The sequence below is a fragment of the Neopsephotus bourkii genome, unplaced genomic scaffold (genome assembly GCF_033783945.1).
Source record: "Neopsephotus bourkii isolate Nb327-2 ecotype Australia unplaced genomic scaffold, CSIRO-AGI_Nbou_v1 NB_1765, whole genome shotgun sequence".
Lineage (NCBI taxonomy): Eukaryota > Metazoa > Chordata > Aves > Psittaciformes > Psittacidae > Neopsephotus > Neopsephotus bourkii.
In genome coordinates, this window is record NW_026902239.1 from 8484075 (window position 1) to 8598595 (window position 114521).

Sequence of the window (114521 nt, forward strand, 5' to 3'; positions counted from 1 at the left end):
GAATGATCAGGGGACTGGAGCACCTCCTTTATGAAGATAGGCTGAGAAAGTTGGGGCTGTTCATCCTGGAGAAGAGAAGGCTGCGTGGAGACCTCATAGCAGCCTTCAAGTAACTCAAGGGGGCATATAGGGATGCTGGGGATGGACTCTTCATTAGGGACTGTAGTGATAGGACAAGGGGTAATGGGTTCAAACTTAAACAGGGGAAATTTAGGTTAGATAAAAGGAGGAAGTTCTTTTCTGTGAGGCACTTGAAAAAGTTGCCCAAGGAAGTTGTGAATGGTCCACCCCTGGTAGTGTTCAAGGCCATTTTGGATGGAGCCTCGGGTGAGATGGTTTAGTGTGAGGTGTCCCTGCCCATGGCAGGCATTTGGAACTGGATGATCTTATGGTTCTTTCTCATCCTGACTATTCTAGGTGAAATGCCGCTTTTTAAAAATAAGCAGTTAGTTATCTCACTCACCGTTTTGTCACAACATCATACTTTCCCTGACACATCAGGGAGACATGAGAACAGTGTAAGGGAACATGAAATCACAGTGACTTCAGTTTTCCTGATGATCTGAGTCTGCTGCTTATTTACTATGTGATCTCACCTTCAGAAGAGTGCTGCTGCAATAACAACACATGATCAGGCTCAGAGGAGCAGAGTTGGGACCAATGCTTGGGATTTGCCCTCAGTGCAGTCTGATTTTCACTTGGTACTGGGCAGCAGCCTCTTAAAATTCATTTCTAGTTGCAGCATCTCAAATTCAAATCTCCACAAGTCACTGGTGACATTAAAAAATCTCGTCCTTTTTGCAAAACAACCTTATGTTTTAATGTCCCTCTACCTGATGAAGTAATTTGGATTCTCCTTGTGAGTCTTAAATCCAGATACAATGTTTAAGACAGCAAAAACATTAGAACAAAACGGTTTCCTTTCTTTTGTTCAAATGCTGCTTGTGGTTTTGAAGACAAAAATAACCAAATTATTTTGGTGTGCTCTAAATACATAAACAAACAAAACCTACCCAGATGTGATGGTGTTTCCCCACCTTAGGCAGGACTGACGATAGTATCTTCTTTTCACAAGGTCAGTAACTGTCACCAATGAGATGGAGTTCTGTGGCAGAACCCTCTGCCTGCTGCAAAACAAGTACCCACAGGACTTCTCCTAGCCAGATGTGGCTCTTTGGTGGGTACAGGTACCCCATCCTCGTGGTGAGGCACTGGCTTAGGATCCCCCAGCCTCACCCCACTCCAGCTGCAGCCATGGGAGGAAATGGCCATGAAGTGGAGGAAGCAGAAGTACCTCTCTGTGCTGCTCCTCCCCTCCACTGCGGAGCCTCACAGCTCTCCTGGGCGCAGCATGCACCAGGCTGAAAGTGTTGCTGCCTCGAAAGCTCTTCACTGGTTTTTACATGCCAAATCCACATGCTGCCTTGCTGCGGACCATGGCATCTACTCTGGAGAAGTTCATTAATTCTGTGGACCCCAGGACTCTTCCCAGGGTCCTCCAAATCCAGTCAGGAATCTATCTCCAAGGTGAGCATCGGGTGCTTTCTGACAGCTTTGCAAGTCTGACATCAGGTTCCCCTTGGGATCTGGATGTAGGGGAGGCAGAGGGAGGATTTTGAAAGAGTTGTCTCCCAGCAGTTTCCCACCAGCTGCAATTTCCCCTTTGAAGAACCAGTGTAAGAATTAATAGCTTTGGAAATGTCTTTGATAGGGTGTGCATCTGGTCTTCTCGCAGTGAGGAAGGAGCTGTAGATAGTCTTCATTGTATCCTGGAATGAGTCACGAATTTGCTTTGCACTCACACAGAGCCATCAAACGAGCAAATGCATATCACCTCACAAAGGTTAATTGATTAAACCTAGCTCTACTATTCTGGGGTTGGCATGAGGAGGTGCTCTCTGTCACATGAATAGAGAGACAGGGAGTTTGGAAAGTGACTGTGAGGGGCTATACAGTTTTCCTGAATTTCTGCCCTACATTTGGGAGTGCTTCAGGTGGTGCAACAATACAGAAGAATGGGTATGAGCCAGAAAGGAGTACCACAGAGGCTGTATTTTGCTGGGTTTTCCTAATGCTAATCTTTTCTTGTATTTATTGCTGGGCTCTGTGTGCACAAAACACAGTAGAAGGATGGTAAAGACGCTTGCACAGGAGGGAAATGCTAGGCGCTTAGTCAGGGCATAGGTGTTGTTTAATGACAGCAAAACCACCATGTCAAGCTGATGCATTAGTCTAGGAAAAGAAAGTTACCCCCCTGTCACTGCAAGGGTAAACTTGGGGTCACACTAAATAAAACAGAGAGGGCTTCATGAAATGAGCTGAAGACTTCAGCTTCAGCAGAATACCTACTCCAGGATTCACAATATCTATCTTTACATCAGTCTAAAAATCTCCATTCTGTGCCATAGTAAGAAGAGAGAGGAGGCAGCCCATGTTAGCCACTTTCCACACACCTAGGAAATAGTAGTAATATAAATACAAGTTACATATATATGTGTATGTATACATATATGTGTGTCTGTATACAGGTACACAAAATACTGTGAAATATATATGTATATACAAAATCCTATGATAAAATGATGGTAGCCCAGCTGTCATCAGGTTTCTGAGTTCCTATAGTCTGCATTCTGCTGTTAGTGAATAGCAAAGCTCATGCCGGTACATCTTTGGAGCCAGGGTATTTCAGCTTGTCCTTCCATTTATCCTGTAAATCCTTCCTCATGAGGAGAAAAAAACAGTGGAGACATATCCCACACACCATTTTGCATCAGTATCCCCGCATGTGAGGAAAAGTGGCAATTAGGTGATGACTGCAGATAATAAAAGAGTGTGCACAACCTTGGGAGGGAGTGGTGTGTGCTCTAGAGAGTCAGGCATGTTTGCACTAAATCCGAGAGCCCTTGTGCTGCTCTGATGGTTCTTCAGTATTCAGCAGCACCATTTCTTCCTGTTCTCTTCTCCCAGTGGCTTCCTCTCAGCTATACTCATATGTTTCCATCAGCAGGCTAGATGCAGCACTAACATACATGCAGGTGTTTATACAGCTTATACAATAAGCTAGGCTAATATAGACAGTCTGTTTGGCTTCTTCCTTCCACAGTTGGCACATCCCCAGAATACCTAGAAACACAGATGTTAGCTAGCAGGCTTTTCTTGGTTCCTCTATCATCATCTTCCCTGCTTCAGAGGCTTTAGAGGAAGCTTGAGAAATTGAGGCACTATGATGTACCTGATAGGTTTGTAAGATCTAGGGTTACAAAAGATATTCTCAGACCAAGCTCTCCCTTCCTCTTCCTCCTTCCCTCCCTCCACCCCTTTTTCTCTCACTCCCTCCCTCCCTAATCAGTCTATCCATGTTGGCTTCCTTCTGAACATTTTGCTCCCCTCCATGCCTGACAGCAGGGGTGAACACACTGTTCTGCGATTGCATTCTGATTTATGTTGCATTTTCTAAAGTGAGAATACTGCTTCAGAGAGAGTCTGAAGTAAATCCTGTTATATTGCTAAACAGGAGAGTGAACCACTTTATGCACTTCAAATTTCTATTAGGATGTCCTTCCTCAAGCAGATACCTGCACCCCTCCAATAATCTTTTTGTTTTCTCCTACCACATACAGTACACCAGCAATCTCACTGTGGGTAATGGCAGGTCCGTCGACAACAAATACGGGTTTATTGCTACCTGTGCAGGGGCGAAATCAGAGCTTTTGTGCACTGATTGTAGTAGCTCCCGAATGTCTACAGAGTCAGCCTGGTTAGCTGAGTCCTACTTGGATTAGTGTTTTTATGGAGTTGGATTTCACAGGAATCTTTAACCATTCTCAACAGAACATGCAGATAGTAAGGGAGAAGATTTGTTTTTAAAGCATTACATGGGATTGTTTGAAACTGGTCAGTCACAAGAGGTGATTAATTTTATGATGTAAAAATTTAAAATAGCACGTATTTGTATGTATATATGTAATGCTATGTATGTTCCCCTCTCAGTAACACCAGAAAAAGGTGCAGCGTTTCTTAGTGTCAGCTTAACCAGGAACATCGAATGGCTAATGGAGTAAATAATGATTTACTAAATCCATTACAGCTGTCACATCAAAGCTGTAGCAGCCAAGCAAAGGCAGCTATAGTAATTTAGTTAGTAAGAAGACAACGAAGTGTAATTCATTCACTGGTCTTCTGTGGTAAATGGTGTGCTGTGGGAATGAAACTCTTCATCCACTCTATTTGGAAGCAACATTTTGCACACATTCCACTTAGGCCTAAATGATTTTACAAATAAAAGACTTGCAAATTAGCCTTACTACTCTTAACAGATTTTCTGTACCTCTGGAAGCATAAGAAAAGCATAGTGCTCTAAGTCTTTGTTAGGATGGATGTATATTTTTCCATGTGGTGAGGTATTTTTATTAAAGTCAAGCTCCAGGGAAAGAGTGGGAATTTGATTGCTTTGGGCAAGGTAAAAGCTCTAAAAGATCCCATTCTGCCTTCATGCTATGTTACACCAAATGTAGTCTATGTCATTTTCAAACCCAGGCCTGCCTGCTGCAGTTCCCTGGGGGAGAGTAGGTTGAAACTCGCTGTGTGCACTCATTCCACCATTAGTCTCTCTACTGGCCTATAAAAAATTAAGTTCTTGCTGCTGTTAATGAAATTGCAGCTCCCCAAACTACAAATGGACAGGACTTTATAGACCCTGTTTCCATTCAGAATACTTTCAGCTAGAAAAGCTGTGTGCAATTGAACTTTTGTTGCTAGTAGTGAGTACTACCACCTAGACACCTTTCTGAGGAAGCTCTGTTCACATTTTTGTTCCTGGCTTGAAGCAGAGGGAACAGTTTCCACTGGAGTTATGTCAGTATTTTTCATGATACACCTGGACTTTGGGGTTGGTTGAAGCCTTACCCAGTTTACTTTAGGCAGGATAGCCAAGGTTTGAAGAGCTTATTCATACTTCCATTTTCTTACTCTCCTTTCCCTCTAGCAGTGTGTGGTTTCATAGCTAGAGTCCCAGCCTGCAGTCACCACCTATGAGACTATGCAGACTCAGAAACACAGGGTTTTAGTAATAGCCCTAACTTATTCTAAAGTGCTTTTCATTCATCAGAAAACAGAAACAGGTGAAAGGAGAGGGCGGTTATGCAAACCTCAGGGATGCTTTTCAGGGAAGTTGTTTTGGACTCTGAAGTCTTAATATTGTTTTTACAGGAACTGGACTGTTGAATCTCTGAAGGGAATAGAAAGGCTGATTATAAAATGAGAGCAAGTTTGCCATATACAAGTATCTTGTTAATCAGCATTGATTAGAAAGAAACTACAGTGCAGACTGAAGTACATGACAATTTAACACCTCATTAAAATATGTTATTAAAATTCAACTATTAAAACTCCATTGGAAAATTGATTGATTGAATATCTTTCTTTGAACATTTTAGTAAATATTTATACTTAGTGAGCTAAGTACTGTATGACCACTGATTTTTACAGATACCATGCAAGTACAGGCTTTCATTTTTGTGTTACAAAAATTATGTCTGTTTTAATATTGATGTAATTATTTTATGGGTAGTTGAATTTAACATTCTGCAGGCTTAATTTAACCAGTGGCAGGACAGTAAAAAGTGTCAAACTTTAATTGTGAATAATGTAGAACTTCTCAAGGCACCTATTCTGTTGGTGTTTCTTGCTGCTAGCCGTGTTTCCTACCCACAGCCTTCCCATTTTTGCTCCACCTAACTAGAAATCACACATTGCCTTATTTTATTCCCCTGAAGCTAAATGCACACATCAGCAATGGGATTAGGACACCGTGGATTGGGTCTTGTGTGAGTACAGGAAGAGCTGGTAGCACCTTGCTGCAGTTCAGCTGTTCGAAAGCAACATTTGTGTTGTAAAAAATCACAGTGCCAGGACATGCCTTCTTTATGACAGACCAATGAAACACATTGGGAAAGTTTATATTCTGGTCTCTTTCTCTGAGGAAACTCTAAGTCAGCAGCCTACACCTCTGCAGGCGGGGAGTGCAGTGAAGCAACATTCTGTAAACGTGATGATCCGCCCTCTGCTCTCTCTCCTGGGGCTCTGAAAGTGCCGGGTCTTTCCACACAGGGAGAAAATAGTGGGAAAATGCAACAGTAGGGACTCAGATACATCCCTGGTTAATGCTCTCCCAGAGCTAAGGGAGTTAAAGATGCTCAGTATTGCCAAGTGGAGATTCCAGCTCTGGGCAGCTGCTTGGTGTTCTCCAATAGCCGCATGGGGGACAATGATGAGCAAAACACCTTGGGGTTTGCTCCTTCTTTGGTGAATACGAATAGTTCCATTTCAGAGCTCCCTTTGGTGAACCATAAAGAACATGAACATGCTTATGTTCATGGCTTCTCTTGGCTCTCCTTTGCTGGTTGTGTCTCCGTGCCTGCTCACTGTCTTTATAGTTTCAATTTCACCCTTTCTGCTTCTGTTACTGAGTAACAGAATCTTTTCAGCATGTGGTTCTGTGAACTTTTCAGGGGAGTGCTGGGCAGAGTGCTGAAGCCACTTATAAAAATCCTGTTAACCCTGTAACTGCAGCTAGCCAAACCAGATAGAAGAGCCCTTGTATATCAAGTCTCAGCTGTCCCAAGTCCTATTGTAGACAATCCATCACTCTCAACACTAACAGAAAATCATCACATAGGATGGAATGACTTTCTACTGTTTTTAAGCCAACCTAGAGGTATGAAAAGATTATGAGTCAATGAACACTAGGATATGCAGTCTGTAATACTTATGAATATAACAAAGAAGCCTCTTCGGGATTAATAAAGGCACTTTTCCTTATAAAAAGCAACAAGACAATTTAAACAGAGGCTGAAGCATGAACAGCTTTGAACAGCTTTGATGAAGATAATTAGGGTTGTATTTCTTAGAGGTGGAAGATCAATAAAAATGACCTGTGCATTTATTGAGTGGACTCTTATTTGTGTGCATGCCAAAGGGAGAATTGCACATGGAATGGGTGAAATTTGTGGTACTGTGTTTGCACATGCTAATTTGTCACATTTTTTTAATAGAGATAGATGCCAAACCTGTCTGTAAAAATTGAAGGGTTTTTTCCTTTGAACATAGTTGTTTGCCTTCCTCTAGCTTGAGCAGTTAGGAGCAAGAGCCCTAGGTACAGCCTAGGGTACAGATAGTTTGGGTTCCCTCTTTTGGTCAGTAGTTGGTGAATGTTGGTAAATTTTCTTTATTAATATGTACCACTGAAATTCTCCTGCTCTTGTTCAGGCTGCTTCAAAACTATGCTTTATTCTGAACAAGAAGGAAAGTGCCCTGCAGTGAATGCAATATGAGAACAAACCCTGACTTTTATGGGTCAAATATTGCTCATTTTATTCATGCTGCTGCCCTCAATGGGATGAGTCATCCAGAAACAGAAAAATCTGACCCTGGGTAACTGGTGCTGAGGGCAAAACTGCTTCAAGGATCTTCTTGTGGGGATTTTCTTTCTATAACATTCACCTTTGGGCCTCTCTGTGGATCTCATAGGAGGTGGGCAGAATACCCAAATTGCTTGGCTTGTCTTGATGCAAGGGTCAAAGCCCTGCCTTGGCTTACTGAAGCTGCCCTCAATGTGCTGGTTTCCTGCAGTAGAGAGGGCTCCCTGGCTGTTGTTGCATTTGGGCGTCCAGGGATGCAAAGAAGAGGACTGCAACAGGAGGAGCCCTGTTTGCCTACACATGAATCTTATCATCCTATAAAAATGCCAAGGCAATTCTTACAAACTCAGGTTCTGGGAAGGTAATGGAACAAACTATAGCAAATAACCAAGGAGGGAGGATCCAGGGATAAACATCATACACAAGCCCATGACCATGCACTGTTTCTGAGTTGCAGGGCTTTTGTGGAGTAATTTATTTTTTTCTCCAGCTCCTGGTGATCTATGCATAAGGGGACATGGCATTAGTACAGTTTCACAGTTTCTGGTTAGCTCCATTGGACACACAGTAGTGGCACAAGGGGCAGCATGCTGTGATCTCGGTAGGGGAAGATGCTTAAACATGTTTCAAGTTCTGCACTGCACCTGTGACATGCTCAACACTCTGTCCTGATTTGCAATTTAATTTAGGCAGCCTTCTTAGACCTAGTCAATCAAAGCACAGATTTCCAGTTAAACATGCACTTCAGTAAACGTACCTTAAGTGAAAGTAATTAATACTGCAAAGAAAATGAATAAAACTAAATAAATCATTAACAGCTAAACCAGTGACTGATGCTGTTCAAAAGCAACTTTTGGCATTCTCTTCACTGATGCAGTAATTCTGACTCGTGGGTAAACCCAAACAAAAGGTCAAAGATATTGCATTTGGAGCTGTGGTTTTGCTTGCTCTTTTCATTATAGTGGCTGCTGCATGCAAAAAGCTCTGTTGCCACATGCAGAGCATGAGCCCTCTGGATAGATGAGAATCAGAAGAAAGTATTGAAAAAAAATAGCCATAAAACCTATTAGGAAAGGAATAAATCAGAAGCTGCATAAGTAATTTTTTTTTAAATTTCCATTATGATTGAAATGGCTTAGAGCACTTGACATTTAAAGTTTGACTTTATATGGGAAAAGATAAATCTTAGAGCTTTTGGTTTTTTGATGATTTTGTGCTGGCAAAAATCAGACCTTCTGCAGCCTAATTAGGTATGATCAAGATAAGATGCCTTCTTTACACAGAGCCTTTTGAAGGGAATTTACCTTCATGGCAATTCAGCAGCTGAACTGCTTGGAGGGTTTGTGTCCCAGAGTGACCAAACGTGCAGATTTTTTGTTGATTGAGACATATTATAGAGAGAAGGGCCATTACAAAGCCTAGTAAGTTGCTCTGTCACTTGATAAACGATCTTTACAGAAATTCTGCCTTTGTGACCACTGCTAGCCCTGGGCTCCTGGAACACCCTGTGGGCACAGGAGAGCTGGGCTCACTTGCTGTCGGTGGGTGCACCTTCCAGGTGTAGGAAAGAAGGGATGGATAAAAGCTTTATACTATTTGCAGCCACTCTCACAGCCTGGGGCTGGAGAGAGAAGCTGGGTCATGCTTTCTTCTTTGCCTGACATTGAGCATACGATTTTCAGCCTCTTCCCCACAACTTGTTAGTTTATTTGAGTTTAGTGGGGGAAATCCAGCATGCTGATTGGCATCTGTGGTGTTCAGGAGATATTTGACTGGAAAAAAATAAAAAAAAAAAAGACACTTCTCACAATCAGAAATAGGTTACATTTCACTACTGCTTAATCAGAGTATAATATGGTTAAAGTTATTAATCAAAATTCTCCTCCCCGCAACTTTAAAATAGATCTCCCTTCTTGCCAAAGAGCATCAACTGAACAACTGGCTAACCCCCAAATAATGCCCATAAAGAATGATATCTTTTTTATTGACACTAATTATAGATACATTATGTCCTATATATTACTTTTGGAGCCTGCAGCAGCCTTAATAGAACTGGGATTTCAGCTGAGCTCTGTTGTAGGGGAAAGCAGGCTATTGTTATTCTGGCTGAATGGCTGCACCAAGGGATTGTGTCTTTATGTGAAAGGAGAACCATTTTACCAGCCCCTGAAACAGAATCACCTCTGATCTGGGAAGACAGCACCCATATGCGCAACTGATGACAACATAATAGTGGAGAAAGAAGCACTGGGAAAAGGACACTGGGACAAAATTCTACTTTTTCAGGAGATCTTTCATCTCCTTGCAAAGTGGCCAGGTTCCCTGTTCTTTGGATCTTCTTTCAGAGACTGCTCAGCTTGCCAGCTGCAATGAATTCAGTGGGTGTTTCTGAGAGATGAAAGCGGTAATGTTTTCCTTCAAGGATTCAAACTCATAGGCTGAGGCGTCAATGCCTAGTGCTTGGACTCCAAAGACATTTGTTTTGTTAGGAGAAAAGCTTGGTCTTGGTTCAAAAAGTAAGAAAAAAGAACGGATGATATTTCAAAGTGCTTAGTAGCACCCTGTAGCAGACAGACGGTTAGACTGGGAGTCAGCCAGCCTGGGCTTGAGCTCCAATCCTGCTGAATGGTCCTCTGTGCCACCTTAGTCAAGCCTTTTGTCTTGTTCGCATTGCTGTCCCTAGCTCTCCTTGCTAACTGTCAAGGAGCATGCAGCAGAAGGGAGTTACATAGTACTGATATATTATTGCTGTTTAGTCATGGGCCTGATTTTGAGCCATACTTCCTATCAGCATCCATGAAGCATTCACTCTGGGGGCAGTCACCAAATTCAGCTCTAAACTGCTGGGAAGGAAAACGAACCTATTAGTGAGATATTTGATGTTCTACCTTGTACCATAAAATATTTCTCTCAGTGGTCTCATGTGTCCTGACATGAAGAATGTCATTCTCCATCTTAGGCATTCACCGTATTTATATTTCATATTGTTGTTTTTATAAAACTCTTTTTGTACCTATAATGAGAAATAATAAAGGGCTCATGTTAGAGAAGATGGTGCTGTAGCCGCTTAGCATTTTAAGAAAGTTGGAGGAAAAAGATACTGAACCGATTGTTATGATTGTTTTGATGTGATCACAGCAGTTGCTAATATGGATCATCAGACTAGAGATGAGCTTATGAAAGGATATAAATGTGTTTTTCATTGAACAAAATAACAGTCCAAAAAGGTAGTTTCAAAGACAAGAAGCTCTTTAATTGCAGCCTTCAGGAGCATTGTTTGATCACTATAAATAGGCTGCTTTATTCTGGGTTCTGCTAAAATGTGGGTTTTTTTCATTATGTTGCATATGTGTTTCTCAAATCAAAAAGATTACTTGATTTACGCTTTCAGCATCTTACACTTTCTTTGTGGCTTGAGTGAGACAAACAGTTACTGTTGGGCAACAACAAATAAAGGTACTATAAGGTCCATTTCAATTTTATTTTTCACTATAATGTTCGTGGGGGTCCAGATCACACAGCTGAAGTAAAATCTTTCAGGGTCACATTGTCACACTGGGTATTTCCACAGTGTTTTAAGACTAATTATCATGGCTTTTAAAGGAAAAAGAATTTTTATTGTTCCTTTTGAAAACCATGCAGTTTCTGTCCCTCCCTTTTATCAGCACAAATATTTGCTGCAAATGCCTAGATGACAAATCACACAGGTAACATTTTTCTTGTCTGAATGTAATCTTCATTGTACTATTCCAGGCAAACCGCCAAGGAAAGGCTAAAATCAGGGCTAAGGCAATCTGGTTGCAGACAAATATGTAATTACAATCAATACTGTATGTGCAATTGGACCCCCAAAATGCATCTATTCTTGCATGGATGGCAGTCTCTTTTTATTTTATTTTTTTTTTTAACCTGGTATCATTAAAAATGAGGCTTCTGCAATCAGTCTCGGTCTGTAAACCATTTCCTCCCAGCATCTCACCCTCATGATCTTTCAACCTCTCAGTCTGTTTTAAATGAAGCTGATAAATAAGGAGGTAATTAAAGACCCACAAGCTGCCCATGAATATGGTCATCTAGGTAGATTTGTACATACATGTACACACATTTATCTGTCTATACACTCAAATATATGTTTTACTAATAAGTTATTGAAGGTTGGGTTTCTGATTTCCTTAACTGGATGGAAAATATGGTGGCATACCTCCGTTACTCAGTAGTTACATAAGCAATTTATACAACTTTTCTTCTGCTATGAAAGGTACAGTTCTGTGACCATCAGACCTGGGATTCTTGGGCACTCTCCACCTCTACTCTGCTAAAAGCTTTCCTCGCTTCTACAAGACCTAAAATGTCCTTCCTAAATGCATAATACCCTTTCCCTTGTCAATGATGTAAAAAAATATGTCTTTTCTTTCTTCCTTTTTAATTCAAGAATGGATTCCCTTTCCTTGGTATTACTACAGAGCATTTGTTGCCAGTAGATTATGTACACATGTGATAGTTTATTTCTTTGATGGTAAGACAACCACTTAATTTTTTGGGGTTTAATTTATGTATTGATTTTAGTTAAAGCCATAAAATGCTTGCAGTTTTTTTAAGTTTTAATTTTCATCTCACTTTTTCCTCAAACTGATGCTTTTAGATGAATGATCCGCTTGTTTCCCACATCAGTGTTACGTTTTGTTCTGCTGAAAGACCCTGAGAGTTAAGATGTTATGACAGCCCTGTCTATTCTGCATGCACTCTTCTGTGGCTTGTAGTGTGGCATTATAATCCAACTTTTTTTCTGAATGTATCATCTTGGCCCTTGATGTTGCAAACAGAGCCTGCAGCTCCATGTAATGCTTTTTGTAGACTCCAGCTTGCACTCCATATGCTTGTCTGCCTCAGGTACTTTCTCTCTTTTCTGAGTGGAAATTCCATTTTCTTGTGTATTTTAGCCTTTTCTTGTAGCATTTTAGATTCTCTGCCATCTCTACAGTGCTAGGCCACTGTTTACACTGCATAGGTTGTTATATGCATTTCTCATGGTTTGCATATTTTGATTGCTTTGTCAAAGACTAATTTTTGTGTCATGCAATCATCTATTTTTTAGTGTTTGGCAGAGCTAGTCTCTTCTCATAGTATTGCCAGATTAGATGTTCAGACTGTGACCATCACTGACTGATGAGTTTGACTTTTTTGCAAGCTCTGTTTATACTTTTATTTTGCGATGGAGGGCAGGACTCCTCAAACCTCTGCTGTACAATTGGTAATTAAGCTATTGTGCCTGAGGAAAAGTAAATGTGATAAAAGTAGTAAGTCTTTCAGAACCAGCCTTAATCAGAAAAAGGGCCCTCCTCTGACTCCCCTCTTTATTTCTTGGTGGCACCACTCTGCTGCAGATATAGACTGAAGTAGTACTTTAATATTCTTTAATCACACGATCATTTTTTGAGACATTCAGCCTCATAACCGCTCCATTCTTCCCCTCAGGGCCATTACTTGGGTTGGTCTACTCCAGCTACCATGGTATTTGGAAATCAGCCATGGCCAGCAAGGCTATGGAACCTGGGTAGCACAGTGCCCATGCTCCTATGGAGTCTGCATGTGGATGCGCAGCAGAGCCCTGCTGCATCCTGGGGAATGCCTGCAAAGGATATCTAGCAGAGGTGAAGGCAAATGTTCCTGGAGGCCATAATTAGTCAGTGCAGTTACTTTTATATGTTAAATGATTTCTAAGGGTCTGTTTTCAAGTGAGTTATTCTGGAGAAGTTGGATCTAAATATGCACTGAAGAAAAAACCCAACAACTCTAGAAGCCATGAGCTCCCATTTTGAGTAGGTTTTCACAAATATTTATTCAGAGGTGAGAATATTGGAATTGTTTGCTCATCTTTCCATGTTTCTGTAATGCAGAGCTCATCATACTGTATCCCCTAGGATTCCCTATATCTAATAATATCATGGCTGCTTGTGATTGCTACTGTCTGATGTGAGGAGTGAGGTGGTTCAGCACAAAAAGAATATTACCCTCTTCACAGCTGCTCAATCTTTCTCTCTCTCTCCTCTAATATGAAATAAGTATTGCGCATACACTTTTCTGACTGTCATAAAATATCCTGTGGAGTTCAGCTAAAGGAGTGAGAGCTATGATAATTCCTCATGTGTTTATTAGAGCAACAGCCAGCCTACTGAGGGGAGCTGTAGCAATATCCAGTGGAGCCATCTGACTTAATGCTGAATTACACAGAGACTCAAGGGAGAGCAAACAACTATGCACTACCTTTACAATAAGAAAACCTGATTGTTCTTTTTCAGTTAAAGGTCAGCAGCTCTCTTGGTCTTCTGCTTGGTACCAGATTGGCTGAAAGTATGCATTAACAGCATGGTTCTTCACCTGGCTGTAGTTGAATTTGTCTGGCACTATAATCCAGAATCCCTTTGTGCTAATCATCAAGTCAGTAGCCTGCTGGGGGAGTTTAGAGCCTAAATTCAGCAGTCTTCATGATCCTATGTAGGGTTCTCAGCAAGAGAAACGAGGCAGTGTTGTCATATGCAGCCTGCTGAAAGCAACTATAGCACAATATTTTAACGTTTTTTTTTGTTTGGGTTTTTTTTTTGTTTTGCTGATATTCCTTCTACACAGGGTTAAATACCTACATTGGTATGTGTCTTCTTCAGGGTAGTAGCTAGGGATTTCCAAGCGTCCATCTCAACTGTGAAAACATTGTGCAAGCAACGGACAGGTTTGCCTGGCCATGCCTTCACAGCAGAGCACCTTTAACCAGCTGCTCAGTGTTACTCCTGTTCATCCTTCTGTCCTGATACAAACTTCTTGTTTTGAGGCTTTGGGTCTAGGCTAGAACCAGAGCAACCTGTGCTCAGGTTGCACTTACAGTGACCTCCCATGAGGTCAAGGTGATAGCCAAATGCTTGTCACCTGCAAGTGCTGCAGCAGAGTTGATAAATATATCTCAGACTCAGTAAGAGATAATGATTAGCCCAGGCTGTGGTTGTGACTGGAACTGATCTTGAATGATCATTAGGAAAATCACTCAGCTAATAGTTGCATTTCTGATATGACACCTGGGGGAAAATAGAAAAAGAAAAAAAAAAGCTTTCTTTTTTCTCCCCAGCAACTACAAGGAGAGCTGTGGAGTAAGGAATGGTGCTTTCTGTGGGAAGTGAATTCTGCAGGCAATGGCAATATGTCAGTCCAGGCCATCTCAATTATTGATTGCTACTATATAGCCAGACGTCAGGTGTTAAATATCTCTCATTGCCTGAGACCATTCTGGTTAACTAGGTTAAAAGGGGGAGGGGGGGGGGAGGGAAGCCAAACCCAGAAACTTAAATTGAACAAGATGCAGGCAAGAGGCTATTGGGGGATTGTGAAAAGGGAAATCTTCTTGGAGGAGATAAAGAGAATTTGTTTCTTCTAGATTTTTTGTCAAAAATGTGACCAGAGCAGGGCAAAAATAACCTTGAAAACCTCTGGAGAAATGGAAATGAGAAAAAAAGTATTTTAAATACCAAAACAATGTTAATGGCAGAGCAAATGAATACACTTATGAACGCATTGGAGGTGAAAATACGGTTTCTTACCACAGGGAAATGAAATTCTGAGATGGGGTTCCAGAAAGGCTACTTCCACATCACTTAAATACAGAGCTTGGTAAGTTCTTAGAAAGAACTGCACAGCATCAGAAGAACAGAAGCTAGCATTAAAATCAGCATTTCTGATGTTCTGTGTTCAATGCAGTCCTATCTACAAATGGAACACCATGTGTTTGCTGTACTGTCTTTCTATAAAATTAATTAGTCCCATGCTTCAAAGCTCCTTCTAATGTCCTGCAATGACCAGGAATAATTTTCCTTCTTCTGCATAACTTGTCTTTTGTTTTGGTTTTGCTTTATTCTCAACACACTTCTGTAACAGCAGAGGTTGACCACAGCTACACTGGAGAAGGGGAGGGTTGCTTTTGGCAGGGAAAACTGCAATTCCAGGTTTTGTGAGGAGGCTCTGAAATTCTTGGTTGAATTGCCTTGTTCCTGATCTCAAGCTTCTGAGTATCACAGACAAAAAAGGAATTTTTTTTTGCTGCCAGGTCAGAATCAGTAGGCATTTTTTCAGCATGAGGTAGGGATTACCACTGTCCATTGGCCAGTTTTCCAATTTCTTATACTTTCTTTAGGTTTTCTGTTCCTACAGAAAGCTCAAATGCTAGTTGCACTTTGCTGTCTCCTGGGCTCTTCCTGAGGACCTTTAGCTTTTATGATTTTTTGTCTTCTGCTGTAGTCTGTTTCCTATGGGATATGCTATGCCCTATGCCATGCAGAGGCACCTTTCCTGTGCAAGCTCCACTGCCTGGTGATTTCAGGAGGCAGCTCCTGATGACCCAAGTAATCCTATGCTCTACTTCATTCCATTTTGTCTAGTAACTTGGAAATGAAGGTTCTTCAGACCTTGTTCTCCTCATATGCACCTAAGATCAGTGGGCACACAGATCTGACCTAGAGATCACTGAAGTCACAAAATTTTCTCAAGACACGAAGGAAGAAAATAAAACATTAGGTTAGTTATATATAAGTTATTATATATAGGTGTTGTTTCATATAACTCATTTTAAGCATTTTTTCTTTAATTCAAAGAGGTAAAGTCACTTGAAAAAGTGAGGAAAAGCTGAATAATTATGGCAGAGCGGTGGATGTGGTCTACCTTGACTTCAGCAAAGTGTTTGACACAGTCACCCACAGCATCCTCGCAGCTAAATTGAGGGAGTGTGGTCTGGATGATCGGGTAGTGAGGTGGACTGTGAACTGGCTGAAGGAGAGAAGCCAGAGAGTTGTACTCTATGGGGCGGAGTCTAGTTGGAGGCCTGTATCTAGTGGAGTGCCTCACGGGTCGGTACTGGGACCAGTATTATTTAATATATTCATCAATGATTTAGATGAGGGAATTGAGTGTACTATCAGCAAGTTTACTGATGACACTAAGCTGGGAGGAGTGGCCGACACGCCAGAAGGCTGTGCTGCCATCCAGCGAGACCTGGACAGGCTGGAGAGTTGGGCGGGGAATAACTTGATGAAATATAACAAGGGAAAGTGTAGAGTCCTGCATCTGGGCAGGAACAACCCCAGGTTCCAGTATAGGTTGGGGAACGACCTGTTAAGAGAGCAGTGTAGGGGAAAGGAACCTGGGGGTCCTAGTGGGCGACAGGGTGACCATGAGCCGACACTGTGCCCTTGTGGCCAAGAAGGCCAATGGCATCCTGGGGTGTATTAGAAGGGGGGTGGTTGAGAGAGGTCCTCCTTCCCCTCTACTCAGCCCTGGTGAGACCGCATCTGGAATATTGTGTCCAGTTCTGGGCCCCTCAGTTTAAGAAGGACAGGGACCTGCTGGAGAGAGTCCAGCGCAGGGCAACTACGATGATTAAGGGAGTGGAGCATCTCCCTTATGAGGAAAGACTGAGGGAGCTGGGTCTCTATAGTTTGGAGAAGAGGAGATTGAGGGGTGACCTTATTAGTGCATATAAATATATAAAGGAGGAGTGTCACAAGGATGGAGCCAGGTTCTTCTCAGTGGCAAACAATGATAGGACAAGGGGCAATGGGTACAAACTGGAACACAAGAGGTTCCACTTAAACTTGAGAAGAAACTTCTTCTCAGTGAGGGTGACAGAACACTGGAACAGGCTGCCCAGGGAGGTTGTGGAGTCTCCTTCTCTGGAGACATTCAAAACCCGCCTGGACACGTTCCTGTGTAACCTTATCTAGGTGTTCCTGCTCCGGCAGGGGGATTGGACTAGATGATCTTTTGAGGTCCCTTCCAATCTCTAACATACTGTGATACTGTGATAATGCTTTTCTTTCCTTTTGTGTTTCTTTTCAGGTTCCATCTATGAAATGTTTGGACATGAATGCTGCCTGTCAACAGGAGAAGTCATTAAAGTTATTGGCTTCAAAATTAAGAAGCTTATAGCAAGTATCTGTGAGAATAACAAAGTCAGCCAGTTTTCAGCCAGAGTGGAATTACCACTGAATTTTCCTGGTATAGTATTTCATGAATGCATGTTTTTAAGAAATTATAACCCTGAGTAGTCACTTTTATTTATTTTATTAATTTTCTGTCTTGATTGATATTTGGTTTAGGTTACAACTCGGCTGTCAATGATATAATTTTATTAGATGGCACAAGACACACTCATCTTGCTTTTAAATTTCAACTCCTACAGTTCTTTTTCAAGCCTGGATAAATATTATTAAGGTTATAATGTTTGTTAGTTAAACTTTCTCTATTTAAGGTTTCTACAAAAAATCTTCTTTTCAGTTACTTATGATTTTGCCAAGCTTTCTCTGAGCTAAAATCTCCTTGCTGTGTGCTCAGACTATAATTTATTTATTATTGCTACATTTCTATTTTATTATTTTGGATATAAAGTATTACAAATATTTTGTTATGTTTTGGGTTTGCTTCAATGTTTTATTTTAATTCCAGTGGCCAAAGTGGCTGCTCCATGCATGGAAACAGTATTGGAGGAAAATGGATGTATTTTACTGCTTAAAGACCATTCCACCTGTTCTATAGCAAAGTCCCAAAATATCTATATTTTGGAGAATAGACTTGAAATTTGGCAGGTGGTACTGACTTGTTATTTGTAACGCATTTCCCGCTGTTCATGCGGCCTTGTTAGGGTGAGCTGGCAAATGCTGTATGTATCCAAGAGCACCTAGTTGATGACGTCATATTTATTCATTTTTCAATTCTGCTCTCATCTCAATTCCTCTGTTGTTAGGGCCCAGCCGTGTTAAACGGGGAAGTTATTGGAGTAGAGAGGAAGTGCTGGACTCTCAGCATCCATGTGTGGGAAGTGGAGGAGGCAAACTAGGTTAGGAAACTAATAGGAAAAGTTTGCATCTTGGAGCAGGGGAACATGATGAAGACTCAACAAAGCAAAGATCAGGGACTGGAGACAGCAGTAAAGATGTTTACCAGCATCAGAAGAGGACTGCACCCGCACAGAAATATACATGTACAGCATTTCATATGCTTGGAGTCTTGCAGGTAGCAGAGGTAATGGGAGCCCCCAAAGAGAAGAGAGGCCAGTGCTGGAAAACAGCACAAAGAGGCAAGTGGGATGTGGGAGGGAGCCTGTGTAGGTCTGGGAAAGAAGTTATGGGACACCTGAACATAGGAAACACTGGGACAGAGCACACACAAGATACAGCAGCACACAAGAGACGAAGATCACATCCAGAACTCACTTTGGCCAGCCCTAATTCTAGCTAATGCACTGAATGAGACTACAGTTCTGTAGGAGAAAAAGAATAAATCACAGATTGTAAGCATTTAATTAACTCTGTGTTGTGCTGCAAGTACAAGGGAGGCTAAATTGGTGCTGCATAGGGAAACATAATTGAGTGTTTTCTAGTAACTTCATTGATGTTCTTCTAATGATTGTTCTTCTAATGATTCTAATTGATTGACTTAGTAACTTCACTGATGTTCTTCTAATGAATTGCTGAGCATGTGAGAATGTGTGCACATGCACATATATGGTTTAGGCTATGCCAGTGTCCAAACTGGTATGTACTTTTTCTACAGAAGAAGACAAGACACACTTCATGAAGCAAGTAAAGTGTAAAAGCAACTGAGAATGCAATGTTTTATCTGAAATCCACAGCAAAATATCTTCTGCCATGCCTTCATTTTCAATCTCTAAAATGCAAATTTCTGCCTAAAATAGTCATATATAATTTTCTTTTTCCCAGTAGATCCTCAATTTTCTTTCATGTTTTTCTTACTCAGTGAATCAGAGCCATTTGTATGACCACTTATTAAAAGACTTTTTTTGGATGCCATTTTCAAGCATTAGTAGGGTCCAAATATAGTGATCGAAGACAATTATCTGTGGCTATCTAGAGATATTAAAGTATAGCTGTACTGTGAACTCTCAAGATACTTGGTATTTTTCTTCAAATCCAAGCTGCTTTGCCATTATTAAAATTTCTTCTGTCTCTAAAATATATACTAATATACTCATATTCTAAATCTCGATTGGCAGATGGGGTTGAACATTTGAATTCTAAAATATCCAACACAACTGAGTGATAAAAGTAATCCTACATTTATTAATGTTGAATCTCCTGACTTTCAGAACAGAATGACTTATGATTTCAAATGCCTGAACCTGGTGAATCTGGATTTGTTTGCATTCAAGTGATCAAGCTTACAACTTGGCATTTGGATATTTTTGCCCTATTGAGCACATTTTCAAATTTGGTCTGATCACTACAATTCACATGAATGCTTATGAACTCTCCCAACCAGTGTTCTAGAAAACTGGGTTATTTCTGTAGAAAACTAAATTCAGAGTTCATTTTGCTAAAATTCGTCATTATTATCCTCCACATGATGCGTATTACTGAACAGCAACACTAAAGAGGGGCATAATGACACTTCTTATCAGCCCAACAGGGAGTAGTACTCTCTTGTTTCTCTCTGTATGTGTACTGTTATGCATTCAAGAGCTTTTTGGTAAGATGTAAATTTGTAATTTCTCTAATTTAGTTCTTAGCTGAAGAATGATTCTGCTTTGCAAAGTCAAGATGTCCCAGTCTGCTTTTTCTTGACCTTTTTCCTTTTCACTTTATTACATACACATGCTAAACTCTGAACAAAACATTATATTAGAGAATTGCTGGCTTGCCCCTGTTTCCAGAACAAAGCACAGAACCAAACTGCAGATGATCTTTTTCACACTGCCATTGACTTACTTCAAGAAAAATATCCACAGATGTCTAAGAGGCTGACACTATATTTCCATTGTATGTACAGTGCTCTCTTGTCAGTGTTGATGCAAAGAAATCTTTTGCTTTGATGTTATTTTCCATTTCCCCTATTGTGAGTTATCATTTGTATGTGGCAGGCTCGTGTATCCTTTCACCATGTGCATGCTAGCATAAATAAGTAACCCTTCTATTTCTGTTACTCTGGGGATAGTGTCTCTGTGAGTGAAGACTGGGCTCATTTGCTTTAAACGATCCTTACTCTTTGTCTTTTTGAATGCATTTACAGTCTACAGAATTCTTTTTTTCTGCTCTGGCAAATCAGATCCTTGATAGAGGCCTAATCTGTCTTTTGCATTAGAGAAACCACTACAACTGCAAGTTCACTATCTGTGTTACTTCATTTTATCCTTATTCTAATTTGTTCTTTTTCATGCCTCAGAGGGCCAGGCTATTCTTTCTATGCACATGCACTGGATAAAAAAGGAACTCTGCTGTTATTATAGACACTTCAATGACTACATCTAACAGCATTTTGAACTACGATTTTCACTACTAACAAGTTAGCAGAGACAGGTAATTTGCACAACACCCAAACTGTGTGCCGGCACAAATTATTTCATTCTGTTCTGTTACATTCCTTCTCCTCCAAAAATATTGCTAGGCTGTCTGTGCTCTCAGGGGGTCCCTGGTAGCATTATTGCTTATTCCTTCGTGGTCTGACAGGCTCATAGCTGAGCATGGCTGTGCCTTTTAGCTTCCAGCCTCTGCAAGCCAAGGGACAGGGGCTTGTCTGTGGCCATACAGTACATATGTGGAAGACGAGGGGTTAGGCATTAGAAGGCTGATCTCAATAGGAGGTGATGGAGACATAGGAGAGATGGCCTTTGGGGCAGGAGAAGGAAAGGAGCATGCTGGAGCAGGGGAGGTAGCAGAGTGAGTGGAAAGAGGAATAGCAATCAAATCACCTCCAGAGAAGTTGGAAACTGAGCTCTTCCCAGTCTTCTACAGTACCTTGGGGAGCAGCCATTACTGGTCTGGAGCAGAAGGTCTTTCTTCTATTTTTGATCCTTGAAGGCTACTTGGTTCTCTACTAGGTGAGCCTAACTACTGGCTTTCTCAGTTTTCTGTAGGGAAAAGAAGTAAAAAAGATGATAAAAAGCATATTCCTTTTCTTCAGGACTCATTATAATTAAGACTGAACATGAATCTCTATAAAGATACAGGGAGATACACTGTATCACTCAATAACTGGTAAAAGAGACCTGCATATACTGCTCTGTAAAAAGGTGCTAGAAATATCTTTCTTTCAAAACGTGCTTTCCCACTGGACTAAATGGGTGATTCTTGGTCTGTTTCCTCTCCCATACCAGTGAAGAAATTTTTGTTCAAATTCCCAAACCCTCTGTCTCTACCAATGTGTGCATCAGTGCCTAAAACTCACCTGAAAGTGCTGGGCTGATTAGGTTTGGTGCTTACTGATTTTCATATTATGGCTAGGCCCGCACTTTACCTAGTGAAATGCCTTGGTGCAGAGGGTTCATAGAGTGTGACAAAGGTTATACATTCATGTAGTTACTATGTATGTGCAGTTATTCTTGTCTCTAGCTGTAATTTTTTCCAGAACTATTAGGCATCAGTTCATTTTGGTTATAGACCAGATGACTACATTTAGAAAGTAGATATATAGGTGCAGTATTGCCAGCTCTTAATAAACTAGCTGGACTTTTTGCAGGTTGGCTATTTCCATCTGTCTTTCCCTCCACTAGTCCACCAAGCTCTCATAGGAAAGCCTGTGAATTTAAGTAATTTTATGATTTATGAAAAAATGCACAAATATTTTTGTTTGACCTCAAAATGCCTAAACTTTGGCATCTCAGACTTACCATGTCTCCTACTCTGGAGATTTCTTTGCTATCTTAAGTTTGGAAAATATTCCGTTTTTTAATTTAATTCATAATGATTTTAATAAGGTTCTAAATGGTTCCCTATAGTGTAATGTTGTTTGTTTTTTGTGGGTTTGTGTGGGATTTGTGTTTTGTTTTTTGTTCATATTTTTTCTTTGGGGAGAGTGGGAGTTTTTTGGTTGGTTGGTTAGAGTTTTATGTGGTTTTTTGGGTTTTTTTTGTGTGTGTGTGTATTTGTTTGGGTTTGGGTTTTCATTGGTTTTTGTTTGTTTGTTTGTTTGTTTGCTCTGATATATATATATATATTTATCAAGGAGAGCATTTATGAGAAGATACCATCACAGATTATGGCAGTTAGATAGTAACCAAGTGACTTTCAGCCATCATACCAAAATGAATTTTTATATATTCACCTCTTTTCTATAGAGAGAGAAACATATGGAATTTTACATACTCATAAGCATAAACAGGTGGCTATTAGGTGCCTCTACTTCAGGGGTCTCATCAATGCAGATGCTAAGTATACTAGGCCACATGGCTCTTTAGTTGCCTATGCAAGCATTCTTCTACCCAAATTAAGAAAACCAGCAAAATGGAAGGTGATGATTTTCCTGCTCCCAACCCTTGCAAAGCCAGTCTGCCTTGGCCCAAGGGGATAATCAGTTGTCTAGTTTTGTATGAGGTTTGGTAATTGTGTTTCTATATGAAACCTATTTTCTAACCCAGGATGCTCATTGGTTTGTTGCTGAAATAGGTGGCTTTCCTATAGCCCCGGCAGAATTAGTAGAGCCTGAGTCTACTGTCAGACTCAGAAGAATGCTATTTCTCATACCTGTACTTTGCCAAATATTTTCAATGGGGAATATTTTTCTAACATAGCTTATGGAGGCTTTTTAATGCAATTCTGGAGGTTTTCTTGGGGCAATATGCATGCTCCTGTATCACAGATGGATAAACATAGTTATTGCCTTTGGGATACATTGTATGTACTTTGAATAAATTTTTTAATGAAGAGTATTCCTATTTGCTTTCTCCCAGCACTGCAAGGAGATGAAGCTCATCTTGTGTTTGCAAAGCATGACACTGGAACACTGTTTGGGGGATGTTGTCTTTCCCACTATTTCAGTTTATCATTAGTGCCTTGTCACTGCAATATATTCTAAAGGCTGATGAACCAGTTTGTCTTGATCTGCACTGGCAGCTCCGGTGGTGATTAGGACTGGGGTAGCTAACTTACTTGTTAATAATTGCATTAAAAATGACTGTGAGCAACATTAAAAATACCAGTGAGAAAGAAAAGTGTGTTGAAGTTGTACTTTGTACCTGTGCAGTTTCCGCTGGTTGGGCTTGGGCAAATGAGGGAGGAAAGGCACTGTAGCTTCGTCACTGTAGCTGTAGCTAGTGGTTAATTTGTGGCTAGCAAGCTTGGTTTAGGAATAACCTCTATATATGTCTTGGAAGCAAGCCTAAGTCAATTCCTGTCCCAGGAAGCTGCAATGTAATTCCATGAGGCAGCATTCACACTGCTGTGCCTTGGGAAGAAGACAGCTGAATCATGCAGTTCAGCTAAACCCTACTGTTAAGTCCTGTAAACCATCCACTTCATCTGCCTCTATGAAAACACTCATGCAATACAGAAATGTACGCATTTTTGTTGTGATGTGAACTCCCAATGAGACAGCTTCAAGGGGCATGATTGACATGAAATAATAGTGTCCCTAGGGGGTAGGAAGGCTCAGATGCAGCTTCTGTCTTGCAGAACTTCAGCATTTTGATTGCTTTGTGATGGCCAGAATATTACAACACTCAAACTTTGAATTATTCCATCTGGTGGTCTGGGCTATCATATATGCTAAAATCAATTTTCTTTGCTTATTCTTATCCATGGGTGCTACTTTTTAATTTGTGATATATCTTTAAACATATTTGGTCATGGACTCCCCAGTCTGTGTGTGGAAGAATATGTAGTACTGATGTTTAGGCAGAAAACCTATCTTGCATTTCACATTAGTGCTGCTCTTCCTCATATCATGTCTGCATTTATTTCTTACAGGTTTGTTTCCTAGGAAGACAAATGAGAATTTAAGATAATTTTTCTTCTTACTGTGTGTGGCAAAGAAAACTTTTTACGATAGATGTAAAAATGTTGGATGTCAGATGCAGAGCAAAAAGGGCTAGTTCCAGCTGCCTAGACATAATATCATATAGTTGATATTATCTCTTTAGAGTCACAGTTCTAACAACTAAACCAGCTATGAATCGTTTGATGTGCTTTGCTCCCTATTTTTATTGCATTCATTGTCTAAAATTTGGCAAGGCTTGCTTTGTATATTTCCCCTTTTGTAATGCAAGTTTTTCTGTTCTTAGGTCTTTATAAAGTTATGGCAGATAAAACACCATATGACAGCATTGAAGAAATTACAAGAAAAGTCTCTATCGGGCCAACAAGATTTGGCCATCCATGTTTCTACAGCCCCGAGGACATAAAATTGGCAAACCTCACTATCAAACATGGTGAGCACATCACCTTCAACTCAGTGGAAGAGACCAGTGGAACAATGGCTGTGAACTGTGTTGTGGTCAGAAACAACCAGTCTTATTCCTTTACTTTGCCCCTTTCACAAGAAGGAAAATTCTATGAGTGTGAAGATGACCAGATATACACCTTAAAAGAGATTGCAGAATGGAAAATCCCTAAGTGCAGAAACAGGATTGTCAAACTTTCCAGTACTATACATATGTGGGACTTCTCTAATCCACTTCCTGAGAATTTTGATGGCTGCTTGGTTCTTACGCCTGTCTATGAAGTGCAGGCAGTAATGAAATGTAAGTAGGAATCAAAGTCAATGTTTTGATAAACTCGGTATAGCAAAGGACACAAAATTTGCTTAAAATAGGAAGGATTCAGTTTGGTCAAGAATTAGTGATCCATATTTGCCACTGATGCTAGTTTCAAGACAAAGAAATATAAAAATAATATTGCCTCTTATTCCTTTATCAGCTGTTAATTTAGAAAGTTACCTTGCATTTCTTTCTGTTGCCATTTTATCAATCACTATAATTAAATCATCACTGCAAATCAAATATGTTGCATAATGAAAAGGTGGCGCTTGGGAATTCTATTGAGTTCTCAAATTCTTTTTCTTTGTGGCTCAGACTTTGGCCATGGAGCAGCCACTTGACCATTTATGGCTATGGCTAGGAGGCAGGAAAAGAATATAGACCCACATGTAACAAACTCAATTACTATTTATTTTTCAGGATGAGGCTACTGCAAAATGCAAAACCGTATTATTTTACTCTATTGCAGAAGCAAATATCAATAGAATATAAACAGAAAAGACTCAGACAATTTTAGAAAGACCTAGGTTTGAGGAAACAGGAAGATAACAGAAAAACAATACCTTTAAAAGCGATCCTTTATGTTATGAATTTTTGTTAGGGGAAAAAAAGTATTTTGTCTGTGACACATTAACACTTTTCTACCTGTTCCACCAAAACACAGCAACTGCTGGCTTGTGTTCTTATCAATGTCTTTAAACCTGCTAGCAAAATTTGTCATGGGAATAAAATTAAAAGGTGTGCAAGGTTATAAGCATAAAGCAAAATGCTCCTGAGCTATGATTACTAGAATGGCCAAGCTGCAGTAATGACCAATGTGTGCATGCATAGTGTACCCTCTCTGAACTGAGATACCTAACCAAACAAACGAAAAACTTAGGATAAAAAGTCTGGTTTCCAACTACTGCCTGGGCTACTGCAATTCTACTTCTTCATGCACCCACCCTTTTAAAGTTTGCAGGATAAGAGCTTACCCTTTGCAAAGGTTTGACTGCCAGTTGCATTTACTAGAAACAAACCAGTGTGCACCATACAAATTAAATCCTAACAGAAATATGTCATTCATGAGGATATTAAGCAGGAAATCTTTTCACAGTTGAGCTTTCTCTGATGAATGAAGTAAATCAATAGAAGAGGAATACAAGTGGACAGAGACTGTAAGCACAATATACTATAGTTGTTAAATGCTTATCACGAGACATTCAGGTTTACTTTCTATGTGATTTAATGTGTGAATCTGGGAAGTGTATCTTCATGAGATAAACTACTTCATTTTCTGCAACTCTGGCTAGATTCAGGAATCTAGCCCATTTCCTGAAGCTAGATTCACTTAGGTGTATTCCAATACCAGCTTAAACATAAGTGTAGAATCAATGAGAATTTTGTGTTCCCAAAAAGCTTTCTGAAGATTCAGTTGTCTTTCAAACAGATTCCAGTGAGCACTGTATTTGTTGATTTTATTTTATGTTTCATAGTGTGTTCAACATTTAAAAAGCATTAAATATGTCCTAAATAATTATTTAATACAAACTTGAAAAGTAGGCTTCATGGTACATGATTTCTTGTGGACCATGAAAAATGGATTTTCTATTTTTAGAAGAACTATAAATAGGCACAAGATAAAGTATGAAGAATACTATCCACAGTTCAATAAAAAAGATTCCTGATAAGAGGGATGGATAGCAGATTACACTTTCACAGTCTGTGAGCAGATATCCTTTACACTTCTTATTTTTTATAATGAGCAAATTATGCATGTGGAAATCCCCCAGATACTCATAGAAAGCTTTAATTTTCACCAGTCATTCCTCCTTCATTGGCTTTCCTTTGCGGTGCTTAGAATGTTTGTCACCTGAAGATGTCAGTGTGGCAAAAGTACTGTTGGAATAAACAGATCCTGAATCAATGTCATAAAACTCTGTAATATGAAATAGATCTGATACCAACTTTTAAGGATAAAATATCAGTATGTCCTGCTACAAGAAAGTGTGACTCCAGGATATACTATCCTTCTGTGCAGGACTATGCAGAATAAGTCTTACTGAAAAGAGTCGTTAACTATTATTTGCTTATTAAATTTTAGTGCCCTGGTCAGCACTCTGTAGTGTCACTGATCTGGAGCCAAATTCTTAAACAAACCTTAACTGCATAGTCAGCTTTGTACTTGGAAGTTTTACATCCAAAATTTTGCAAGTTCAGTGATGATAAAAAGTTGTTCTCGGTCAGACTGTTAAATACAATGGCTTGATTCTGATAGTAAATAAAACTAGATGCTGCAGTAAAAAATGCAAGAGAACCACAGAAGAGCATAGTGGAAATTTATTCACTAACACTAAACTTAGACTTCATTATATAAAATTTTGCTTTTTTTTAAAGAAGTTGTATTATTTTCTAGTAATTGTAGATATTTTTGTTATTCTTGTAAATATCAAAATATCATATTTTTCCTAGACTGACCACAGCAACAATATGTGTTAATGGGTTCAAATGCTATTTATTTATTACAAATGTTCCCCTGACCCATATGGAGGAACCATAAGTTGCTATGAAATAATAGAAATACATCTTGTACTCAAGGAAAATAGTTTGATAAGATGCACAGCTGATTAAACTTGGAGGTGCTGTGAGAAAGATAGTGAGCTAATTTTTTTTCCCCTTTCCTTTTTCTTCAACTTTTATTCACTTGCACACCCTATTGTCATCTCCTCTTGTTTCTGTCTTCCTTCATGAGGTCTCCTGAATATCTAACAGCCATATATCTCAAATTAAACCAGACTTTGACTAGCCTTGTTAATTGTACATGTTTACATATGGAGGTGCATACCTCAGGGAAGGTACTTCTAGTATCTGGCCAATAGGACGTGTATTTTATTCTAATGTCAGTTTGAAAATAAAAATCAATATCTTTTTCTTTTCAGTTCGAAAGGACATAGTTCATATCCTCTCAGATCTAGATGTCGAGGTCAAGGATATAACAGACTGTTATGATATTAGCTCTTTCCTTCAGCCACTGTCTTTGGAAGATGTATTTGAGAGAACAAGCAAGGAATTTCCTATGGTTGCTGAGATAATGGAAGGGCCTTCAGAAAATCAAAAACCTTTTAAATTTCTGGATACAGGGAATGAGATCATTATCTACAAAAAGTACCAGACAACAAGAGTTCTAGCCTCAGAGATCAGAAGTGATTCCCCCAAAAGATATTTTTTAATCCCTATGAGCTATAAAGGAAGGTTCAAAAGAAGACCTCGGGAGTTTCCTACTGCCTATGACTTAGAGATAGCAAGAAGTGAAAAGGAACAACTTCATGTCGTAGCAACTAAAGCCTTTGATTCCCCTCATAAAGAGCTTTTCTCTGTTTCAGTTGGAGATCAGTTTCTAGTTCAGCAATGCCAGACTAGTGAAGTTCTGTATGAGGGAAGAAAGAAACTTATAGATGTTTTAGCTTGTGAACAAATACTAGGTGATACATATAAGAAAGTTCTCCTCCCTATGTATATGGAAGGTAGATTTGTAGAAGTGATTCATGACAAGAAACAGTACCAGCTTCCTGAGATTTGCAAAGAATTTCGATTGCCTTTTAACGTCAAAGTGTCTGTGAGAGACCTTTCCATTGAGGAAGATGTCGTGGCTGCCATGCCTGGTCTGCAGTTTGAAGAAGAAATCACAGACTCTTATTTGCTGATCAGTAGTGCCAGCAATCCAGTAGAGAGCTGGGAGATTCCTGTAGGTCGTTTAAACATGTCCGTCCATTTGCTCAGCAAAGATGTCCACACAGTTGTGCCTCCTGTGACTAAGACAAAAGTGGAAGAGATCAGTGAAGAGCAATACTATATGGTGCGAAGATATGAAAACCAAACCCTTCGTTCACCACCAAGGCCTCCTAAAAAGCCAACGTTTTCACCAAAGCCTGGTTTTGCAGTACCTAAGCAAGGTGTGACTGATGTCCTACAAGCTCCAAAGGTAAGTTATCACACCTTGTCTTTGAATCTCTTAAAATCACAGGTCATGTTCTGTTGGTTTACAGTCTCCGTTTCACTGGTGTATAGTAATAGCTTGTATACAGATGGCTCTCAGTTCCTGTAGTAGGCAAATTGGCCATTATAGGCAGACAATGGCTAAAATCATCAGTATGTGTTAACTGTTCTGTGAAAAGCAGCAGAACCATACCAGCTCACAGCAGAAAGCTTGGCCAGATAATTTTATATGGATAATCCTTTACTGCACCAATGCAAAAGTGAAGGAAGAGAGCTGAAGTGGTTGTATTTAATTTTTTATTAAGGAAAAGCATATGTTTTAATGATATAAAGGTAATTTTTCTTAGCTGGAACCAGCAGAATTAAATTCACAGGAAATCAGGTTGTACAGATATTTTTGACTGCATGGTTTTGAGCTTACCCAAGTGGCAAATAGATTTGGAATAAAAAGGGCAGATGTTTAGAACAGCACTTGAAGTTAAGAGATAAGTGCCCTTTCTGGGACAATTTTCTTCATGGCTAACCCAAGGCAATCATTTGTTCATTACTTTTTATGTTGGGTCTGGCTGAGATGGAGTTAATTTTCTTCACAGCAGCCTGTAAGATATTGTGTTTTGGGTTTGTGACTAAACAGCATTGATAACACCAGTGTTTTGGCTATTGCAAATCAGTGCACCCACAGTGTCAAGGCCTTCCCTTTTTCCCAGGCTGCCCATCCCCAGAAAGCAGGCTATGGGTGGGCAAGAGGCTGGGAGGGCAAACAGATGGCACAGCTGACCCCAAATGACCAAAAGGATATTCCATTTGTTGTTATGCTCAGCAATAAAAACTGAGGGAGTGGTTGGTCTGGGAAGATTACCAAAGCTCAGACTGGTTGGATATCAGTCTGCCTGTAGGAGGTGGTCACTGGATGCCTTTGTACCACTGTTGAGTTTTTTCCCCTTTCCTGTCTTTATCTCAGCCCACAAGTTTTATTGGTTTTGCTCTTATTATTCTCTCTCCTGATGAGATCATAATCCTAATGTGAGTGCTTAGCTGCTGGCTGTGGTCAACCTACCACAGTTTTATTTCATAAATTGAAAGAATCAAAGGAAGGCACCTTGATGGACTTTAATGAGAGAGACTGTCCAGGAGGTATTTAATTTATGCAGTTGTTCTTGTGTGCAAATACAAATTCCCTACAGGGGAAGAATTAAAAATACTGGAAATACTTTCAGGCCTCTGCATTGTGATTGTGTTGTGCTTTAAATGCAATGTAACTCATGGAGTTCTATTTTGGGGGGCTTGGGGAAGGTTAGTTTTTGTATTGTTATCAAATTATGGTTCAGTTGTAGTGACCCTGGAGGGGCAGCCTTTTTTAAGTACTTTTCCTTGCCTACTGGAGGTGTTTCTCCCCTCAGTGCCAACTCCAAGACCACATGCAAGTACACATCTCCACGTTTTCTGGGAGATGGTTACAACAGACTGTAGGAGACATGAATGGGTAAGGTGGGTCCCTCAGAGAGGGTAATACAGTAAAAAGCTGCGTTGTTTTCTTCTGTCTTTACTTGCATTACAGAAACTTCTTTTCTGCTGATTTGTACAGTGAACCTTGTAGCAGCTTAAATAAGTCATCCTGATAGGCTAGAGAGGATAGACAAGAAACTGATCCCTTGAGCTAACAGGCAGGCCATCATCCTGGTGTTCGTGTAAAGACCTGGAGAAGAATTCCCTAAAGTTGTGTTTCTGGCAGACCTGTATCATTGTCAGGAGGACTCAGATCTCTTGCAGTTACTGATAGCGGTGTGTGGAGAGCAACAGGTAGCTGCTGACTCTAGTCTAGACTCACGCAGAAGATAATATTTTCCTGAAGTGAAGAGAGAGCAATAAGGGCAAGAGAGATGTGAGCTCGGGTTCTTTTGTACATTTATGAGTGAAAACAACCTCAGACTGCAGCTGTACAATGAAACACAATTAAGCAAATTGGTCCAGAAGACTTTTTTTTTTGGTCATGTGCTCAATATAAATAAATATAAACTGCAGTTGGAATGCTTAGATTTATGCAGATTTGTGAATCTACTTCCTTGAAAAGGTGAAACAGGTAGAGATCCCTTATTCATAAGATCAAACATCCTGAGCTGTAATGTAATAGGTTTAAAGTCACACAGAATGCATTATCTTTTCCATCGCTAACACCATGAATCCTCTGAGAGAACATGGCTGGTAGTGCATAAGCTTTGTCTTGGCTTCTCTGCCAGTGGTAGTGATAGGGGAGACTGCATTTTCTTTTACAAGTATCAAGGATGACTGGTGTTCAGAAAGTTGGAAATTGTGCCAAACTGATAAACTGGCATTCTTTGCATATTTTGTGACTATGCATAGATTTATTTGCATAAATAACAAATGAATGTCCTAATGAGCTGAATTTAAGCCTGACAAGATGGCAGGCTGAATTAAGCCATAGTGCTGCGTGAATTGCCATGCTCCTCCTGTGGCAGTTCCCTGCCTGGTGCTTAGGGAGCTCTGGCTACTTGCTGGAGGGTGGTGAATGGCTTCTTTGCCCACCAGCTGGGAAACTCTGCTTGGCGCTCCAGGATTAAATGCTGCTGCTACATGAGTCCACAGAGGACTAAGATCCGTCTGCTTTATGCCAATACCTGAGGATGCTCTGTAAGAGTGGATCACCTCTAGCTACAGCTAGTGCTTTGATCACCTCTTAGCTCACAGCAAAGCTGTGGGGGCAGAGAGGGTCCAGCTGTCTCTGCCTGCTGTTCTCTGACATTGGTAAGGCAACACTAGGGCCAGGAGTAGTGCCGTATGTTTCACTGTGTACTGTTTGCGATATTAGCCGCTTAATTGTGTGAGATTAACAGCCAACATGGACTGGAACCTCAGATGAGTGCAAGAACTGCCTCTGCTTGGGTGCCAGTTGCAGTGCTGCAGAGACATGGATGTTTGCACAGTTCAGCAAAGTCCAGAGACACCAGATGAATTCTCAAACATCATATAGGTCCATTAACCAAGCACTCTGCCCAGTCTCTTCACAGGGCTAATTAAGTTGGCTTGGCTCCTGCTGACACAGCTTTCACTTCCAGATCCTGGGGATCTCTCCCCTCCACAGTACGGTATAGACTTTCTCTCTCCCTCTTACCTGATCTCTTTGTTTCAGTTGGAAACAGCCAGATCACATATGTTTGCAGTTTTGTATTATTTACTAAACAAAGACAAACCCCAAGAAAATATATGCAAACTAAACAAATGAAACAAAATAGCATGTATTGAATGATTAAGCTAATCCAGTATTTCACATATCAGATGTCTATCTGTCCACGATACTATCTCATTATCAGATAGCAGGTATCTATATTAATATGACCTCTACCCACAAGCATCCCCAGCTGAGGACAGTGATGAGAAAACTATTATTGTACCCTTTGTCTAATGGTAAAAAGTTAGATACAAGCAGTCATTCACAAGAAATCCACATTTTCCTCACTGGAATAAATGGAATAAAGTCTTCACAGGGCTCTAAATGCCATGTTGAATTAAATAGTTTCAGCCATTCTATTTCTGACTTGTGAGCTTAGCTGGAAAGTGAGAATGACCTAATAAACCCCTAGAAGTTAACGCTACTGATCTGAGAATGGAGCATCTATCTCTCTTGCCAAGTTGCTCCTGGAGAGAAGTTCCTGTGGGAGAAACCAGTCACGACCTCACCTTCTTGAAATTATAGTTAATTTAAAAAGACAAGCCAGATGTGCCTATTCTTTCCACAGTTAGTCTCACCACAGTGAATATAACAAACCAAGTTTTCACTTAAGAATCCCAGAATAAGCTTTCAGGTGGGACCCTGAACAAAAGAGGCTTGAGAATTCTTTTGTAAAATTTCCTCAGGCTTTTTACATGCTACCCTACAAGGGGATTTAAGTGGCAGAAACTTTCCAGTTCTTTTTTAGTCTGTCAGTTAAAGCTGGAAATATCCTACAGATTTAAGAAGGTTCCTATATGACCCTCAATGGCTTAGTTTTAAATTGAAACCATCAAAGAATACCCCATGCCAAACATTGCTAAGTGCATTCACTGATACTCGCTGATATTCACTGATTCTGGGGGAATGGTAATCAAGGCATGGAAGGCCACACTTTAGTCCTAATACCCTGAGGGCACTAAGTACGTTGCTTAAGGAATTAAAACAGGCAGTATTTGGCTCCTGATAAACAGCAAAAGAGGTTAGCTCCATCCAATGCTATTTTCAGAGGTCTGCTTAGGCATGTCTCTAACCTGAGCATCAGTAGAATCAGTAAAATACCAGCTCCAAGTTAGGATTGCTGCTAAATACCTTTATGAATGTGGAATTGGAAAAGCCAGTCACAGGCAGTAATCTGCTCAGCTCTGGTAAGAAAGCTGAGAGAATTCCAGTCAGGGAGACTGGAATTTAATAGTAAGTATCAGGGCATGGTAGTTAATTGTCATTCTGTGCTAAGGTCCATTATCCTTCAAAAAGTCATTACAGTGTTACGATATCAGGAACTTTCTTGCTTTCTTGCTTTTTATTTCAAAATTAAAATAAAAGAAAAAATTATCATTTCCATCTGGCTTTGCAGTGCTACAAACTGAACTATCGAAATCTGCCATTAACATATTTATCGCATCTGTCTTCACAGCAAAATGAAGACTTATCTGGAATTAAATTGATAAGACATAAGCTGCATTTTTCAGCAAATGGATTTTCCTGCAGCGCCTCCTTTCCTTCCTCCTAACTATTTCTTTGCTGCTTCCAGAGCATTTTTTCATGCTTTTAGGGGCTTTATAGAGTAGATTTAACGCAAATATTTCTGCAGTGTGGCAAGAAACTAACCTTCCTAAATAAATATGTATTAGAAAATACACACAGGACAGCCAGGAAGAAATAGGTAAGAACAGACTTCAGGAATTAATCTTTTGGCCTGGAAAAGAGGGATGAAAGTGTGTTTCATCAGCAGATGCAAAACTGTGCATATGTAAATGTAAGAAAGAGGGTTTCTCTCTGGCAGATGCAGCATTGTCTCACCTTCACCCTCTCTCTCCTTCCTCACATCCCATGTACTGTTTCTCCCTGTCACTTTTCCAATAGCTCTGGAGGTCTCTATTAAATAGCACAGAAAGGCTGGTAGCACAGCCCTTACAGATTAGTGACTATGCCATGTTGCCATGCCCACATTCTTGAAGTCTCTCAAAATCCCATCCCCACCTCAGCCTCACCTGTGTGGATCCCAAATCTTCCCACCTCTTTGTGCTGCAGCTTCTTGCTCCTCCTAGTACTAAGTCCATGCTGTGCACAGGGTCCTTTTCCTCCTAATACCCACCTTCTACCACATGTGCCTGACTTCCCCCAGACCTATGTGCCTTGGGTGCCCCAGCACTACACTTTTCATGTGCCCTCAGCTTATATCACCTTGGTTCTCCAGTCCTCTCTACTGCTTTCAGGCAGGCTTGTCTTTTCCTCTTCCTTATTTCTTCCCCACACATCTTCCCTACTTGCTCTTATCTGATGCACTGAGCTAAAGCCAAGGCCACAGGCATTATCAGGCAGGAGCTGTGGGGACATCCCAAGTTACACATGGGTTTTCATCTCCTTCCCCAGTGGCACCTGTTCCAAACCTCTGCAGAGCATTAGTCTTCAGCTAGGTTTTTAGGAGTAAAACTAGAGCATGCTGTAGGTGCTGGCAAGTGTCAAGCCATTTAATACTCTTGTAGGCTGGACAGTCTGAGCTGAAGGATTTAGTTACAGAGATCTTTATAGCTATGTACATACTTGGATGCTTGTGACCTTTTGCTGGGCTAAAGCCTGCATGTGTGTCATCCCACCTCATGTCCTGGGTTTTTCTGCAGAAGAAACCAAGATATGCTGGCTGGAGAAGCACTCTAATCTGGATGATGGGGTATCAGGACTGCCAGGTACTTTATGGAGCCTGTATGAACCAACAGGAAGGAGCTAGAGGAGCAGGAAACCCTACAGCTCCAGATATTAAATGACTGGCATTTTCCTGATATTTTCAGTATGGAGAGCTGGTATTAAGACCTCTTTCTCTTTTAAACAATACCAAAAGCTCAAAATTTCCACAGAGAAGCACCAGGTCTGTGGTAGGTACTTACTGTGGATTGATGTTACTCTCAAAATAAAAAAACAGTGGGGAAGATAGCGATGTGCCTGCCGGAGGGACAGGCAGTAGATAATTGCCTGGAAAAGTGAGCAATCTGAGGTGTAAGTTTCATTGCAGAAAGCCATTACTGCTACAGGAAATGCCGATATAGTACATGAAATTAAGAAAGGTACAGATGAACATTTGGATATGCTGACTGATGAAAATGCCAACTGATTAAAAGGAAATTGCTTAATTTAAAGCTAAAAATGAATTACTTGGAGAACAAAGAGAAAAGAAATATCAAAATCAAAAGGATGCCCAGAAGAAATAAAAAATTAGACCACATGAAAATATGGAATCCTTGATAAGAAATAAAAAATTTTGCACAGAATGTGTGAGCCAAAAGCCATTAATGTCAGTAAGGGGAGAATTGGCTGGGACATTTTTTTCTCTCTTGCAGAAAGTACATAACAAAATACATAGCATAACAAAATCACACAATTATGAATAATTATAAAGCAGGACAAAAAAGTAAAAAAATTAATCCAAAATTCTAGGAAGCACTGAAGCAGAATCACTTTTCTCTTCAAAATATAATGGGGAAGAGGAATCTGAAATGTTTTATTTCAGCTGGGGTTCCAGGCAGTGTGACATCCCACAGGGTTGTTCCCCAGGCTTCATCTTATCATTTGCCCTTCTCATGGCAAGAAAGTTGGAAAATTAGGTTGGAAAATTAATGTGGTTACTGAAGTGCTACCTTTTATGGCCTGTATTTTGGCCTGTATTTTGGCCTGTTTGGAAGTCACCAAAGTTTTCCAGTTTAAACTGGCCAGATATAATCTGCATGGCAACAAATGTCCAGCAGGAAACACAGTCCCCTATATCCCGTGATACTCACATACAGCAGTGGCAGTGACTTGCTGGGCAGCTCCCAGGGCTCCTGCAAAGCCAGTTGCTGAACTCCAGGCAGCTTCCAGGCTTTCTGACTCCATCCCTGCTTAAACACCTTCATGGATTTTTCTGGTCTCTGAAGGCCCACTGGCATGAGGTGGCTTATGTTTCTGCTAATAATCCTCTTGGTTGCCTTATATGTGGGGCTGCTTGCAAACTGCATGCTATGAGTGGGCCTTGGGGTGCTCTAACCCCACATCATGCCCAGGAACTGTTTAGGAAAGTGCTAGTTGGCACAGGTTGAAACTGATCCCAGGGATGTTCACAGGCACTGTAAACTAGTGACCTGTTCTAAAAAAAAGAGAAAAAAAAAAAAAAGAGAAAAGAAGGATGCTCATCAGTCAGTAAAGTGTTGGATGAGATCAATGTGAAAAAAAAGCACTGACATTGCCCGTTTACATTATGCCTTTATTTATGAAATTCAAGGTTTTGCAGTACTGTTAAACCTGGGCACCCTAGAAGAGAAAGAATCCCAGAAGGTTGGGAGTATGCTTTGAAATATATTGCTCCATGAAATGAAATGAGAAAGTTGCTGTCAGTGTGACAGTAGGGTCAAATCTCCAAAGACCTGTAAACATGACTCACACTTTCCAGAAAGTCCTTGCAGTGAGGAATTGAGTGATTACAAAAAACAAGAGAATGCTGTGGAGAAACTCATCAAATCCATTAAAATTCATAAAGACAGTCTGAGTCCTAGACTTTCCCTCTCTGCTTTTTGAATGTGTTAGTCCATAGACATGCTATAAAAAATCATGATGATAATGAAATGAATAGTGAGGTTTATCAATTATTACATGACGGAGATTTTAAAGGCTGAAAAATAATGTATCTAATATCTGTACTGAGAAAATTAATTTCCCTTCTTTATGGATAGAGGTATATAATTTATACTGAACTTTGTCAAGGTATTTAGCAGCATTATGTTCTTGTTCTACCTCAGAACATGAAGTAATTTTACTGGTAAATATTTTAAATGGCAGTATGTTGTGATGCTGTGGTAATGCAGTTGTCCTTCCCTTTTTTTTGTTTTTGTTTTTTTTTTAATGGAAAGTAGCAAGGGGTTTGAGGAGGCACAGGGTATTCAATTTGGTTGTGATTCCCATGGTGCCACTGAAAAATCAGAGCAATTATTAGGCTTGCAATGGCTGTAGGCAGTGTCTTATATCAATGGTCAACCTGAACTGCTGTGATGGAGTGTTGATAGGAGTCACTGTAGAAAAAAAGGAAAAGAAAGAAACCTCTTTAGCAGTTTGTGGCATGCTATGCATCATTCTAGTGGACAACACTGGCTATAAACCAATCAGACTGTGCACTGATTTAGACTCTAGATTAGCCAGAGTTGAAATCTGATGAATAAAACAGATGAATCTATTCCCAAAGCAACATTTTCTTTTTAATTTTAAATTTAAGAGTATTTTTAAAAATAAATAATATTTTATGTGTGAAATGAAGAAACAGTATCTGGAAGCTGGTACTTTTACTGATCCATCTGTTTTGCATAAGTGGTATATGCATGCTCTGCAGTATTAATGAGGAAAAGGGTGGCTGAGTGTGCTTGCAAATTGCTCTCATTTGAAGGGAGATGTGTGAAGCAATTGAACAGCAACTCTACAAGAAAATTCTGGCCATGCAAAGAGCAGGGTTTGGAAGAGCTCAGTAGGTCTGGTTTACGTTCCCACTTCTGTCACATGCTGCTTCAGTGACACGAGACAAATCACATAAATATCATTGTTTCCAGATACATGAAGAAACTGCCATGTGTGAAGAAAGAGTGTGGATTTACAGCTCATTAGTTACTTTATACGGATGCTTATATCTCAGGTAAATGCAAGATACACTGGTGCACTTTCAGTCACGGTCAGAGCTACCTCACATTTACTCTGGAGCAATAAGCACAAAGACAGTTGCCATGGAGTAGTTAATAAGCTGTAAATCCACGCTCATTTACTTGGTGGCAATTTGTTCCTGTAGCTGTCTCCTCTGTCTATGAAATGGGTCACTATGCTTCATTTTCTCATCTCGGATATATATAGAGACAAGCATAATTTTTACATGCAGGCAGCATTCTGTGCATTGGTTACTGCAATACAAACAAAGTAATAACATAAAAATAATATCAACAATGAAATTCCTACATGATAGTACATTTCAGGCTTCCTTGAAAGCTTTCAGCTGAATGTTCATGTACATAAAAGGTGCAAAAAACAAATCACCGTTGTCTAGGACATCTGGATTCTGAATTGTGGATACTGAAAAGGGGAAGAAACAAGAAGGAAGAACTTGCCGTATTTAAAATCATAGAATAGAATCATAGAATAGCTAGGGTTGGAAAGGACCTTAAGATCATCAAGTTCCAACCCCCCCTGCCATGGGCAGGGACACCTCACACTAAACCATCTCACCCAAGGCTCCATCCAAAATGGCCTTGAACACCACCAGGGGTGGACCATTCACAACTTCCCTGGGCAGCCCATTCTAGTGCTTCAACACCCTCACAGTAAAGAACTTCCTCCTTATATCCAATCTAAACTTCCCCTGTTTGAGTTTCAACCCATTACCCCTTGTCCTATCACTACAGTCCCTAATGAAGAGTCCCTCCTCAGCATCCTTATAGGCCTCCTCCAGGTGCTGGAAGGCTGCTATGAGGTCTACACGCAGCCTTCTCTTTCTCCAGGCTGAACAGCCCCAACTTTCTCAGCCTATCTACATATGGGAGGTGCTCCAGTCCCCTGATCATCCTTGTGACCCTCCTCTGGACTTATTCCAACAGTTCCATGTCCTTCTTATGTTGAGGACACCAGAACTGCACACAGTACTCCAAGTGAGAGCAGACTTGGGGGGCAGGATCACCTCCTTCAACCTGCTGGTCACGCTCCTTTTGATGCAGCCCAGCATACAGTTGGCATTCTGAGCTCTGAGCACACACTGCTGGCTCATGTTCATTTTCTCATCGACCAGCACCCCCAAGTCCTTCTCCGCAGGGCTGCTCTGAATCTCTTCTCTGCCCAGCCTGTAGCTGTGCCTGGGATTGCTCCAACCCAGGTGTAGGACCTTGCTCTTGGCATGGTTAAACTTCATGAGGTTGGCATCAGCCCACCTCACAAGCGTGTCAAGGTCCCTCTGGATGGCATTCCTTCCCTCCAGCGTATCAACCGAACCACACAGTTTGGTGTTATCAGCAAACTTGCTGAGGGCACACTCAATCCCACTGTCCATGTCAGCGACAAAGATATTGAGCAAGACCTGTCCCAACACCGATCCCTGAGGTATACCACTCATTACTGGTCTCCAGCCGGACACTGAGCCATTGAGCACAACTCTTTGCGTTTGGCCATCCAGCCAGTTCTTTATCCACTGAGTGGTCCCCCTATCAAATTGATGTCTCTCCAATTTAGAGACAAGAATGTCGTGTGGGACAGTGTCGAACACTTTACACAAGTCCAGGTAGATGACATCAGCTGCTCTACCGCTGTCCCTCAGTTCTGTAGCCCCATCATAGAAGGCCACCAAATTGGTCAGTCAGGATTTCCCCTTAGTGAAGCCATGCTGGCTGTCACCAAGCACCTTGTTGTTTTTCATGTGTCTTAGCATGCCTTCCAGGAGAATCTGCTCCAAGATTTTGCCAAGGACAGAGGTGAGACTGACTGGTCTGTAATGATTCAGAGAAAACTCCAGGAACAAACTTGCCAACAGAGTTTTCAAGCTGACAAGCAGGTATTCTTTATTGTGGCGCCGGGAGACACAGGGGATAGCTCCTCCTAACCTGTGTTCCCATATTGCTATACAAGCCGTCCTTATATAGTCCCTGGGCATACATACGTATTCATGAGGCTACGTATGGATTACATCATTTTCCAGAGAGTTCCCCGCATGCGTACAGAATTGTGGTGGGGGTCTCTGAGGGTCGTTTACTTCTTCCAACAATCTTCATCACTTCTGGCAGCCTTTGAAGCTCATACCAGTTTAATTGGTTCGTTAGCACCAGAAACATGATAATCCTCCTATCCTCCTACTTATCAGTTAGTTTAACTGTAGCACATCCTGGACACCTGCAGTTCCCAGATACTCCTTATCCCTGTGTCCTGTTCTTCTAGACTGTTTTTCTTAAAACTATGCCAACTATAACGATTTATCTTGTGAGAATTCTCAGTATGTTCTCTAGCTGTACTGTTTTTTTTTCTCTATGTATCATTCACCTCAGTAATTTTCCATTGCTACTGTTACAAAGCCATCAAACTTAACATTACTTAAAACTGATTCTAAAGGTTTCTATATTCCATTTTGTGATTTTGTGTCCCTTTGTCTCAGTAATTCACTGGGTCATCCATTTTCCCCTTCTTGAAAATGGGGGTTATATTTCCCTTTTTCCAGTCACTGGGAGCTTCACCTGACTGCCATGATTTTTCATGGCAATATTTAACATTGCAGGTGTTAACCTTGAGGCTAATGACTTGGTATGTTTGGTATTCTGTTGCCACTCCATCATTTATTCTTACAGTAGACATTGGCCTTTGTGCTTGCCTTCTCCATTCGTTATGGTATATCCACTGTGTTAAGCCTTGTCTTCACCTGTTGGCTTATGGAAGTTAGAAGTTAGTTTCAAGATATGAAGGGTTATGGATGGAAACTCAGGTGCTTCTCAGAATGCCTTCATAAATATCCCCACTTTGTGGGACTTTGACAGATGATAACATTAAACTAAAAGTTGCATGCCAAATGTTAGTTTGTGCAAGTATGCAAGGTATCAGCAAGGGTAGAAAATGAGGGAAGAGACTGACACAGTGTGGGTTATATATATTTTTATTTTGATAGATCTTATTTGGATAAAAAGTAGTGGGATGTAACTGATGATGTATGAATGAATGCTGGACTGAAAGGCCATTTTTCAAAGTCAGCTCTAACACATAGCTTTTACAGCCAAATCATTTATGCTACTTGCAGTGATGGAGCAACACCATCATTTGGATAGAAGAGAGGATTAAAGAAGTAGGCTAGAAAGGTGAAATTAAGAAACAGTGAAACAGAAAAATGGAATATGTTGTTACATTCTATCAAACTGTGAAGCAGGATGGGAAAGCAGAATTTATACAGGGTGGAAGGAATTGCATTTTTGTTATAAAAAGTCTTTTTTGAGGGGGATGATTTTTCTTTCGAAATTTGTTCTTTTCCCATATGAATATATTGATTCATAGCTATCCTGCCCTCATTGTCTCTCACATAAAAATGCAAAGTAGTGTACTGTAAAAATACTTGCTCTCCTTGTGTCGCACATGACGATTTAAAATGCATATGTACATGGTGTTTAACATGAAATATCTGCTGTTTCTCTGCTACTTTGCACCTCACTGAGCAGAGATGAACCAGTGAGGTCTTGGTTTGCCTCTTACTTACCCTCCACACAGTCAGCATCTGATGATGTAGACATCCAGGCTACCAACCTCCTATACTACTGATACTCCCTCTCTGTTCTTATGGTTCAAGCAGTAGGAATGTGGAGGCAAAAATATGTAAGCTAGAAGGAAAAAAGAAACTAAATTCTTATACAGGAGGCTTAGATTTTGCATAAGGCTTTTTGTTAGTTTGCATCTTCAGAGAACACAGCGGTAAAATCCGCTTTTGAAATATCGAAACCACTTCTGCCCTATACTAATAGCTGAATGTGAAAGATCTCCTTCTACCCTCCAAAATGGAAAGTAAACCTTATTATGAATGTATGAACGTTATGAATTGAATAATAATATGCCAGTGGTATGATGCTGCTATTGTTGAACCTAAATGAAAAACCTTATTAATCATGGATTTGACAGTTCATTCAGTTATAATAATGTTTCCTGTCAATCCAAGCTCTCATAATTGGATCTTACTTAGAAAGGAAGATGCTCCATTGACTGCTCAAATGGAGGAAAATACAGGTTTGAAAATGAAAATACCAGTCTGAATTCTGTTTCCAGGGAGCCTACTTATGCATGTACAAGTTGGATAACACTTTAATCCTTGCTGTGTGTCACATTTGGATGTTGCTATAATAAGATTCTCTTACTGACTAGACACCAGCTCTAGAGTCATGACAGTGAAAGTGAAAGCAGAAAGAGTAAATGGAACTTCTCAGGGATGCTGGTATATGATTACTACAACCTAGTTGCAAAGAATCAACTGAAATAGATGGCTTTTCTACATCAAGAAGTGTGATTTTCAGTGAATTTACAATTAATTTGGTTTTCCGCATGGCCTCTTTTGTGGTTACTCAGGATGCAGAAAGTATTAGATAATTCACATGGCATTGGGAGAGGATTAAGATGCTTCAAACCAAGGCAATTTAGTGTGCTGTGGGAGTGTTTGCAAAGAGAGCTAGTGGCAAGGAACTGTAAATTCATACCTTAACTTACTGCACACTAACTTTATAAACAAGACCAAAGACAGGCTGAGACTGAAAGCAGTTGGAAAGGCATCTTAAATAAATGTCATTTAAAAGAGCCTCTGTGGGCAAAATCTATAAATTCCATGGATGTAACAGAGGAATGTGGTGCATTTCCATGCAGACTACAGTTCATTAAGGACACAGAAACCACATTGTAAATATAATTTATACTCAACTCAAAAAAATAAAGAGTTTACAGAAAGCACTTTTCTGGGGCAGCTGAAATGATAATTCCCAGAAAATGTTCTTGTTCACTGTTAAACCAACGTGGTTGCAATAAGCAGGAAATTAAAGTAGCTTTCTAATGAATAGTATAATTCCAGCAAACATAGAGACATCGAATTGTTTTCGCTGCCTTGCAGGACAAAGAACAAATAATCTATTAACACCAAGCCTGTATACAGAACCAAAAATGGTTATGAACTAGAAAGAAACTTGTTGTTTATAGATATCAATAGTAAGCACTCTTTACAAGAAATCATAAGGGGACCTAAAGAGGAAGTTTTTGATGCAACTTGTTTTGAGGGAAACAGAAGTTATAAAAAAAACCCAGTCTGCTTTGGCAGAAGATGAAAGTCAAAGGAGCTGATGGCAAGTTGTTGCGGGTGATGTAAAGTGTATGACAAGTCCTTTTGCAGCTCTCATTATGGGCTTGTATGTACCTGATTGGTTACCTGATGGGCAAGCAAATTTATGTCAGCTCCAAGCAGCCCCAAGCCCTCCTTCAAAACACACACATTAGAGTCACCAGTGTGCTGGGATATCAGAGCCATCTGAGTATTTGTAATGGCAGAGAATGCTTTCTTTTTTATGTCCCAAGAGCATTTTGCTCATGACATGACATATACTACTAGTGTAGTGGGTCTAGAAGGCAAGTAGTCCTAACTGCAACAAAGCCAGTCTTCATCAATATACTTGTTGAGAAAGGTCTTCCTAAGAAACCAAACTATAAGAAGTATTAGCATTGTGATGCAGAATTAGAATGATTTTGTTATAAGCTAAATATTCAATAATGCTCTTAACATCTTTGCATGTGAAAAAGAAATCATAAAATTAATTTAATTATTTAATTCTCACTCTTTACCCAAAAGATAGACAAAATTTATTAATGTCTAGTGTTTTGTGAGTTAGTATGCCATTCTTGGAGCTTTGTGTGCAGCAACAGGTGAGATATCTATTTTTCAGAATACACATGAACTCTATCATGAGAAGCTTGTGTAAGTTTAATTTCATGGAATTCTTTGCATGACTGTAAGGACTTACTGTTTGTATGCTTGATCCTATGGCAGATATACACACTGGGAAGAAGAGAGTAAACAATCTTTTCTCCCTCAGTGTCTGAACAAGGGAAAAAAGACTACAACCCATACCAGAATTTAGTAGCTGTACTGAGAGAGTACACAGTCTACTCTTAGTTGTATTCAATCATTGCAGCTCAGCACTATCTTTTACTTTGCTTTGTACCAAGCAGAGACAGCTTAGTCTTCACTGATATTGCAGTGCCTAAGAGAAGTAAGGTCTAAGAGTGAAAGTGCTGCAAATATGAAAAGGAATAAAATTCCAAGAGAGAGTGGAAAGGGCTTGCTTTATTTTTGTTCTTGTGCATTCATTTTTAAGGTTTTATGACTGATTTCTTGTCTCTGAATTAATAAATAAAAGTCAATATTTGTTTTGGGTGAAGAGGTGATATTAAAGGGGATTTCTTGCATTACTGAAGTGCAAAGATCATCCAGTCATAAACCAGAAGTTGTCATATGCATCTACAGCCTCTCACATTGTGTAAATTTGTGTGGGTTATGTGATTGTTTGTAAAATGCCTATTAACATAAAATTGCCATAAAAATTGCCATGAAACTATGTGGCTCATGTGGTGGAATAGTATCTCAAACAATACTTTCCGTAATATGTAGCTTGATCAGCAACTGTTGAATGCATAAAATTAATATTTATATTCATGGAATATCTGTGAAAAGGTCAAGTAGGAGACATTTAAATTTATGTTTTCAATTTGTGGCTATATGCTTAGAGCAATAAATCATAGCAGCTTTCAAAAGTAACAACAGGAACAATAATATGCAACTCTAAAATTTCTGTGGTCTATAGATTAAACTAATTTGTTTTTCCTAATCACCTAAACACATTTTCTTTATTTGCTGGTTGTGATCTCTTATGTAGTTACAAAAAGAGATTTTATACTTAATGGCGTTATGCTAACAATTTCAAACTAATGGGAACTTACAGTTTATTTCAAAAGACACATTGACAAGTACTGCCATCATATTTTTCATAACTTTTTCGATATAAATATATTTTCAACAGTACAAATGTAATTTGTATTTACAATCTGCAAATGTAAATGCAACTTTTCACCCTGAGTGAAGGTACAGCAAAGCTGTAATAATGTGGCAGCCTGCAACATTCATTTGTTAATTTAAAAAATCCTTTACATATGTTTTATGTGCTTATACATTGTATGAAGCCCCAACAAAATTATTGTGTTTGGGTTTCTCTCAACAAGTAGTGTCGTTTCAGATGTAACCACAAGGAAACCTCCACTGATATGAAAATGCCTGTCAGAACGTTTGTTATTTCAAGCTGATGCTGTTCATTAGGAAGTGCCAAATAGTTTCCTTTACAAAATCCTTGCTATGAGCACTTTTTCGACTGCTCTACTGTTTGTCTAGCTGCTTGGTTGTGACTACGTTTTGATGCCTATGTTCTGTCTTAGGCTGTCTATGCTCAAGATAGATGGATCTGATGGGACATGTACAGACTTGGTTTAAGGAAATGCAGTTCCATTAATTTTAATGGAACTGAAACTTCTTCCAAGAAGTGTGAATTTGGAAGGGGAATATGGCACATGTGTTACTTCAAAGCTGGGCCAGCATGGTGCAGTGACTGAGGGGCTGGGAGAGACCTCCAGAGAAAGGTGACTTTGCTTATGTGGCCACGTGTATGCAGGGTCTCTAACTCCCATTATAGCCTGTATTGTCAGTGATGCCTAGAGAGCCAGATAGATACTTTGCAGTTAGCTGAATCACTTTTTAACTGTATTGAATAAATTTCCTGACTGTAGGCAGAGCAAGGACTTGTGAAGCATGTAGACAGGTACATGTGGTTATGCACGTATTTGTGCCTTGATCTGGAGCTGAATTCCACCCATTGTGTAAGAATTAACCTAAACTGCATGATAGGCATCTCTTTTTCATGATAGAGCTGCAATTAGTTCATTTGCCTAGGGAAATGATCCCCACGTTATGGCTGCTGACACACAAGGCCCATCAGCAGTACAAGCAAAAGCCCTGATGCCATGGCTGTGTTGATTTGAACACTGCAATGTTGTTCAGGTACAAGGTCTGAGGGACGAGGTGCAACCCTGGTTCAGAAGATAATGCTTCAGCAGGGAATGATGAGGCTTAGGTGTCCCTGTGTCATCCCGAAAGCTACAACGCACACAGCTGGAAGTTTGGCCATATACATATCATGGATGAAGTTCATTCCTGCACAGAAACAGACATAACCATAATTTAATTTCCAAGTAGATTCTCAAAATAAGGTTTGAGGTTCCATACTTTCCTGCTGTGCACATTTCATTCCTACTGAAGTGAGAAGGTGTTCAGGGAAAATGTGTAAGTAAACATTTAATGAAATTATTTAGTGAAGCTGAAAAAAAAGGGAGTTTCTCAGATTTGTTTTTCTTAAAATTATTGTCATGCCAGTTCTCTCTAGATAAAGAGATAAAGTTAAGGGTTCAAATGTGAGCTAGTCAATCCTGTTTCCACAGCTCTTACAATGCCAGTAATTGAAGGGCACAGTGGAGTGCAGGATGTCTAACAGATCCTTGTTTTCATCCCTTTGCTTCCATAATATTTCTTGTAACAGGAACTGGGGACACAGAAGATCCATGCATGGTTCAAAGACATAAGAAACACTTTCCACTCAGAAGTGACAGCTGTGGCTTTTATTCTTCACTCTTATTTAAAATAAGTTGTTTTCTTAGTGATTGAATCTTTGTTTGAAGTCTTGAAATTCTTGAACAGTGCCCTTTGCCCTCTGCAAACATGCACACACACAGTAAGTCAAGAAAGGCAAAAGTATTTATTTTGACAGTCTAAACTTATAGCATGCCCCCATGCTTTTTTTTACAGCACAAATAATGTAGATTTCTGAAGACGTCATCTTCACTCTGATGAAGATATAAAGTACCACCTTGAATTAAAAGAAACAGTTCCAGTAAGATTTTAATACCTTCGTTGTGACAATGAAAACCTTAACTACATTAATTTACATTTGAAAAATCCATTTGGATTGGAAGAAATGGTTATGTTTGTAGTCCTGCCGTAAGTTTTGATTCCTATATATTGAAGCACCACATATGTCAATGTGGCTGTTCAGCTTGAATTTCAGGTAGAAGAGAGTATCCATGTGTCGTGGTTTTCCATCCCTCATTGGTACATAAACTACAGCAATTTATTAAAATTCTGCCCCACACATATAGGGTTGTATAACTGAATAGGTCCCCTCCCTCTCATATAGGGTTGTATAACTGAATAGGTCCCCTCCCTCTCCTTTCTCATGGGATATTGCCAAGTATAACTTGACAAAAGTACAAAATCTTTGAGCTATCCTTTCATTTTTTAATATTATCAATCCATTTCATTCACGCTTATTACACAAGAATCTCACTGTATTGAACTTCTGTCCTAGATAATTTTCAGTGGCAGATAAATGAAATAATCCATAGAATAATTTTGTACTTAAATTCTTTTTCTCCTCAGTATTTAGTACATGTGTTCCCAGTTACTAATCACACAGAGGCCAGGTTTTCATTAACAGGTGCAATAAAGTGAATTTATTTCTCTTTCATGTTACTTTATGATCTTTATTTCACTCACATTTGTCTTTCATCTGGAATATGTAGGTGAATAGATTTAATTTATAGAGAATTATGATTTACAAAGCACCCAGCCATATTGATAACCCTTGCCTAAAGCCTAGTGAGTTAGGTTTTTCTGTTAATTTACCTGAAATGGTTATGGCTTACAATATTAGATAACCTTGGACGAGACTTATTTCAAATCTGACAGGGTTATCTACTGATCTACAACTACTAAGCATTTTTGTGCATCTATAATTGCATTACATTTAAAAGCTTCTTCAGTTAAGAGGCCGTCTCTACTCTTTCAATCAACACTTATGTGGAGAAAAACCTAAACCGAGAAAAAGCACGCTTTTTACGTAAGAATTTGATTCACTTTTGCTTAGTTTAATAAATGCGATATTCACCTGTAAAAAAAAAAGTATTTTAGCTACTTAGCCAGAATTCTACACTTTACAATAAATAGGGTGTTATAAAATCCCTATTTAAGAAATTGATCAGTCTGGGAAAACATCACTGTCACCCAACTTGCAGAACATGACCGATGAATAAAATGTTCCTAGCAAAATGTATACAGTAAAAGTTCAGAAGATGAAGCACTGTTCAGAGCACTAGCTAGTCTCGTGCTTTCCAATTTTTTTCTCTTTAAATAACTGAATATTTTTTCTTTGATTTTTGTGGGCCCACTTAGATATATTCTTTGAGAAGTGAGAACACATCAGCAGTATTCTGAAATAAATGGAATTAGCAGTGAGAAAATAGGAGTATAGTTGTTGGTTTCCCAACACTCCTGAGGAACATTTCACAAGGGAACTCTCATGATGCACATCAGCAGGTGAAAGTACTATTACCTAATGTCTCCTGAGAAGAAGAAAAAAAATATTGTACCACCTTTGAAGGACCATCACTGAAAGATGAATAGCCCAGTTGTAGTTCCTCTGAAGGGATCATAACTGCTTGCAATAAGGCACAATTGCTTTGGCTTCAAGGCAAGCTTTGGCTTCAAGGCAAGGCTGAATGCAACCATGTCACTGAATCCCACGATCTTGAAGGACAACATCTCGGATTCTCTTCTGTAAGAATTTAGGTGCACAATTCCTTCTGGCAGTATTTTGTACCACTTTAGAGAATTTATTTTGACAAGGCTTTAAATTCTATTACAGGAAAAATTATTTTTTTACCTCTCTTTTGTGACTGGTACGCATTCAGGCAGGAGATTACATCCCATGTGTGTCCTAAATTGAGGAAGTGTGGTCTGGATGATCGAGTAGTGAGGTGGACTGTGAACTGGCTGAAGGAGAGAAGGCAGAGAGTTGTAGTCTATGGGGCGGAGTCTAGTTGGAGGCCTGTATCTAGTGGAGTGCCTCAAGGGTCGGTACTGGGACCAGTATTATTTAATATATTCATCAATGATTTAGATGAGGGAATTGAGTGTACTATCAGCAAGTTTGCTGATGACACTAAGCTGGGAGGGGTGGCCGACACGCCAGAAGGCTGTGCTGCCATCCAGAGAGACCTGGACAGGCTGGAGAGCTGGGCAGGGAATAACTTGATGAAATATAACAAGGTAAAGTGTAGAGTCCTGCATCTGGGCAGGAACAACCCCAGGTTCCAGTATAGATTGGGGAACGACCTGTTAAGAGAGCAGTGTAGGGGAGAGGGACCTGGGGGTCCTGGTGGACAACAGGGTGACCATGAGCCGACACTGTGCCCTTGTGGCCAAGAAGGCCAATGGCATCCTGGGGTGTATTAGAAGGGGGGTGGTTAGTAGGTCGAGAGAGGTCCTCCTTCCCCTCTACTCAGCCCTGGTGAGACCTCATCTGAAATATTGTGTCCAGTTCTGGGCCCCTCAGTTTAAGAAGGACAGGGACCTGCTGGAGAGAGTCCAGCGCAGGGCAACTAAGATGATTAAGGGAGTGGAGCATCTCCCTTATGAGGAAAGACTGAGGGAGCTGGGTCTCTATAGTTTGGAGGAGATTGAGGGGTGACCTTATTAGTGTATATAAATATATAAAAGGGGAGTGTCACGAGGATGGAGCCAGGCTCTTCTCAGTGGCAAAAAATGATAGGACAAGGGGCAATGGGTGCAAACTGGAACACAAGAGGTTCCACTTAAACTTGAGAAGAAACTTCTTCTCAGTGAGGGTGACAGAACACTGGAACAGGCTGCCCAGGGAGGTTGTGGAGTCTCCTTCTCTGGAGACATTCAAAACCCACCTGGACACGTTCCTGTGTAACCTTATCTAGGTGTTCCTGCTCCGGCAGGGGGATTGGACTAGATGATCTTTTGAGGTCCCTTCCAATCTCTAACATACTGTGATACTTAACAGCACGTACCAGTGGCATGCTCTTGTCTACTCTACTGCCTGTTACTTTTCTCTAGAAAGATTTCAGTTCTCCACCAAAGGACTCCCGAAAGCTCAAAGAATACACTGGGTCTGACAATAATTAACAATCAAGAATTTTCTTTTGCTTTAAATATGAGCATATGTAATTATTATGACCATTTTCACTGCTGGCATTTGTGGCCTTTAAAGCCAAAATTGCTGGAGTTTTACATAAGCAGCCTAGAAGCCTTGGTTGTAGAATTCCCTTTTCTACATGGCTTATGCCTATGTTTCCTCTGGAGCTGAAAGGCCTCTTCCTATTGCTTTATGAATCTAAATGTAGATTCTCCAGATCTACAAATGTCATAAAATCACTGAGTCACTGGAGATGCCCAGAGGATTAATAATTTGAATAAAACCAATCAGGGCTAAGTTGGTGCTTTACAGTCAAAACGTGTATTTTCCCCATACTATTTCCCCTTCTGGTGCATAAATAATTCCCCTAGCATTAGCGGAGCTATGCTAATTTATGCCAACAGAGGACTTGGTCTCAGAAGTCTAATTTGGATGACAACACTGAAGTGCAAGGACTAGCCATTTTTATTTGTATGTAAAGTACCAGGCACTCAGCTAGTGTGTGTCATTAAATTATTTCTAGAAAATAAATTGCCACTTGGAAGGTGTGCTCTTGGGTGAAATTATATCTTTTTGTATGACTTAAGACAGAGGAAATGGATTAATTTGAACAACTCCACTTCCACAATTTTGTTCTATCTCCTATGCCCTGTTTCTCATGTGCTAAGCATGCCTTCTTCACTACATGTGACTGAAATAAATAACATCCTTGAATGGTAGCTTATGTACTTCATTACAATGTTCCCCCTGTTCTGAAGGACCTTCGTAAAAAATGAGGTAGTAGGGCATAAAAGTGGTTGGTGTCAGCTATAGCTCCTGAGGCATCTAAAAGTTGGATGATAGGAAGATTTTTAAACCATCAAAGCTCCCTCTTCCTCAGCTGTAATTTTTTTGTTGCACAGCACAGAATTTCACCCTAGGGTTTTTTTACTGAATAGTGATGGATTTGACATCAATCACACCTGCACACCGGACACTATGCAATTATGACAGCTGATGTGTTTCTACTTCCCAAGTCTTACGTTAGAAATTTCATAAAGAATGTGTTATGTTTTCACTGGTCAGTTTTCTCCTTGGCATTATTTGATGGAGTATTTGCCTTAGTGGCACCTGAGGCACACTTCCATGTAGTCCTGCTCCATGTCTGATGCTGTCATTCTTGCACATTAGCCTTCCCTTCTGTCAAAATTTATTTAGAGTCAACAGGGCAAGCAACAGAGAAGGCTGCCTTGTTTGCAAACAGTGAAGAATAGATGATACTTGCTGAAAGAACTTGCCATCTGAAAAAACGCCCAAACCAAACAAGCAAACAAAAATCTGCAGAAAAAAAATGTATCGGGGTTAAGGCTGGTGTTATAGTCAATGCAACTGAAATGGAAGGCTTATGTGGCCTGTAAAGACATTATGGGCATTGGGGAAGCTAAGAACTGATTCTATTGCTTTATAGTGTTTGATTCTGTGCCTGTCATTTCATCTTGATATTCATCAATGCTAAACTGCCTTACCGCCTACTAGAATACACTGTACTACATTCTGCTATTTTGTGTAAGTCAGGTCCCAGCAGTGTCTCACATAACACTGTGAGCTGGTTGGTAGTTATTGTCATGGTGACCAGGTTATACAGTGAACCCTCACACAAGGCAACTCTTTGTCTTGAGGAGTCAGTTTTATGTTTAGGTTTTAATATGTTGTGGTTCTGATAAATACATAAAATAGATAAGTCAGTTGCTGGAGACAAGATTCTTTCCCCAGTATGTACAGAGATGAAAACAATTTGCTTTCCTGACAGACTGTTTTAAAATCAACTCATTTTTGCACCCTTAACCATAACTTAGTGGAACTTTTCTGACCTCAGACCTCTGCTTCATTTATTTTTCCAACATTCTGTATTCAAAATATCTATATTTTATAGATATACAACTATTTGTGTGTGAGCGTGTCTATTTTCTCAAGGCTAAGGCAAGCTTGATTTTTTTCACATTTTTCACGTTAGTATTGGCTATACAAGAGGACTCTGTAAAGGCAATATGAGAAGAGATGAGAACAAAAGACTACTGCTAGCTATAAGGGTCCTGGGGAGGTATTTAATACTATTGCAGCTGACTGTAGCTTCAGTTTCTAGTAAGCTGGAGGGCTTCTCACACCTGGGGACCTGGCTTGGCCAATCACTGGAAAATAAGAATGGGGTATTTGGATGAAATGAAATTCCACTAGGAAATGGTGTGATAGTAAAGATCTATTGCACGGATATTTACAGTCATTGTATCACCTACAGGCCCATGTGGAGGGAGGGTCTTGGGGTCTCTGAACCCTGCAGAAACACGCAGCATGTGGCAGTTGCAGCAGACATCCTTATGCTCTAAATAGATGCAGAATGCATGACAGAGGGACCAGACAGCAGATGACTTGCCTGCAGTCACTCAGCAGGTTAGTGGCAAGGTTTCTTGGCTAGCAGACCTGTTTTGTCCTGAACTAAATCCCTGTACAGGAATTTTCCTTTTCATTTTTGGGGGAGAAAAATAGACTAAGATCCCAGAAACAAAGTTTGTCAAACCGTCAACCTACAAACTGCATTCACAGCTACCACAGTATATTTTAAGTCAACAGGTTGTTCAGGTTGAATTAATGTTGTTCTTGGAAGGCTGCACTTGTCGCAAGGGTGTTATGTGTCCTTATACATCTACATCAAAGCCTTGCAAGAAGTTATTTGTTAGAATAGTCTTCTGAAATACCACTAAGTATTATTTTTGGAAAATGATTCTGAAGTAGTTGGAATTCATAACCAGACAGCTCTTTCTTGAATGAGGCCCACTTTTGTACTGACAGCAGGAATAAATTTGCCACCTTACTCTTCTCAAAGACTGTCTTCTCATTCTCTTTATAGTGGAATGGTGAAATGTAGGCAGGTAAGAAGAAATACTTGAGCAAGTGACAACTGTACTCACTTCTCATGTGGAGTAAAATCCTCACCAGAACCTTTTGTGGCAATGTCTGTTACAACTGTTTCCCTGGCTCATAACATTAAATTCCAACATGGCCATGAGAAATATGGTCAGAGGACCACCTGAAATTAGCATTTTGGTCAGGAATTAAATAAATACCTTTTAAAGGGTAATTTTAAAAAGAAATATTTGAGATTTGCAAAACCAAGAAAATTTATTTTAGCGAAGTTTAAAGTCTACTTTCCTGTACTACTGCTTTAAATCTTTAAATGACTTTGCAGCCATTGATAATAAGCAGCAATGACACAGGATTTGTCTCCATTCCTGCATCTATGTGTTATCAGTTAAAATCTAATCAGCAGTTGAGGAACAGTATTGTGGCTTGACCAGCCTCTTGATTTTATGCATTGGCCTCTCTAATGCTACCATGTTCAGTAAAGTAAAACCTGCCTACACTGGAAATCCACTACAGACCTTTGGTTCTGCTTTGTCTTCCACTTTGGGCTGTGACCAACTACCAAGTGAAAGCGGAAAGGTAATGGTTGATTTTATGAAATGTCTGTGTAATGCTTTTCTAACAAATGATATAATAAATAAATAAATAAATAAATAAATAAATGAGCCCTTTTGTCTATGAGAAGAAAATCATCACTGAACCTGATGTATTTACTTGAACCAGGGCTGATTTCCCTACTTTTATTACTAGCAAGACAAAAGTAGCCATTGGGAGCAAGAGATATGCAAGACTCTGGAAGAAACCAGTATATTAATGAAATGCACTTAGCAGAGAGCCTCTTACAATATCTGTTCCCTCTCCTGTGCCATTGCAGAGCTAAAAGTGATTGATAATAACCTTGCAGTTGCTGTTGAATTTGCCTACAATTCTTATTCACAGTCATGGCATTGATCTACAGTTAAATGAGATAATTTTTGTGTGCCGTCTTGCCGGTCTGCCAGGAGCAATGTACCAATTGTACCTGTAAAGTCATGAAAAAATGAATACCTGCTTGAATCCATGGCTTAATATAGACATTTTTAGACAGCTACATTATGAAATTGCTGTAAAGAATATTTTTAAGTTTGTAAGAGAAATGTGATGAGGACTATTTAAACCTAGAAATTTCTATCAGTAATACTGCTTTTATCAGCAGAGTATTTTATAGCCTCTTTATAGCTTGCTTTCTTCCTTTCACTATATGAAGGTTGAATATCACTTTTTTCTGCTACTTTGTAACTGCAGTATTGCTAATATTAAGTTCTAAGACATTAGAAGATGTTTGTGCAACATTTACTATATTAATCTATTGAAATAAACTAGTTTTAAATGCAGGATGTTTTCTTTCTACTTTTTTAATCTCAAACATATAATATGATGGATTAAAACTCAAGTTCTTAATAATTCTACTGGAAAATTCCAGTGAAATCCTATTTTGGACTAGAAACCAAGACTTAAAGATACAAGTAAATCTTTCACCCGATTTCTTCCCAAATGTCGTCTTTCACCCAACTCCCAAACTTAAAATGAAACTTTTGTGTCACAAAACCACATAGACCACATCCTGCAGAAGTTTGCTAAAACCAGAGAATAGTGAAAATTCACTGGCTTCAAAGAGCCCAACACTGCAAGTGTGGCTTCTTACTCCTCCCTGCATGTAGCTCTCATCTGCAGTGAAGCCTCTTTTTGCTATGCCGGTGTAAGATGGGGCCTTGGAAGGAAGTCAGTTACTGTGACAGAGGGGTGTGTTTCCCTGTTGCTAACATGCTGGTTATAGAGATGGCCAAATGGGCAAGAAGGAGTCGGAAGTTGCTAATCCGTTAAATTCTGGCTCAGAAGGAAATATCAGGGATACCCTCAGGTTGCCTGTGACACAGCCTTTTAACTCACAGCATTTTGTTTCCATGATTTCAGTCAAGAATGCAGAATTTGGGACTGTAGGAAATGAGTAGTGCTGAAGGGAAAGCTTCTCTGGCGAGCAGAGTTGTTTCATCTACAAACTGTTGCTACCTCACAGATGCTCACTGACGATTCATGTGAAATTAATTATAGATTTTAGTCCAGCTCCAGGTAGATCAGAGAATTTTCTCCCAAGAGCCATTGTCACATGGAGTGCCACCAGCTGTTGATTTTTCTAGTTATCCAAGAAGCTGAAAGAAGTGTTGGAGGGTGAGGTGAGGCTAACCTGAAATCTGCATGATTTATATAAGCTTTCAAATGTCACTGCAAACCCAGAAAACATAGATTTGTTACTTTTGAAGTTTTCTACACCTAAGTAAAAAAAAAAAAAGACTATTAAACCACAGAACTAATGATAGCAGCTGTACAATCTTTTATTCTTGTTAGGCTTGTCATAAATCCATGAAGAAGCAAATAATAGGTAAATGATGTCTAGTTATTTTCTCTATTTATTATTTGAATTTTGGTAGCACCCACAATGTGTTAAACACTGACCTCTTCTGTAGAGAAATATAGTTCCTTCATGAATCCTTTTCGGCTTAAGACAAAGGACTTATTTATCTGATAATTCGGCTACATTTTATCATTTACTTAATGCCAAAAAAATGCTTTGCTGTGGAACATACTGAGTCTAAGGTCCTGATCTGGCCAACTCAGAGGCTTGTACAATACCACGGTGAGATTTTCCATTTACCAAATAGGATTGTTCACCGCTGTACACTTATGTATGAATGTGTTGGTAGGGTCAAAGCCTCTAAGGCTCTGCTCCTGTAAACACTTATGCATAAGCATACTCATACAAGGATGCACACTGATTTTAATAGACTAATTTACTCCAGATGATTACATATTTATCTTGCATTAATCTGTTTTGCACTGAGTCAAGAAGACAATAGCCAGAACCAGCCAAGTGCTTTTAAGAATTTATGTTGCTTTCATTAAACTCTCAGCAAGCTGTTTCTCCACCAGCTTGAAACAAGCATTGACAACCTTTCCTTTGTGCAACTCAGCCAGGGTCATTTCAGGTTTGCCATCTTGTTTTGGTTCAGACAATTTTACTTGTGCCACGTGCCTCTTTGCATGATCTACAGCAGCCCTGATCTGCTCATGGTAGCTAGCCGAAGGCACAGTGGGGAGACAGCCCGGTCTCTCTAGTACTGGAACATTTTTGCACCTGCTCAATGCCGTGCCTCTCTGTAGCACTGTACTTCCACAACCTGTGGGTTTGGTGAAAGATGCAGAAGAGAACAGCTCTGGAGAGAGAAATGTCTTCTCACAGCTGGCTGCAGTGAGTCTTTCTTCACCGAGCCCCGTGTTTCTGGCTGGCTGCACTGGGCAATTTCCTGAGGCAGCAAGGACTAACTCCTGCCACTTCAGCTAAGAGCCCAGCCTCCTACTCTCCTGCCTGACACCATTTTGCAAATGAAAAAAGGAACTGAGGGAAGAGTAGAGATCAGCAGTTGTTTCAGCTAAGAAAAAAGTTCTGCTGCTGCCACTGCTGCCAGTTTGATCAGACATGCTCTCCTTTTTGCTCCTGGAACTGAAGCACGAGAGATGAGTTGGTAGATCTGGGAGACCTGCCTGTGATGATGCTTACAAACTCCTCTGCAACATGGGGCATGAAAGGTCTACTAATAATCTGACCTGTGACACATACCACTGAGGAGAGGTCTAGTCTGCATGTTTGAAATACTTGCTGGGAAGACTCAGAAATTTTTTTTCTTGTGCAGGTAATGGAACTGCAAATTTTACCTCTCAAGACTGGCACAAGATTCATATTATGATAATTTCTTTTAAAACCTTCTGTGAGCTTTCTTGGAGTCATCGCAATTCCCATATCCTGAAAGAAAGTATTACCACCAGAAAAAACAGATCCATCTGACCATCTAAATGTTGAGCATGAAGCTTCAGGAAAAGACAGCTTTATAGTTTTAATGGCTGGCTTCTGAAGTGAAAAGCAAATAAACAGTTAAGCTTGGTTCAAAGACTGAATGAGATAAAATTCAGGCTGCAGAAATAAAATCTTTTCAAACTTCCCAAAGTAATTCAGTAGGCCGAGGCAAACCAAAGCAGTCCTATGTGATCAAACTCATGAGAGTTACACAGCTCTTCATCCTCAGAGGAAACTGAAAAGAGCTTTCTGGTCAATAGTTTGAAGCACTGTCCACCAAGCAATTATTAGTTTGCTCAGAGAACCTTCTATCAATCTGATGTATATCTGTGATCATTGTGGCAAAGCCTTCTGAAGATGTATGTGATTGCCTTGACAAGTCAGAATTTAACAGCTGTGTCTCTGCCTAGACATCGGACACAGCAAGACTATCCATGCCAACATCTTTAATGCATTGGTCAGCTACAGCAGTGCTTAAAAACCTACCAATGTCAGTGTCTTCTTGAGCTTTGTAAATGTAGTATGGGAATTATTTACTTCATTTTTTTGGTTAGGAAATGCAGATATTTGTCATTTAGAATGTCTTCTGCATATAGAATCTTCCAGAAAAAATATTAAGTGGTTTAAAAGGTCTGGTTTACTACATTGAGACAATATGCAAGGTTCAGGCAATATTTCATGAAGTTGAACATATTCTGAACACAAACGAATGTGAACTGGGGAGAAGTAATATCTGCTTTCAGGGCTACATAATGATTAGTGTCATCTGCATAATGGCAGAACAACTGAGGTTTTATCAGGGTGTCATTAGTTTTTAAGACAAATGCATACTTAACATGGCTGAAACTTCATGCTTTCCTTTTGAGCTACTACACTCAATGAACAGCTGTGAGAAAAAAACCTTCAGTGAGATTAATGAAATCCTCATTCTCCTATTTTTAACCCAAGTAAGCCAACCATTATTATAGCTCACGTATCATTCTATAATAAAGAAATTGTCCCGTATCAGAAAGAGACAAGCAGTGGAAGAACTATTTGTCAAGCATACTGCCTGAAGAACAAAATCCGGCTTAAAGTCTAAAAATTACCTAAATACCTAAATGCCTTAAAAAATTTTATTACAGACTTTCCTGAGTCTGACAACAACAAATCACAGGTGTTGGGTGCTGTAAAATCATGATTCTTTTAATTATTCTTGCACGGCATCAATATTTACTTGATGAACTGTTCACATCAATCTACCATAGCTGTGGTAAGAACACTGTCACTGGGAGGTGGACTACAAAGAAACTGCCTGCTCAAGACAGATGACTGGGAACATGACTGCACAAGTAAAACAGGCAGTGGCAACCAGTTGCTGAAATCTGTTTTATTTGAACATAGTTTTGTCAGCTTTATCACCAGTGCCAGGGGAACTCACCAGGAGACAAGGTGGATTCTGGTAATTCCATGCACTGAGAACAAAAGCAAGAGATTACCCCAGGGACTGAGACTGAAATATTTTGGTCCTTCCTGTAAATTTGAAGATTGGTATTCCCCAAGGACTGTGTGAGAACATTAATGATATCATCAAATACAGACCTTATATTTACCATGGAATTCACCCAGGCCTTTTGTTTCAACTAGAATTCAACTTGCCAGCCCACCACAAGGGAGGGTGGTTTGGGAAGTGGGGCAAGAGGCAGAAGTGGGCACACTGTATTGCGCAGTTTCATTTTGATACTGGGGACCAAATGCCTTTGTAAGCTTCCCCTCACCTTACTTTTTGTTCTCTGCACTGAACTGAGGAAATTCAAAATCTAAACTTCCAACAGAGACACAGACCAAAAAGTCCCCTTTTAATAGTTTTGGTAAGTACTTGTAATTTGATGTGAATTGAAATTCCCAATTTGCCAGAAGTTACAGGATGAAAATGTCCTTTCTGATGAGGAAGAATCTAGCTCCTCCTCAGGACTTTTTTCAGTATTGCCAACAAGCCAAAGCCCCCTGTGATTTGGCCAGGTTTTCTAACCACTGGTGTGCAGTTTAACACAGCTGTGAGAGAATTCAGAGTGTCAGAGCTTGGAAACTATGTCAGAGAATAAAAAACAAAGAGTGAAGTGAAAAATGGGGCAGAATAGTTTCTTTCTGCTAAAACAGACTACCTTCTAGTGAACAAGGTGAAATATTTATATGCTTATACCTCTGTGTACATTTATATGTCTATACAAGTGTGAGAAGGCAAAATTCTTGAAGGGATCCAAATGTTGCAGAAATACCTGTTAGAATAGGAATGCATTTTACTAATAAAATAACCCATTTTTCTTCTCACTCCTGCTGTTACATTCCCCACTGTGACCTGGAAACCAGATGATTTTGAAAAACAAGAAGCCTGATGCTGAATTCAGCCATGACTGAGTAAATCCAGAATAATGCTTCCAAGCTGTAGAGACAGACTTCAGATTTACACCCAGTTTCTGAGATCCGAATCTGGTCTGAAGTATTTAATTCCTACCAATGCGATGTCCTGCTGCTTTCCTGAGGCTGCTGTCTGCCACGCACAGCGTTTTCTGTCATGCAGTAAGAGGAAGCACAGTGTGAGCTCTGCAGCTGGACTTGCAGACTCGTGCTAGGAAGGACAGCACAGCAGTAAGAACTTGAAAACAACTTACTTTAAAAATCCTACCAGCACCTCCCCCTCTCCCCTCTGCAGGGCCACAATTAGAGGAAATGGGGCAGGATGCATTCAGATCAATGGCAGCCAGAACGAAGCTGGAAGCGGAACAGGAGTTCAAGGGGACTGGACAAATACTTGGAAGAGAGACCCTTTCAGGGTTACTAATAGACAAACCACATCAAACTCAGGAAATTCTCCTGAGCTGAAATTAGTAAAGGCCTGAGAGTGTATTTGGAGGCAGCAGATTGCTTTGCTCTGTCCTCACTCTTCGTGTCTGCTTAGAGCAACTGCAAAAAAGTACTAAGTGAGATGCATTTTGACCTGAAACAGTGTGGCTGTTATTTCATTTTTTAGAAACAGAGAAGATCTGAGGACTGATGGGGAGACACCTGTGAGAACAGTGCCATGAGGGGTGCCTCTTTTGAGGTTTTGAGTCAGGAGTTGCAGGAAATTTTGCTCTTCTCATTCGGTTTCAGTTCAAAATTTCCCCACAGAAAACTGCACTCATGTTTGCATCCACTTCAGCATTCAGATTCCATTCTGTTGAGCATATTCCATCTGCAGTTTGGCAAACCTGCAGAGATAATTAGCTCTCCATTGTAATTATATTTCCAGTTAATGTCCCATTAAAGATAAATGAGAAGACTTCACATCTTCTGCTTAAGTGGTGATTTCACAAAATGCAACATTGCATAACCTTTGAACAAACAAGCACTTCCATTTGTTAAGGTAAGACGTATTTGTAATGCAGAAGCAGATCTTAATAATGTACATCTTCAGATGTACACTGTTTTTCTCCCAAGAGCTTCAGTGCTCAGTGGGTAATTATCCCAGAAGAGCAAAACCTGCCTTGGGGATAGGGCATCTGACTCACCATCAAACAACAGGGTCCTCTTCTCGCTTCCTTTCACGGTTGCCTTCTCACACCGTGAGTGCCATGGAAACCAGGATTTTCGCAAGTTGATACTAACTGTGTTGCATTGCCCAGTCTGAGAAAGCCCAGGCCTAATTTCTGCAGCTGATCACTCAAGCGAGGCTGCAGTTGATGGGTAGATCAGGCAGGCAGTGCTGCTAATAGGGAGGGCAGGGTAGTGAAGGGTCAGGATGCATGGAAAGGTGACAGCTGTGGACAACTCCTTGGTTCCTACCCACTTTTTGGAGCTATGTGGAAAAGAGCACATTTCAATTTGCCACCAAGTAAAATGCATAAAACAATACCTATGTTTCACTGCACAGAAGATTGAATAAAGAAAGTGCTGTTTAAGACTACATACTCAGAAAAAAACAGGCCTTAAGATAAAGACATATCTACAAAACTAAATGTAGTGCTACCGTCATCTACATTACAGCAAAGATGAAAAAACTGTTTTCTGCTTTGAGATTCTGGGGATCAAGCATTCTACGTGCTTAGCATGGAGGGGAGAGGGAAGAAATGGAGCTGGAGGGCATTATGCAGCTTTCTATATTTTGCATTTGAACTATGTATGGCTAACAAAGATTTTATTTTTTTATTTGTAACATTAATAGCTGAAGGCACAAAGCCTGGTGATTTTGTGCTGGCTAATTCAGCATTGTTTCATCCCAGGCAACTCAAGGGTGCCCAACATAATTTTCTATTCTCTTTTGCTTGTACACACACAGAGCAGGAGAAAAATGTCTGGGAAAAGAAGCTGACAGCTCTGGTTACCCATTGATATAAAAGACTCTTTGGTAGCAGAACCTCATTTTAAAGTCTCTTGAGACATACTCTGTACTATTCTGGGACAGATTTTGGAAAAGAAAAAGATCTCATTCAACAATAAATGATTAAATGAGTACTATGGGCAGTGAATGAGTACATGAAAGTTGTTGGATTAAGAACAAGAAGCTTGTGGCTCTGAATTTCTGAAGCAAACAAAAGATTTTAATAGAATGTAATAGCAGTACACTCTTGCATGGCTTTTATTGATAGCATAATGCAACTTCTTTTGTCTCAATCAGCTGTAGAAAATTTACCTGAAGTGTGGGAACTCACAGTGAATAGTAGCAGTATTTAGTTAGCTCCTTAAAACCCTCATGAAATTTCCTTGAAAAGCATTTACCATGCACATACAAAAGCCACTCTTTAAAGGTCATCCTGTTGGCTGGATCCCTTTTTTCCCCGTGTGCTACTCCCTCCAAATTGTTAAACCTCAGCCTGTTTACTTATCAGATTTTAACAATTCACCACGTCACTGCTCCAGGAAATCATCAAAACCTATCAAGAATATGTTGTTTCTACCTCATCCCAGATACAACTGTGGAATTTGTCATGCTTGTGTTTTCAAATGGGGGGGAAAGGAGTGGAGCAGCAGGAAAAGTTTTTGTCACAGGAGAGTTGGCATGCTGAGGTTGTAGCTATTGTTGCACTGTTGGACTGTAAGCTCTTACAACCCTGTATTCCACTGATAAGGTGGGGGACACAGCCATCTAGTGGTACTAGGCCCGCCGACTCAGCCAAGACCCCTCGTGCCGAGCAGCTCCCTCTCTGCAGACAAGAATCTCCTTGCCTTTGCCTTTTAGTCTTTTTCACTCAGGGTGTCATGAGAATATTCGTTCAAGCTCCCGGAGAAACTGTGTGTTGGGCAAAACTCAGACTGGTCTGCCTGCCGCTGATTTCTCCAGGTGCATTCAGTTCGATATGTTATTTGCTTTTATTTTTTTTTTAGAAATTAATATAGCTAGAACGTGACTTTCTGGTCTGCTTTGGTTTTTTACAACCAGATATTCTTGTTCAAGCTCTGAACACGGATTAACTAATTCTGTCCCTACTGTTAGGAGAATACTGCTTTTTAAATACATTGTTTGAACCACAAGAATAAGCCTTACAGTGGCATCTGCCTGTGGTGGCTATTACATAGCCACCCCCCTTTTTTATCCTTGTGAAAATCCACACTATTGATAATGAAAGCCAAATTAATTGTGATATTGTAGGCATGTACAGAAAGTACCTAATGAGAGAGAAACCTGTTAAGAGCTTGAACCTTGATCAAAAAAACTTAATTTCATGAGACGTTTCATGTCCCTATTAGGCAGAGAACTCACAAACCAATGTAATTTTGTTCCTGTCTTTGAAACCATATAATCTTGACCCCTTCTTTGGCAAAAAATAGTTCATCTGTAGTTTATAGGACCTTACGAGTTCTTCAGGCAAATAATAATTCTCCAAAGTGCTCCCATCCTGTGCGTTAATGAGGCTAAATAAGGATCCTCTTTATTGTCCATGGCCTTTCTGAAGCATCTTCTAACTAGATCTTTTCCTTTTCCACACTCCAATGGACTGTGGAAAATGAAGGCTTGATATCTTGTACTGGAATCAGTGCACAATGGGGATGACTGTTAAAATTCCTTACTACAAAATCATAGACCTTTGTCAGTACCCTTAACTATGGGCACACTGTGCCCTTGCAAAAATTACTTGATATGCAAGATAAGTTGGTTTGCCAGTAGATCACATAAGAAAGCTACCTTGGGATACAAATGAGTAATAATCTAACAGTAATCGTTTCCTTTCAAGTGGAATAAATCAGTCCTAACTGCCCGCCATAATAATGCAAATTTCCTGAGAGGTGTCAGCAGTTTCCATGCATGTGTTCCCACTATTTGAATTTGCGTTTCCCATCTGTTAAGTGGAAGTACCCATTTCTACTTCTAATCATATAATGAGTGAAATTTTGACTAGCAACTGTGTAAAGCTGACTCTGACCAATAGTTACTCCAGAATGTAGTTACTCTGGTTTATGTGCTTGCAAACCAGAAAATAATTCAGATCTGCTTTTTGGGATGGTCTAAGGCTCTGATTGTGATAGTGTCTACCCTGGTTCTGTATTGATACATATGGGAAGCAAAAGATGTGATTCTTCTCTGATTCACTGGAGTTCCAAACTGTTCCTGAAGAAAGTCATGCAGATATAATGAGGGTTGGAGAAAAATTGCATTGGTAGCTCTGAAAATTCAAGTTGCTATGAAATTCAAGAAGCCTTCTCTATAAATCAACAGCTATGAATACCCTGTCTCACTTAGACTGATATATGTCTCTCTACCCCTCTCATATTTTCCAAAATATTAAAACGTAAAGATTCACTCAGACTGATAGGGCTTCCTTGTGAATACAGTGCTATGTGGCTTTCTTACAGAACCTTCATTTGTAGCTTGTGGGGATAATTTGTCTTTTTTGTCTGTAAACAGTGAAATGTGTTTGGACTGCAAAATCATTCATTGCACTTTCGTTCTACATATAGAGCTTTTTTTTCTGGTGGAAGGGTGCATGCATCAATTAAGCATTTTACAGAGAAATATACCTGTACAGTATATGCCAAAGCAAAGATATATATCTAGAGCTTTGGCTTGGGTTTCTGAAAGCAGCAAAGAGTGCCACTCCAAGCTGTCTTTAAAGATTGCAGTATAAGTTTTATGATCTGTATCTGCTAGCGCAGGTGACTCATAATAAATGTACTCCAAAGGTATAGTGCCATGTCCAGCACTGATTGCTCTTACAAATGAGTGCTCCTCTTCACTAGAGTAATTTGTAATCATATAACAGTTTGACTTTCTGTTTGGAAAAGCATAGTTTTGTCAGATTAGTTTATGCCACTATATCTCTCATAGCATTTTCAGAGACTATGACAGCTGTTGGTTTCATATTTACCCCCACATTTTTCTATATTTTAAACAAATGTTGCTTCTCCTTCTTTACTCTGAATGTTCTACATGCTGTTGAGGCCTTCTTTCCTTAAGAAAAAAAAAGAGAAAAGAAGAAAAGCAACTAAAATGCTAATGTGTATTATGAACACATGTATTACGTTGCTTTTTTTTGTAAACAGATGTAACAGCTCTTCTTTTTTATTCTTTCTTGCTTCCTTTAAGAGCTTCTCTTTCTGCTATTCTATCTCAGAATAGGTTACACTACTTTTACTGGGCACCTCCAAAGGTTTTGTTCTGTTTTGGGTTGGGGTTTTTATTATAAGAACTCCTTTGCTATATTCTTGGCCTGTTGAATAGTTGTGACCTAATCCTGCTGTCTGAAGTATGCGTGGTGTATGGACTGCGTTCAATAGGTTTGGTTGTATATTGTAAAGAAGCAGGAATTTCTGGAGCTTAAGCATCATAAGTTACAGTTTGGCTCCTGTAGCAGGAAAGATAAAATAGACCAGAAACACTTCAGCCTGAAGGAATAAGTGCTGAGGAATAAGAGTAAAAACCTGAATGCAGGGTGAAAATTAATAGAGAAGGATTACAACAGCAGCGTGAAATCACAAGGTAGAGCAGTAAAAAAAACAACCAACAAAAAAAAAAACCTCAAAGGAAATTTTACACAATGCAGAACTGGACTCTGGAACTTGTTGCCACATGATGTTGATTACAAAGAAGTTGTGAATGCTCCATCCCTGGCGGTGTTCAAGGCCAGGCTGGCCAGAACCTTGGGTAACATGGTTTAGTGGGAGGTGTCCCTGCCCATGGCAGGGGGGTTAGAACTAGATGATCTTAAGGTCCTTTCCAACCCTAACTATTCTATGATTCTATGTGAATGACTTCAAAAAGCATTTAGACCCAGTAATGAAAGAAGTATTCACAGAGAGACAACTGCTAATAGCCCAAAATTTTGCAGTCAGAGGAAAACACACCTTGGAACTGTGAGAAGGGGATACTAGCATATGCTTAAATCGCAGGGGCAATTGCCATTTTTGGAACAGATTTTGTGTCACTGGAACTGTAGATAGACAAAGCGTTACTATTTGTACAGTAAAACTGGTAAGAACAAGAACACCTGTCTGGTCTTAGCTGCTTCTGAAGCAGACAAGTGGAGGGAAAACTTGCTTGCAGAAGAGAACTCTCTCACACGTGAATGTAGTGCATAAGCTCTTCAGGGAAATTAATTCAAACTGTTCACTCTGAAACTCAGTTTGCTACTGCAGCATTTTCAGTTGCGTGCATCTTCAATACACTCTGCACTCACATACATACACAGACTGATGAAACTTCTGTTCTTACTAATGTGATGCTTTTCCAGCCCTTTAGTTCTCACCTTAGGTTTCACACTTTTTTGTATCCTTTTCAGTATAAGACCTCCTATTTCCTGAGAGGAACTGGGCAAATTTAGGCTATCTGACCTTTATGGGTTTCTGCTTTGTCTTCTGCGTTGTTTCTAGGTGATAAGTGAAGATGTAATGGGCAATGCTTAGCCACTGGGGTAAAATTTTTAATTCATGCACATGTTGCTGTTGGTTGGACTTTCCAAATGCTGAGATTTGGGGTTTCCTAGTAGGGGATCTGTTATAACAAATGACTATAGTTGAGATCCTGAGTTTTTAACTTAATTAGTGTCTCTTCTGGCAGTAACAGTACTGAAGACCATGGCTGACATCCTGACTTTTAAATTAGTTGAAAAATGACCCCATGTAGACAGAAACCCTATCCTGTTAAGCCTTCCTCGTATCTGAAAGACTGCTGTAAGAGTTCACTCTTGGTTAAAAAAGCATCTTATCTCTGTTGGTCTCTAGCATAATTGTTATCTACACTGCCATTAAGAACGTTTAAGTGATACCAGATTTCAGCATATAGTGAAGTGACAATTCAGCTTCTGTAATCTGTTTATGTTTAAATGTTTGAATTCTGCATCTTTTAATTTGTTTGCAAGGTGCCCCACATAACCACTGTATTACAATGTGTGGTTTTGCTGATAACTGATGAAATAGATCAGCACAAATTTCAGCTACATTCTTCTCAATGAGGAGAATCTTTCTGTTTTGATACCAAGGCTTGTTTTTAGTTAGTTAAGGCAATGCAAAATAAATAATCTCAACATACTAATTTATAATATTGCTTACTAGGATTTGGAAAAAATTCCTCACTGTGAGGGTAGTGAGGCACTGGCACAGGTTGCCCAGACAAGCTGTGGCTGCCCCATCCCTTGCAGTGTCCAAGGGCAGGTTGGATAGGGCTTTGAGCAACCTGGTCTAGTGGAAGGTGTCCCTGCCCATGGCAGGAGGGTTGGAACTGGAGGAGCTTTAAGGTCCCTTCAAACCCAAACCATTCTATGATTCTACGATTCTATGATTCTCCGATTCTCTGAAATAAGGAGCTGACTGGAAAATAAGAGATTTAATATTAAAAAAAAAAAAATCAGTTTTTTTATGTCTACTATTTAAATTAAGATCCCCTTGTTACCTGAAAGTTATCTTTTATGTGGAAGCTTTCTATGTGATAAGTATGCCCAATAACTTGAACACAGGAAGAATCTGAATAATGTTTCCAGGCCTTCCAAGAGCTTTAATTTGTCATAAACAGGAATGACTGATAGTGAGGATAGGACAAGTGACAGCTTTGAAAAATGATTATTTAAGCATGTATTTTCCCTGAGCAAAAGGTGGATGTTTCTTGATAACTACCTTTACAGGTATGTTCATATTCTCAGGCCAGATTAGCAACAAACACGTAGTGCATACAGGCATGTTTGTGTGCAGATGATTGAGAAAAGAGCTGGAGATTAAATAAATGCCATGCTGTGCTGATGAAAGAAAGGCAAGGGTCTTGTAACCTCAATGAAGCCATTCCACAACACACCAGCTGAGCATTATCCTAGTTTGAACAGTGCCTTTTTCTTTGGGTTATTTTAATTCTCAGCTGTGAAGAACTTCTGACATTTTTCATCCCTATTTCTTTTTACAAAAATCGCTGAGGTTTTTGTGAATTGAATCATTGCTTAAACCTTTGCTTGACCTCAGAGGCTCTTTTGCAGTCAAGGACAGCACTAGCCAGCATTGTACAGCCTGTGCTATGCAAACAGGCACTGAATACTGTAATTCAGTCAACTCCTGCAGGTCGAGCTTGCAGTGTTTATTTTAGAAAATGGAGAAACTACTATAGATTCCTCTAATTGAAAAATGAGGGGCTTTCACTTATGTTACATTGTGACCCACCCATTGAGGAAAATTGTCGATAGATTTTACAGATTTCACCCTTATCTGTTATTCTTAATATACTCTCACAAATTTTTATTTCAATTGCAAGTGATTTTCTTGTTGCTAGCTGATATTTTTTTTTTTTTTTTAAGGGCAGTTTGTCATAAAATGGGGGCTCATGGGGTTTTTTTGCAAACTGTGGGTTGATTCTGAAAAAAGCGGATGCTATTATTGTGTAGCTACAGTCAATTTTACCAACATGACCTTCTCCCTCTGAATAGGATGGGCTTTGTCATTGCTGAGGAAAATACACATTTTATTTTGCATGGAAAATCTATCCTGATTATTTTTTAAAATGCATACTTTCTGATATAATGATTACAATTGGACTGTACCTACATTCCAGCTACTGTACAGCTTCTCTAAAGATGTATTTTTGACACTTTTAATTGACCCTTATTCACACAAATGAAAAATATGTATTTGATTGAAAGTATTTATGACATAAGTACCTCAGAATTAAAAAACCCAAACCAGCAACCAACAAGCCAAACACAGAATTATGGAGATATATGTATCAAGCCTGAATTTCAAGAGGTGCAAATACTACATCCATATAACTCACTTCCTGCAATGTATTAACATTATAATGAATCACCTGATAATTGTCTGTTCCTATCATATAACTATACTCGCTATACTATGAATGCCTCTGGGTGAATGTAATTGAAATGTCAGACTTTATATGGATTTGTGGTGTAATGTGTAACAGAACTCATTAAATTAATAATCGATACAGTAAAAATAGTTAATCAGAAATAAATCTGCATCAACCAAAAGGGATGCATAAATCTCCCTCCTTGTGTTTGCATAGCTCCATATACCCCCCAAAAAGAAAAGAAAGATTAGAGGTAAGTTTTAAGGGTGATTCCTTCACCTAGGATGCTGGCCTTCTGGTCATGTTTTGTGGTGTACATGCCTCAAAAACAAGCATCATGTTAAATGTGATACATGACTTTGACAAACAAGATATGCGGTTAAAATTCATAGAAGTAACCCAAAGAATGTTCCTTTTGTGTGTCACATCTCGGAAAACATTCAGTTTGGAGTAACAATTTACATGTAAAGTCAATGTAATTTCAGAATTTCTGTGTCGACACCACCAAGAAATTGTGCTCGAATCAAGCTGCTGATGTTTTGGAATTACAGGTTAGTTGTCAAAAGGATTTGGTGCATCATGACAATAAGAAGGACATGACTGGAAATGCTACATCAGTGGAAACCAGTGTGATTAAAGGTCAGTTAAGCTTTATTATTTGAGTTATTGATATAACAAAGCTTCTACCCAGCCCTGAAAAGTAATTTACATACAGAATTATCTTGTGTGATTTCACTTGGAATATGTGGCTTATTCAAAAGAGATGAAAAGTGAACATTTCTGTTCTTCCTCCATAAATGACATAAGGCAAATTCATCCAAGCTCTCAACAGCAGCATGGTCTTAAACTCTGTTTGACACTGCAGAGTGAATATTCAGTACTTTTTAGGAACAGACACGTGGGAAAGATGAACTTTCTTTTTGCTTTCGGATGACGTTTACACATAATCTGTTATTAAAAACTCTTATTCCAACAGGTTTTAAAGACAAGCAAACAATTTACATTAAAGATGTCAAGATGTCTTCACATTTTTGTATTTTGAAGAAAAAAAAAAAGAGCAAATTACTTGACTGATAATTGGTTTTAAAGTCACTGTTTGCTTGAATTTCCCAAGCATTTTTGACAGAAGGTTAGTTTCCCTAGTTATCTTTCAGGTTTTTCAGAAGGAAATGTGCTAAAGTTGAGAAACTGAATGATAAGAGGACAAATTCAAAAGACTTTGCAGTATATATAGAAAATAAATTTGATTTAATTAATCTGTGAGTCACAGGTTGTATCTGAAATGTGAACACATCACATTAATTACAACTCTGAAATATTTGGAAGACTAAAGCACAAACGCTCATTCTCACAGCATTTGTTAACTGATAACTGATATCATAACTGAATTTCCCATAAAGTTTCTCTTTATTGTCTTGTCATTTACTGTGTAAGACTCCTAAAAAGGACTATTTGAAACTACTCATATTGACAAAGCCAAATGCGACATAAACAGCTTTTATAATGAATTAGTGTAGCATGTTGAATATTCACTAATCCTTACTGCTGTAGATGTTGATTGTGGGCTGGTTTTTGAAAGGTTTTTTGGTATCTGCTTTGAAAGATAATCCCAAATTTGATACTTAGTGGCTTTGAAAAAATCTACCTGCATGCTGTTTTGTCACTGCTTAATGATTTGATTAGATTTGTAGGGGTAAATGGTAGCTTCCATATTGGCAGCTACAGAAGACATTACCCTCTCTTTAAACTTGAGGAAAAAAAATGAATACCAAGATGGGTTAATGCTGTACTCTTCTGTGTCAAAGGAGCTACCTGCAAATCACTGGGACTCAGCTTTGACAAACACTGTCCATGCTACAGGGATCAGTTGGATCACTTGCATGGATTAATCTCTGCAGGGTGAGGGAAGCAGTGGGGGAGTGCACCAGAAGAAAACATGACCAAAGCATCCTTACTGAAGTAGGCCAGGCTTAATGTTTATGCTGAGGACTGGCTTATTCACAGGTAAAAAATAGCCTTTGCTACCGAGGGTTTCAAACAAACACTCAGGACCTTTGTTTAGTACATACATACAAAATCAAGAAGCAGCACATCATAATGTTTCTTCTTTTGCAGGACTAGGAAATTGCTTCTTGTTAAATTGCCTTAGAGTATATCCCTGTACAAACTTTTGTCTTAAATTTGAGTGTAGTGTGGGTTTGAGCTAGGCAGATTTAACCTGGATGAAAGAACAGTGATGGATTGTACGCTGACAAAATGAAATCTTTTTCTGTGAGATGTGTGTTAGTATAGCCCAAAATTATTTGATTTAATTCAAAGATAACTGCAGAATTATACAGAAGATTGGATTAGATGACATAGCAGTTCTTCCAGGCCAGCCAAAGGATTCCCATGAGTCCACTGTTGCGTGCAACAAGCTTGCCCGTTCCAAAGAGTATACTCTGCTCTGCTAATTCACAAGATAATGGATTAGAAAATATGTCAAGACTAATAACACAGACACACTCCTGTGGGTTTTGAGTAGGAGGAAATACACCATTCACTGACTAATCTTTAAACTTCTACTGATGAATGTTAAGCCACACTTCAAAGCACCAACCTGTTTCAGATTCCTAATAAGGATGTTGAATCTGTGCTCTCAAAAAAAAACCCCAACAACCAGAGGCAATTGCTATTTCTTATCAAAGGCCACACTGTTCCAAAAAGCAAAGCAACATGCCTTTCTCTCAGCTTTAAAGCCTCTATTGTCTTTCCTTACAGAGTTCATGTTATTAAATATAGGATTTATTATCTTTGTTGCTAAGAAATTGAACTTTTTTCTTCTGTTGCAATTAAACCTGAATTGACCACTAAAGACATTACCTTATTTTCTTATATTTGACTGAGTTTGAATTCATTAGAAATAATAGCAATATCTGCAGGATAATAACTCTCTTTAAAAAACTGCTCTATCAGTTTTTCTATGACCTTGAAATTTATTCTAAGTGGAGTTTCTAAAGCTAATCTTACCTAATCTTCTTGCCCCTGGTTTAGTTTTTTGGAATTGTTACAGTGTTTATATTGACTTTGTTTATTGATGTCAAGACATTTTGGGGAATAGATTTATACATTCTGACTTCAAGCACTCGATTTAGGAGGCCAGTGGATTGGAGAAAATGAAAAAAGAATGGGCCTTCTGATTGCCATTTAGGATACACATATAATGTCTACTAATTTGGCAATGCAGACGGTTTAAGAAATTTCTGCCCCTGTGCTGTAGCTTCCTGTCCCATCAGTTAAGGCCACATATTTGGTTATGGATCTGTGGTCTAAAACAAATATTAAAATGAATTAAACAAAATATCCCCCAAACCATAGAATTGGGAAATATTAAAAAAAGAAAAAAAAAAAAAGCTGTTCTTTTATGACATCACAGGGATTTGTTATTAACATTCAGAATTAGGAATTAGGCACATATTGATAAGAAATATGAATTAGGAATCCTTTAGTGTATGCATGTATGAGAACTCCATCCAGCTTCCAACTGCATCTCAGTCTTTGGTTAAGGCAAAACTGTTATTAGATACTTTGGCTTCTATGGTCCTATAACTGTCTTTTAAAAAAATGCAATTGGATTCTTTTTCTGTTTTTTTTTTTGGGCTGTGAACACAAAACTTACTCTTGGCTGATGCATATTCTGAGATAAGTTTAAAAAAGGGAAGAAAATGATGTGGCAGAGATCACATAATTTCATAGGACAGAGAGTACACTTTACTAAATTATATTTAAACATTTTCAATCAACTTTGCTCTTAACCAAACTGTAACTTGTTCTACAGCAGGGCAAAGAAAGCATAGGGTCTGAATCTTTACATATTTCATTCGTTTCTTAGATACGGCTGATTATAATTGCAGTAATAGGCAGAGGTTCCAGGCAGAAGCTTGTGGAAGTGGTTGCAAAGGAGAAGGTAAAGCAGTTACCTGTAGGATAACTGAAAAGGCCTTTATGTGAGCCATCTTGCCCAGTGTCCAGCTGTGCTGCCTGGCTCTGCTCCACGTGCTCTGTGCAGAGCAGCACCTGGGATCTAAAGAGGTGCAGGCCAGTGCCCTCAACCCTTGTCATACTTTCTTGCAGGAAGGTATTGTTGGGCTTGAAGTATGCAATTGTTTAAAACTTGTGGGAGCTGTTTCTTATCTGCAAGAGCTGTTGATACACTGAGGATTTATTTTACAAAAAGAGGCAGTAGTGCAACAGTGGAAATTAGTGTCTCTAAGATTTCAATAAAACCAGCAAGGCAAAAAGTGACAAAGAAGAAAATTAAAATATAAAAGGACAGTGAAAGTGGTCAACAGATATCTCTTCCAGGAAATTTATTTTTTTTTAAGAAATTAAGATTAAGATTAAACTTTTCCAAACAATGGGTTGGTAGATTTGCGTGAGAGATAAATATTATCCACACATGAATTGTAACCCTACAGTGCATATGAAATACTTTGATGGTTGCACTTTGCAGTTCTTAAAGGTATGTTACATGATCACTTGAAGTAACAGTTGATGAATGCCAGCTGAAGGAACAGTCCATTAGTTTTAGAGAGACTGATTCTGCTGTCACTGAATAGTTTTCAGTAGCAATACATAAGGAATTAGCTCTCATTAGTACTGAGGAGCATTAGAACCAGACCCACAGCAAATAAAATTCTACTGTTCATAAAAACACTCTGGCTTCTGCATATGCCTTTAGTTCTGTACATTTTCACTTCAGTAATGTGCATAAATAAGGATGTGGTTCTACCAAGTTTAATTCACATTGTTATTGCACATAATAATTCACAACTATTGTTTGCAAATTCAGCATAAATAAACACTAAATGTTATTATGTGGTTGAATGTTAGTTCATGCAGCATAAAACCTGAACTGATATATTTGCCACAGCTAGAAAACTGTGTTATGGTCAGGGTCAGAGTTGGTTAGGTATGCAGCCTTGTATGTACATGAGTTGGGGTTTCTTGCACTGGTTTCATTCAAGCAGGAATCCTTATGGGTTGAGTTCCTTCTGTTGGCTACATTTTGAAGGAGGGCAGAATAGAGAATTATGACAATTGTGACCTTGAAATTTGTGAAAAAACAGCAAGTATATTCTGGGGGGGGAGGGGGAATAAATCTTACTCATTCAAGGATACAAGTGAGATAAATGGAAATGTCTAGTCTGCAGAGCACTACCCTTCCACTATAACGGCAAACATAATTATACAAATTGTTCCAGGAAGAGCAGGATTAATTTGGTTTAATAAGTATTCAGGTCTGTTGTCCCCTGTTGCTCTTCTCCTGATAATAACCAAAACTCTCCTTATGGCACTCCTATCAAAAGAAAAAGAGCAGGTCTGGAGCTATCTGTGTGTTGAGTGGCCAACAAATATGCACATACTGATTTATCCCGCTGGCTGCTGCCAAATGGAGTGTATAACAGCTGTGTTCTGCATGCTTTTCTTTCAAAAGAGGAACTAATTCAACTCTCGCTTTTGTAACCACATTGAGACTTCTGCCCCTTTTTCAAATCTGACTGAAATTGGCAAAAAAACCTTTTAAAACTACTGAAGAGATTGATGGATGGATAGACAGCACAATAACATAAGCCTTGTTTTCTTAGCAGGCTGAGATGGCATATCTGATTCAGTAGTTCAGTGTTGAGAGCAATGGATATTTTTTCAATCAGGGAAGGAAATCGCATTGATTTCACTGTTCAGAATCCTCTTGGGATCGTTCAGCTTGTCCCTTTCACTGCTTAATGCTTTATTGAAGTGTAAATATATACATTTCAGAAGGCATCCTACACAGGTTTGGGACTAAGGACAGCTTTGATTTAGTATGGCCTGATGACATTAATTTCCCTTCTCCTTGAGCTGTCTTGCTTAGAAGCATATCATTTTGTTTCCATGTGTTTGGAAAAGAATGAAGTCTGGCTATGCCATCCGTGAGCAGTCTGTGCTTTATATCCATATTAGCAAGTCTAAGCACAGAAACAGTATTTCCCTTGATGAATCAGAGGGGTTAGTTTATTCTTTCAGTGACTGTTTTATTCATTAGTTTACTTATATGAAACACAGCCAACTTGCAAATGAACTACAAACCTGAAAATGTCTATTAACAAGATAGTGGCCACATGTGTGAATATGATCTTAATTAAATTTCTCATTATGTTTGGGGTTTTGGTTGGGTTTTCTTTTTTGTCGTTGTTTGGGTTTGGTTTTGGCTCTTTTTGCATTTGATGCGTAGATCTGTAAATACTTTTCTAAGTTACTTATTCCTAAAAAGTAGCAGGGGTACTCGTAGGTAAATTAGTCTATGAGAAACTCTGTGCTGGTGTGGCTAGTCAGCAGCTTGATTAACTTCAGGGTTATTTCTGGCCTTAAAAAGAAAAGTCTATAAAGGAAAGGATCACAACTTCAGAAAGAAATGATTCCTACACAGTTTTTCAGAGAGAGACACCTCAGCTTTGGAGAGTCTCAGGAGGAGCACAAGTGGGAGTTGGACACCACTGGGAGTATATGCAGCTGTTTTCTTGCCGAAGGGGCACACAGTGGTCATAAGAGTAAGCTTGGGAGGATTCTTGTTTGAGAAGCTCAGTCCCATAAAGAAGGACCTGTTTGACAAGCACAGCCTTGCTGGGAGGTTGTCCTGGGTCCAGAACATGCTGTGAGGCCCTGTGCATATGCATGTTGTAGCAAATTAAAAAACCAGGAACAGCTTTACCAAAGGCAGTGTTTCACACTGTTTTGCCATTTCAGGTGAAACCTTTTGCTTTAGAAACACAGCATCCTTTCAGTTCCATATAATGTGAAGCTTCCTGATAAAACCCAAGGGGGAGCTGCTCCTGGTAAGGGAATTTCTATCCTACTGCTACCTGGTTCTTCCCCACTGTAGCATGAACGAAGGGATATGGTGGCTCTGGAGGCGGGATGTGGGGCATTCACTGGCCAGTACTTGTGATGTCCTGCTCCATATGACCAGTGGTCCCATGTGGTTTTTGGAGCTACCTCTAGCCTCAGAGAAGCAGTAGGATCACCCAGGCAGAGAAGAAGACTCTGGGACATTTTGGCAGCAAGCTATACCTCATCAGTATGAGCTGTAATGTGGCACTATGTACCAAGATTCAGTGCAGAACTCAACCCAGTGCTGGAGCTGCAGAGTAGTCTCCTGTAAGGGTCTCTGCCTTTGTGAGAAAAGGGAACTGCTTTTGGGAGGGTTTGTCCTCAGTATTGCCTGAGGTTGGTCTAGGTGGATGTAAATAAATATGCTTCAGAACTTTTAATTTTAACCTCAAGCCACTTTCAAGCCTGTATCTTTGTTACGTCGCCTTCAGATTAAGAAGAAATGGGAGGTTTGTTCTAGGAAATCCCAAAGTATCAGAACAGTTTCCTAGCTGCAAAGACTCGTCTCTTCAGGTAATGAAACATGACAGCAAAGGAGCAAATCTGTAATAGGGATGGTACATGCTGCACATGGCAAGTGGACTACTTTTCTCTTGACACGGTCAATTTTGTCTGCCTGCTTTTGCACTATCAGTGATTACACTTTTTAACCATTTTAATAAACCTTATAGTTACTTGTGCACAGCTAGTGGAGAGTAGATTATCTTGTTTGCCCACAGACACTGAAGTACAAGTATTGTGCAAAAGCTAAAACAGGAATTCTTCCGCTAAGACTCTCATAAAATGCTCAGCTGGGTTTCATTCTTGATCTGCCAGGTATTCTTCAGGAACTTAGGTAAGTTTTTTAAGATATGAAAACAAGAGAAATGAGGAGAACATTGCTTTCTTTGCCTTTTGCTTTTGTGGTTGTCTGCATGAATTGTATATTTTTTATAGGGCAAGGGCAGATTCTTCCATTTCTTTACAGTTATTTTTTGCTAATTTTTCAGGCCTAACAAATCAGGCACTTGGCAATTGTGAGGCAGAAGAGGATGAGGAAGAAGAGCACAGCTACAACTATGTTGATGAAAGCATAATTGAAAACATAAATAAAGTATTTCAGGACTCCACCATTAGAAATAAGCATGCAGTCTCTGAAGGAAGAAGGTGAGTGTGACCTGTGATCACTTGTGGATGCAAACAAATGTGGGCAGAATGATTTTTCAGGGTCACCAGTAACCTTGACTCCCAAAGCAAGGGAGGATTTCCCCTGGGAGCTGACACTGTTACCCCAAATATCCTGTAAATAATGCAGAAAGGGCAACTCTGAGCTGCTGCCTGTGAGCCCCTGTCACTTCTAGCGATGTCACCTTTGTCAGATCGGTCCCTATCATTGTTCTGGTGATAGAGATGCACGGGCAAGATCAGGTTTGCAGATAGGGACAAAAACTTAATTAGACCAAAAGCAGTCCTTAAAAAACACACACAAACCCAGAGAAAGGCTTTATATTTGAAAGCCTGTGTAATTTTTCTGATTTGTGCCAGTTTGCTGTAACAAATTATAGTACTATAAATGCAATCCTTTCCCTCTTTTTAGAAGTGGATGCCTTGTTGTGCATGACTAAGGGTTGTCTCTTAAAAAGCTTTCAGGATTTATCTGTATTTTCACTAAAGCCTCGAGGCTTTAACTGCTCTGGCAGTCTGCAGAGAATTAAAGTGCCAGTGAACAGGGTCTTTGCTTCTAAAAAACTCCAAGCATCGTTTCCAGCTAAGCACATTAGACTTTTTTCTGAGATTTGAGTGAAACTGTGTAGTCTCACCTCTTTTCACTTATAGCTGAACCTTCTATGAACTTCACTTGATTTGGCTGAATTGTTGAAACCCCAGCAAAACTTAATGTTGTGTTTCAGAGATTTTAAAAATTGCTTTATTATAAAGTGGTGGTTTATTTCCAAATGTACCTTGTGTTTATTTTTAAATGGCATGCAATATTTCTATTTGATTTAAGTAATATACTGAATCTGAAACAAGCTGTTATATTTTTCTGAAATGCTCAAACCCGTCAGAAACGTTACATCCAGGGTAGTGTGTGATATCTGTGTGGCCATCTCTTCCTCTCCTCACAGCCACAGAAACTCCAACTTACAGGAAAGAATGAAAAATGAAACAAAGCAGGGCAATTCATGTAATGGATTGCTTTCTCAGTCCACATCTCACTGGGATGGGGACTTGCTCTGTTGCGTAAAGAAGTCAAGAAAGAGAGAATGAAACCCTTTTTTGATTAAAATAGTTCTTTTGACTATAGGCATTCAGGGAAAAGCACAGTTTCAAAAAGCTATGCCAGCCTAAGGGATCAGCATCTAATTATACTACTTACTGTTATGGCATCAGCTTCTTTAAGTCTTTATCCACCTGCCCTTTAAACTCCCTATCAATAGAGGCAAGGTTTCACTATATTTGTTTTCTTTAAGGGCTCTATCAAAAAATGAAAGAAAGTACCTTTGCTGCCTTGAGGCAGATCACTATCTGCTTTGGATTATGAAGCAGTCCCATAAATTATCACCCTTGGTGCATGACAGAAGTATCTACCCTCTGAAATCGTTAGCTAGCCAAGGAGCACATAGCTCCTCCAGCCTGCTAGTCTCCCCCTGACCATCAGAAATCTTCCATTATGGCTTTTATCTAGCACTTTAAATTTCTATCAAGCTACCACACTTGCACTTGTGAGAATTTTGTAAATATATGTATTTGATGTGGGCACCTTTAGTGTGGGCAAAACTCATATAAATTATCTAGCCAGGCAAAATGATGGATGGAACTCAAATAATCGGGTTTTGAGCATGTATGCTCCACAGCTGGCTAAAGAGACTATTAAAAAATAACCAAATCAGTTCTTTTAGGCTTACTTGCAGGCAAACAATGAACAAAAATGTGTTGTGTCTTGCACCTGTGCTAAATGCCTAACATCTGATCATGTTAGTTATACCTCAAGAATTCACCAGTAAACCATTTCCCACCCATGGTCTCTTGCTTCCTCCAGACATCTATGCTATTTATGAATATCCACTCTTAATTATTTGATACGTATGACCTATAAAAATTAAAACTGTTGATCCAAATTACTTTTAAATAGAGTCATTAGGGGAAAAGAAAGTTTTAATGAAATACAATAAACTTCAACAGCCAGGTTGAGAAAATCAGTATTATTTGTCGTGTTTCACCAGTGCCCCCAAAAAATCTTTCCACAATCAGCACCAAAGCAGTCTGGGATGAAACTAGTAGTGGCTAGTCCTCATCCTAAACAGGAGGGAGAAATAAAGAACAGAGATTGCCTCAGGTCATTGCTATGTTAATTTTGATAGAATAAATGTGCCCAAGGGTCAGTGATGTTAACATAACCTCATCACTGCAGAGCAACAAGCAATTAAACCAGGGACTTCACTACAGATGCCTGAGTTTGCTATAGCAACAACCACCATTAACATATTTTAGCCTTTCATTAAAGATTCAAGAGAAAGTAAGAAAAAAAACCAACCCAACCCTCTGAAAGCATTTAAATGGTGTGGCTTTCTTTATAACAACTGAAGTTTATTTCCTTTTATCGCCAAGAGTTGTTGAGGAGGGAGGATTTTTTTTTTTCTTATGAGGAATGTCCTCAGTTTTGCAGTCTTTTAGAAGGCATAAAAGATGTCAACAGTGTTTTTTCTTGGGTGTGAGAAAAATGGGTGAGAGAAGGTTCATTGCAACAAACTGGAATAGCTCTGGTGCTGCTATAATGTCTCAGCACATGTCCCTGCAAACAAAAGTGAGATGGAGGCATGCAGCAGAAGCAACAGCAACAAAAAGCAACAGCAAAACTGGAGAAGGCAGCTTCTGCCTCCAGAGCTCATAGCTCCTTGTAACCTCATGGATGAAAAAAGGCAGAAACAGCATGGTCCAGCCACCTGGAGAGCTGAAAATGAGTACTGGTGTCAGGCTGTTTCAAGGCATTGCTTTCTGGACTTGAACTTCACACAAATACTGGAAAAGGAACAGTCTCACTTTACTAAGCCTGGATAGTTTATTAAAGAGGAGCAAAAAAAGAAAAAGTAGAAAAGAGATAGAAATGCAGAAGGGAATAAAAAACCTTCACAGCTGTGTTTTCTCTTGTCGTGAACTCAATAGCTGAGCTGGTTTTGTTTGGACAAAGCAGTTTTCTCTATTTTCAATGTGTACCTTTTTTTTTTTTTAAGTAATTACATGAAACAGATTGAGGTGTGACCATTTTATTTCTATTTTAATTTTGGTTGTGTTAGCATAACTGAAAGCTAGAGAGAGCTTTGATAACAAATGAAAACCAACCTTTCTAACACCATCTCATCTTCATTATCCCTTTTGTACTGTTTTTCCAAGACATTTCTCTGGAGCTTTCATACCAGTGACCCTTTAAGCTGGCTATTTCTTTCATAGCTCTGCTTGTCTCTGACTGAAAGGCTGAGGCAAAGTTTGTAGCCTTGAAGATATTGGAGCAAGAAACTCAAATCCACAACTGGAGTTGTATGTTCTCAGCACTTTTGAAAGTCCCCCTCCTCTTAAGTAGTTTTCAATCCAGATTTGGAGCATCACCTACTTTGCTAATTTTCGTTGTTAGGTAATTTTCTACTGCTTGGTGTCTGCACTTTACACAGTGCAAACTGAAGCTTTTTTCCCAGAGTGCAATCAATGGTGATTACAGAGGAAAGGAGGAGCTAAAAGAGAGCAAATAAATAGTGTGCTACTCTAGGAGCTGCGGTTCGATTCTTAGCTTTGACATAGGCAGGACTTCAAGCAGCCTGTCTCAAAGCAGTTATAGGTTCAGAGACCCAAAGGGCAGGGAAGACTACCAGGTTACCATAATTATCTAGATGTTCCTCCTAGATGCACAGGTCTTGCCATTCCCCTAGAGGTCAGGTTAAAACATGCATTTTTGTGATGTGGCGGAGCTGGGAACAGAGCCCACTGGTGAAGTCTCAGCATGCTAGCATATTGCCATTAAATATTAATTAAGTTATTAATTAACTTCCCTCTAGGCCCCCATCCCTTATCCCAGCCCCAGGGCACACCCATTGGAAGCCTCCCTCCATGAGGGGACTATTTCTTCTCCCCTGTCTGCCAGACGAGCAATACCGCACAGGCATCATGGGCATACTGACATGGGAGGAACACCACAAAAACTTTTTGCTGTGAGTTACAGCTTGCACTGACTCAATGAGTTCTTTCACCCTGTATAGGTCAAATATTTCCCTAAACTGCATAAGCTATACTAGTAAAAGAGAAATTTACTGGCATGAGTTTCACGCACTTAGTTGCTGGCATAGCTGTGATGAAGTCACACATTAGCTTTATTTTTGCTGTAGTCTTGGGAATGCTGGTATAATTGTACTGACAAACCATTTTACAGCACAGACAAGCCCTAACTAGCTGCCAGTTGACTAAAGAGCTCATTCACTTGCATTCTCTGTGTGATTTTTAAATTAAAATGTAAAGGTTTCCTGTTTCACCCTGTATTTTTTTGTTGTTGTTTTCAGAGACATCTGAAGTAAAATAATTCTGAAATTAACTGGAAACAAATAGGAAGCTGTGTCCTTCACACATTAAGAACAACCTCAGCTGTAAGAAAAAGCTGCTCATGAAAGTGTCCTTCTTGTCTCATGAAGAGCATACAAGGCTGTAATTTAACTATAATAATCCCCTGAGAAACTAAACTGCTTACTTGTCCTAAATAAGAAGTCAAACCAGATAATGTCTCATAACCTTTTGAAGGGACAAAGTTCCTCTGTACATATTTATTCATGAATTCAGATAAAGATGCCAAGTCCAATCTTTCATTCTTATTGTACCTGAAATTCCAGTGGATTTTTCTGAATGACTGCAGGGCATATGCAAAATGAACACACCTTATTGAAACAGCTGCTTGCTTGTTTCCTTTGTTTTTTGGAGAAGGGAACAGTAAAAAGGGGAACGAAGGCTTTCTAAGGTGAATGTCTATTTCTTTGGCAAGTCTCATATGCTTCAGTTTAAGGCTCAGAATTGGAAACAGACAAATTCTGCCACCTTTCAGAAAATGAGCAATGCTTTATTGCACAGGTAGTACTGTTACCCAACAAGTAATTCACTCTGTAAAGCAATGCCACTCCTACCAGGGGGAAGTGTTACTCAGAAAGCCTACAAATGCCATCTCCATAAACCCTTGCACAGCTTAAATTATCTAGAATCACACTGGATCTGTTTGTTTTGCTGCTATGTTCAGCAATTTGCTCAAAATGCAGCTAGGAAGGAAGGACAGAATCTGGAGCTGAAAGAGTAGTATTTGTGCTAACATTAGAGCTGCTGTATTCCTATCTGGGGTCACTGTGTGCAGTCTCACTAGCTGCACAGGTAGAATGTGCTTAACATCTTGGGTGGCACAGGACTTAGGCCTCATATTCTGGCAGAGCCAGTCTGATAGACATCATTTACAGCATATAAGAACAAGATTTGGGCAGCGCATGCATAGTGAGTGCTGTGTTTCTAGAATTGCTAGATCTAGGGCAAGTATATATCCCTCTGGCAATACTTTGACTCAGAGGAAACTATTGAGAACAGATGTGTAAATTCACAGTTGATGTGCCAAGTTTCCAGACTCAACAGCAGCTTGATCAGATTAGCATACCCAGAAATCTCAGACAGAGGGTTGGAGAAAGTATTTAGAAAGCCTAGACACACACCACATTTTTAGTCCTACTGAGGAGTTAAAAAGCAAATGCTCACAAAAATGCCATAATATACTTTAAAGTCTTTTCAAGCAGACAGTACAGTATCTTCAGATTTGGCTATTAAAATTCTACTGAATAATTTTTACTAATTAATTTAGAATTTCTCAATATTGTCTTAAATTAATTTATTCAAGATAAATGTTCATCCTTATTAAAATCAGTTACAATTTAAGTATTATAAATATCACACGGAGTGCTTTGATTCCATGCATATGTAGCACACAGTGTTTTGCATATCAGTAGTTAATATGGAGGCTTGCAGGTGTGTACAAAACTTGTGGTTATTTGAAATGCATTTTAAGCTTTTTTCACTAAAATCTGTATTTCTCTTTATAGCAGCTGAAAACAGCCTTGTTTGTTAAGCCAGCAAATGCAGTCTGGTATTTGAATAAAACAAATTTGTTGTGTATTTTACTGCCTTTTTTGTCTACTGAATGTTACTTTGTCCTTTGCTGGATGGCTGAAAAATATGATAGGTTACTACCACAATTTTCCTTCACTGAAGTGCCAGAAGCCTGACTTCTGCATCTAGAAAGGAGAGGAAAGCCTTCTGGGCTGCACTGGCAGAGCAGTGCCATTGGCTTGAGGGATGTTACTCCTTCCCTCTGCTCAGTACTGAAAAGGCCACATCTGCACTACTGTACCCAGTTCTGGGACCCCCAATACAAATGTGGACAAACTGGAGTGAGTCCAGCAAAGGGCAGTGATAACTTAGAGCATCTGAAATACAAGGGGATGCTGAGAGAGCCTAGAAAAAACAAGGTGCTCATTAGTTAATCTAGGTGTTAGGATGGGTGTAAATAGTATGGGATACAGTTACTTTTCCAACAGTTACTTTCCCAACAGATCTTAAGCTTCTTTCAAACATTCTATTGAAGTATATGGGATCCAGTCTGTGAACAAGACCAAGATTTATAACCCATTTTTATAATGTCTTCCCTTTAAAATGCTTCAAAAAGGCAATCTCTCTTCTCTGCTGTTGTGGTTTAAGTCCAACTATGCAGCCACTTGCTCAGTCCTCTACCCCGCACAGTGGGATGGAGAGGAGAATCAGAAGAAAGGTAAAAGTCCATGAGCTAAGAACAATTTAATAATTGAAATAAAAGTAGAATGTAGTAATTCAATATCAACAACAATAATAATAGGAAACAAAATACAGAGGAAGGAATAAACCCCGCCCCTCCAAAAACCTCACATGATGTACAGTACAATTGCTCACCACCCGCTGACCGATGCCCAGCCTGACCTGAGCAGTGATCCAATCCCTTTTAGGTAAATCCCACGTTTATATACTTGGCATGAAATGCTCTAGTATGGAATACCCCTATGGCTAGTTTGGGTCAGGTATCCTGCCTCTGCTTCCTCCTAGCTTCTCTTCTCTCTGTGCCCTTCCTCACTGGCAGAGTATGAGAGCTTGAAAAGTCTTTGATCAGGGTAAGTGCTACTTAGCAACAACCAAAATACTGGTGTGTTGCCAGCATTGTTCTCAGACTAAAGCCGAAACACAGGACTCCACCAGCTAATAGGAGGAAAATGAACTCTATCCCAGCTGAATGGATAGAGTAGATCCTGTCACATGTGCAACAATCCTGTTGTCATATGCAACAATCCTGTCTTGTATATTCAGCTTCCTTGAGTTCAATGAGTATAATTGAACACTGTCCCACACGACATTCTTGTCTCTAAATTGAAGAGACATCAATTTGATGGATGGATCACTGAGTGGATAATGAACTGGCTGGATGGTCACATGCAAAAAGTTGTGGCCAATGGCTCAATGTCCAGCTGGAGACCAGTAACAAGTGATGTCCCTCAGGGATCAGTGTTGGGACCGGTCTTGTTTAACATTTTCGTTGCTGACATGGACAGTGGGATTGAGTGCACCCTCAGCAAGTTTGCCGATGACACCAAGCTGTGTGGTTTGGTTGATACGCTGGAGGGAAGGAATGCCATCCAGAGGGACCTTGACACGCTTGTGAGGTGGGCTGATGCCAACCTCATGAAGTTTAACCATGACAAGTGCAAGGTCCTACACCTGGGTCAGAGCAATCCCAGACACAGCTACAGGTTAGGCAGAGAAGAGATTCAGAGCAGCCCTGCGGAGAAGGACTTGGGGTGCTGGTCAATGAGAAAATGAACATGAGCCGGCTTCAGTGTGCGCTTGCAGCCCAGAAAGCCAACTGTATCCTGGGCTGCATCAAAAGGAGCGTGACCAGCAGGTCGAAGGAGGTGATCCTGCCCCTCTACTCTGCTCTCGTGAGACCTCACCTGGAGTATTGTGTGCAGTTCTGGTGTCCTCAGCATAAAAAGGACATGGAACTGCTGGAACAAGTCCAGAGGAGGGCCACAAGGATGATCAGGGGGCTGGAGCACCTCCCATATGAAGATAGGTTGAGAAAGTTGGGGCTGTTCAGTCTGGAGAAGAGAAGGCTGCGTGGAGACCTCATAGCAGCCTTCCAGTATCTGAAGGGAGCCTATAGGGATGCTGGGGATGGACTCTTCATTAGGGACTGTAGTGATAGGACAAGGGGTAATGGGTTAAAACTTAAACAGGGGAAGTTTAGATTGGATATAAGGAGGAAATTTTTTCTTGTTCGGGTGGTGAGGCACTGGAATGGGCTGCCCAGGGAAGTTGTGAATGCTCCATCCCTGGTGGTGTTCAAGGCCAGGTTGGACAGAGCCTTGGCTAACATGGTTTAGTGTGAGGTATCCCTGCCCATGGCAGGGGGATTGGAACTAGATGATCTTAAGGTCCTTTACAGCCCTAACTATTCTATGATTCTATGGTTCTATGATTCTATGATTCCATGATTCTAATTCATCTGTGTAAAGGTGGCAGATTTTATGAACTTTGTAAATATATTGGTAGCAGAGGTGTCTCTGGTATCTTTTCCTTAGGCATGTGTGCCAACATCGTATCCTGTCACAGAAATGAGAACTAGCCTGGCCGTTAAGGGGCAGAGAAACAGTAGTATTTGCATTAGGTTCTTGGCATGAAAGAGAGATCATGCTGTGAGGAAAGAACATCCAGTCTTGCTGCAGAAAGCAGAGAGGAGGAAGGAGGCATCAAGTAATATCCTAGTTAAAGGTTGATGTTTAAGACTTACTAAGTATTGAGGTTCTCTTATGCCATATAGATGACCAAAATGATTTTGTACTATTTGTTAATACATGTTTGACAAAGCTATAATGTCATCACGATCCTTGAGAAATCTGGTTATCATGCTTAGACATTAAGGCTCAAGAAGACTGCATTTGAGAGGGGAAAGCCATTTTCAGCTGAACATAGACCACGATTGCTATGCCTGAAGAGACTACAAGTGTATTTAAATAATGAGATATTTGCTTTGCAAAAGATTGGCATACGCTTTTGCACAGGCTTGTTAGCTTAAAGGCTTATCTCTTTTAATGCTAAGAAGTATTTCCACTGTGTTCTCACTGAAGGCCTGCTCAGGAGCAGCTGCTTCCACAGCACTCCATGTGTGCCTAAGCCCTTAGTGAGATGGCATTTTCTGTTTGGATGATCAACATGCATATTTTTTATATATCTAGCTTTTGTGCCTGGGAAGATAAGAAGAATCTTCTGCCTGCATTCTTCTTTAAATGCCAGAAGCTGTTTTGTTTAAATACATGTCAAACAAATGTTTATCTATCACACTGTGCCCAATAAGAGGCCACTGTTTATTCTTGCTATCTCTTCACCTAATGCATATGCCACTATTCCCACCTCTCCTAAGACTGTCCAGGTCTTTTCCTAACTTATTTCACTTTGATGTGCCTGTGCCATGTTAACTTTCAACAACTTGACACCACATGGGAACTGACAGTCTTTAAAGGGAAACCGATTTCTTGCTTCTACATTATGTATTAGTGACAGGTTGGTCTGTTGTTATCTGTTATGGGATTCTTTTTTCTATTGTTATTTTCCTCCCTCCTCATTTTGATGCACCTATGTGCTGGGAGTGTTCTTGTGCTTTGCAGTACTACACATCTTTGATGAGCTGTTTCTGTCTCTTGTGTTGGGTTTTTGTATTTTCTAGGATAGCCATTTACAGCTCTCTCTGGAACTGCTAAACTGCGCTGCTCTAAGTGCAGACTGCCAGCTGCTGGAGGGATTTGCCTGCCTTTGGCGTGCTGCTGCTGCTCTTGCCCCAGTCGGCCTTCTGTTGATACTTTTCTCTCTGCTGTTTTTTCTGATACCCATGTTTTCTTCCTAGGATTCATCTGTTCTGTTTAAATATACCTGGTTTTATTCTACTTGTAAGAATCCACCACCTCTGTTTTGTCTCGACCTCTATGCGTGCCTCAGCCTCCAAAGTGCAATTGCTGGCTGATTTCTAAAGCCTTTACCTGGCTGATTGGCATGCTAGGTTAGGACAAAGTGTCTCAAATATACAAGTGTTCTGTGTTTCAATAAGAAAGATGTTGGGTTTTTTTCAAAAACTGAAGAATTTCCTAATGTCATCATAAATTCAGATAAAGAAATATTTGCTTTTTAAGAATGCATTTTACAAATATCCCTTCAAGTGCGGGGATACAAATCCTATTTGTATTGATGGCTCTTTTCGTTTTCTCAAAAGTGCACCTTAGGTGAAATTAATCACAGAAAAGCTAACAATTTTTTTCCAAACTTTTCTGGAACACAACTAACCTAATATTTTAACAGCTGGCAGCTGTGGTGATTACTTTTACATTATACCTAAAGTCTGTTGGAATCTAATTATTCTGATCTATGAACCAGGTAATTAAGGTAAAAACTCCCACATTTTCTTAGACCTCATTAATGTATTTCCTTTGAAAATTGTTAGCTAATGATGGTACATTAAGAGTTTATCCATAAAGGGGCAGTGAATAATTAAAATGTTTGTCCTGGGACAATAAAGGACAGAGCAGTGTTTAACTGCTCAATGTGTTGGCAATTATTTCTTAATTTCCAGTGCAAGTATGGTGCAAGTTTGGGGAGAAAGGACCAATCAAACTGGGAAAGTGGCAGGCAAAGACACAATTGATTTTCTTTTATTTCAGTTACTTGGTATCTGGCTAATACTTCAGGAAGTGTGGAGACTCCTGGGGAGCTGGTGTTTCTCCTGCTATCTGGGCTCTGAAGGGCATCCTCAGAATGTGCCTTCCAGAGGGGCCCTGCTGGAAGGAAGGGCCCTTGCTTGGCTGCTACTGGAGCTGTGAGAGCATCTCTCAGACACTCTGGCACTGGGGGAAAAGTCCACCCCTGAAGTCCGTGGAAAACTTCTGACTGCTGTACATGTGTCAGAAAGGCTATTGCTACAGTGGCTACAAAGGAAATGTGGTATGTGAGTGCAACAGAACTCTGTTGCAGCAGAAGAGTGAGTGGCACATGCCTTTCTCCTGAGCAAGAGGTGTAAGGCAGTTACCAACTAAGATGCTAGGTGCAAACAAAAATGTGGGGCAGGTCTAAAATGGTGGAAAAGCAATGCTTTCTCTTGTTCTGACTTACAAATCTAAGGCTTGTGTTATTTTTAACTATGCTGCAGTGTAGGCTGTAGTCTAATAGGATGTAGCAGGCAGTGGCCATCCCCAGCTGTGCACCAATGAAAGGGAGCTCCAAACATGCTTGCTCTCTAGGGGAAACTTTCACGAGGATAGAGGATTCAAGTCAGCAGACTTCCTAAAAAAGCTTCAACCTCTGCCTGCCTGCAGGACCCCAGTCTCACTTCCCAACAATCTCTGAATGCCAGGTTATTCTTATTAATTCCCAGCGCAGAAGACTAGGATCAGCACTTGATCAGCACCTGAGTGTGCCGGGTGCTGGGAGTGTGAACAGTATGAATACATCTCTTCTTTAGTAATCAAATGTAATGTATGACACACTGCAACAAGAAGGGCTAGACACAGGGGAATGAAAAAGCAACTTGTGGCTACACACACTACACAACCACAAAAATAAATAAACAAATAAATTGATAGATCAGTGTTTTCTTGAAGTAAGTGAAATGAATCAAACACCAGAATCATGCAAGAGCTGACAGAGAATAAGCCCATTTACTTCAGGACTGGCTCCACAGCACCACACAAGGCATGCACTAGTTGCAAAACAGCATACTGAGGGAATCTGTCTGTACTACAGTATTTAATATGAAAAGACTGAAAGCTTCAAATTCGATTGCTGCTGGTCTGCAAAATAATAACTTTGGTGGAAAACAGTCAAGGCATTGATTTTGGATTAGAACTTCAAAGAAAAGTTTCTGATGATCACCTGTTGGACCATCAAGGACTTCAGTAATTACATATCTGGTGGGATTCCTGTATACAGAGAAAAACCCAGTCTGAAACAGAGTATAATTTGCCTTTATTTACTTTTGTATCCAATAATGATACATTATTTATAAAGTGAAGAAAAGCGATAAAGTAAGATTTTCTGTGAGGCCTTTTATTCATAAAGAATTGTGTTAAGCAAATAAGCTAATTAGGAAAATTAAGGATAAAAATATTGATTCAATATGAGAGATGCACACATGGCTACTCAGGAAATCCTGCTGTAAGAAATTACCAAGTCTGGATTACCAGACACATATCTGCTAAAAGATTTAATCACTCAATGTTGGAACTGCTTTTTCTCAAGAAACTGGGTGCTGTCAAATCAGCTCTTTTCAAATCATTATACATTCCCAAGAGGTCAAACTTCTGACCTGCAGCCATGTCTGCAATCAGCTTTTGGCCCATTTTTCTTCCTTCTTCAGTAGACATAGCCTTTCGCCAGAGACTCAGCAGCAAACCTCCTTGAAAAGAAACAGGAGAAGACATTGTCAAATTAACATGGAGCACTTGCAGCTCACGTACACAAGGGATGAAGCCCAGGAGAGTGGTGGATGTGGGTATTTGTCCAGCAACAAACACCCATCACTCTCCTGTGGACAGTGAAATGTAGACAAAGACAGGAGTGTGCCAATGGGGTAATAATTGCCCACAAATGCGTAGGGAGACACATGCCATTTATTCAGCCCAGGATCCTTTGTACTGAGAAACATCTGGGCTTGTTCTCTTGTCACCAGTCTTCCAAGTCAAAATGGTTGAATATGCATGTTAAGGTCTTGGTCTGCAGCTGCGCATAGCTTCAAGGCTTATGAAGCAGTAGCCTGGTAGTTATAGTCAAGCACACCTTTGTTTTTACTCTAAAACAACCAAGAATTTGCACTTTCTGCCAGCTAAGCCCTCAAGCTAAAGAAACAAATGATCCTTATACTTTCATACGAGCAATAAGCAGTGGCTGTCTAGGAAGTATGCCTAACCAGTCCAGCATTAGCACCAGTTTGTCTGATTCCCAGTCTTCTCAGTGCTGATCTTTATGGGGAATAAAAGACCCACAGAGGAAATCTGAGGGTAAAAACAAAGAAAAAAAAAAAAAGTTTATTAGAAAACCAAGAGGACTTTATTCTTCTGCAAAACATGCTTTAGAAGGAAACTGACAGCAGTGGAGAACTGAATTTGCACAGTATTGCATTGGGGACATGAGGAGTGAAGAGGAGAAGGCAGAAAACAGTCCTCTTTCCTAGGAGGACTGCAGGAGGACTGCAGGAAAGGTGGGGACTGCAGTAAAGGTCTTGAATAGCAAGGCACCTGCTGTTCTGCTTTCACACATCAGTGACAGAAAAGCATAAAATTTAAAGCTTTTTGCTGTCCATGGGTCAGGAAACTTTAAACACAGTGCAGCCCTATCTCAGTACAGGTTCTAGCTGGACTAGGAGAAGCAGCAAAAGGAAAATAAAGGACAATCAAACTCTGAATTAAGAAAGCAGATCTCACACTGGGTTGGACAGGGTCCTGTCCTAAGAGGTACTGAGACCCTTTGCTGTGGAAGGTGGGAGGGTAGCACTCTGTGATGTGAGCATGCTTTTTTGTAACACTGAATAGCTTCATTATATGGCTTTTCAGCTACAATAAGTGAGAGAATTTTCACTGAAATGTAAGTAAGGGCAGAAGAGGATCACAGAAAAAAAAACACCAAAACCCAAATAAAACAACCAACACCATAGTTCTGGAAACGAATTAACTATTTTTTCAGTGTATTTTTATATTGTATTTTCGTTTAAAGATTCAAAATAACTTTCCTCCGCAAATGACAAACAGAAACATCCAACGGAGCAATACATATGAATGAACTGAAACCTGAGAAGACTGCAATTCTGAGTCTCACCGCTGGATGGCGGTGCACAACTTATTTTGTAACGAAGCAGGCCTTGTCTAAAGATGCAGTTTTGCTGGGACAATATTCTCTGTTAAACCAAACACTGATACAAAACCAAAAGACAAAACAAGTACATTTGTGGACACACAAACTGCTGTTCGTGATCTTCTGCCCATTTCTTTTTTAGCGACCCCAACTGATCTAATAACTTCATTTACAGCTTTAATGGTTTCAGATTACCTGGTGAAATGCAAACTAGTATTTGTGCTTTAAAGTTCCTGTAAAAACTGGAGAAAAAAAACTAAGATCATCTGTGCCAACAAACGATGCATTTTTCTCGTGTGAAATACTCACCGCATACCGTCAGTATTGCATTTGCTTTCTGGTGCGTTGTTTACTTACGGTTGTATTTTTATCTGCACTGATTTACTGTTAGTCTCTAGGAAGTGTTTATACTATTTTATATTAAAAAACCTGTGTTTGTATGGAGAAAGGTATAGAAAGAGAGAACAAGTTATTAGATATCTGTGGAGTACAAACATCTGTAGATTGGGTTTGTACCTGTTATTTTATTTGTTTTGTGAAGAGTGCTCAGTGAAAGCAGGACTCTATTTTGCTGTGGACTGAAGTCACTAATGAATGGGATGACATCCCCTACAGCAAGCATCCTCTGGGGCAGGAAAACCTGGAAGTCGTTTGTGGTCAATAAATCTGTAGAGAAGTATGTGGCTGCAATGAAATCTACAGCATTAGCCCAGTCTTCACCAAAATTTGCTTCTGGATCAGAGAGGTATTTTAAGCTGAAAGAGATAAAAATAAAAATGTAACAGATAATTGACATGCCCTGCAGAGCACCTAATTTATCCTGGCATCGCTGCCTCTGCCCAAACAAAATACAGATCCTGACTTGGGCCCTGGCTCCCAGAGAAGAATCAGCATCTCATTTTAAGCCCACAGCCTGCCCACCCATCACAGCCTTAGCAGCCATCTCTCACTGATTATTTCATGCTCCAAGAGAACAGAAGGGACAGCAGAGCCTAAAGAGCAGAGGCCTAAAGCAAGAAAACTCATATGGACTTTGTTGGGGTATTATCCTTCTCAAGGGTCATGCAGGTAGGAAGATCCCCATTGGCCACCCGTCTCATCCCCATACCTGTCGCGGAACTTGGGCCGTGCATAAGCAATGGAGGCAACATGTGCCCTCCACATGAGACAGAGGGCATCATCCAGTTTGAAGGAGGAGAAGGTTGCAGGGCTCTTGGCTTTGTGTTCTGTAGATAACAGATACTGCAGAGACAAAAAAAGGCAGAGAAACATAGGGGTGGTTTAAACCCGATTAATTTTTTAGACTTACACACATGCCTCATGAAATAGTAAGCTTGCAAGCTAAAGGAAATTGCTTTTGAGTAGTTAGATTGTGCTGGTTTGTAAACAACTACAATGTCTGACATAGGGACAGAAAAGTGATTAATATAGATGAAGATCGAGTCAATGGGAGTTGCCATTCTTTAACTTTCAACAGAGTGAGGGTTTTATCCACATAATTTAGGTACTTTGTCACAGTAATTCAGTGTACTTTTGTATCTGAGTGCCATCGAAGTTTCCGTGCTAAAGTACTGGATTCCTTGAAAAACTGTTTATGTTCTTTTGGCCACAACTTTCTGAAGGTTTTCAGAAAATCCTTGATGGCTACCATTATGGCTATATGAGGAGCAGGTCTTTTATAACAACTTCTGAAACATACTGCTTAGGAAAATTAATCTTAAGAAAAAGCAAATCTTGCTCCTAGAACTTCTACATTCACTCACAGCTGCCAAGAAGGACTTAAGGTTTTAATTTTATGATCATTATTAATTATTTGACTATTAACAAAAATGACAAATATAGAAGTCTGTCTGTAAAAATAGTTATTGAATCAATAAAGTAAGAAATATTGTCATCTTTGGGATTTGGGAATATGAATTTGGGTATGAGGAGGAAAGAGAATACCTACTTGCATAAATACCTACTTGCATAAATGTGGCCTTCTGAATGAAGTTTCAGCATTTTCATGTTTTTTAAATATTCAAAAGAATAAATGAACCCTATAAAACCAACGCAAGACCATTTCTCAAAGGTAATGTTCTATCTTGCATGCTTATTTTGCATTGCTAATATAAGCACTATAGGGGGAATAAAAATATAGCTGTTAACAAAACAGTCTCTTGGGACAGAGTCCAAAGTACAGAATTATCTTAAAGAAAGAAAGGAAAAAATCCATAACTTGTAAAAAAACTGGCCTTCTTATGTCTGACTCACTTTATCTTATGCTTTTTGTTTTTTCCTGCTTGTTACTTTTATAGCAAGCTGTTACTGAAAGCAAACTAAGCTCCTTGAATCTTACAAATAACAGTAACAATAGTTTTTAAAGGTAATATTCTGGTATAATTTCCGAGAAAATATGAAAAAAGCCCACCCCAAAACACCAAAGTAAAATTGCTTACTTCAAAATAGGCTTTCCAGGCATTCATAAGATTGGGAATGCGAGACCGGCAGTCAGCAACACTATAACAGAAATCAGATCTTCGCTCCTCTGGTGGCAATATTTCAATCTCATACTGCAGCTGCCCAAAGAGTCCAGCTTCCACTGCCCCCAGAAAGGGTATGACAGCCAGGTAGTAATTCATACCTGTGACAGTAATTAGAAAGGAGAAGGTGTTAACCTCATGGGAACTGAAAATTCTTGCATAGAAAAATTAACATTCTCCCATATTGAATGCAGCGGTTTCAAATTGCCACTGATACAGCTGTGCTCAGCAGTAGGACATATGTACTGACATACACTAATGATGATGTCTGCATTGATTTAGATACTTTTTGTAACGTTCATTTATATACTGCCCTTTAATAGCCTTGCATGAGCTTCTTGTTCACTATTTTCATGAGAAGTGTCGAAACCTTGATTTCACCTCAGAAAGTACTTACATTCCTTTAAGCGGGCTTGCATATATTACACATTTGTGCCTGCTTGGGTAACTGAGAGGGCAGGCAGAAAACAATGCAAGAGAGGACTACATTGTATATTATACCAGGCAAAAAGGACTGACGTTCTCAAGCAGAGAGTGTCTCATACACCTAGGGGTGTATTAAATGTGAGTTTCTGGTTTAAGCTAACTCCTGGCTTCATATGAGTACTCAGGCCAGAGACGGCTGCCCCGAAGGCCAGCTGAAACCACTTACACCCTCAAAACAGTGAGAGAGGTTTCTGTGCAGTCTGAAAGACATTTTGTGTGCTTCTACTGCAGTAGGGTAAATCAACGTTGAGTTTATGTTTTGTAGAGGCAGCAAAATCAGTATCAAATAAACATGCAGTGTTTAGAAGTAAGTGAACATCAGAAATGCAAACACCAAGAAAGCAAGGTAATGGTTTCTATTCCAGGAAGGCTCCCTGCTTGCACAGGGCTATATAATGGCCCTTGTTACTTGTCACTGTGTGGGATGCCTTCCCATGGAGCACCTAGGGCTAGCTACCCACAGAGATAGAAAACTGAAGTTGGAGTGAGTATCACAGTCAGCTTTGGTCTTATTTAAAATTTACATATTTAATTTACTCTGTGCTTACAGCTTTGTTTACTTGAAGATACATACATTTAATTTCTAGCTCAAAGGCAGATGCTTCATTCTAAGGGCCTCTACAACAAAGTGCTTGTGTGTCAGGGAAGAGACAATGCTGTTTGCTGAAGCCTGCCAGCAGGTCTGGTGGAAAGGGTGACTTAGGACAGCAGGGAAGCTGGGGGAGTGAGGGACATAGTTATAGAGGGAAAATGTACTACAGGGAAAAAAAATGTGTAGCTTTCCCTTCCCTAGGAAGGAAAGGGATATTTAAACTGGAGGGCTTGCAAGGCCTCTTACCTCCTTAAAAACAAAAAATACCAAACAGAAGTTTTCCTTTGGATGTAAGCAGTGATTGTAATCCATACATTGGTCTTGTCTTTCTTCCCCCTACTTTATCTGTCAGTTCAATTTCTTTTAGAAGAGAAGATAAACTGTCTAAAAGAGTTAAAGTTCCAGTTTCAGAAAAAAAGAGTCCCTAAAATTATTGACTTTGACTCACATCAGAAAAAAGGGGATTTTTCTCTTTTCTGTTTTTTTAAGAATGTATTAGTTCATCTTTTGAAAAATAGAAACAAAAACATTGCTTGGGAGATTTTATTTGGCCTGACTGGGATATGTTCTTCAATTTTTGTAGGAAAATTAATTAGATTTCATTAATCATATGAGAAAATGTAACAGTTGTTTATGGTTTTGCATAGGCTCAGAAAAGAAATCCCTTATAAGATGAACTCTGTGGAAATCTAATTATCCGTTTGAGGAATCTGTTTCCATATAGACCTGGATCTAAAAGTACCAGAGGGAAACAGGCTACACATGTTCTTGCACTTGAGACAGAGAACGCTGCAGTATCAGTGTTATTTTTACTGATGCTACAAGCTTTATTCACTGGGCTGCTCTGTGCAATAATAAATGGACATACTTGAGCTGCATGTGGCATTCCAGATTCCTTCCTTTCCTCTTTGGCAAACCTCTTAGCTAGAAGTGGACATAACTGGGTGTTGTTTTTTTTTTCTTTCTATGTAAAAACATGGTTATAGTATCTTGTCTCACACACTATTGTTTCTCCCATGATCCTGACAGTGGACCTACCCTTATGTCCCAGGAGGATAAGATGTTCTGCCACATCTACCAGGAGTGATGCCAACAGCAAATATAGCTGAGTTAGCTCACAGCTGTTCCTTCAGTACAGTTTGTCACTTCGCCTTTTCTCTGCACAGCCTAGTGCAAAGGTGGTTCCAATTTTGATATCACCATCACTGAGACGACACTGCTTCCTGCAGTGCAAATTTGCTTGGGTGTAATGGATAGACACATTCTTCCATTACACCTGTGATATATATTTTTACAAATGAAATTCATGTTTTTCTCATGCATTAATTTGATCCCTCCAGTTCAACAGGGATCAAGTTAATCAAACTTGCATCAGACATGCAAGACATATGAAAGGCTTGAATTATCAAAAGTATCCAGGTTTCTTCTGATGTTTCATTTGTGGGGAAGACTGAATTATCAGGGTGTGTGTTTTCAGAGGTATGGAGGAAAACACTGAAAATGTCTAGGGCATTGTCATTGGAAATTCAGATTTTTATACTTCTTTCTCCCTGTCACTGTGTTCAGTTTGTTTCTACTTACTGGAATAATGAAAAAAAAACAAACAGAATTTTAACCTTTTAGAACTTCAAACCCAATATTAAAGCAAATAGAAATTGCCTTATAGCTTGTGTACACCAGACCAAAGTATTAACTAAGTTTTAACTGAACCCTTGAAAGGCTGTTAGATAAATGTCAGTGTAATGAACATAATGAAGTTATTTGGATATAATGATCACAAATTCTCCCTTTATTTCATTCTCTGTAGCCTCCTGACCACAGTGAAGTTGTGGAAGTGCAACTGAAGACAGAAAAGTCCTGTTAGATTTGTATTACTGAGGGTGGTGCAAGAACCACAAAGATTCCTGCTTGACATTCTCACGCTAAGTTTTAATTTGAAGTATTAACATCTAAACTGAATAAATCTGCTCCAAAGTAATTTAAAACTCTAATTTCTACAAATGTCTACAAATACAGATACCCATTGTAATGTTTCTCACACATTTTTACGTGCATTTTTGCAGTGTAATTCTTTTTAAAGCTGCAAATTCACAATTTTTCCTTCCTGAAATAAGTTATCAAAGTCAGTTAACTTTCATTTACTCATGCTTGCTGCAAGCTTTTAATGGAGAATTAAGTAGCACTGAAATTATTTTATAATATAGAAGCCTAAGGGGAAGAAAGATTCTAAATTGCCTTCTCAGACACTGATCATATTTTGAAGAAGAACAGTGAAACAGCTTATACTTACAGGACCACCAGCTTCTTACAGATATACACAGGAGGTCTCCATCTTCATAGCCACAGGAAGTCACATTGGAAGGATCTGCTAATCTGCCTAAATTAAATGAAATAACACACCAAATACTTCTCAATCTTTTTCACAAAAGAAATCCCACTGTGATGAAAAAAGAATATACAGAAGAATGCAGAGTTTTGCTCAGAGACACAGAACAATTTTGCTTCATAAATTACTGTTCCTAGAGTAGTTGCGTTTCTCAGTCAATACTTCATGCAGTGCATAGTAATTTGGTTGTGTTTTTAGAGTTCAATTTATTCCTCAGTGTAAATGTACTCTGAGAATTTATGGAACTGTCTGAAAGTAGGACATCACAGTGATATTTCTTTGGAGATATAAATATACATGTGCATACAGACATAAACACATGCATAGCTGATGTTGCTTTTTCCATAGATGCAGGGCTGCTAGTGTAGGAGAGCTGCTTAATGAATGGAAGAGCACAAATTAAATGCACTAGTAATCGTCTCACATAATTGGGTTGTGTGATATGGAATCCCTCCAGTTTAATGATGCACACAAACATGGCCTTAGTGTGAAGCTAAGCATGCAAACGTTGTGCCTGATTAGGAAGGTTTTCAAGCACCTGTGCTGTAGCAAACGTGCAAGACATTCCACAATTCTTCATGACATGTAGAGCATATTTCACTTTAAGCACATGACACAGAGAAACAACCTAATTCCTGAAATCATCATGTACATGTACATTGTGTGGTAAGCAGTCATGTAGTGAGTCAGGAAGTCTGCTTTAAGTGTATGACATGAAATTACCACGGTCAGGTCCAATGCTTGGACTATTCCAGAAGCCTGCAGAGCACTTACTCTCTGGTGAGTCAGCTAAATAATGGCAGCCTCATTTCTGTCAGTTTAGAAGTAAACCTCATTACATTCTTTAAACATGCACATGATGATTTCAGGAATGTCTACACTACTTTGTTTTCCTACTCTTCCGACATACAATACCACCTGAATCTTTTTAAAGTTCTTAAATCCAGTGCTCCTGGATTTGTATTCTGTATGTCAATTATTCCAAGTGGGGGTAGAGGCTATTTGGCTTCTTTACTCTGTGTACGCAGGACTTTCAGGTTAACTCTGTCTCCCAGGTGACAATTTCTATCTCCAAAATCTCATTCCTATCAACTGTGCTGTCTCAACATGATTGTCTCTACTGAAAATTTAGCCAAATTACTGATTTAATTTAATGTCCATGAATAGATTATTGCGTATCTTTCTGCCACTCTTACTAAGTAGCAGCATCACTTGCTCTTGATGGTTTATATAGAGTTATACCCGTAAAAATATTTTCTCAGCAACATAACTTTCATGACCAGACAGAACTGTTAATTCAACAATTTTTGTAGTGTTTTCAAGGATCTGCTGTTTTGCACCCCGAACTTAAACCCTGCTTTTGTTTACACAAGCTTATTATGCCAATATACAAATGCTTCAGTCATTCCTTACTAATATAGCCCAGCTGCCTAGGATTAGGATTAGGTTTAGCCAGTTAATAACCTCACTACTGTATGTACCAAAATTCTTTCTTTCCCCTTATCCATTTATCCTTCTACTTATCACATTTTTTTACTGTAAAACTCTTTCCAGCCATGTGATATTTCATCTTCTACTATTTTTTTTAACCTTCTGATCATGTAATTTCAAAAATGTATCTCCTTGTCTAAGGAACAGCCCTATGGCCCTTTGGCGGGTGACAGTAGGTCGTCACCTGTCTGTGCAACCGGGTGTAAATCTTTCTTTCGCCTACCATGTCCCTCACCTCTATTTGGCAACTCTCACTGCAATCAGACACCTTCCCTTTGTGGAGGAAGCCACACTACACAACTAGGTCCTTTCCAGCAGGTCACCACTCAAGTGTAGCTTCTGCTTTGTCATCTTTGCCACACATTGGGTCAACTTTCCTGCTGCACCAGCCATTCTCATTATCTTCTCTTTCTTTTCCTGTACATAAAGAGGTGAAAGAGGAAACAGCTTGCCTGAACTCCAGTCAAATTCTTGCTGCTGTTTGGCAGCTAGTTGCCTGCTAGGATTTTGCTTACTCTACCTCTTTTTCCTCATTTTGACTTTGCAATTAATTTCCTGTTAGGTGTGACTAAATGCTGGCAGCCTTCCTTCACCAGCAGCTGCAGCACCTCTGTCTTCTTCCGAACATACAGTTTCTGCTAAACCACCACCTTGTGAAGCTATACATTACAGCTACTATAGAAAACAACAGTCAGACAGCTGCATTTGCTTATGCCTTGTTACCACCAGGCACAAGTTCCTGAAAACATCATTGACTCTTCTACCTTTCTTTCCACATCTCCTAGTTGTTAGAGCAAGGCAAGTCAACTCTGGCTTTGAAAGGAAGCTTCCCTGCTTCCTGCATGTGAAGCAGCTTGTGGAAGAACATGTTCTCTCATGAAGTTCTTGATAAAATAATGCATTCTTAGCCTCAAGGGACCTTTCACATGTGTTTCTGTGCCTCCTTCCTTGGCAAGGCCAACAAGCAAACAAGAATGGCTGCTCAGATGACAAACAGCTTTGGGGGATGAGCCAATACCTCACCTCCCCCCAACAAGCAGAACAAACGCTCGTTTTTGTAAAAAAAACGTGTTTAGAAAATAATGAGGTTACTTCTGAAGTAGTTCTCAGGCAGAGGAGGACTTTTCACTGTGTGTATTAGAAATGAAACTCAAGCCACCAACAGAAGATCATAACATTAACAACAACAACAAAAAAGCCTATTAGTTATCAATTTAAGAACAGCACTGCAGAATCCAGGACCTGAAATATGTCTACTATAAATTGAGGCAACTGGGATTTTCAGATAACTGGAATATTCTCCATCTAAACCACACATCTTCTGAATTCTGACCAATACTATGTTAGCAATACACATTTAATAGTGTTTAATAGCTATTGCTCAACAAGAGAAGGGTGTTCCCTTCATTTAGGATTTCTTGTTCAAATTGGCAGTTTAGCTCAGTTTGTCAAAATTTACACCATCTGAGGCCGTACTGGACTTGCAAGGCAGAAACCTTGGAAAGAATGGCCCAAAGTAGGTCTGGTAAATACTTTGCTGTTCCAGCAGCTTAAGGGCATATCTCATACCTGTACGAAATTGCCACCCATGCTGCAGTGGTAATCCCCAGAGAATATTGCCGAAATTTTGGTATCCAAAGGCAGTAAAATATTTGGCTGAAGAGTTTAGCAAGCTCTTGTACAGTCCCAGTCGTTCTTGGTAGTTCCAGGCATTGATGACGATTTTATTGTCCTTTACTAAGAAATTCAAGAGGTTTCCAGGGACGAGGTTCCACAGAGGGGGATAGATGTCCTCTTCGGTGGCATCTTTTTCACTCCACACTGCAGCAGTCACTGGACTCAGGGTAATAGTCACTGTAAGAAGAGCATGTATGCCAAAGTAGGACCACATTGTGAAGGTGTGTGACCCAGGCGTTTGTGGCTGCAGGGCTTTTATCATGAAAGGTGAGGGCTGGGCAAAAAAGGGTGACTCAGGCGCAGAGGTGTCTATCTCCCTTCCCTCTTTCCTGTGACCCTGACGTAGAGCTGCCAGATTGGCAAGCTCTGAGTAATGCTTTGTCCTCCCTGGGGAGCTGGATCCAGTGGGATCTGGGGAGCAGCAGCAGATGTTTAAGAGGGATCAGACTGATGAGAAAATGCCCAGATCTGTGCTGGCCACCACATATACCCAACCTCCTGGCCTCCCACAAAGTTGATGTGCTGCAGTACTGATTACACTGTATTTGTCACATTTGTCCCTCTGGGGACAGCAATGCCACAGAGTTCACCCCTGCCAGACACAGTCAGGTTTAGGTTAGGGCTGAGGTAGGCACTCGGATGATAGCTCCAGGCACTGACCAAGGAGCAGCAGTGAGCTAAGGCAGGCACTGCCATTAGCACCTTTGTCATTTGGCCTTGGGACAACTGCCTGCAGCCTTCGTGTCATGAAGGCATTGGAAGTAGCCAAACCAGCCCGGCTGCAGGCCGTGAAGCACCTGACTAGCTGTATTTATTTTTAGTGTTGGTTTGCCTTGTGTGAAATGGTCATTATAAAGACCTAAAGTCTCCTACTGGAGCTCCATGATCTTGTAGACTCCAAAGAGAATAGAATCCTCCACTGATAAAATCGGTGTCTGCCTAAGTTACAATACAACAAAAAATAAACTATCCAGCTACCTTCACCTCACCTACTCCTGTATAATCTTCAGCTGCTTTTTCTCAGATAAGCAAGGGTTACCAAAGAGCACTCAGCAAACAAACCCATCATTTGTTATCTCTGTAGCTTTTTTTTTGCATGAGAAAAATGGCAAATGCCCATTTTCTTTGAAGTAACTCTGTGAGTTCTGGTCGGGCTTTGTGTGCCTAAAGTACCTTAAACCCTGAATGAGAGCAAGTCAAAACTGACTGAAAACTTTTGACAGTAAATTTAAAAGAAATGTATCATTTCAGTTCAAACTTTTTCAATTTTTGCTATTTATTAAGGAGATTTTCTAGCAAATAGCATGATTTTTCAATGATTACTTTTAATTTTTGGCTCCCCTACTGAGAAAGAAACCCAAAGGCTTTTGAAAAACAATCAGTGTTCAACAGAGATTAGCATAGATCTGAGAACACTTTTCGTAATCATGCTGCCTCACAGACGTTTGAAATAATCAAGTTGTAATCAAGTTGTTCTTTCACTGAGTTTCTATGGATTAGATTTATCTAACTTAACTGTGGATATTTAAACATTAACTTATCTATGTAGATTCCCTCGACAGCCAAAGCAGAGAACGTAACTCATTTAAATACACTACTGAGAGATGCATTTCTCTTGACTGACTGCAGAGGGAGTCGAAATTCCAGGTTTAGCTCTAGACACATAAAAATACTTGAGTAAAAAAAAATCAATATCGGTTTAACCTACTTTTATGTAATAATTTCAGAAATGGTTTCAAAGATACTTGTTTTTTTCTTGAAAGAAGACATTCTATAAAATAATTGTAAGAATAAATGCCAAGAACTGTATTGGGTTTTTAATATGTGTATAAAACATATATATGTATGTATATATATACCCACATAATATATATAACATATATATATTAGAGCCTTATATATATATTAGGCTGTAACTGAGGTAATAGGCAAAAAAGCTCACCTGAAAAGCAGGAATGCTAAAAAGCATTAGCTAGGTTACAAGATATGTGGAGGAAAGTGTGATTCTATGATATAAATGGCACAAAGGTCTCAATTGCACTAGAGCAGAAATGCTAGTTGGAAACATGGAGGAGTGAGTAACAGTGGGGGTTATTTTTACTACCACTGAGACAAGTGTCCAATTTGTGAGTCTAAACTCTCTCTGCCTTTCTGCAGTCAAGGAGTAGAGATTGAGTTCTCCTACTGAGGGATACCAGTCATTCATATTACATGAGCTATTTCACTTTAGGTGCCTAAGGTAAAGATACGTGAATAAATATTTTCATTTTTCACAGAGATACCATATATTTACATCCTCATGGCAGATTACATGCAGTAAATTACATGGAGTGAAAAATCCTAAACCAAGAATACACCCACTAGACAGACTGTACTGAATTCCTTCGTTTTTTGAAGTTGGAGCCTTATTATGGTGACAGAAGGACTTCAACCACCCTGTTAATCTTTAATGAGTCAAAAATAATTTTTAAATTAATGTAATAAAAGTATTCCTCCTGCACAGTATTATCATTTGTTTTGTAGCTCTTACACCATTTCCCCACTTATCTGTGTGGTCTTGAAGATGTTAAGAACAACAGCTTTACTTTGAGAAATCTCTGCTCTGGAGTTTCCAGCTTGGAATCCAGTCCTGCTGGTTTGCTGCCCTGAGTGGGGTGAGGGGAGTATTCACGTGGCATTGACTGGTCTTGAGTGGTAGTGCTGTCAGGTCTTGAGTCATATCATTCCTTCAGGGATGTCAACATTTTAAATAAGTGAAAGATTAAAGGAGATTATTGGTAATGACAGCATCACTGATCTATTCACCACTTTCTTAATAAGTACTCTACCAGTTTCTCAGTACAACTGTGCTCTTACAGACATCATAACAGAAGCAAGTCCTGGAAAAGACTGTAGATAGCAACAGATGGTAAATTCAGGTCTGGTAAGTAATTTTGTCAAGTTTCAAGAGAGAACACTAGTTTTCAGCCGGGCTGCAGAGCTTGCTGCAAGGTAACTGCAGAAAAGCTAATAAGCATCAATTATATTAGTCAAGGTGACTATAAGAAGAAATGGCAGGCAATGTTTAAGCCCCCAAACTGTCAAAACACAAAGTTCCTTAGTCCGTGTGGAGCACAATGAGGAAGAAACTGGCAAGCCAGTGAGGAAGACATCAGTACCCTCACTGGAATGAGCTCAGAACTGATAGGGAGCTTTGCAGGTGAGAAACCTTCAGGTAACCTAAGGGGAAGAAGAATGAGTCTCAATGAACCTCTCTGTCACCATTTTTTCATGCCCTGGCACTTCCACCAGTGATTGTGTGTGCTGTTTGACTGCAAGTAGTTCCAGGGAAAATAAAGCCATGCTGTAGCAAACGGCATTCTCCATGTATTTCACTGGATAAACTTGTAGCAGTGAATATATTTAGGTTGTTTAGCCATCTCTGTTGCTACTGTCTGCAGCTATTGCTTTGAATGGACATTCTTTTTCTATTTTTTTCACAGGCCCTTGAAATTTGGCAGGGAAGATCTCTCTGGCTCCAGTGTCCTCCAGCAAAATTTCATGGCAGGGTTATAGGAGGGATTTTAAACTGCTACTTCACTTCCTTTAAATGTGGTTCTGAGTAAGGGTCATTAGCCAAAGCCCATCGCCATGTGAGTGGACTTCCCCACAAATGCAGCAATGCATGTTGTGATAACAACATCAGGCATCCGAGGGGGGAAGTTACACTTTGCGTTTGTGGACCTAGCATGAGGTGCTGTGTACTCATACCCTGGCTCCTTCATACATCCTTGGACCTAAATTTTCTCCTTCATTGGAAAACATCATTCTCATGTTATCTATTAATCTTTTTTCCCTCTGCAAAAACCTTTCTATGTTATGTGCTGATCATGCCTCAACAGAAAGAGTAACCTGTGATACAGATCCCAACAATTCAGGTTTTAAGTTGTGCTGATGAATCCTGCTGCTGAAGGATGGCCATAATAAAATACTCACTTTGTCTTTTATGTTTGTTTGTTTAACAGAAGCAATTAAAAAAATAATTTAAATTTAAATAGACTGATAATGAATAATGTTCCAAATCAAATTAATTCACTCCTATTTAGGAAATATCAGATTCATAGCTGTGGTAGGATATTTACCATATGCAGTTTTTCTTTCCCAGATGAGGCAGTCATTTTTCCATGAGGCTGGCTGGGTGAATGACTGGCTGAATAAATGGCTACAAACACAAGTGTAAATCCAATGTTTCCAGAGTTCCAATTATTACTATTAAAAGAAGATGAACTACCAACAAGCTAAAAATATTGATTTAGGAGCAAGCCTACACACAGAATGTGTAATGGGTACCCGATGCAGTCCCAGAGGCATTCTTTTCAATCAGAGTGCTCCAGAGAAGTACAGGCAATACTTAAATTTCCTGTGCAGGCTTGCTTGCAGGACCACTGTTAAGGTATTTATATATAAATAAACAAACACCCCCCCCCCCCTTTGTCTGACCTGAAACAGGAAAATTTGAATTATATTATGAATGTATATTTACTTTATAGGTTACTTCAGATGGTACCATAACCATCATGTGTTTTTGTTATCTTCAGCTCAGGAAGCAAAGGTTAAACTGCATGAAGTTGGATATCTGTAGTACTTGGCACCTACAGATACATGGTCTTCATCACCACCTCTTAAACAACACATCATAAAAGACATCAGCCTTATTTTCATAATGTGATGGAATTCACTCCTTTAAAGCAGGCCACCCAAATCCCCCACTTACTGAAATGCATACTTAAAATCTGATTAAACAAAAATAGATACATTCCTGAGAGCATCAGGATTGTAAACTATTGTTTAATGTAGGAAGATGATCATACACTTTTAATATAATATGCTTATTTTGTCTCAAAGATAGTTACTCAAACAGGGCCCTAAACTGATTCTAAATTCAAGGAAATCTTTTGGCTGTTTGTTTGTATATCACTAGGGAAAGAGCAAACTGCAGGAAAAAGTACCAGAACCATATTGCAAGTTGGCTTTTATTCAATCTTTCATTAATTATGCATCTATTTATAAGACAAATTAACTGAATCTTCACTTATATTTTTAGCATGGCATTTTAATTAGATGAAAATGAGAATAAGTGCAAATAACTAATTAGAAAAAAATCAGCATAATGGCAAAGATTCATCAAAAAAAACACACAAACATCCAAAGCAGTAAATCTGTAGCTGGATGCTAGAGCCCAGATTAACTGATGTGAAGTGTCTGACAGCATCAATTAAAAACTTGGACCAAAACAGCTTTTTTGCTATTTGGAAGGAGTAAACAATGAATTCAGAAATTTAAATCTGGAGATATTTTCACCTCTTTAAACCCAGAAACTGCAGAGAGTCCTCTGCAATTTGCACAGAACTGTGATCCATCTTCTCCCAGCTGCAGCCATTTTCCTTAGACTGAAAAAAATCAAAGGGAGGGGGAGGGGAGAAGCTTCCTTGCAGGAAAGGAAAGGAGAGCTAGCAAAAATGTTTCTCAGAGAAATAAATGAGTCTTTAGTGTGCAAGCAGGAAAGATAAATTTTGGTATAAGACAACTGGAATGAAATGTAGTGAAATAAAAGACAGGAAGTAGAAATCATCCTCACATTCACTGCCTAATTTTGCTTCTGTCATGGGAAAGAATAACACTTTTGTTGTTTCTAATTGATATTCTGTGTTGGTATACAACACAGTAGCTTGGTTCTGCTGTTTCATTTTCAGTGACAGAAGAAAAGAGGGTCATTTTCAAGAAAAAGATATTTCAGTCTTGTTTAGAGAAGTATGAATAGCTCACTAGAAACAGATTCCAAACCTATTTGATGAAATTAAGATGTATATTTAACATATACGTCTTACATCATATCATCTTTTCAGAAACATAATAATGGTGCTATACACCTAGGAAAGGTATGGAATGAGCAAACAGATGCATGGACAGGTATTAAAAGAGAGAAATGACTGTGTATTGACAGATATTTGTGCAACAAAGCTAGCATTATTTTAAAATGAGACCTAATCATAGTATATGGAGAGGTGTCACATCAGCAGTTGAGAGATGGCAAAACCCATGTTTTGTAAAATATTTTTCCAGAAAACATGATAAATATTTCCACTTTCCCTTTTTTTATGCTTTTGTTTCATTTTGCTTTTATTTCTTTTTAGATCACACTTTTCATTTCTTTTTAAATCCAACACCTATATGCTCCCAATGACTCGATTTCTGAGATCTCTCACATGACACAATTTCATGGACACCAATGACAATTCCATAATACAAGTGTCCAACGCATAAAGATTCATGTGAAAAGTATTTCCTGTAGCTAACAGCTATCTGCTGATATTACACAGCAAATACAAACATGAGTAAGTGCCACAAAGCCTCTCAAGCTTGAGACCATAATGAAAACCATGTGGCACACAACTGGGCAACTGCTTTGGGACAGGACTTTCTAGTCCATTGCCTCATGTTACCAAAAAATTAGGCCTTGGATTATCAAAAGGAAGCAAAAAAACCATGTTTTGTTTTAAACTGGTTTGAAATGTATTCTTTTAGTCCACTCAGCTGAGAACCTCTGAGGACTTACTGATTTCACTGGAAAAAACATCCATCTTCCCAAATATTTCTGTGCTACTCCAAAAAGCCTCAAATAAATGAGGCACATGACCTTACTAGGTGTGAGTCATACTTACTTGTCATATTTTATTCACATCAGGAAGATGAGAATAGTCCTTGTTGAAAAAAAGCCTCCCTCCCATCCAGCTCTCTGCCCTGTTGCCACCTTAGTTTCCAATATAACCTACCTTCGACTTCTCCCTGCCCGCACCACTGCTCAGATCATGCTCTGTGGTCACTGAAGAGAACCACAACATGATCCTTACTCTCAGGGAATGGCATGCCATGGGAAACCACCCAGCAGAAGAGGCTGGGAGCTATAACCTGAATTTTCTTCTGCTGTTCAGATGGTGAAGAGAAGCTGCTGGTGCTTCCTAGGAATAAAGGTTGCCCTTCTCAGAGAGTGATGAGACCTGTTCAAGATGACTAAGAGTGTCATTGGCACAGGTATAAGAAAGTCTTACCCTACAGCCTAGATTTAAATGAGAAACCAGAAAGACCACGATTATTCTTTTTGCATTAGCATAGATGTAGATGAAGGCTAATTTACACATACTAATACAATACACAGTTAAACACAATCATACGTGAGTTCTTGAAATATTGAAATCTTAAGCTTTTAAGAAGGAGGCAGAAGACAAATCCGCCTCCAGAACAGTAAGTATGAACAGCCAAGCTTTACAGAAGGCAGGCTTCTGAAGTCTGTGGCTTCCTCCTGGATTTCTGTTGCATTTTCTTCTAATTAATCTAATTTTAAAAAGATCAGCCTCGGAGACAGAAGATTTGGATTGCAGTTCTGATTCTCTGCCTTTGAACAAATAATTTAAAAGCATTATAGTTTATTTTGTTAAATCTGAGTGACTCCATCAGGTTCTGATCCTGGGCTTTTACCAGCCTTATACTAAAACTGCATGCCAAATTTTTTTGGCTTAACCTTATCTGCAAAAAAACCCTTGCAATAAGATATTTGATATTCTTGTGCCACAACTGTGAATGGTAACAGGGTAAATGGGCATAACACAACTCCTAACCCGATGCTCTACTTCATTTTTTTTTTCTTCAGAGTCCTCACGTTCACAGCTGGAAATACAGAATTTACCCCACAGCACCCGTGCCTGGGCAATCTGCACGGGTAAATTTGGCTGTGTGAATTTGGGTGTGACCACTAGGTGATGCTACAGAACTTTTCAATGTCTGTTCCTTTTCACACGTAACTGAAAAAATAAAAACTTAGAACTTGGTTCCTATACAGTGGCAGACATGCACATAAGCCAAACCTTAGCACTGACGTAAAAAAGTCTACACTCCTCTCTCGGTCAGCAGTTGTTGACAGATGGATGCAACGAGAGGGTACATGTGATTTTAGGGCTTCTAGTGCCAGACCAAAAATATCGTGGCAAAGTGCTACAGAATAATTTTAAGCAAACCGTCCTCAGCCAAAGTGCTTTCAGAAACTGGTGAAAAGTAACTTTTGCCCGGCTGCTTTTATACTGTATCAAGTATCAGCTCTTTTCCTGCACTCAGGATAATGCCTTAAACTGGCATAAAGCTGACTGGACTAAGTCAGCTTGGTTTTGATCCGGATGAAACTTCTGCTGGCAGGTAATGTAGTAGTGTACAGAAAAAGGCTGTGACTTGGAAAAAATCTTTGGAGTCATTATGACTTTTCCTATTTTTCCTATGAGAAAAAGCTCCTCTGATCAATATGGTCCTTGATGTCTTCTACATTTCACATCTCTGTATCACTGTTCAAACACGAACCAAACAGTGAATCTGAGTCTCAGGATGGATATAGTTATAGATACAGACAAGTCCCTGATCACATATTCATGAGGTTTTTATCACTTGCAAAATACTGAAAGGAAAAATCTCAACTTCTCTTGCCCCAGGGGGGTATTGATCTGTGCAGTTCCCAGAACCCCCTGATCAAGGGACACTGTGTATACATTAATGTGCTCACCAGGCAGTCATGGAAATGTCATAGATGTGCTCATTTCACACCACTGGTTGAGGTCACCATTATCTGAACAGCTTGAATCAGACTAATTAAAAGGGTAATTGATGAGGGCAGAAGGGCTTGAGTTACACTTTAAACTTGCTCAAAGAATTTGAGCAAGATCCTTTACCTAGGCTTTGGTAATGATTGCAAGATGTAGCTTTTAAAGGCTCTTCACCAAGACCTGCAAAACACTTCCAAATGTGAGTTGTCCGGTTAAATCTAATTGCTTTTCTTCTTTTTGGTCTTTTTCTAGACTACTGATTAAGTGTTACAGGCCTTCAAGGATAAAATTTCCTGTTCCTTCATACATAAATATGCTCAGTCAATCTGCTCATTTGTTTAAAGTTAAAATGTACTAATGCTCTTGAATTGTTTAGTTTGCTTGGCTCAGTTTATCCATTGCATGCTCTCAAGTGATACCAGATAACATGTCAAGGTTAGTAGTGTCCCTACACCCTGCTTGTCACATTCCATTCCTGGAATGGCCTACTCTATCCCACTGCTCCTGCTCCCCTTCCTCAAAGGGGAGCCAGGGAGAAGTCTCCTTCTGACAGCCCCTGCCACTCCTGTTTAGTGTTGCTCCTACATGAAAGAGGGGAAAGACAACATCTTTTTACTATCTCCCACTGCCCATGTTTCTACCCCAGCCTGGAAGGGAGTGAGGTTCAGGTAGAATTCAGATCCTAAATTCCCCCAAGAACTGAGGAGGACACATGCATAGCAGTGAAGATAGTGCGGGGCTTTGCCCCACCCATGCAAAGCATGCTTTATCCCCACACTCTGGCTCACTGATGCTGCTCTGGTCTTGCTTTGTAATGTTCGCCCACCAAGATACATGGGTGTTGGGTGACTATGCTTAGTTCTTGACTTGAACTAAGAAAAGAGAGACCGTGCTAAATAATGGCCACGTGTCCTCTGCTCCTAGATAACAATGTCATCTGACAGGTGTCTTGAGTGTTCTGTTGATGTATCCAGGAAAAAAAAAGACAACCTATCTAGTGTATTAATACTATTAATTACAGCATAATGTCAATAAAAACATTCATTAACACCACTGATATTTTACAGTGAAATGACAGAAGGTGTTTCCACTGCCTGGTTATTAAGACACTGAAATATCTATCTACGTTTTTTTGTTGCTTTATATGTGGGAAAAGGGTTGTGCTTATCTTCCTTGAATCATAAAAGTCTTATGGCATTTCACTAATTTGAGACCTAGTTGTTATTTAATTCTGCTATGAAATCAAGAAAGAGACAAAATGCAGCAAGTATTTGTAGCGCCTGAAAAAAATGTGTTATTGAACACACCTTGAATTGTATATGGGGAAGAAAAAGGTACAGCAATTCCATTTGTATGCAGCTTACACATCTCTTCTAAGATGTACTTTCTGAGTGTATTTATACCATGTTCTTGCAGCTCCTTTTTATTTACTGCCTATGCTGAAAAAGATGGCATGAAAATGCATATGAAAAAAGTAAAACACAGGGCTGAATTTAGTAATTCTCCGCTATTGGACTCTTGGCAGAATCTGATCCTGATTCCTGTTGTGGGGTGATTTGTGTAGACTTTGCCTGCAGGGCCTCAAAAGTGTCCTGCTCCTGTCTGAGAAGGTGTGTGTCTCCTCAGTGTCCCAGAAGGCATGGAGCAGACTGTGGCAAGATTACCAAATACAGTACAGAAAAAAGGACATTAAAATTACCCACCAGTCTTCTGCCAAAACGAGTGGATTTCAGGGAGATCATTGAATGGACCCAGCAAAGCATCACTAAGAAATCCTGCCTGAGACAGCCACCACTGTAGCAAAGATGTACCTTTTCAGATAAGACACAGCAGAGCAGCTGTGAAGGCTGTTGCTATTGTTGTAGAAGAGAAATCTGTAGTGATAAAACTTTAGCATAATTGAATTTTAGCATTATCAGAACTAGAGCACTGAGGATCTGGAGCCTGTGAACAACTCTGGGCTCTGTCAATTGAGTGTGATTACAAGTATATTGATAAGAATGTAACTGGGGAGCAGACGCTGCTACCTCTTTCATACAAACTAGAGAACTTCTGACTTAACTCAGCTAGAATTTTCTATTTGTTGTGCATTAAGTTTGTGCCCTCATCAGGAATATTTTAATATACAGCTGAACTTTTGTACTTGTTCCGTGTATGCAATTTCAGCTTCAAGTGATAGGAAATAAGGCTTTCCTGCACACAGACCTTTTGTTTCCTGTTTCATCGGTATTACTTCAATAGCAGCATACATCAAACGTCTATCTTTCAGTTTTCTTAAATGTCTCCAGTTGCGCTACGGAGATACCAACTACCTCCTTTGTGCATGAAGGGAAACTACTTGAGTTTTCCAGTATGCTGAGAAGGATGCTAGCAGGAACATTCTTTACCCTGGGAAGTCATAAGATAAAGCATATTCACAGCTCCTCAGTTTCTCAGCTTTGCAGAAACACAACATTTTTGGGGCTGCAAGTCTCTGTTGCATTATACAGACAGTACCCAATGTTAAATCCAAATTAACTGCTTTAGTATCGTTATGAAACTCTTGCATGTGGCCTAGAAAATGGGGCTGAGAAGCTATAAAAGTAAACATAATCAAATCAGGGTCATAATTCAGTGCTCAGATCCAGACTCAGAGCCCAGTGACTCACAAAACATCCTGCAACAAGAAAGAATGTTGCCACAGCAGTCACCGAAGAAGCCACTTACTTACTCTTGCTGAAAGAGGGATATTCTGGGCTCAAGAAAAGTTTTCACACATCTCTTTTTGTGGGCTTTAATGATAGTGAAGCCTTCAGCACTATAGTTGCATTTTGAGCTATTAAAAGTATGGTAAACAAAAAGAAAGCTGGAATTGTGCTTCAACTCAGGCATTTTTTAAATTATTTTGGATTAATGGAAAATGCATGCAAATGAAAAGTGGTAAAAATGCCTTTTTTCCTCCTACCCCTCAAAAACCTGAATTCAATCCTCTCTGAGAGAAGGGACTTAACTACCCTGAGTTAATCTGTTTTTCATAGCTTGTTCCAGGATTACATCTGAAGGTTAGGAGGGGAAGAGACAGCAGCGAGTATTATCATGACTTTAAGAGAGTGTCACACAGAAAGTTATGTGGTACATGGCCAGCATCAAACAGGAGATCAGAGTGCACTGCTTATATTTTTTTCTGTCATATAGGAAAATGTTTCATGCAAAGACAGCAAAGACAACTGCTGTTCTAATAAACTCTTTGTAGTACAATTCGTTGTTATGATTCACAGGCTGTCTCAGGTTATATGAAGTATTTCATGTGAACAGAACATTGGGGTTTTTTTTAGTAATCATGGCAGAAATAATCAGTGCCTTGAAAATATGTATTTACTTTATAGTAGTTTATTTAGTAAAGCTTCTAGATTAACTCTGTCAGTAGTCAAATCACTGTGAACAATCCTGTGCCACCTTAGGGGAGACATTGAGTTCACTGGCCAAGGAATCCTAACATTTTTGTCTGGCCATTTTAATGACAGTGTGAGATTTGCTATTAACCTCAGTGGAGGCAAAATTTAGCCACAGAAGATTTTAAAGGATATCACTGTAATATGAGGTTTTGTTTCTTCCTGCACATGTGTTCTTCCACAACTACAAGACAACTTGGAACATGGGAAAAGAGAGTGAGTTTGGAAAGAGCAGATCCCAGCTCTTTTGAGCAAGTACAGAATTGCAGCAGGGTAATCATATGCCTTCCTTGGACTTTCTCCCTCAGTAACGAATGAAACCTGTGGGGCATCCTATATATATATGTATATATGCTATATATATATTTCATTAATAACCAAACAGAAACACCTGCATTTGTTGCTGGCTTTGTTGAAATAGATACCAAGTTAACCCCGCACTCAGAGGAGAGGGAAGGCGAAATACTCACTCTGCAGCACCCCTTCCAACCCAAAGGCGTTATCTTAAGCTTAAGGGAATCCTTCAGTCACAGTCTCCAGTGCCTCAGATCAATAAAGAATTATCTCAGATCTGTGCTGCAGCATTCTGGTTCTCCATAGGCAGCAATATCATGCATCCAGGGTTTACATTTTGCTGTGGCAATGTGACCCAGTGGTTTATTCCTGGACTCCAGTGTCACCTGGCCTGCCCTTTCTCCACAAAGCCTGATAGTTCCTTTGTTTGTAATAGAATTACACCAAAGTAAGATGTGCTGTGCCAAATACCATTACTCCACTGGGACTCCAACCAATATCAGGCTATTAGCACCTTGTCTGTGCTGTGCTTCTGAGAGATGCAAAGCATACAGGAAGGAGATAGGGTGAGGAGTCCAACATCCCCCCAAATTTTGTCCTGTAGGAGCAAGTTCTCTTTTTGCATTCTCCCGATCCTCCCAGACTACCATAAAGGCCACAAAGGTAACACACCAACCCTGATTTCTATGGCTCCCCATTGGAAATGCTGCTCCTCTCCCTCCCTCCCACCAGGGCAATGACATTGAAAAGGGGCTGCCTGATAGGGTGATGTGCGGGTGAAGTCACCATAGAAACAGGGATTCTGGCCTCATTCCCACACCGAGCTGCAGCACGCAAAGCTGTTGTAGGTATAATCACAGCCAGCTGACGCTGCTTGTCGTTCAAAACCATATAAAACAATTCCAACAAAGAAGGATATGAGGGGCAAATAATTTTCTCAATTGCTCTTCAAATGTGTGATCCCTGAATCAAAAGCCATACAACAGAGCTGTTATATATACATTTCAATACACCTACAGAGCCTTTTCCATTGACATGTACCAGAAAAAAACTGATATCCTGATTTTACTATTGTGATGTGTTCCAGGAGTCTTCTGATTTCTCCAAAAGCACCAGGGCATTATGTAAGAAGCTTGGATATGACCCAGGATTTAGATAACAGCATAACAGGCATGATAGAAAGCCCAACAAATTGGTGAACAAAGGATCTGATTCACTATTGATGTATTAATTTTCAGCTTGCCTAATTACAGTGATTTCTCCCCAGCCTTTGCTAGTGTAAAATAACAAATAAAATGTCAACTCATCATATTCAAAATTCATTAAGACATAGGAATGAAAAAACTTATTTTCAAAATTACTTATGCTGAGCTCTCACAGGCTTTTTAGAGAATAAAGAACAGAGATAAATTTGCCAACATTTTCAAAAGTTCATAGTCCAAGAGTATCCTGGAAAATGACATTAGTCTCACAAATTGCTTAGATCCAAACAAAAATCCACTGATCCTGAAATACAGGTTATAGTGAATAATTACCAGAGAGACTGAAGAGAAAATAAAAGACAGGTTATCAGTAAGAAGATGACAGTAAGGCAGAGAGTAACTCAGGAGGCAACACAGGTGGAAAGGCAACCAGTTGTCTAACACCAGCTCTTGGAAAATCTACATTAAATTTGAATCTGGAAGCTTATGTGTATGGTAATGTGATGCCACCTGGAAGCCAGAGTAACAAGATACAGTTCCAGCCTAAACAATTATACACATCCATAAGTTATCAAAACAAGCATCCCAGACTAACAAGTAGGAAATAAAATAATCAATTAACATTCAATGAGAAATAAATAAAAAATAAAACACAATCAAGCCTCGCAGCTGACAAAACCCAGACTGTTTCATCACAAGCTTCCTTGCTTCAGCCCCGGCCTTTTTGAGGTAAGGGCTTATCCCCCAAGCAGTCAAAAATAATTGGGCACTTCAGTGCTTTTAAGGTTGTGCAGTTTCATTTTACACTTGCTTGACTGATGCTGTGGTCAGCTGCTGGGCTATAATGGACTAATGAAGAAAAAGCACCTACTGTGGAGATCTCTAGAAAGGACTTTGCCTTGTTAGTTGATGGGTGTATGAGACTGGGATGGCTCTGCTTCTCCCAGACTCTCCTTAGACACAGAGGAAGGAGTCTGTAAACCCCCTAGGATGCTAGAGCCATTGTTGGCTCTTAGTTTATCCTGTGGTGGAGCAAAATGTGGTAAGAATTCTGCAACCTGATTGAGCAAGTCATAATGAGGACTTTAAATGAGCAACAAAACCTTCTTACTGACTGTGGCCACTGCTTGGTGCGATGCTGAGCTTGTGGCACAGCCTCCCTCACAGGAGGAGGCAGGCAGACCCTGGAGTACAGCCTGTTGGTGACTAACTTCTTTTAAGACCATCCATTTAATTCTAGAGAAGAGGTCTGAGGTTACCTGCAATCATTGTCCTTGTATTTCAAATGTCTCCCTGGAAATGACTGTTTGAATATATTGGCACTGTGTTAGTGCTCAAACAGGAATACTGTTTTTCTTCAGCAGTCAGTAAGCATGTTACATAAAATGCAATGAGACAGGGTACAAGACTGATTAATCTACAGAAATTCCATATTTTAGCTTTCATTCTTACAGTCTTAGCTAAAAAATTTTCTGTACTGTTCCTCTCCCATTAGCCTCATTAAATAATCAATGAGCTGTAGATACTAATGCAATATATAGACTATGCAGATACATACATGCATGATTTATGCAAGTTTGGTATAATACTATCCTCTGAATATGAAAAACTGGCAGCAAACTCAGCAATACAAAGAGACTATTTTCAGTGTAAATGATGTCTTAAGTTCCAAATTATTATTATTTTTTTTCTAAATCATTCTAGTAACATAAGGTATAACAAGTCCAGGAGACACACAGAGAGACTGATAGCTTGTTTTTTCATTAGAAATGGCTGAATAGCACTGGCCTGTTTCAGAGCATGCTCAATTCTGTAATTATCTCTGAACAATAGGTACAATTGATTGCAGTAGGAATAAAAAGCAGGAATATAAAACTTCCTGAAAATAGACCCAGACCTTTATTTTATGAAAACCAAGTCCTAATAGGCAACAGATCTAATTTCACCTACTTTTATTGGCAGAGCTAAATACTGCTTTAACTTCCATTATAATTTCAATATTTTGTGCCTTCTCACCCCCTGTGATGATGAGAAACCAGCCAGGTGTGTTGCAACACAAGACTTAAACCAAGACAGGTATGACACAGTGCGTGACATGCAGACTTCCCTACATGGGATGAAGGAGATCTCTTACAGATACATAGGCTGAAGCTATTTCCTTTACTTAGCAGTGAAAAGCAGCATGACCTACTTCTCCCACTGGG

The 114521-nt window shown here is 39.6% G+C and overlaps 2 protein-coding genes across 3 annotated transcripts; one reads left to right on the forward strand and one right to left on the reverse strand.

Annotated features, from left to right (window-relative positions):
• The first annotated feature begins 423 nt into the window (after positions 1 to 423).
• On the forward strand, positions 424 to 80821 carry THEMIS (thymocyte selection associated). 2 transcript variants are annotated; one of them, XM_061378260.1, is made up of 7 exons: positions 1329 to 1527; positions 17292 to 17450; positions 24463 to 24921; positions 27855 to 28897; positions 68231 to 68384; positions 75644 to 75800; positions 80180 to 80821. In XM_061378260.1, exons 1-7 carry the CDS (start codon positions 1404 to 1406, stop codon positions 80187 to 80189), a joined length of 2106 nt encoding a protein of 701 aa, XP_061234244.1. In that variant the 5' UTR covers positions 1329 to 1403; the 3' UTR covers positions 80190 to 80821. The 2 variants fall into 2 exon arrangements, with proteins under 2 accessions (XP_061234245.1, XP_061234244.1); XM_061378261.1 differs by lacking the exon at positions 80180 to 80821 and having other exon boundaries at positions 424 to 1527; positions 75644 to 75804.
• A 6970-nt stretch (positions 80822 to 87791) lies between these two features.
• CUNH6orf58 (chromosome unknown C6orf58 homolog) lies at positions 87792 to 99040 on the reverse strand. Its single transcript, XM_061378268.1, has 6 exons — positions 98659 to 99040; positions 95503 to 95589; positions 92051 to 92235; positions 90721 to 90854; positions 90129 to 90367; positions 87792 to 88161 (listed from the first exon to the last, which is right to left on the reverse strand). Exons 1-6 carry the CDS (start codon positions 99026 to 99028, stop codon positions 87974 to 87976), a joined length of 1203 nt encoding a protein of 400 aa, XP_061234252.1. The 5' UTR covers positions 99029 to 99040; the 3' UTR covers positions 87792 to 87973.
• Between the last annotated feature and the right edge of the window lie 15481 nt (positions 99041 to 114521).

Excerpts from the sequence above, each read along its gene's own strand:
- THEMIS (XM_061378260.1), top strand. The coding sequence starts at position 1,404 with ATGCCAAATCCACATGCTGCCTTGCTGCGGACCATGGCATCTACTCTG. Across the intron at positions 17,451-24,462 it reads ATTACCACTGAATTTTCCTG|GTCTTTATAAAGTTATGGCA; the intron begins GTATAGTATTTC and ends TTCTGTTCTTAG. Across the intron at positions 28,898-68,230 it reads ATGTCCTACAAGCTCCAAAG|AATTTCTGTGTCGACACCAC; the intron begins GTAAGTTATCAC and ends ATGTAATTTCAG.
- CUNH6orf58 (XM_061378268.1), bottom strand. The coding sequence starts at position 99,028 with ATGATAAAAGCCCTGCAGCCACAAACGCCTGGGTCACACACCTTCACA. Across the intron at positions 95,590-98,658 it reads TGGGTGGCAATTTCGTACAG|GCAGATTAGCAGATCCTTCC; the intron begins GTATGAGATATG and ends CATTTAATTTAG. Across the intron at positions 92,236-95,502 it reads TGTAAGAAGCTGGTGGTCCT|GTATGAATTACTACCTGGCT; the intron begins GTAAGTATAAGC and ends TTACTGTCACAG.